Below are 114,579 nucleotides of genomic sequence, written 5' to 3'. Positions count from 1 at the left end.
TTCTTCGTTACTACTTCACAGATTTCAGAAAAATTAAATATTGTGATACATATTGTAAATCATGAAAATATCTTCAAGTATTGTGATTTTTTTTTTGTAATTTTTGCCCACTCTTAATTCATTATACTGCCATAAAAAAGTATTTTATCTGTATCTGATGTACAGGTTTTGCTTACGTTCATATTATTGTGAGCAGGTTGCCTGTAGAACATGTCTACATCTCCTTTCTGGGGTGTACTGAATGACGCTCTGGCAGTATATTGATTGACTTAGGTTATTCTCCCTAACAGATATATAACGCAGTACAACACCAGGTACAGCAGAATCTGCAAATGTAATCATTTTTTGCCTCTCGGTGAGTGTGAGTAGTAATGCATGAAGCGGTCCGCAGAGGGAATCAAGAGTGAAATTGTATTCATAAAATATTTCCCTCAGGTCATATAGAATCTTAGCTGATATTTCACTTGGAATATTGGGGCAGGATTTTGTATGCACTGGTTTTCTTTGTGCCTCAACTTTCCCAAGAATTTAACACTTCGGGAAGAAAGAGAATGATGGAGTAAATGCTGTTAATTAAAGTGTGAAATGAATGAAATAGGTTGGGGAGCTGCATGGCAAAGTTAGCCTTTTTATTTTAAGGTTCATTTTTGGGATTTGATTAACTATGAAGTAGTTCTCACACTTATTAAGAGCCAAAGGCATTAATCTCTCTCTTTGTTCTGTTGGAAATCACATTTCCAGAGATAGTTGCCCAGTTTCAGATTCACCCATTTCTCAGGAATGGCAGGGTGCAGTTCACAACATACTGCACAAGAGATATGATGGCACCTTTCTCTGTGTATCCATCACCCCATACAGGCCTTCTGGAACTGGCCTGGGTTTTATTCAGTTTGTGTGGTTCACTGCAGAATGTTCGGCATGGTTTCTCATGCACAGCTTTGACTGAACAGTCTATCCATGGATACAGTATATTTCAGCCACTGTAAATAATTTAGTCCTAGATATATCTTGCATAAAATCTGTTATTGCAAATCAGTGTATATTTCTGTACAGCTAATTGGCAGTTTTGAACCGAAAGTGATAATATTAGCAACAAAAGGATGCAGTGAGTTAAAAAACTGGGTCTTATCTCAGGAACAGCCTGATGTCTTTTACATCAGCATGTAGCAGTAACCTTGATGCTGTAGATAATGTAAACAGCAATCACAGCCATGCTGAATGTCAAAGTTTGAGTCCGCTGCTTGACTTATAAACGGCTGTGCCTACTCTGCCGCCTCTGTTTGGAATTTGATGGATGGATGTTGATATCATCCTGTGCTAGTTGCCCTCTCTCTGTGATATTATATCTGCATGCATTGAATCATCCTTCAGGGAAGAAAGATCGTGGACCTCCCCATCAATTCTACTGCTGCAACAGAAAGAGCACATATGCTGTTTGCATGTATCACCTTCATGTTTTGACATTTGTTTGACTTAGTAAATAAAATTTCAAGAAGAAACTGAAGGGGAATATGGAATATGGTGGGAAGGTGAAGGGCTTTAGCCACAATTGTGTTGGAGGATAATATTTCTCTTGCTTTGTGGTTTTGAAAGGTGATGTAACTAGGAGCTTTCAAACTTTGCCATGCCACATTTTGCTGATTTAGGTTGGTCTCATAATTTTTTGAGGTATTCTTAATTGCATATCTTTTTGTAAGAATCTTGCAGGTATGCCATATAGCTGGGCAAACAAACACGTTAAAAGGATTTTTGAAAAGAAAACTCAACTGAGCCCATTCCAAAAGGCTCTTGAAGCCACCGATTTGTTTATTAAACAGCGAAATAATTGTGGAAATACAGACGACGGAATCAGTGGAAGTTCAGCAGTCTTAAAATCCATGTTACATCATTGGAGCAAGTAAAAAGCCTCAAACAGACATCCCTCTTAAAACCCTGGACTTAAAAAAATTTGGAAGACATTTTTGAGTGGTTGATTTATAAAATTCTGCAGTGCTTTGTAGTTCTGACTTCAAAATTGTGGAATGTGGATTGGCCATGAACAAAAGCTCCATGAAGATAAATTTAAACCTTGTGGTCTAAAGCTGCCTTGCACGTTGTCTGTCTATCCATCTGTCTGTCTGTAGAGAATGACTGACTCTATTCATGTAATGACATTTAAAAACTTGTTTAAATAATTGATAAGCTCAATTTTAATATATTAAGAATGATTCAATATTGTGTTTACTTCTTTAGCATTTAAAGTATACTGATGTCCCAGCAGTAGTCACATGGTCATGCCCTCTCTCCCATCCCTGCTGCCCTAAATATTATTGCACTGAGAATATCACTTCTAGTCCACCTTCAGCACAGCTTAGATTTTTGCAAGATTCAAAGGCTGCTTGGCTGTTCCAGGCATCTCTGCCTCTAAGTTCATAGGGAGACAAGTCTCTGAGCCTCGAGACACCCATATGAAGGGCTTCAGACCTCAGACTCCAGGCTAGACACTCTGCCCCAGGGCTTTGGCACATAGGGACTATTCACCCTTCGCGCCACCAAAACCTGCCTGCGGTCCCTGTTCCCAGAGGAAGCTGGTAAAGTGTGCAGTGGCTGCAATGGTGGCTCATCGCGTGAGCGTCCAGCACCCTCGTAGCCTCCAAAAGCAGTGTTTTGGTACATTACAGGCCTGCCACCTAACCGGGGTAGCAGGGCGGCATCATCCGGGCAGTGGTTGACGCAAGGGAACAGGTGGCACATGTCTTTGGAGTGATCATAGAAGTGTGCAGGTCCTTGCGCCAGTGGACCCACATATACTGGTAGGTCAGTATATGAGTTCAGGTAGGTGGAGTAATGTCTGTGCACTACTGTGGAAGAAGATCGTCGCAGGGCAGCTGCATTCTGCAGAATTGCCTCCCGGTATGAAGGGAGGCGGGTAGACTGAGAGTATTTGAGCTTCTGAGGCTTGTACGGGTAGGAGCCCATATGGGCTGGGTCCAGATAGGCTGGCTCAACTGCCATGTTGTAGCAGAGGTTGTTACCAGCACTAGAATACATCTTTGAGGGTTTGGGATTAGCTACCACTACACGAGGGAACAAGTCAGGCATGTTGACGCGACTGGAGGAGGAGGCAGAAGTTGAAGGTTTTTCATCTAGGTGCCGGATTCTGTCACCGCCCCATGTGGCCCTAAGGAAAGAGGCACGACGGTTCAGCTTCTCTTTTCCCAGCAAAGGAACATCATCCATTTCTGGCTCCAGGTATGGTTTCATGCAGGAGTTGCAGCTGCCACTGGGCCTCTGGTAGTGGCTTCCCATGCAAGGTGTGGTATGGGCATGGTTATCCAGGAGGTGATTGGCTCTAAGTTCAGCCAGGCAGGACGTCGGTTCATCATAGTCGTTCCTGCGGCGAGTTTCCGGTGATGGAGCCACATAGCTGTGGGACCTCTTTTTGCGACCCAGACCTTCAGCATACAGTTTCCGGCTCTCAGAAGGTTCCTGGTGTTCAACATAGATGTCAGGGACGTGGAACTCACGGTAAGGAAGGAAGGGGGAGGTTGTTTGATGACAGGCCTGACTGTCCATGTAAAGCCTGCCGCTGTGGTGGGGTTTTGGCGCTGTGGGGGGTGGTGGGTCCCTCATAGCGATATGAGGACTGCTTAGACTAGAAATAGGAAGTGTCCGTTCGTATATATGATGGTGACTGGTCCGGGCAGGTAGAGTGTAGCGTAGAGGGGTAGGCCTTGTCACAACCCGAGGCTTCTCGAGCAAAGGCTGGGTGCCGCTGTCTCCATAATGCAAGGGGAATGTGGGAGTGTAAGGGTACGGTGCATGGTTGTCTGTGACACTGGAGATGTAGGGCAAACGGCCATGACTAGAATCTGTGCTTATCAAGCGGGTTGGAAGGCAAGGTTTAGTAGCATCTGGACCTCGGCGACTCAAATTCTCAATGGTCTTAGTAGCATTGTCTAAGGAGTTCTCCACTCTGGCAGAGGACACAATGTCCTTGGCTGTCTTAAGCATCTTTAGCATGTTGGCCTGGGTGTAATTGGTGGTGACATCTGGACTCTGCATATTTCCATTGTGGTCTGTATCTTCCACGCCATTGAAGCAGCTGTAGATGCCCTACAGAGAAACAACAAGGTAAAATTAACCTGGTATCAAGTATTCAGGACAGTGTCCATGCCTTCGCAGATAGTACATAAAATATGTATTATTTCTGCCTCATGTCTTTATAAACTTATATCTGCTATGGTGATTTATTCGCTTTGATCATATCAACGCTCTGTCTGCTCATTCGACGAATGAAGTGTAGACTTACCTGGGGAACCGTCAGAGGCAAATTAAAAGTGCTTATAAAAGTGCTTGGATCTGTTTATTGGGACTTTGATTTGCTCAGTAGCTGGTGTGCGTTAAAACAACATTTAAAATGAGATGATGGAAAAAGAAGCTGACCATGCATTTGTGATATTCATTTTCTACTATTTTATTCTGCCTGATAAATTTCTCTTTCAAATTCGATCTCACATTGGATTGCTTAATCTAACATCATCTTTGTCAGTGTGTCCAGATGATACTCTGCTAATGAGGCTATTAATATTCCATTTTTAAAAATGGAACACCACAACTGTGCTGAGAATCCTAAAAAAGAAGGATTTTCTTTTCTTCATTGTACTCAAACATAATCCAGCATGCCCTTGACTTTTTTTTTTTGTACTGTGACCATAAAAACTGTCACTGTAAGTCCCTCTAACTATTCAGTTATCAAGATCTAATGTGTCATCATCTAACAAATAAAAGCAAATGGTGAAAACTCTATGACAGACTGATTTTACAGTTTAACTGTACACAAAGAATAAAGCACTGCTTGATCATGTACTGTTTTAATGTGGCACATTGTTATTTGTCATTTCTGCAGATTTACATTCAGTTGTCATCAAACCATTGATTAGTTAAATGAAGTGTGCTTCTGCTTGGTTAAGAGGAAAATCTGTGCCTCAGTGGCCCTTTATGGATGAGATTGTTGACACCTTTGTTTATTATTTTCTTATGCAGTAATGAGCTTATGTGGCCTCTGAACTTTTGAGACATTAAGAATTAGCTTTTATTTACAAAAAAGTTATAAAGAGTGAATAGATGCACAGAACGTCTATTGAGAGCAGTGTTTTAAAAAAAAAAGTTTGACTCACTTTTCATTCATGATCTATTAAAATGAAAATCCAAAACAATTTTTTAAGATATGTGCGCAGAGGTATCTTGAGACAACATTGTGAGACAAAGGTAAGAAATCATACAGCGCATCTTATGAGGAAAAAAAAATATCTAAATATTTAGAATAAAACTGAGTAACTGCAAAATTTGTTGATCTTCAGATATTTTAAATGGTAGAAACAGAGAACAATTGTGTTTCAGTTTACCTTCAGAAACTACCTTAAGAAACTGTGTTACCATGCTGAAACATGGTGAAGTAAAGTTTAGATTTCTTGCAATCCAATCATTTAAAACCACAAATAAAAGTTACAGCTTTGCCAAAACGTGAAAAAGAATACAGCAGTTTTAAAATAATCAGAAATAACTTTCATTTTTTAAATAAAACTGCTGACACTAGTAAAACTTGCAGTATGCTGAACGCTACATGACAGAATTAACTAAAATAGGGTTCTGACCATTAATATTGCCTAGTGCTAATGCTAAGTAAGTTAGATTTCCTAAATAAACAAAACTACAAAAATGTTAAAAAACTTCACTCTCAGGGAAACAGATGGGAATTATATTTTTGCATGGATGAAAAAAGATTAAAAATAGCTTTTCAAGAGGGAAATTGTCCAGTGTAGAAACGTGTGTCATCAGAAAAATGAGTTTGTTATCCTGAGGCAATATCATGCAATAGAGAGTTAAAGCCCTAACTGGGAATTGCTGTAACAGCACCATTGCCATCCCAGTGCTAACTCAAGAATTTACAATGAACATAATAAACATATGTATTTTGTATTTTAGCTGTTTCTACTGTAGCAAGATGAAAGACTAACTTGCCAGTCAGAACAATAGATTATTCTTTTAAATTATTGTGTCTCAAGAATTGGTTTGGATTCGTTTCAACTAGGCAAAGCGTAAGCTTTTTAACTTTTGCAAAATAGAAAAGTAGAAAGTGCTCACTCTGCTGATGGCCAGTAAGAAGTCCAGGCGTTCAGACTTGTGTACAGAGTGGCGTAACTTCCAGTAGAGCAGGTGCTCCCAAGCGAAGACCAACAGGCTAAGGCCCATGGCCACTAGCAGCATGTAGAACACTCCTGCCATGTTGTCAATGTCCAGCTTGGAGCTCATCACTTCTTTCTTCTCATTGCGGCAAATCCCTGTTAGCCACACTGTCTGCAGCTTTGCAGTGTCGCCTGGAACGCAGATATATTTCTGTCAGTAAAACTCTCCACATATTAGAAAAGTGAGGGAGAGGGAAACATGGTCAGTACATTATTGTCAATAAACTACAAGTGGCTTCTTTTATTCATTTTATTTCCATGAAATTGTCTTGGCTTCCACATCTCTTACATTGATAGATGACTCAGAGAATGAAGAAGTCTTGTAATGTAAATGTAGTACTTTGTCGTCAGCCTAGTGCTTCTTCTTTGATTTAGATATCTTTTTCAAACACTGCAGTGACTAAAATTGCAAGAGTCACAATGTTCAACACTCAGTGGCTGTGAAGTTTGATGCAAACTGTTCAGAGAATTGTATGAGTTTACCATCTGCAAGGAACTGAAGAAGAGCAAGATCAATTGGACGTTTCCAGCGTGAGCCCTTCTGTAAGGCAATGCCGTAGCCCGTCGTAGCAAAAACCTTGCCACTGCCGATGGTCACCAACTTACAGCCCTCGTCTTTACCAGCCATGTAGTTCAGCACAGCTGCATCGTAGATGAAGGCATCAAGCTTTCTGTGTAGAAGAAATTGGAATCATGCCTTAAGAAAAAGTACTGTAGTAATACTACAGAAATTTCTATAGAAATTCCTGCGTACTCTTGTAATGAATTCAGACAGTTACTACAGTTTACTTCAGGATAGTACAACTAATATAGATCATTGTAAGACAGTATTACAGGGAAATATATGGAGATGAAAGTATTATGGATTATGACAAGAATTACACAGCACTATGAAATCATACTTTTTATATTACCACAGTTCTTTTTTATAAGGGCTATTTGGGAATCACACAGTGTTAAGATATAATGTACCCTGTTTTGAGGCTGTTAAGGGCGTCCTCCACACCTTTCTGGTTATATTTCACCATGTGTGAATGCATCTCAGGGTAGTTGCTCCTTATATTTCGCTCCGTGCTGCCATTAGGCACTGTACCAAACCTAAATGGTGGATACTGCTCCTGTGGCTTCTGGAACTGAGTTAGACAAGACATATTACAATATTAACATGTTGAAGGAACAAACAAGGGTTTACTTTGAAAGGCATGTTGATTTTAAACCCACAGTAACCCGAAGTGTAGGGGCTTTGGTCGACAAAGCTGAGCTGGTGGAGAAAGATTGATTTTTCACTCTAAGCTGGATTTCTTTATGTGGATTTACTTTAAATTTACTTTTTGTCTTTGCTCTTTCATCCAAGGATTCCCAGGATTCCATATCTCCAGCCTTCATATGTGAACTGCAAAGCTAAATCCAACTAGTTTTGAGAATTTAACCGGGCTTAATCCTTATAGCGGCCAGAGAGGAGAAAAGAATCTAATACAGAGATAAAATCAGGCTGAAGACAGTTGGTCATCATATCTTTAGTCTCTCTCTGCCGCCGAGTGCTATTCAGTCAATTAACTGGTCAGCTAAGGTTACGTTCTCAATAATTTCCCTCCTTGTTAATTCCAACATCCAAATCTCTGATTAGGCCACACAATGAACAGAAATTAGCTCTGCTGCAAGGCCAAGTGTTCCAAGACAATTTAATATTCCTTTCCCCTCTTTTTGTTTCCATTTAAAATGAGCTTCAGCTAATTTATTCTCATTTGCTTATATGTGATTTTGCCCATGTTCATGAAAACACAGCAGAATTCATACATAAAATGAATGTTACCTCCAAAATAATACCTTATAATTTGAAGCAGGAAGAGCTGTGTTGTAAGTAACATTGTTTGTCAGAGTACAAAGCACATTCTAAAAAGATATCTCAGCTAGTGAAATCATCTTAAATCTTGAAACAGAGAAAATTATTCTCCAAAGGAATAAAATCATTTCACTTGATGGCCTCTGGAACACTCAAGTCAGAGGGAAACCCTTAGGGCCATCTAGGCCTTCAACGAAGGACTATTGATTTCTGGAAACTAAAAATTGCATGTTTGTAATTTTTTTTATTTTAAAGAATTGTGGTAACCACATGTAAACTGCAGGTATCGTATTATTAGTCATATTTCATCATTAACTTTTTCCTGGAAACATAAATGTCAAAATGCCTAAAGGAAATTATCCAGGCATGTTTTGTTGTTAGTTTTGTTGAAAAATGCAAAAGATTGGGTGTCCCTGGTCAAATAGTATGTTCCCTGGCATTTTCTCATTGAAGTGAGTGATTTTGTGAAAAATAGTGAAGACAAAATAAGTTCATATCCTCTACAGGGAACTTAAATATGGCATTTTCCATTTATTTGCTGAGTTTAACATGTGGAAAACCTAAAACATAATATAAAATGTGCCATAACATTTTCCAGTAAGGCCAGTAATTGTGCACTAAAATGTGCAGAGGATGTGTACTTGCTTTCACTTATTTTCACAAAATCACAAGGACCTTGCCATTTGACCAGGGATGCTCAGTCTTTTGCATACAACTGTATATATTTGTCTGTTACAAGCATTAAAGAAAAGATACGGAATAGCTACTACATTCTTCAAATGTCCGTTTCTAAGTTAGAGCTGCCAAAAATGTTCTGCAAAACTGCTACCAACCTAGGGATGCTACCTGAAATTAACATGATCATAGCAGCGGTAATTGGATAACGAGATGTCTTATTGTATTTGCAGACACTTTTGTTTTCACATATTATAGGTTCAAGTATTATTTCTTGAAAAAGTGAAAATGTCTGCATTACTTACTGAAATAAGCTAAATTATTTGTCAGTAGAATAAAGACACTTTTAGTATATAAAATTACTCAAAAAGTAAAAATCATCTATAGACAGTAACTTGATCTAGAAATATTATCTTATAGCAACGATATTTAGTCTAGCTGTAAGATGATTTCACTTGTGTCAGAAGTTTGAGATAAGAAGGATTTGTGACCTTTCTAATCATTTAACAAATGCTTATAGCCCTTAGCTGCCTTTATGTAATGTACCCCCACAATACAAGCAGTAAGTTGAAAAAAACGCTGAGCTGCTGAAATGGTTTGCATGTCTAGAGAACTGGATAACCAAATAGTTTGAAATATCAAATCCATGTATCCCAGCACTGTATCTGCCTTAAGGCTACTTGTTGCCCCTGAGCCATTTATTTTTAATGTTGTGCCCCCAGGCTCCCCACAGGCCTAAATACACCACATATAATTCTAGCGACTGGAGTTGATCACATTATACCCTTGGGGATCACTTCAGTCATACCAAAGAGCTTTGCACTGTGTGCAGTAGAAACTCAACCAAGTTAACTGCTTCTTTTATTGTACTATGAGGCATCAAACATTCAGCTACATACTGGTACAGATAACATTCCCATCTGCACTGTTACAGCTATCAGTATTATTATAGAACTGGACAGTGTATGTGTGCGCTATGAAAATGTATTGATTTAATTTAATGTTGGATTAGCAGTGTTTTAATTTAAATTCATTTTATTGTGAATGAAGATCGTTTGGGGCAGTTAAACTTCCCAAGGATATGTGTGTAGTTTTATATCCAAGCCTTCACACATTTAATAACTCTAATCGCTCCTCTGTCGGGCAAATATTATTATAGACAGATATTCTCTCTCTGTGGCTGAAGGGAATCCAATTCAATAGAGAATGCAGAGGGAATTTGTAATGAGTTTGCAGGAATCACAATGAAGGCTGGCCAGGTTGGATTTTTTTGGCCAGGTTGGACTTTTTTTTTTTTTGGGAAAAGTTCTTAATCCTGACATGCTAAAAGCAAAGCGTCTACAAGTCAGGATTTTTGTTTGACCTGGTGGTTCCAGTTATGGCTGCAAAATATATAATCTCTTAATCAGTATCACTATGTTAACCTTTTATCACTGATACTGCAATATCAGTATTGCAGATACTGGTTTTTGATTGACGTGATCCATGTTGAATAATTTAGTTCAAAATAATGCACAACTGTCTTTCATCATGTCACATCGAGGCTTCACTGATGCAGCAGTAAAACCACAATATATTTTGTCCATATTGTGCAGCCCAGAATTCTACACTTACAATAATATGTTGTCATTTTTAGTTGATATCAAGCCAAAATAAGGAACTCTACGTCTAAGCTATTTTCAGGAATCACCTCTGTTGAATCCTGCGACAAGCAAAGATGTTCCAAAGCTGTTATGTGTAGCTGTATATATATTTTTTCCATGAATGTCACTGGAGCCTCTGAATTACAAGGTCATTATGGAGTCAGTACATGAATATTGCTACATGTAAGCTAACACTGCTGTTAACTCCTCTGCACTGAATTAACATAAGTTTGGCAACCTTGCCAAAATACCCCACACACCAGCTAGCTTTGTTTGCTTTGGCAGTAGTAGATTATAATTTGAGATGCTTGTATTGTTATATAATGGTGTTTAATAGTCAGAATGGAACCCTCAGGGTGACCTAGGCCTTCCTTCATATAAGGCCTAATGATGTCTGGGAACTAAAAAATACATGTCTGAAATTTTTAGGTGACTTTAATTCAATATAATCATACTTGTATTCAAAATCTGCAAGTATTACAATACTACTCTCTTCATTGTTAAGTTTTAGATAAAAACAAAAGAGTTAGATCCATGAAACACCAAGTAGAATATTGACCAGTCAAGAATGGTTTTACTCTGTGGTGTCTAGGTAGATATAGTGGAGTGAGATCTCCTATTGGTTAGGAGAGTGTGTGATTTCTAATATACGGAACCAAGTTTGAGGAAGAACATCACTCTGGGCCTTTTGGAAGTCCCAGATACGTCACTGTGAATATGAGTGGCAGCCTATTCAGTAGGTTGTTAGAAAACTGCAGCTATATACCAGCCTCTCTAATGCTAATATATCTATGACATATCCAGTATTCAATTACTTGTTTCAAGTCATATTTGTTGCTAAAAAGCTAAACTGTCTGCATTATTTCTTGAACTATTTGCCGATGGAATAAAACACTTTCAGTAGATAAAATTACTCAAAACGTAAAATGTTAATATAGACCTAATTAATCTTATACTGTTCTTATAATAATCCCAAAATGGGAAATAATAGATATTTAGACCAAGTTTATGATGTTTTCACTTACCAAGACGTGATTTTTTATTTTATAAAGTGTCTCTAAAATATGGGGTATCTAAAGAATTTGTGACTTTACTAATCATTTAACAAGCACATACAGCCCTTAGCTACCTTTTTACACCCCCACAACAAAATAAGCAGTAAACTGAATAATAAATGTGCTCATACTGAAATTGTTTGCAAGTTCAGATAACCAGATGACCAAGTAGTTTAAAATATAATTTAATACTTCACATTATTTTATCTGCATTATTGCAGAAGAATCAACCAATTGAGTTTTGGTTTTGTGAGAGAAAAATCATCACTCTCAGCTCTTTCTGGAAGGTGAGTGGAAGCCTAATCAGTCATATGCTAATATGCCTGTCTCAGGCTTAAGTTACGGCATAGAATGTCTTTTAAAAGCTTCAAATGTCTGTGTTTAATCTAGAACTGCCAAAAAATGTTCATGCAAATCACTGTTAGCTGAGCACTAACAATCTGCTAGAATCTCGTAGGGATGCTAGAAGGCGTTAGCATTACGGAAAAGATGTGTTTTTTAACCCTTTTGACATTTGTGGCCTGAATTGTGTAGAGAGTTGAAATCAGAGTTGAAAAAAGTTTAACTCAAAGCAATGAAGTACCCTACATCATTTTCTGTGTTGACCAGTCAGATAAAATACATACTCATTGCAGTATTTCACGGATCTTAATCATGTAATTAACAAAAAAGCAGCTTTTTAGTTTAGCTTGATTTTTCTAACAGCACGACATTTGCTTGTTAATGCTAGTACTTTTTGCCCATATACACCAAACAATTATCAGTGCAGCACTTGGCGTTGAGTTTTTGTTATGTTATCTATATTTAACAAGCAAGTCTGGCTTTAGCTAGCCAGTTAGTTATTGCTAGCTGTTGCTTAGCAACTGAAAGAAGCACAGCCAAATGAAGCCTTCAAAAAAGTCAGCAGTGTGAACTCCCAAGACAAAAATAGGTGTGGTGCACCTTACTTCTTTCGACCTTCAGAAAAATGCAGTGTGAGCCATCTCCCTTAGACCTGGAGTTCCGTATTGGGGTAAGTTGCCAAATACGAAATGACACACGACCTTAGAGATCTGGAAGTCATGACTCTTCGAAAGTGTTCACATTTTTATAAAATAAGATATTAATCAATCTTTTATTGCAACCAAATCACATAAAATGCAGTTTGTATACTTTTATAATTGTTTACTACCTTCAAATCCCCTCCCACCCTTGCAGTATATCATCTGTGATTTATGCATAAGCATATAAATATTTGATTTCAATCATGGGATGATTTCACAGCTTGTGATGGTCTGTTGATGTTCTGAAAATGATGTGCATTTGATTATCATATTCATAAAACACCCTGCCTGACTCCACAGACCGGAACTAAGGTAAACAGACACTGTCAAGTCACTAGCCTTGCTATACTTACCTTTTTGTCGCTTAGTCCAGAAACTGTGTCAATGTATTGCTCCTGGATCATGAATGCTGCCAGGTTAGCTGTGTAGCTGGCCAGGAAGATGACAGCAAAGAAAGCCCACACCAGTACCATGATTTTACTGGTGGTGCCCTTTGGGTTCTCAATGGGGACGGAATTGTTGAAGACAATCCCCCACAGCAGCCACACTGACTTCCCAATGGTGAAGGTTGGCCCACCAGGATCTTAAAAGAAGAATATTTTTGTTTTCAGGTACATTTCACTTAAACATGAGCACTTGCATTTGGTATATTTTATTATCCTGTTTAAGTAATTTTGTTGTTTATACAGAGTACATACACTCTCAAAAACTGTGTTACTTATCGAAGCTTTTGTGTTGTCTGTTTTAACACACTGTGTGACGCATGTTTAAAAAGTGTTTAAAGTATCTCAAAATGTATTGACTTTAACTGGACTCACAGATGTATTAAAAAAACATGCCTGCTGTATTTACAGGTGCAAAAAAAAGATGCATTCTGCTCAGGTGTTATATATGTATGTTATGTTATGTATCTATAGCTGATTACTTATTCTGCAGGCTTAAATTAGCAGCAGTGTCTTAAAGTGTTGTTGGGGGAATTCTTTTAATAATGGCAGCAGACACTGTATAAATGAAGGCATAGACCCACAAACACTAGATGAAAGAATATCTACTAATTAAATAACACTTTCAGCTCTCAGAATCAGATGTACGTGTATGAGAGGAGACAGCACAAAATATGCTTTGATGCGGCCACAATATTTGCTCACAGTCCATGTTTTTGTTTCACAAACTCCACTTTTTTTGCCTAAAGTCAAATTGCACCTCTAGAGAATGTGCTGGCAGAAAACAAAACTTTATTTATTAACATCCCTATCTCTTCACTACTAAACTTTTATTCTGTTTTTTGTTAGGGTTGCAATTAAATGCACTATCAGTAATGATGGGAACGTAAGCACAAGAGAATGAGACATGCGTATAAGACAAATGACTTGAGGAATTCAGATGTAACACCACAATCAGCCCCTTTTTTTGCTGAGCCAGAGAAACTGCTGCAAATTTGCTGCTAAGTGTAATATTTTACACTTAATTTATTTGTTAAATATGGTTCTTATTGCAAATTATTTACCAATAAGCACTAATTATATGTAGTAAATAAACAAAAATAGATCTGAAGCATTGAAATGTTTATATGTACCCAATATAAATGTTCATATCTACTAACATGGTCTGCGGAGGACTATATCTTTCAAAATGAGCAAAATAGCATGAGCTGCCCATTTGTAAATTAGTACTAGTGAGGGGCATGTACCAAACAGTTGAGTGCTTTGCAGGATCGATACGGTCATTTTTAGTGTTTGGCCTAATAATTTTTGTGTGTTTGAAGTTTAAAAATGGTCATTTTGCATAAACTGAAACATGAAACATGAAGAAAAAAAAGATAGTTATTATAAACTGCTAAATGGAAGACAATAAGGACACTGTTAACAACTTAGAAGCATTATAGGCTTTTAAAAGAGTAACCTATATGTTCAGAATGCAAGAAAACATCCTAGAGCAAATAGCAAATATGTCTGTGGTTGCTATAAACAGCCTACTGCTTATTTATTTACTTCTTTTCCTACAGAAGATGTATTGTAGCCTATTTGCTGTAGGCCAACTGTAATTAGATTTCATTCATGTCATAAACTACCTTCCAGCCTCTTTCTGCAAGTTTGTTTTTTATTATGCTGTTGTTTTTTTTTTGTTTTTTTCATTATGCTGTTTTCCTTTGTTCTGCTTCCACATTAACACTGAATGATAGTGCATGTGCAATTGGAAAAAACTACATGAATTCCGATCTAACCATTCCTATTAAGGTCACATGGCACAAATCAGGTAAGTGCTATACGAACGTATTCACTCCGCCTTGGTGCAGTCTGTCTGCAAAGTGGCACAGGATCTGTTGCTTGATGTCAGATAACTGCACCTGTTCTGAAAGACCCCTAAGTCTGCAACACCAATAAGCAAGTGACATGAAGACGAAGGAGCTCTCCACACAGGTCAGAGACAAAGTTGTGGAGAAGTATAGACCAGGGTTGGATAAAATAAAAATATCCCAAAGTTTTAAACATCCCATAGAGCACGATTAAATCCATTATAACAAAATGGAAAGAAGATTGCACCACTACATACCTGATTAATTATGCACACTAAAGATTTCAGTTTTTTTTTTGTCCTAAATATTGTGTGTCACAATCAAAAATTTTGCACCTTCAAAGTGGTAGGCATGTTGTGTAAATGAAATGGTACAAACCCGATTTTAATTTCAGATTGTAATGCAATAAAACAGGTAAAACACCAAGGTAGGTGAATACTTTTGCAAGGTACTGTATGTATCTAATCTAGGACTACATATGAAAGTGGCCGAGATCTGATTTGAAAAGATTGGATTTATAGATCCACACACCTCTGAAAAAAAAAAAAATCAAATGTGTTACATGGGAAAAAATGGACTTCAACCTGGTAATGTGAACATAGTCAAAGATGAAGCTTTAAGTACTGTTTATCTGATGGTGACGGTTTTCATGGTCTACCAGGCCTTACACAGTTGTTTTGAACTCTGAGTTTTGCAAACTCCTGTTTTTCTCACGCCTTTCTTTGACCCCCATACCCGGTTGCTTCATGCAGCGTCAGGATTATATCAGGTATATCAGATAGAGATTATCCACAAAGTTTAAACACTCCCAAGACACATTCAAAACAGATTGAAATCTGATCGCTCAAACCACTTAAGGAAATGGTTTGAGATGCATTTTTAGAAGGATTACAGTCGTATCTGACCAACCAGGGATGCATTTGACTACCAAATGTAAATACATTTAAAAAAAAAATTAGGTTACAATCCAGATATAATTCACATTAATTTTCAGGAGAAAAATATCCTAAAAAAATATGTTTCTGGCCATTTTGGCTGAAAAATAAGTAATTGAAGGGTGGAATAATTTAAGAGTGAAGAGTTAGCCCACATAAAAAGTCTCAGTTAAATATTGTTTTTCCTTCCTTTTTTGCATGTCATGATCTATGCAATTATTTTTTGGAAATCACCCTCAAAATGCCAACTAACTGCATGTGCAGTCTACCACATTGCACACACAGTTACTCTTTTTGTGGGATCGTAGTAGATCAGGGCCTCACAGCAAGACACATTTATGCGGCACTCACACATGTCTGACTGTGTGTTAATATAAATGAACAAATGCATTGACTATAGGTAGTTAATGCATTTGTTGTGCGTGTGCAGTTAAATGGAAAAGTTCAAATTTGAATAAGACCACTGATGATTCCCAATTTCAGGTGGAAGCTTCTATTATTCACACTTAAGAACACAGTCATTTTTGTCCCGAATGTCAGAGCTAAAACATTTATTAAGAGGAAGACTGAGCAAATTTATCTAACTGCACACGAAAATTACCTTTTCAGTCAGGCACAGGCTAATGTTTTGTCAGGCCAGTCATTTCAGATTGATAGTGCTCCTTTAGGTTGGGCCTATCTTTGACACCTGTCCCCATTTCTGGAGTGTTATGTGGCATCATGAATACTCACCTTTGGCACTGACCAGGCTGCGATTGTACCCTACAGGACTGAAGTACTCAAATACGAACACGGTCACTGCCACCACGGTCAGACACATCACAAACATCATCACCCACACAGCAGGACTGTAGGGCTCTGTAAAAAAGAAGATTAGCAAGCTCTCAGGATTGGATACAGTTTATATAATACAGTTTGGACATATAACATGCAACATGCGACCACAAATGCAGTTTTTCAGTTACCATTATCAGGGTGGATTAGCTCTACGGAACACTGGCAAAAATCATATTAAACCTAATGAGAAACTGCTGTAAAAAATGCTTTTGGAGTGTGTTTTTAAATTTCAATAAATACCTGTATTATGTGCTCACACTGAAAAACGTGTTGCTTTGAATTCATTTTATTCAAATGTGTACAAGATGTCCACATGAATGAAATATATCAACACAGTTACTGTAATACACTCTCAGAAAAAAGGTACGAAACTGTCACTGAGGTGGTAGCCTCAAGGGTACATCTCAGTACCTTTAGTCAGGGAACATATCTGTACCATAATTCATTGAAATAATATTTTCTAAATTGTATTGACTCCACACATGCCGTCTCATCTCCAGGCTTTTAATTTTATTGTTCTGTTTTTAAATATTAGATTACAGTAAGGTACAAATATGTACTTTTTCCACAGGGAAAAACTTCTTTTGAAAACTGTTGTTCCTTTCAGGGAACGTTTATGTTGTCCGTACCTTTGCCGAATGAAAAATGCACCTGCACAGAACCTATATTTCTAACATTGTATTGTACCCATGTACACATTTGAATAAACTGAATTCAAGCAATAGTTTCTGTTGTTGTTTTTTTGTCACGTAATGAAGATTTTATATAAAAGCATCTGTGGGCTTACAAGTTCAGCACAAGTGAAGTGCATATATTGGTACTAGGCGATGTGGTAGTGGTGATGTCTTCTGTAGATTTTTTGAGCAATAACAGTCATTTTTAATGGAACAATTAAAGGCCAATTTTTGGATATCATGCAGTGGACTTGGGAGTTCCTTGACTGCACCTTTTCTCCATATTGTAAAATACACACTATATTGTAAAAATATGTAAAAATGTTTGTGCATACTTATTTTTTTTATATGAGTAACCTACACTTTTTGTGACTGTTTCAGTCATGTATATGTAAATTTGTACAGTTCAGCCAAAAATGGCAGGATTGTGACAGACAGGGTGGCTTCTAGAAACGTGTGGTAAAGTAATGCAAACACAATTATTTCAGTACAGTTCTATGTTGTTTGAGCACAGTGAACTTTCCAATCTAAATGCATACAAATATATACATAAAAGTAAAAATGCAAAATTTAATAAGCCTGTATCAAACATTTGCAAGTTGAAGAACAGTAGAACAGTAAATATCAGCATAATAAACTTGAAATATAAAGTACTGTGCACACATTTTGGACACCTGAGAAAATCTATTTAAAAAGCTGTTTATCTGGGCAGTAAGTGTTTTTGCTCAGAAAAAAACACTAATATTAGAATAAATACATATAACAATACAGTAAACAGTGTTTTTTTTTGTACGTGTTTTCGTTTCACAAAACTCTCATTGAGGAAGCCCAGTATTAATTGTAGTTACCATCCAATACCTGGTTTGGCTAATCAGTGCTTCATTATGTTGAATTTAGCAAATCTGAGAAATCCAGAACCAAACCTGTGCTCTTAAACTAGCTCATAACATATCGTCTAATTTTCTGAAACCAAGAAATTTTTGTTAATATTTTCTGCATTAGTGTTTGCATTTATTCTAACATTATAAGATGTTTTATAAGCAAAACTAGGGTTATTATCCAGATAAATGATGTTAAACAATTTTAAAATAGTTTATTAATAGTTATTAATCAGTTCACACACGCCTTAAAAATCATTAGTAAACAGTTGCAACACATAAAAAAAGGAAACAGTGACCTTTTGTTTGCTTAATAGTAAACACACATTCATCTATGCTGTGAAAGCTCAGATGTTGCTAGTCACTGATTTTACTTTGTCTTTTTCATCAGTCAGCATTAAACCTGTCAGCATTATCACATACTCATATTCATCAGATATAACAGCTCACTTTGCCATTTTTAATAATATAACTGTTAATTCATGCTTTTAAGGGTGTTTATGACCTTATTAATAACTATGAATAAACTAATTTTAAACTGTTCATTAACTTTTTATCTACAAAAATATAATTTGAAATTAGTAACATGCTTTAAATTTCTCATTAGGTTCAGTGGAATTTTTGGCCAACGTTCTGTCCAACAGTAGTTTTTTGTAGTTGAAGAGCAAAAAAGAAAAATTGTGGACAGAACATGGATAGGTGGAATAAGTGGCACATTTGACTGAAGGTTGTTGCTTAAACACAAAGCAGTATAATTTAGTATTTTGCATTCGATTATATTTCATTTGTGTCTAGAACATAAGTATAAAGAGTGAGTACATTACAGACTTACGTCTGTAAATAAAAGATTATGCACACATGTTCTGCAGCCTTTAGTATGGATGACTGATGAAAGTTCATACCCAAAAAGGCAGAGGGGGAGACTGTTCCATTGCTTCTGGCCACCATTACGCTAATCCCTGTTTCCACAAACGGCACAGAAAAGTCAATGATCTCAGAGCGCTCCTCGTTTATAGTAAGAGAACCAATGGCCATGTCTGCTCTCTTGTAGACCACCTTAAGAAGAGAGAAAAAAGCACACAAATTATGAGGTGGGGAGTTTCTTTTTTTTATGAACATGTGTTTTTATCTGGAAGGACAGAGCTTGTTGGAGTCCACATAGCCTTCACTAAAAGGTTAAATGTAATTTGTATGATTAATGTATGCAATTTGACTGATAATTGCAATGATGTTTGGTGCAGTGACAGGAAGCTCGCAGCAACCGTGCCCCCTAAAATATTTGTTGGGGCCCTCGTATAGATACTCACACAGTTGTGCATTCATGATTCACAGAAAGATTCAATGTCTTAACAACATACCTCATTGGTTAGCTTCCATCAACACTACACAGACAGCCCTGAACTCTGTTTATCTCCCACTTATTCATAATGCATCTCATCCATGATTAGCATTTTCAGATAGATCCTTCTCAGGCTGCAATGTGATATATTCATTATTTATAACTCTGAAATCTTAAGTAGTCTAACCTCAACATTTAGGTTAATGTTAGATGCTAGTTGGTGGAGTGACATGCCTTGAGAGCATCAACTTATAAGAGAGAAAAACGGTGAGTAAACAATTACAAGAAATTTTGAATACAAGAAAAATGGTCATTTTTGTACTGCACTGTGGCCCTGAAGATCCTAGTTACGCTACTGGCCCACATGCTGTGATTAGTGTGTATTTAAGCAGTTGATTTTGTATAATCACTGCCTGTGATTACATGTACGTCACTTTCAGGCTAGTTTAGCTTCTACCTGCATTTGTATATGCAATTTAGATGCTGACTGACATCAACTACAGTGATCTTTTGTGTGTAAGGATAGCAATAGTTTACATACTAGCTCCAGTTATTACTTTGGTTATTACATCATAACCTAATAAGCCCAGTAGATGCTCTGCACAAGAAAGAAAACAAAAGGAAAAACAAGAGATGACATCACAACCTCCAGAGCACACAGTGCATCTGACATTGATCTGAATGATATGTAACATGATTTAAGGAAGTTAAAATGCCAGTCACAATTCCTATGTGAAATATACAGCCTTTGTACTCAATATAGAGTCAGAATTCCTTCTTTGGCTTTGACGTCATAGGGACCACTCACTCTGCCCATAAGAATAGGAGCTCATCAGTGGATGAATTTTCTACTTCTGCACTTTAATAAAATCCTTAACCTGTTACTTTAGACCAAATGCATTAAAAAGCACCTAAATGCTGTCTCACCTCTCCAATCATGCCGTTCCATACTCCTCGGACAAGCTTGCCGTGTTTGCCATTGGTGACAAGGTAGAGGTCATAGGAGAACTTGATGTTGCGGGAGAGTTTCTTCAGGATGTCAATACAAAAACCTTTACAGCACAGTTTGGTGTATGGTTCTGTATGTCCAATGATCCTGTAGGAAAACAGAAAGGACATTTACTGCCCACTGTTTTACAGAACTATAGACTCGTAAAGGTAGTAGTGCCAAAACGCTTTCTTTGTAGATGTTTCTAACATCATGGGGCCCACGCACACTATGGGCAGGATTATTAAAACACATTGCCTGATTTTCTGTGAAGCGCAAGTAGTGTTATGGTAACGTACTTATTCATAAACAAGGACTGCCTGTGTATTTAACCTTTTTTCCCTTGTTTTATTTATAATTGAACACTGTCTGCAAGAAATAAGCTCCTGAATGAGACAGATGATAAATTTCCCAGTAAGAAGCTGATGTGGATTGGGTTATCTTTTCGACAGAATTTGAGACATGTTCAGTCACACATTAAGTAAGTTAATCGATACATTTAAAAGGCACATTTTGATTTGTTTGGGTTGAGTAACATGGCAAGCATTGTAAGTATCGCTGTAGGAGTAGAAGAAGTCAATGACGATTATGTCATTAGTTCCAACCCATTTACATATATCGATAGTATTTGATGACATCGTGCTGCCACCGTTTTGGTAGGCAACATTAAGTTCATTCAGCAGTTCTGTGGCGGCTGTAATGAGATACGGCCATAACTGATTCAGCAAGTGTGCTGACCACCACGGTGTGAATAGGACTAAATTATCATGATGCATGGTGAAGCGTGATTACTGCAGAATTTTATCATTCTGGCCCTGTATGTCCAAAAGTATCCAGATAGCCTTTCAGGTTCAGTGAATTCAGCTACATTAAGGTGTATCATCTGCTGACACAGACATTTAGTTTTGCACACACTACTTGTAATCTCAAAAAAAAATTGTTAATAGAATGGGACTGTCTGCAGCAACCATATGTGAGCCGGAGGTCACCATGCCCAATACGAAGCGTCATCTAGAAGGGGTATAAAGCCCCCCAGCATTTGTGGAATACTGAAACAGTGTTATCTGGAGTGGTGGAGCACCATCCAGTACCTTTGGGGTGAGCTGGAATGGTGTCCAGAAGTATTCATCCAACATCAGTACCTGACCTCACTAATGCTCTTGTGGCTGAATGCAATCAAATCCTCACAGCAGTGTTCCAACCTCTAGTGTAAAGTTTTCCCAGAGGCTGTTACTGCAGCAAAGAGGGGACAAACTCCCGATTAATACCCATTCCAGAAGAAATGTTGAAAGAGCAGGCGTCTGGAAACTTTTGGACATGTAATGTAGTATGTATGCTATATCTGTCAGGTCCTCTGAGACTTCAGAGAAGAGCCTGTTATTGGTTTCAGTGACCTTCTGCTGATGCAATGAAGAACTGTATTGCACATACAGTATGATCTGATACTTTTTCATGATTCAGTCCTTTTGTAATTTAGTCATGAAAGTGAGCCAAGAAATAAATCAATGCTTTAGCATAAACACTGCCTGGACCTCATTTTATTCCCCATGTTGTAGGACGGCAGAATTGGTTCATGTCACTGCTGTGTCTCTGGTTCAGGCTCTGCCTAACACCAATTTAGTCTTTAAGCCTTTTGTGCAGCGTGTTTCAAATAGGTCAACCACAAATTCAGTTTCATCATGATCACTCTCCGCATGCTGGTTTTGCTAATTTGTCATTTGGTGTTTGTTGGTTTGCCACTGCTGTGGAATGAGTATAAAAGAGGCCATTTTGTTTGTTAACGTGTGAAATGAGAGAGGAGCACTTTGAGCACTGGCTTTGCCTCACTAGCGACACACTGTTTACTAGGCTCATGTTATGTTGATTATGAGTCTGCAGTGCATGGCTGATAGATGATTTGAGTCAAATGCACATTGTGCCATGAGGACTTGATAACAGGAGAGCCTGTAAAATCCATTTAGATATCCTGGTGGCGTCGGTGGAGGCATTTTGTTCTGTCTGCAGAGAAACGGAGAGCAGCATTATGTTCCAAAGCTGTGACGGTGCACCTTCCACTACAGTTATAGCTCAGCTTTTGCTGCCTTTCTCTTTTAACCTTCAAGCGCATACATGTACACCAGTGCCAGAAACCCAGTCAGTAGCGTAGAGGAGGGGAAAGAGGAAGAAGAAGCAAGCGGAAAGAAACCGAGATGGAGGGACAGTGGCAGAGCGAGAGAGGATGGGTGACGTCAGCAGTGGGCGGGTGGGTACCGGGCTGTCGCGGCAGGTCCTCGTGTTATGTCACAGCTACAACAGATGGAAGGACAGCCGGGCCTGGCCAAAACAAATCCGACGCAAATTAATCACCAGCAAACAAAGGCAGGAGAGCAACTCTGGATTACTGCACTGGCTGATGGAGGGCTAACTCATGCTGGATAAAAGCTGATGTAGTGCAAATTCTACCCATGCTTTCCCCACCACAGAGGCATCACAAGTTAGCTCAATAACGTACGCATTGCAGTTGTCTTTACCATGTCTGTAAAAGAACTGACAATCTTGCAGAATTAGAGTTCATAAGGAGAGAACATCCTAGACTCTCTTAAACAATTAAACAAGTTTGTCACACTAATGTCTGTTTGTATTTGTTGGTGTTTGGCCGGTTTATTCACCCCTTTAAAGCAAAAAAGTCAAATTTACATTATTTCCCCCTTAGACTACAGTTAGTTGATCAGTTAAGGAATGTCTGGTGTCTGAAGTTTGTTGCTTTAGTTTTGTACTGGAGCTACTGTTTAACTAATCTTGTATAGACTAACTTATGTGGTTTCACGCATAGTATGACCTAATGCTGTCTATAAAAGTATAGACAAAATATGTCCCGAGTGGTATAGTCATCTAAGCCCTGTGTGTCAAACTCCTGGGAGTTCCTTATGGGCCTCAACTATGCAAACTTAAGCATTCTGCCAAATTAAACACACCTGAATCAGCTCATCTGGTATTAAGCAAGGCCTTCATGAATTGATTTCAAATTGTTAGAAGAGGGGAAATTGCTAATCTCTGTAGAGATGTGTCCAGGAACACAGTTTAATGCCCGGTGTAAGCGTTCACCTATTGTCAGGAGACCATTAGTTCAATTCTTGACAATGACACAGCCATCCATGGCCAGGAGTCTAAGAGAGTATAATTGACCTGCTTTCTCTGGCTCCCTGGATGGCCCTCCCTTCTTTACCATCACTTAATGCGATGCTAGCTAACACTGGTGTCTGTAGCATTGTGTGGCAGGGCAAGCCCTAACTAGGGTGCTGGACTTAAATTGGGGAGAAAATTGGGTAAAAAATTTGACAAAATTCTGACTTCAAGGTGGCTGACAAGTGAACTAGGTTGACAAGGCTGACTATTTAAGATTTTGAGGCAAGTATGTGACAATTTAGGCTTTCAGTTTGCACAGTGCTAATTGAGGGGGTATAAGTTTTTATTACTTGTTAGCTGCACCAGCTCCGTAGCCTCAGTTCAAAACTAAAGAAGCAAAGCATTTCTTGCCTCACCGACAACATTTGGGATACTACGTTGGGAAAAACATTTGCATTTTCATAAAACCATCACTTTATTCTTTTTACTATTTACTTTATCTTTTTTTTAGTTATATTTTAGTTTAGTTAACACTCACTGTTTTAACTATAGCTCTTGCTATATGCCATTAGCAAAATGCTTGACAAAGAACAAATGCTCTCGATCATCAAAAAGAAAAACATGCAGACACATATTTTAGGCAGTTTACTTTAACAGATTAAAAACAAGTGAGCAGCCTGAGCTTTGCCTTAAAGATAGTGAGAGCTGCAGTGGGATAAGAATCAATTCTAAAGCTTTATCGTATGGATTACTGGGACTTGGTGAGTAAAATGCCCTCCCATTTCGCAGTAACAGGATTATGGAGCTGCAGCAGTGAGACCAAACGGTTCTCAGCACTGCGCTAGCAAAAAGGGGCCAACAGAACTCAAATGAAATGAGTAGCATGAGTTATTCCATCATGCAACTTAATCCTTTTGAACATATGCCTTTATTACGGAGTTAATACCATACTGCTTGGTTTACTACACTCTGCTCAGTTTGGGGGTGCTGTCCACTGTGTGCTTTTATGGCACACATGCAACATGTGAGGAATCTCTGTCACCATGCTCATATACCCTAAATTCTTTCAGCGTTAATTTGACCTTGCCTGCAGTGAGCCAACAGTGCAGTTCAGTGTGTGGATGCTGGAAGACAGGTTTTACCCTGGTGCTGCAGGTTAATTGGCCATCATAGATTACAGCAGCAGGAAACCAAAACAGGTAGCAGATAATCAAGAGAGCATGAGGTAAGTGTGTGTGTGTGTGTGTGTGTGTGTGTGTGTGTGTGTGTGTGTGTGTGTGTGTGTGTTTATGTGTGTATCCATTAGTGAAGAATGGAGAAAAGAAATTAGTAGGATGAGCCAGTTATTAGTCTTAGCCTCAGACGCTCTGCCCACATGAAGATGGAGTGACTGAAATCCTTTGCACTTTAAGCTGCAATTTTCAGTTGCGTTCTGATCATCTACGCATCCATGTGTACTCACTTGCATGCAGCAGGTTTAATCAATCCAGTGGGAAACATTTGATTGCAAGCAGTTGTGTGCTGACTGTTTCAGGGTGATATAGTGGCTTGATGGGAAAAAAATGGTGACCTTCATAGTATTACATTTTTAAGCAAGATAACTCAGCAATTCTGCCTGCGCATTTGTTTCTCTTAGGTTTGTTTTTGTTGCAGCCTCATTCTGAAAATCATCATCAACGTTAAACAGTGGCCTGTGGTTGGATATTTTCCATGGCAGCTAAACTGGCTTTCCTGATGTAGCAGGCGGTTTTTGACCAGATTAAGTGACAGAATGCTGCAGACTCTAACGATCTGGCCTGTGAGAATAGGACAGGATGAACATTTTGAATCTAAATTATTGTGGTTTTCTGTAGTTTTGTAGTATTTTTACAACATGCTGGAAATAAGTTGAATTAAAATCACCACATTATAATACTATATAGATAGATTTTAATTATTTTTTTTATTTTTTTAGTATAAAATCAACTAGACTTCATATAAATGCCATAATCTCTAGCATGACTAGTGTTTACTGTTCAACTGTGTAAACATTTGTTGTCCTGTCATTTACTTTGAGAGGAGACATTAAATTGTTACCGATGTTGTCTTGCATATCAAACTCGATTTTTAAGATGGCATAAATGTGCCATTGTTTTATTTACCCTGTTTCATTTTTGCAAATATTGGTGAGCATGAGCTCAGTTGGCCAAATACTGCCGGTGCCGGCATGGTGACAACTCCAGCAACATGGGTAGTTTTCACCCCGGTTTAGTCCAATATCCCAACCGTAAGCTCGATTTTCTGCATCGTACATGCTTGTATGTGCATTGTGTATGCTTATAGTATGCTCCGAGACATGTGAAGCCACTGCAAACAGCCACTAATGATACATCATTGTACAGCTCAACACGTTTAGAGGAGAGCACTAACAGACATTTCTGTTATGTCAGTTAACAGATGTTCATATTTCCTAGCATCATATTGAGCGGTGCAGAGAGACTGAGGCCTCTAGGACTCCTGGCCATGGATAGCTGTATATTTGCTTGGGGTTGAACTTGTAATCTCCTGACGATGGGCTAGCGCTTTCGCTATAGTTCACACACTTTTGACATGACAAAAGGATTAGTTTTCCCTGCGCTTTATCATGTATGGGCCTCCAAAAGAAACTGGGTTTGAGAGTATGTCAATTTTTCATCTCCTGACTGAGACGGAGGAACCTCCCATGCTCCTTGGAAGTAAGCCTGTCTGATACTGATATTTGCACTTTTTTGTGACGAGCAGAAAATTTCTTCGTAACTTGAAAAGACATTATTGTCTATTTGTTATTTTTTTGTTTGTTTGTTTGTTTTTTTGTTTGTTTTGCAGCACACTTTTGAACAACATAGTGTTGGTTCTGAAGTGTCTGACTATTCTGTGATTTTGTATCATTAATTTTCATCACGTTCGGTGTTTAACGACCTTAACAGTCGAATATTTACTGCTACTCTGACTTTTTAAAAAGCCCATAATTATAAAAAGTTACTGGAGTCGAAACTATATGATTATCTTCGGGTTTTATATAATCCAAATAAATCCCTTGGAAGGAGTGAAGAGAAAATGTGTAACAGAATTTCGAGAGACAGAAGAGAGTGTGAGAGTGATGTGTAGGCAAAGCAAAGTGCTCTAATGACACATCACCTTGTAACCTCCCCCACATCTCCAGACTAATGAACTGTAGTATCATGGAGTGGGCCTAATGGGTCGCATTAAACATACAAACACATGAGGCCTAGTCATTGGAAAAGAAAACAACAAAAGAAAACAAATGAAGTGCTGGGCGTAAATGAGCAACGCCCTCTGACTCTGTAAACACGCTGCTCCCCTGTCACTATCACACCACCTGGCAGAGTTCAGCTATGACGGTTAACTTTGGCTCTAAAGGCATCTTAATGTGACGGCACACAATGTGTGAGAGGTTTTGCTTCCAAGACTCGTCACCGTGCAGCTGGAGGGGGCCACACATACGGTGATTTGGGCCTGGCAGAAAGCCCTGAGAGATCCACTGTTCTGTAGAGTTAATTGCCTCACAATCTTCTCAATGTGTGCGTTTGTCTGTATGTGTTTGTAGGCAGACTGAGAGCCCTCAGAGGCTTTTCTTTTGCTTTCACTGAAGGCTGAGGCTCCACTTTAATCAGCTGCGCTAATTATCACCCTGCTCTCATCAGGCGGCGCAGGAGTGCTACGGGTAAAGTTTTATCTCTCTCTGTAGCTCAGAGCCAGCAGGTACCTAAGAGAGCACTCAGCCCTGAGCAGGTGGCTAGAGCTCCTGAGCTAACTGGAATGGCAGCAGAGTGGCGTTAGTGTAAGATGGTTAAGGGAAACACTGATACCACAGGTGAGAGGTTTTAAGTGAGACTTCCACAGATTTCTTTAAAAATATACGCATAATTGGATGGTTAAGGCATAAACAAAGTAATTCTGAGTGACTTGATGTGAAATGTTCAGTTCCAGAGAATCTTTGAGTCAGAATTATTCATAAAGGAACCAATTATTCAATGCCTCTAAACGCTCTCTCACAGAAAGTTATTACAGTTATGAATTCGCTGCCTGATGCCCAAGACATTGTTTGATGGTAGTTTTTCAATAACGTTTTGGCCTAAAACATATATTTAAAATATGTTTGTGCTAAAAGAACGAGGCAAAATAGTCCCTAAAAAAGCTTTTTTTTCAGATTTACCAGTATTTTGATTTAATAACGTTACTGATAAAAACTCAAAAAAGATGTAGGTTCACTGGTTGTTTTGGAAAGTGAATAAAATGACTACATTTGGCTACAATCTCTGGTTCCTGGAGACAGTAAATTTCTCTACAATTAACCATTTCACATGAAAAAACTGTAAATGACTTTGTTTCCATCTCAGTTATTGAATTATGCAGAAATTTTGAGAAATTGGTGGAACTCCTTTAATGAGAACACAGCCCTCCAGTCACACACACCTAAACAAACCACATAAATTTGTGTGGTTACGTTTGTGTCTATAAGCTGTAGTGTGGCTATTTTAAGAGCACTGTGTTTAAATGACTTAGCACATTTGGGGGCTGTTACGGCATGATGCTGATGCCAAAACTTACACATGATTAGCCAAAGCAAGACCACAAAATAATCATGCCCCTCTAACCCCCCTATTTTGTAAATGACTCTATGGTGAAAGGGGAAAAAACAAAGTGAAACTAAACTTGCTGAACTAGTCGTTGTGTGTGCCCGTCATAAAGGCTACCATAAAAGGGTTTGCGTGCAACACCTTGGCTGCAGTTTAGCAATGTGCTCTATGTTTTGGAAGCATAATTCAGCATGGATTTCCTAAATCGGTAGATATTTGATTTGCTGTGGCTCTCCTGGTGATTCTCACCTGAACATGTGGCTCCTTTTCCTTAGCCTTTTTCTGCTGTCATCATATTTTTGGTTGAACTGTTCTTTTTTTAAGTCTTAATATCATTTTAATTCTTGTCTTCCATGGGTTTTGTTTGCAGCCCCAAGAAAATATCGTGAGTTTATTCATTTTTGACTTCTTCACTCAATTTCAGCCTTCAGCTGCAAGCAGCCAGTAGCAACCTACATGTATGCACAAGGTGATACACAGATGTGATATATGCTGATGTTTTAAAATTCCAGAATTAAGCCTAAGAAGAAACTCCACTGACTTTTCAAAAATTCCACATATTTAATGGTTGAGACGTAAACAGAGTCATTCAGAGTGGTTTGATGTGAGATGCTCTGTTGTAGAGAAGCTTACAAAGTCAGCAATGTTCACAGTGGTGGTGATAGGAACCAGACGTCTGAAGAGTTTAGTGCCTCTGAAAGCTCCCTCACAGACGATTACTACATGAAATGGTTGGATATGTGCTGCCTGATATCTGACACATTGTTTTATGACAGCTTTGTTATACGATTATAAAGTTTTCAACCCCAACGAATGACTATTTTATCATTGTCAATATTACCAGTGGTGGATAGTAACGAAGTAAATGTAATTCGTTACTGTACGTAAGTAGTTTTTTCGTGTATCCGTACTTTACTGAAATATTTCCATTTTTGGTGACTTTTTACTTTCACTTCACTACATTTCAAAGTCAAATATCTTACTTTGCTACATTATGCGAAATCTGTTGTTCCTTTTGGCTTATGTGTGCATAAAAACGTAACGTCAAAACGAAAGAAGCATGATGCAAGAACACCAATCAGGGTACAGTGCACACTTTGTTTTGAGCTTGTTTTGACCTGTTGGACAACCTACCCCGTGCAGACATACGGTTCAATGACAGTGCAACAGCATAAAAGTTTGGGAGAGTCTATTCCTACATAAATGATGGAGGAAACTCCTGACTCTAACCAAACTTTGTGTAAATGGACCACAATATAAAAATATGTACACATATGCAGTTGTAACTGGCATGAGTCTTTTTTCTGAATTTATACAAACACTATTTCATTTAATAGTAAATTTGTTTTGGCTAGTTTATGTTTATGAACAAAGACCTACAGAGGCAATATAGTAAAGGAAAACTCATTTGTGAACCTGTGTTTAAAGCAAGTTTTATTAAATTTAAACTTGTTTAAATTTAAACTAATTTTTATTTAAACTAAGTTGCAATTAAATCTTAAACTGAAACTTTGCTTGTTCGCAAAAGGTTATTTCATAGCCACTTGCTTCTACCTAATGGAAATTGTTTGCCTTCAGTGTTTTGTGCTTTTGATAATATTAATCGACATCAGCGTCAGACTAATTAATGACATTCTATTAAAATATTTTTTAGTGTCACAAGAGTGAGACTAGAATATTTTCACCTAAAATGAGTTAATGAAGCAAAAATAGTAATAGGACATTAGAGCCATAATTAATCTTTTAGTACTTTCACTTTTGATACTTAAGTACATTTGAAGGCAAATGCTTTTGTACATTTACTCAAGTGGAGGTCTAAAGGGAGGACTTCTACTTTTACTGGAGTAATATTTTACCTTTGGTATCTCAACTTTAACTCAAGTACAGCCGTCCACCACTGAATATTACATATAAAAACTCAGGAGGCATGTGTAGGTTCACTGGTGATTCTGGATTGTAAAATAAAATGGCTGTATTTGTGTTGTAGTCAAGGATAACCCTCGGTTTCTATCAGCACCACTATACAGAAATTAAGTCTATAAGTTCCTCTACAATTATTCATTTTACGTCAAACCACTCTGAATGACTCTGCCTCCATTCTCAAGGACTGAATAATTCAGAAATTTTTAAAAATTGGTGGAAGTGCCAGTTAAATAAAAATATGTTCATGATTCTAGCATTTACATTACTGATAATAATAAAATGGTAGATTTTGACAGGATTGTAACTCCCTTGCGCGCTCATACATTGTTGCAGATATCAAATGTTCCTCAGTCTGTTACCATGAATAAGGAAAATCTCTGCTTTAGACTACAGACTTCCAAGATGAGGGCACTCAGCTCTGCTCCTCTGCTTATCTAGACTAGGAAAGCGCACAACAGGCCACAGAGGAGAGCTTATGGACTTAGCTATAGAAGCCTGTGCAGATGTTGAGGATTGAGAGTGTCCTCACCCGAGTCACTTCAAGGGCCTATATCCTACACATATCCTACATACAATAGTTACATTTCCATAGATAATACAGCCTCACTTTGTACATTTCATGTACGTTGCTAAAATTAATCCACTTTACGTGAGATATCCTAGCCCAGTGGTCTCTAACCCTGTTCCTGGAGAGCTACCTTCCTGCAGAGTTTAGTTCCAACCTGTATCCAGTAAGCTTACTTAGCTGTAATATCTACAGCTCTAATCATTTCTGCCTATTTTAGAAGTCCCTCAGTTGAACTACGCATTTTTTTTCTGAAATGATGATAGAATGTATTAAATTCGTGAACAAGTCAAATCTATATGTGTTTTTGTTGTGTTCACATGTTATTTGTGTTGTGACAATCGTAAACATTTTGTAAAAAAAAAAATTTATGTTCTGCTATCCATTACATCAGCAAACCCGTGTGCGAGCCTGTGAATTGTTTTCATAGCAGTGGGTTCTCTCCCCTCCCCTTTTACCTCCAATTGCTCGCTAGCAGCTCAACGCAGAGTGACAACAGTTCAGAGAACCAACAGTGTCCAGTTAATCTAATGTAAAAAATAATATTAATTAAAATTATCAGAGTCAGTTTCCATTCCACTATGTCGGTTTCCATAATGACCATGATGGGGCCTGCAGAAAGAGTCTACTCTCAAAATGATCCTTTGCATTGTCACACTCATGCTGTGCTGTAAAGGATGAGTATGTAAGACGCTTTACATTCCACATCAACAACACCTAAAAATACTAAAAATACTAATGCAGCCATTCTAGATTAATGTTTTCCTTTTATCTTTGCTGTGGTTCACACATCTTCACCAGTCAAGAGGTTGTCAACGATAAACATCTTTTAAACTGGCCATACACTTTCCAACATGACTGCTAATAATAGACATGATGAAGTTGAGAGTGAATCTTTAGTGAATCTCCATTAGAGTGAAGCTATGTCTGGATATGCTGCAACCGTAGAGGCCAAAAACCAGGAAAAAAACAAAGATGCCTGTCCTAAATGAGCATTTTACTGTGACATTCTATGTGAACAGAGATGGAAACTGGTTATGTTGTTGATAATGAATATATAAGCAAGTGACCATTCCTGTCCTTTATGGTCATGTTACATTGACAATGCTCTCTTGCTCTCAGGACTATTTACCACTGCAGCCCAGTCAGTGATAAAACCTCCTAGTGCAGAACATGCCCAGTGATATCACTAACTCTTTCTAAGATATTTTGGGATGCTTAAGAACTTAAAAGTGCTGTGTTAAGTAATCAACCAACTTATCTTAAATATTTATTTTTGCATTTTTATAAGCTGACACGGAGCTGTACAACCACATTAAGATTAAGATAAGCATTTTGAAAGTTCAGAGTTTCAGAATTTCGATTTGTTCTTTTTAAAAAAATGTGTTACTATAGATTTCTTTTAAAAATTACCCATCACAATTCACTTTCTCTTATTATTACATTATGTGGTTTACAGCCTGTTTTTCCTGAGGCCCACAGCTGGTAGGCAAATAAACCTCTGAAGTTGTCTGTCAATTCTGTAGTCAGTGACATGCCCAAATAAAGAACTCCAAGCCATTTTTCTCTATAGAGGAAAATTGAACAGCGATTTCTAAAGTCACTTCTGTTGCACCCTGTGGTAAACAAATATGTTCCAATCCAACACATTTTTTGTGCTATACATGTTTCCATTAATGCCACTGGGTCTACTGAATTACAAGGTGATTTAGATAAAAAATAATATGAATTTTCCTACATGCCTGCTACAAGCAAGCTGAATCATCTACGCATTTAATTGACTTCACATTAAAAGACTATCACTCTGCTTCAACTCTGTTATACACTTAACTGCCACACTTACACCTAACAAAGCTTGCTGGTTTTGTCACGCATGTAACGAACTCTCAGGGAGAGTCGGACTCCATTTCCCAGAATACTCTGGGAGATCATGTGACAGAGAGACTTCATGCCGAGTCGGAGTCAGAGAAAGACTCCAATACCCACAAGTCACTCAAGGATCACGTAACTTTGGACAATGTTTCACGCACCTGTCAACAATCAAAGTCTCCTGAGTATTAACCTGTTTCACCTGTCCTTTTATCATGTGATCTGTTTAGCTTAGTATTTAAGCCCGGGCTGTAGGTAGAGTCAGTGCGAAGTATTGTTTCCCAGCGAACTTACTGAGCGTTTCTTTCTATCTGTATATTTATGATTATCCGACCTTTGCTTCGTTCTTTGATTTGCCTCTTGCCTGTCCCTTTTGTACCGTTGCCCTGTCTCTTTTGATCTGTGTTTTTTGAACTTGCCTGCCTGTTTTTCGACCACGTCTTTTGCCTTGTCCCTTTGGTTTTGTTCGCCTGTTGTTATGATCACCATCACTCCGCTTTTTGGTTTTGATCCCTGCCTGTGTATTGACAACGAGCCTGCTTAGCGATAATAACCTTTTTTACTCAGTTAATCCGCACGCGTCTGGATACTGCTGTTTGGTTACAGGTTTGTGCTTCGTATTTTGGTGAGGTTGCCCGTATTATGATGTCCGTACAGTGTGTAGCAGTGTTAATTTGCATGTAGCAATATTCGTATTTTGGCTCTTTAAGAACCTCATAATTGAGAAAATCTGATGATATTCGGGGGGGGAAATGCATGTATGGCAAAACATGGGGAGTAACTAGTATTGCTAGTATTACTAGTATTAGTAATCTTATTAATGCCCTCTTCTGACACGAACCACTGTACCATTGTACACATTTCACATCTGTCAAGGTTCTTTTCATAGTACTTATTTGCAGAGGGTGGTAGAAAAGCCCAAACTTGAAGTTAATTATTGTAATGTTATTTCTGCCAAACAGCAAATCAAGTAGAAGTAAAAATATTCTTAAAAAAAAAAAAACTCAAATAGAAATACAGAAGTACCTGGTAAAAAAAACTGCTTAAGTACTGAATAACTGCAGTGGAACTTCTTAATACATCCAGAATCTACCAGCATAGGAACTATACTATCCTAAAAATATAACAGTTGCAAAGCAGCACAGATGCTGTCAGCAATAAAACCTAATGAAATTAAACCACAAAAGGAATTAATAACTAAAGGTTAATGGCTAAGGGGTTAAGGGACCAGTTCAAGGTTACTTACGTCTCAGTTTTGTTTGACTGGCGTCTACAGGGCACAGTGTTGCTGAGGCAGGTGCCAGTGATGGGGTCCACAGCCTCTACGATCACAAATGGTCTCTCTTCAAGTGTGGCCACTGTCAGATGACGGTTGTCAGACACCGGCTCCATGTATGTTCCATATCGTGGCCAGACCGGGTAGCGCATCTGTAGAATACCCGACTCATAACTTCCCACCTACAGAGCATGAAGGAGAGAATGATTTATGTGAAACTTTAACACATTTGTTTCTTGGTACACAATTTACAGGTCCATGCATATATGGTGAGTATACCATTGTCCATTTAATCTAGTCTAGGTGCATTTTTTTGGTTCTACAATTACAAGTTGTAGCCCATCTGTTTCACTGCATAATTTATTAGTCTTCCTTTATGCCATTCATCAATTGTCAGGGCCCCACTGAACTCCCATTGAGTAGATATTATTTAAGTGGTAGATCATTTCCAGCGCTGCAGTGACATTGACATGGTAGTGAGACATGTTAGAGTGTGTGTGTGCTGCACAGAGTGGGTCACACACAGAAGTGTTGCTGGAGTTTTAAAAAAACAAAACAGTATCACTACTGGACTGAGAATAGTCCACCAATAAAAATATCCAGCCAACAGCATCCTGTTGTCAGAAAATGACCATTGATGAAAGAATAGAGGAACAGAAGTCTAACACAAACTGTGCAGCAACAGATGGGCTGTCATCTCTAACTTTACATCTACAAGGTGGAACAACATGGTAGGTGTGTCTAATAGTGGACACAAATTGGACACCATGTTTAAAAACTCCAGCAACACTGCTGTGTCTGATCCACTTGTACAAGCGCAACACATACTAACATCCCCCTACCATGTCACTGCAGTGCTCAAAATGATCACCATCCAAATAATGTCTGCTTATTGGCAGCTGTGACAAAAGGAGAATCCAGGAGAGGCCTAGACTTTCCTGAGCTGGGATGGGTTAAAGCTCACCACTTTGCCAAAAAAGCATTAGCAAATAATACAACAGTTTAAGGACAACACTGCTCAATGAGTGCTTGCAAAGATTTTGGGTATTTCCCCCTCCATGGTGGTTAATGTAATCAAAAGATTCATGGAAATCTGGAGAAATCTTTGTGCGTAAAGGTCAAGGCCAAAAACCACAGCTGTGACTTTCGATCTCGCAGATGGCACTGCATTAAAAGCCAGCATGCTACTGTGATGGATATCACCACCTGGGCTTGGGAATACTTTGACAAACCATCATCAATAAACAGTATTCATCTCTGCATTCACAAGTACAAGTTAAGACTATACTGGGGCCCGGGGGATGGGTGCATGCCATACTGAGGAATATATGCTACCTTTTAGACGCTGTCTTTTTCAGAGACGTCCATGCTTATTTCAACATGACAACACCAAGCCACATTCTATACATTTTACAACAGCATTACTGTGTAATTAGAGACTAGCCTGTCTGCAGTCCAGACCAGTCACTCATTAAAAACTTGCAACGCGTTGTGAAGCACAAAATGCAGCAATTAAGGCCGCATATGTTGAAGACTTCTGTACAATAGAAGAATGCCAAAATGTTCTGCTTTTAAAACTGCATCAGTGTTGTCAGTCCCCAAATGATTATTAAGTGCTGTTAAAAGGAAATGTGATGTAACACAGTGGTAAGCGTTCTCCTGTCCCAACGTTTTTGGAAGGTGCTGCAGGCATCAAATTTGGAAAGGGCATAATTAAAAAGTTTTTTGGACTTGAAGTTTGCCCTTATAAAATGGACGTTGATTGCAGACACAAGGTAGTTGTACATAAGGAACAACGTTAAAAGCCAACAGTGAGTGCATAGTTGTATATCTTACTTGATAAAATGACTTTTCCTTCCATATGTTCATCAGTCAGTCGGTTTAACAGTATTTAAAGTGGATAAATGGCGTGTAGCTGAGTCTTATTGTTTTGAGTAAACACGATCTGGTCGTTAACTCTAGAGATCACACCACCTGCAACATCCCTGGAGGCTTTGACTTTCAAAAGTATATTTCCTCTCTCAAATCATAATCAAAGATCTAGTTTTCGCTTGCCAGAGTGCACACTGCAGAAGACCCGTCTCTTTGTCTCCATCTGCTTCAATTAGCGGATGTTTACTCTTTGCCCATTTTGTATGCAGTGCGTGGGATTAAGCCTCCATGGTTAATTTCCTTTTCATTCTGATGACATAGCAAATGAATGGAATTTTTTTCCAGTAGATCATTGTCAGAAAACCGCAAGGAGATAAAGAATGTTGTGCTGTTGTTGTTTACTTTCAAAAATAATGATGCCACATGTTCTTAAGTACTTTTCGGGGCAAACATTATACCCCAGTGTCATTATCTAAATTAAACATGTTTAGATTATAACAACTGTTAGAATACATTATGAGCAGTAAGACAATTTCCTGTAAGATTTAACCAAGGAAGTGAAATAAAACAGATGGACAGGGGGAACAAAACTTTTTTGGCCAACTACTTGCTGATTACTTTGTGGCTAGTAGAGCAATATTTTTGTATAACTGTACTCATTATATTTTCCTGTGTTTGTTCAGAGATGTAATAGCAAACATTGATTTGGCATAACATTGATTTTTCATCAATGTATAGATCGCTAGCCAGAGAAATCATACAATAAAAGCTCAGAGAATGAACCAAATTAGCCAGAGAGTAATCTTCCAATCTAAGTATTAAGACTGTATTCTTAAAAAGCTTTCAAAATCAGCAGCTATTCGAATTTAATGATAAAGTCCTTATCTACATAAAACAGTTTGTAATGCTGTTTGTGGGCTACCTTCATAGGAACATGATTTAAGATCTAAATAGTGTTTAAAAACCATGTATACTTCAGTATTTATGAATAGCTTATTTCAATATTCACAAGATGATATAAGATGCTTTATGAAATAAATAAAATTGTATTGACATAAAGGTCTTTATACTGTGATGGACATTTACAACACTGTAACAAGGCATCATTCACAAGAATTGGAACTTAACAGGCAGAGCTCTAATTAGGAATATTGTCGCTGCCAGAACAAAACCTTGTGTCTCCAAAAAAAGAAAAAAATATATTAACTTGTAATTGAAGTTAATATAACAGCATTTAATTTTAAGACTTTTCTGTTCCATTCATCATGAAATTTTGGCATAGTTCAAAGGGTAACTGGAGTTTTTAAATTATGCAAAACAGTATCAATCAGGAGGAATGGAAATAGAATGTTTTGCACCAAAGCGACAATATATCAGTTTGATAAAGGATCAAACTAAAGTGTTTTTTCACCCATGTTTTTCCATATGAAGATACCAGAGGTGGACAGATAACAAAAATCCTACAGTTCGGTGAAAGTAGTAAGTTGTCTCAATAAAATATTACTTGAGTAAAAATAAAAATCTATCTTTATTTTTACTTGAGTTTAAAAAGTACCCATAGCAAAAGTATTGTGAGGTATTATAGATATTGTGTTATTATTTTGATGATTTCTATTAAAGGGATTTGTGTGGCTATAGAGAGACAAAAATGTCTGTAGTCATGTAACTCAAGTAGAATTATACAATTGTCCATAGCTAGACCACTTCTGAGTTCCATTACTTCAAAAATGCTGCTTCCTAACAATGTTATAAATTGACCAAATGTCTGCCACTTTAACATAAGGGCCTTTATGTCAATACAATGTAATTTACTTCATAAAGCATCATGTTATCTTTTGAATACGATATAAATTGTTTGTAGATACTCAAGTAGTGCTTTTTAAAAACTTTATGCAGTGCATGTGTTATAAAGTTGATGTGTTGGTAACCTTCATAGAGGGAGTTACCCAACCATTTTTTGAATGGCCCAAAGAACAGCAAATGTGATGTCATATTTTATTTTTTCCATGTTTATTAATCACCTGTGGAACAGGAAATAACTCCCACAGCACTTTCTGCATAGTAAAAAATAAAGATAAATAAATAAATAAGCTGGCTGCCCTGAGATTTCTTCTGTATTGATTTTTGCGCTTGTTTAGCTCGGAGCAGCTTATGGGCCTTGTCTAAAGGCTGTGAAGCCTAAATCTCATCCGAATGCGCTCAGATGAAACAGATCTGCGCCCTGTGGCTTGTTAGCGACCGGGCTGCTAGCAGAATTAAGCTGCTAAGGTCGCCTGCAGGGCATCACTTTCAAAAAGCCTTCACAAGCAACATGCAGTTCTTATCTGCAGTACACACTGCCACTGTCATGCTTTAACAAGAAGAAAATAACGATGGCCAAAATTTGTTTATGGTAGATGCGTGACTTGTGTAACAACAGGTTTTTGCTTTGGGGAATTTTTAGTGGACAAAGGGGATTTAGCCGGCTCCTGTGGAGTATTTTTTGCTTGACTACAGTTGCAAAAATGAATATTTGAAAGTTGAAAGCATTTTTTTTCTGGAATTGTCATGTTGGAGAAAACCTAAATTGAGTTTGTTGCCTTACGAGTGTATATAAGCGGACAGATTTGGAGCAAATCTATTGGCTGTGCAGTGTTTTCTCTCTCTCTTGAAACTAAACTCTCTGTCCATCTGGCAGTGATTAAAGCCCCACATGAAATGCTGGTGCCCTATACTAATCACTGTTCATCTGTCTGTTTGTCTGTACATCCGTGCACACATTTGACTTCTCTGCTGTGTGTTGAGCAGGGTAGACCATAATGCATAGCAACACCAAACTTTTTAAAGTATTTTGCAGTACTCATGCAAGCAAAGTGACTTGGTTTTATGGTGGCGCTTTAGCTATATATGTTTCGCCCTATATTACTTGCGCCTTTGTTTCCTGACTTATGCACGGCTAAGAGACCTTTATGCCATTTGTGTGCATTTATGTGTATTTCTGCTCATTTACACTTTCTGGATTTACTGGATTTTATATCTTTAAAAGCATTTGTACATGTTAACAATGTGGATACCAAATGCCTGTCAGTATAGTTGACCAAGACAGCTAGTACTTATGAATACTTTGACTGATTCTGACAATATGACACACACTGCTGCTTAAAGGTTTGTGAACCCTTTACCATTATGTGAATTTCTACATAAATGTGACCCACAATATGATCAAATCTTCATTTAAGTAACAATAGATAATGATAACCCAGTAATACAAAGTATATTATAGTTTATCAATTATTCATTAAACAAAGTATTCCAAAAAATAAATGTCTTTATTGGCAAAAGTATATGAACCTCTGCCTTTAGTAATTTGTGTGACCTCCTTGAGCAGCACTGACTTCAACCAAACAGTTCCTATAGCTATTGATCAGCCCTGCACATTGACTTGGAGGAATCTTGGCCCATTCCTCCTTACAGAACTCTGTTATGTTGGTGGGCTTTCTTGCATGAACACCATGCAAGGTTTTGCCACAACATTTCTATTCGATCTAATAATATCAGGACTTTGGCTTTTCCGTTGCAAAATCGAACAATTAAAAAAAAAACTGGAATTGCAGTATTTATTTTTTGTAAAACATAACTTTTCTCATTTAAGCCAAACAAATTACTTTAGAAGTCTGCTGGCTCATCCAGGTGGTCTTTAGGAAACTTTAAACAGGTAGCAATGTTCCTTCTGGAGAGTAGTGGATTTCTCCATGCTTTCATTCCATACATACTACCCTTGTTCAGTGTTCGTCTGTTGGTGGACTCATGAACACTGGCATTAGCCAGTGTAAGACAGGGCAGCAGATCCATAGACGTTAACTTGGGGTTCTTTGTGATCTTCTGGAATGCTATACTCCTTAGGACTCCTGTTGGAGTCATTTTTGTTGGATGACCACTCCTGGGAAGGGTAACAGTGGTGGTGTATTTCCTCATTTGCACATTGTTTGCCTCACTGCCTGTCCTAAGAGGGTCTGACCTGAGATGTGGCCGGCGCACTGCACAGTGGTGTTAAACTGTATCCACTTATACTGTTTTGTGTCTGTCCTCTTATCCGGTGTCGACCAGAGGAGGATGGGTTCCCCTTTTGAGTCTGGTTCCTCTCAAGGTTTCTTCCTCCTGTTGAGGGAGTTTTTCCTTGCCACTGTCACCAAGGCTTGCTCACTGGGGGCGTGGACCTGGATTCTTTGTAAAGCTGCTTTGTGACAACATCTGTTGTAAAAGGCGCTATATAAATAAATTTGACTTGACTTGACTTGACTTGACTCACAGACAATGTCTGTCCACACTTTTCTGAAATTGTTTTAGAACCTCTCCCAGCCTGAGCATCGGCAAATGTTTTTCTGAGGTCCTTAGAAACTTAATTTACTAAGATGGCATGCCCTATAAATGTGTGGTAAAGACCAGACTATCATGGTGTAGTCTCAGATTGTTGTTTTTTACATAGGGTAGGGCCACACTCACACCTGATTGCTATCCAGTTGATTGAACTTCCTGGCCCTAATTGTCACCTTTATCAAACTGATAATTCTAGATGTTCACATACTTTTGCCAACCAGAATATATAATGTTGGATCACTTCACTGTATGGTTAAAGTCAGTGCTGCTCAAGGGGGTCACTTACTGAAAGCAGAGATTCATGTACTTTTGTCAACAAATACAATTCATTTTTAGCATAAATTATTAAGTGACCCCAAAAGCACAGTATTTAATCCAGTTATTCGTATTTTTGCTTGTTAGCGTTTTTTGGTTAATAAAACGAACATATTCCTCCGTTTAGAATGACTAAGCTGCTGTATGTTGAAATCTCATAGTTGAAATCATAGTATGTAGAACTCCATGCAATTAAAATTAAAGCATAAATGAATCGTTTTGTTTATTTATGGTTAGCACTGGCATGTTCTCCCCCCATTTGGTAGTCATCATTTGTGATGTAAACTAAAGAGGCAAAGGCAGCTTTAATTTTTTTTTTTCTTCAAATGTGCATTTGCATTTCTTTTTTCTTTGAATTTGACAAATATTTGAATGTTACATTTAATGTGCATAGCCCTAATATTAGGCATGGCATGAAGCGGAAAAGCTCTTTCAACTGTGGTAAAATCACTGTAATGCACAACCTTAAATGGCTTATTGCTTTTATTAAATGGCACCAAATTCCATAAAACATTAATACATAATAAAATACCCCAGTGTTCAGTGAAAAATATTATAAATAATGATTGCAATGGACCGTTCTTCCACTAAGTAATAGCAGTAGGCTGTGGTTGCCAAGCCACATAATGGTCAAAGGATATTCTATGAATGGTATTTAATAAGTTGGCGCATGAATGCAGAATGCAGTTGATGTGTATGGTCATATGTATGCATATCAAGTATTTTACAGCTGCGTAGAACGGCTTCAGACAGATTTTATGAGCACCACTATCAGGTACATAAATCAAAAGGCCTCTTCTGACCTGTCAGTGTTCCACTTCTCTGTGAGAGACAAAATGCAGATTAAGGCATGTGCTGCTTTTTACAGCCTTAAATCAAAATGGAAAGTGTAAGATGGGCCGAGCCTTTTCCACCTTATGTTCATTCTTTCTCCCAGTCTCATCTGTCTGTCTGGAGATCTGTCTGTCTCTCTGGTTAATATTCTCTCCGTGTTCCTGATGTTGCTTTGCCTTTTTTTCGGGAAAAGAAGTGTCATTGAGAGACGACTCTGACGCAGTTATGAAAAACGAGTCATCGTCAGCTGTCAGCCGGACCGCTTTTGAAAAGAGTTATCCGGTGATTTACCTGCCTAATAAATTCCCTCTGCAGCAGGAGGAGAGAGTGGAGTGAGGTGTCACTCTGTAGGCCAGCACACAGATAGATAGATGTGCGAGGGAGATATAGAGGGCTGTTCATCTCTCAAGTGAACCAGAGACAATGAGTCCAGAGACTGGACTTTGCCCCTAAGGGACATGGCAGGAATGAATACCCAGAAAGTCATGCATCTTCTACAGAGATTGCCCGCCTCAACTTCCATTAGTTAGTTCCAGAAGTTATTGCTTTACATGCCACAAAGATTACACTAGAACTTTCAATGAGGAAGTCACAGTCTATCAGTGACTTCTCTTTTAAAGATCAAGGTGCTAAAAAGGCTTCTTTGGAGAGATGCCACAGAAGAATATCTTTTGGTTCTCTAAAGAACCTTTCAGTGGATGGGTCTTTAAAGATTGTTTCCGTTAGTGAGATGTGTGAGTGTGAAGAGCCTTTTTAAAGTCTCAAGAACCTACACACAGTGTAAATGTTCTTCAGCAATTAAAAGTTTTTTTTCTAGAACTACAACTGAAATGAGAAATGAGAAAATGTCTTATGAAAGTTGTTAGACTGAAGGTTTATCCAACTATTAAACACGGGAACAACACAGTAAGAAAGCTATTCCAGTGGCCATTCCACTGTTTACACAAATTCTCCTCTTACAAGCTAATCCTCAAAAACACTTAATTCAGATTCACAGCTTCATTTAGGAATTCCTTTGGCTGAAGAATTCATAATGTTTTACAAAGATATGTGTTTCAGCAGCTGCCCAATACTGTCTATTATAAGCGTCTTTAGAATCAACAACTGAGTATCAAATTTCAGTGATATGCAACTGATTCAGGAAATCTAGATTAGATTATGAAATGCTACTGATTCAGAAAATCTAGATTAGATTATGAAATGCTGGAGTACTCCTTTCTTTTAAGACTTTTATAGAGATTGATGGTGTTCTGAATATTGCTGTTGTCGCTGTGAGTCTTCACAGGTGACAGGAAAAGTATTCTGGACGAGACTTATCAGTGACAGAGTGATAGCAAACAACTCACTGGCTGTTGGAGACAGGTGAACAATGTGACTCAAACTCAAAAATAATACATTATGTTGGATAGATTTGCTCATGGTGCATAAATCACGGCTGGAACGCGTTCGCCTTTATCAGTGCCTTTGTGAGAGAAATGGTCTCATTATGCATGCTTATAATAGAGGAATACTTTTCTTCTGAAAGTTTCACCTGCATGCAAAATTACACCATCATAGCAAAGCCGGACTCATCTATCACATAATAGCCACTTTATAATGATATCACATTAAGAACGTATCTTGAATGGCTTAAAAATACATGCATTTCTAACAGATCATATGATGGACATGACAGTCTGCAGGCTTACATAGGGGCATAAGCAGGATTGGTCTGTTGTTGTAGCATAACACTTACACCCATTTCATCAGCATACTGTCTTAATTTCTTTTTCCATTTAGAAAATTAGCCATAAGTCAGTACAATTTTACCACAGGTAGCTCCTTTTGAATGAGAACATTGTACCCCTGTGAATATGAATAACAACATAAAACAACATGAGAACATGTAGAAGCGTAAAATGTGAGCTGTGGAGTTCAACAACAGTGTATCCAATAAGGTGAATTGTTACGGTGTAAATGGTCTTGTTTGTTTTTATTAGACATGTATAAAATTGTATTTTACATCTATGAAATTATTCTAATATGATTTTAGTACTCAAAAATAATACGTAAGAAGCTATAATAAAAGTAATATAATGTAGTTGTGTGCAGAATGACAAACAGAGCTCTAGATGTATATATATGTTTATATATAAATTGAGAAAGCTATATAACCTTAAGAATGAAGCATTACTTCACAATTAGTTACAGTTGCGCTACAATTTTTGTTATAGGTTAGCAGCAGCATTCACATACAGCGCGAGTACCCTTAACCAGCTCACATTATTTACCTCATAAAATTGCAGGACAGATCGGCCATTGAGTCAGTTATACTGAAATTGAAACAGACCGTGCAAGGCTCTTCAGCCAAAATGGTTTCTATGGTGGCCCTGAAAGTTTATTTATATTACTTGTATACCACATGCCAGAGGTGTTTTCAAGTTGATTCATACCAGCCCAAGGTAAGTCCAGAGCCTTCAGTACAGAATTTTAGTTTAGTTTATATCTCAGCAGAGACAAAGAGTTAGAGCCCTAAAGAGTCCGACCAACCGTCACCTCCACAGCTTCTTTACCCAGGCCATCATCCTCCTGAATAAGGACCCTACTCACATCTGTCTGCTTTAAACTGCTGTAAGTGCACGTTATTACACACAGTGCACACATTGTAATGGACACAACCACTGTATATCCCACGCTTTAGTTCTTATGAATAACAGCCTTTTCCCCTTTACTCTAGTCAGTTCTTTCATTTATTGCAATATGCATATTTTATAAATAACTTACATTCATATTAGCTGCTCAATTATAGATGTACATCCTGTTCATGTGTACTTCTGTACTTGACTGTAACTAGAGTTAAATCCCATTGCATATCATTTATATAGTGGTGGCTGCCACTTGCTCTGTGTTGCAGAAAGGGCTTTGAAGGCATGGTATGCAAAGCTGCACCACATACTTCACCCCTCAAGTGAAAAGAGACATTTGTTGTTGTTGTTGTTTGTTAGTTTGAGATGTGTTTGTGTTGTTTGTGTGTTATTATGTCAGGGTGTGGGTTTAGTTAGTGAGGGTTAAATGTCTACCATAGAGAGCCAGGGCGGCACAGTAATAATCACAAATGGTTTTTGTACTGTTTATGTATATATATATATGTATAGTTTATTTTTTTTAGGTTTTATTTTGAAAGGTTTTGTTCATTTACTGTGTTAGCATCTTAATTTGGTTAGTTTTCTTTGTGTTGCTTTCTAAGGCTGAAATTTGAAGTCTGAAGTCCAATTCGAATTATGAGGCTTTTAATGGCGAGTTACAAGCACGTCAGTCAAACAAACAGCCCTGGCTGCAAACAGCTCTGAATAGCCACAGTGTTTCAGAAGTGCAGGACTATATTGGATTTAGGACTACTGATGCAATGGTCTGTCTGCAGTGTCTGGAAGAAACGGTAATAAATGATAATGGTGTCTCTAGATGTGTGTGAGACATGGTCTGACGCGTATGTCAAGTTCCAGCCCATGTATTCAAATCATAATGGCACTCCTCTCATTTGGGGGCTTTGTTCTATTTTTCATAGTACCTTCCCTCCCCCAACTTCACAGCACCAAAGAGAGAGCCCTCCATCTCAACACCTCACAGGCTCAGCCCTGATTTAACTCTGCTCCACATCCACGACCTGCCAGGTACACAAGCTGAACCTTCAGATGGAATACAGCACATCCAAAATAAATAGGCCAACCTTGAGGAAAACATCAATAGCTCAATAATTACTTACATGCAGCTCAAGGCTGTGTTTCTGAAGAACTAAGAAGTAACTCTTAGCCATCAGAATATGGAAAAGAACAATCCACTTGAATTAGCTCTCAGTGCACAAAATATATAGTCTACATTGTAATAACTGTTAATTAACTCACTAAAAATTGGCATTGTGAATATACTCAGCAGCACACTAATGTGAACTTTATATTGTATAATATATGTAAACTTTAGATTTTGATTATATTACTGTATATTCCAGAGCAGGGGTTCTTAGCCGTTTTTACAACAGAGTGAATCACAGCAATGTTTTTGACTGAAGTATAAAAAAAGATCCTTATTGAGTTAGCTTTTACTCATTGTTAACTTCTGTGTGATTAGTTTCTTCAAAGGAACACAGTGATTAGTCAGGACCCTGCTGACATATGTACTACCCAATATTAGCAATGCCTATATTACATGGATAGGAGAATGTAGGTAAAATACATCAGCCATTTACTGGGCATTGGAAAGTTATTCACAGGACATACAGAGCATGTATGTTGTGTGCCCATGTAAGCAAGATTAACCCAATTAAAAAACATGTATTTAGGTTCCCAGGGGCTTTAAATAAAATTACATTGCTAATAATAACAGTAAATTTAATTATAAAGTGGAATTATAAAGTGGCTACTGTTTCCCCTTGCTCACTGCTGCACAATTGAGGCCCAGTACTGGTTCATGGCCCAGTGGTTGGGAGCCTCTTGTAGAGTGCCGAGATTTAGTTAACAGTAAAAGTCAACAGTAGTCAACATCAACAGAAGTTGGGCTAAGAGCAAGAAAAGCATGTTTGTAAGACCCAATGTAAGTGCGGAAAAACGATGAAACACAAACTTAAATTTGTAAATGGAGTATATTTTCAGAAAGTGTCACTGATGCATTGAATTAGTGTCCATGAAGCAAATTTTTCCATATTTAGTAGCAAGTGTCGACTGTATTCATAAACATGAATATAATAGGCTATAATGTGGATGACCATGACTGGAGCTTACAAATCATAGTTGTCTGTGTATTTGAATGTCTTCTGAGGCTTACCTTGTCCCATTGCCTCTCTCGGTCCAGTGTGATGATAATCATAGATGGGTTGACCAGATACCCGTCGCTGTTGAATGAGAAGTCTGTGTGCTCCCATGACACATTCAGCATATGCCTGTGGAAGGAAATCACAGAAGATGTGGACATTTTGATCTGTAATCCCATGAATGAGAGATCCTGAAATGTGTTTGTTATTAAAGCATTAAACTGGTTTAACATTTCAGTCTGCATTTTGATCAGATCAGATCATTACAGTCTGCATTTTGATCAGAAATTTCATTTGACCACACTTATAGTTAAGGACATTAAGGACATGATGAAGGCTATGAAGATGTAGACCTAGGCGATAAACGATAACCGTAATTACCAAAATCAAATCTTACGTCAATAACAGTGACACACATTTCAGGCTTTATATCTAGAGCAACTTACAGTTCAATGTAGGTGAATGTAGCATGAGGAATCTTGCCCAAGTACTCCTATGGGTGTAGTGGGAAAACTGAAACCCTGGTCTACCCTAACAGGGCAGCAGTATTACTCACACCCCAACACCAAAAACTGTTTTGGCTATTATCAGTCAAATGATTGCTCCATTCTGTTCTTTATTTTGGTTTTAGTAACCAAGGCCTTATCTTTGAACAGTTGCTACTTCAGTATACTAGGCGGGAATGAGTGTGGTTTGCTTACTAAAATGGGAAAGAGAAGAAATTCAGCCATTCACTTGCAATAGCACTATCGCTACACAAGCTGCGACCTATGCACAGTTTGTACCATGTATGTGCACCACTGTCACGCTTGTGTACACTGCATTACGTTTTACGACACTGCCTGATCTGTGCCCTGCATCATTTCCTGACTTCGTATTAGCAGTTTAGTTTGGAGCGATAAATGCTGAAACCACTACATAAGCAGTCTCATTCATTTTCCTAGTGTAACACTACTTAGTATTAAGTATTAGTATTAAGTTTAGAGCACCAGAGGATGAGAGGGGTATGGACAGAAACCTGGTCAATCTTTTTGTTTAGCATGAGAGCACTTTTGGTTGAACCTGAAATGGCTCCTTACTCCCTATATGGTATGCTGCATAGGTGATAAAATTATGCCTTCTGCACCCTATAAATATAAGCATATTATATAAGATTATATAAATAATCTTTAGAAAAATATAAAACTAATTATAAAAATATAAGATTTTATTCAGACATTTATTACAGTTTTCCACTGAAAAAGTGCTCCTGTGCTCAATTGTCTAGTGGCCTCTTCATTCATGGCCTCACAGCTGACCATAATGATACAATGAAGTCTGGATGCTACTGCACGCTGGACAGCCTGTCCTCCTGTGCCTTTTCACCTCTGTATACACGCACACTGATCCTAGCAGTGATGAGAGCCCCATGAGTAATGTGGGCATGGTTATGTGTCATCTGTATGCAAAGCCTGTGTAATCTGGTAATCTGCTGTAATCTCATTAACAGGTGAAATGACCAAATCACCAGCTCACTAATACCAGACTTAATTACAAGCAATTGGTGAGGGTGAAAATGATGGGGTTATATCTTGATGCTCCAAATCAAACAGCACAATATTGAACAGCCTCAGTATTAGACGGTTTCACCAATGTCTAATAACTTAATATTAACCTTTAGACGTTTATTGCCAAGAGCGTCATGGAAGGCAATATGCATTATTCTCACTGAAAAGCTCATAGAAACAAGTGAAGAAATTCTGTTGCATTTGTAAGTAAAAGAGTGGATATTGCATTAAATTTTTGTCTTTTATACATCAAACAACCTTTAGCTTGTTCATATTGAATGTGTTCTGAGGTGAAACATAGTATGCTTTAGATTAAAAATTAAACGGTTGGTCAAGAGGCTGTTTATGTGTGATTAAAAAAGAAGCTAATCTCTAAAATCTAGAATTGTTTTAATCCTTTAGTTCTGCAAATGATCAACAGAAAGGGAGGACAAATATTAATTAATAATTAATAAATTCTAAAATTCATGTTAAAATGTTAAAGATTTTGCTGTTCACTAAGATTGTTATGTTGGTAATATAATTTTAAATGAAAAGCTCTGTATTAAATTAGAAAATAATGCCAAATATAAGCATTGTCACTGGTGGTGTCAGACTTTTGGTCCCTAACTATATATACAGTTTAGAAAATCACACTGTGGTAACTGAAAGTCATGTATGTCAGCTTGTACGAATCCATCGCATTTGGTCCACGTTAGGCAGTAGATTTTTAAGACTTTTTCAGGAGATTTGTCCAATAAAGGACGTGCCAACACTGATACGATGGCTAAAATGATTGATGTAAATAATCCACTGGCATAAGAAAGGGGAAAGTCAAACGAAAATAAACGAAAAACTGGAGTTCAAAAAAATAATTAAAAGATACAGAGAAAATGGGACTCATAACTAGTATGCAAGACCTGGTGGACCACCAACTGTCACTATCAGATAAGCAGTACTTAAAGCTTTCAACTTTGAGAGAGAGGAGAAAATCAAGCTCCACTTTTACTTCAGATCTGAAAAATCCACAAGTGTTTTTGTCCATTCTTCCACTGTGAGAAGGCAACTCAGCCCTGTGGGCATGAATAGATTTGTAGCTGTCAAGAAGCCTTTTTAGCATTTGTATTGCACTGCCTTATGTCAAAGCTTCCTCAGTCTCAGACACAAACACACATGCACACTGTGCAGAGTTTCAGTGTGTCTGTACTCAGTGACCTTGACTTGTGCCAGATTCTGCATCTCTCTGTCTTCTGTCCTCAGCTTCCCTTTGGCTGATTAAAATTTTTTCAGACCAAATAGGATTTGCTCCGTGTTCCCTGCCACAGATGGCACCAGATTGCTTTTTTCAGGCTGCGCTGGCATGACGGGACATATCTTATCATTCTATATTTCTGCCTCTGATCCCTGAGCCTAAAGCAGGATATGATACTCACAGCATGGTGGCTTTCAGAACAGACGGTGTGCTAGGTTTGACCGTCTCTATCAGAAACCAAATGCACTAATGTGTTTGTCATTTATATTGTTGTTTTAAGAGAGTTTAGTTTAAGGTCTGCATCTTTTGTATACCTTACCTTTCTCTGTAATATAGGGATGCCGACTGATACCTGATTCTCAATGGGAACTGGTAAATTAGTAACAAACAGAGTATAAGGAGAGAATGGTTTTACTATCAGTGCTGGAGAAACTGAAATTTATGGAAACATTAAAATCTATTTGCTCTATCTTCTATATCTCCCTCACTTGCCACTTTGCATGAGGGTCAGGAGTGTGCTAACAGTGGCCAAATAATAAAAAAGAGTGGAAGTAATGTGTCACACCAATAAACAGAACTGGTGTGCAGGAGTACTGATAAAATCACCGATTTACCCTCCCACCTCTCTCTCTCTCCCTCTATGGCTCCCCATCTCCGTCCTTCGCTCACTTACTCAAAGAGCCCACTACGCACAGGATGGAGAGAATTATGGTGAAGCAAAACAATGTGTAGTTACTTGATGAAGAATTCGCTTGCTACTACAAAAGCAGCCAGATCATTCTTTAGTTTGCTGAGCTATTAAAAAATAGGGTAAAATAGGCTTATTTATAAATATGCAAGATCAGGCAAAAAAAATAAGGAACCATTGATAGTAGCAGTAAAGTACTGAATCTATAAGCAGTATCAATCAGTCATAGTACTGATAATATCATAGTGATATCAGTGGCTAGCAAGCATTAAGGCCCAGGGACATGGCAATAGTGAGGATGACCATCAACAACTAGCCAAATTCATTATAGTTAAGCCGTTAAAAAACAAATAACCCACCCACTGCTTTAACTCTCTAGTGCTAGTTATTACCAGAAAAGTAATAGCTAATTAAAAACAGTCCTACATTTTACAGGAATAGGTGTAAACGCCTAGAAGAAAGCAATGTTCTAGTCACTTTTTCTCAGTGTTTAACTTTGTTTTCTTTACCACAGTCGAGTACGACTACTTGCTAGCTAGATAAGTGGCCTATAGAAGCTAGCACAGCTCAGCTAAGTTGTCATTCCTAGGAAAAACAGTGGAGAAAGCTAATGCTGTCCGTACAGTGAGAATTTGGATGACTTAAGAAGCTTTATAACGTAAAAAGCTTTGTAAGTGACTTAACCATTTGACGTAGAAAAAAAATTATTAGGCCTTTGTCCACGAAGACCGTACATTTTGTAATATTTTTATTAGCACTGGAAAACTGTTTTTTAATGATAATAAATCTGGGGAGGCCTGGCTTCCAATTCGATGGCCTATGCAACTATTGCACATCTCTACTTTAATGTATACAATAACCTTCTGTGCATTTTCTCTAACTCTCCAACATCCCCCTCCTGTCACTCACTTGAAAAGCGTGTCGTTGGTGTCTGGCCGCAGCGGAGTTTGGCAGTCCGTGTGTCCATCAGGAATAAAGCCTCTGTGCTTGCGGAAGCTCTCCACCCCTTTCACCACAATCGCCACTCCATCTCTCACCCTGTTCCTCAGGCTCATCTTCCAGCGGTCAGTAATGATGCTAATAAGTCCAACAGGGAAGCTGTCCGGTGGGGGGATGTTGGGGTTCCCCACTGCCAGGCTGGGGATGATCCAGATATAACCCGGTCCTAGCAGGCCCACCTCCTTAGCCATGCTGAAGAGGTACTGGGCCTCGTCATGGGAGCAGTACACCAGCAGCACTTGAGCGTCAATCTGCTGCAGCAGCCGACGAGCGCGGAGGTCGTTCATGCCGTCAGCCGACATGTCAAAGGTCAAGACGTCCTGCAGCTCCCAAAGGAAGTAGGAAGTGTCTGTGAAAGAGCGAATGTAGTCCACGAAGGCCTCGTAGCCAGGATACTGGCTGGTTACCACCACAAAGCTGTCCCAGTTGTACTCCTCCATCACCTTGAAGATGCCATTGATCTGCTGCTCAATGGAAGAGCCCAGTTGCAGAAAGGTGGAGCCGTCACCCTGAAGAGAAAAGAGAGAGTATGACTTAATATAATGATCAATCAAGCCATTGCAAATGTGTTGGGCTGATGTTGCTTTAGTGGCAGTTTGGCAATTGGAAGCCAGGACCAGCTTCACATGAATCAGAGGATGTATTAGCACTGTGTGATGGACTAGACCTGGCTGGCGGGAGGGATTTGGCCACTACTGAATTGGGAAATTAGGGAAATAACAAACAAAAAACCAGCACTGATAGTGATTCCTAAATGATTCCTTTAATTTACAAATCAAAAGATGCACTGACATTAATAACATGCCTGCTGAATGCAATTTAGACAGCCAATCACCAGTCTAGATTTTGGAACAAGCATGCTTATTGGCTCACGAATGCTTATAAGGATGACTGCTTCTGTATTAAATTTGATATTAAAGTTGTTTTGTCAGTACAATGAAAGTATTGAATTTCATTTCTCTGTCTGAATAAGAATACTTTGTGACAATACATTGCAATACAAAAATGTGACCGCATTATGAGATAACAAAATCATCTGCATTGTATTAATTGTCTTCTAATGCTGTTGCATTGTTTGAAAGTCACAATCAGCTTAATCCACAACAGCACATTCAGTCTTATTAGCAACTTGTGCAATCATGTGGATAGTCATCCTGTCATTCTCTTCATTTAAATTTTGTTCAAAATATCACAAGAATACTGAAGTGTGAACGTAAGTTGAGTCATGAACTAAATATATTGTTACACCCTGCCAAATCAGTTGGGGTCAAACCAATAAGTTGTGTCAAGATAAATGCCAAGTCATGTACAAAATGTCTTAAGCTCTATGTATCTAGATAGTCCAGTGTTTATAAACGGAAGCACACTGTATATTGTCAGGCTCAGGGGCCAGGATGTAGTCCAGTTAACCATAAAGCTTTCTTTCCCAACAGTGAGGAGGCCTCTTATCAGCACAGCTTGATTAGATGTGATGTTATCAATTGACATGAGAAACAGAGGGTTCAGTTACATGTTACATGTGTCTGTCTTACAAATACTCACAAACATCAGTATCATATATAGAAACTCAAGCTATTTGTGAAAGCCACTTTTAGAAACATAACAGGTGCATAGTTAAATAATCTCTTCATGGAAGTCTCAAGCTCAATACTGTACGGTATACAAGTCAGAGACCAGCTTTTATTTAATTTTCTGTCAAAATGGCTATTAATTCAAGTTGTTCATTCGTCAGGAGATTTTTCTGAAGAGATTAGAGATAAGATAATCCACTTGCATAAGGAAGATGTAACATAGTGGGCATGGAGACTGGATGCAAATGAGAGTTTTTATTGCCATCAGATTTTACAGAATCCAGAAACTGATTAGCAGAAACAAGAAGAGCAGAGACATTGATCGAAAAGGAAACTAAACAAAAGAGCAAGAAAAACAACACTAAAACAAATATACAAATACACTGAGATGAACAAGAAACTTCTTGGACTAATGAGAGGGCAGGGCTACAAACTACACACCGATGAGACAGATAACAAGGATGCAGGATAGGGGAGGAGACAGGAACAAAAACAACAACAAAAGCACATGGCTAGGGGAAGGTGACAGACTAGACTGGGGCAGGAAGAGAAAAGGGCAAAGATAGACGAGGGAAACTGTGACAGATGGTTAAAATCAGTGGAAAATAAGAGAAAAACAGGAGTTTTCAATACTGTTAAAAAAATCATGAAAAGTAAAAAAAAAAAATGTAAATGCTATAGAAAAAATGGGGTATTAACAACCAGACGAGAGCTGGTACACCACCGAAACTCAGATACATAATGCTGAGATGCTGCTGCCCCAGCAGACCGCTCCATAAAACCACGGTGTTGAAAAAGGTCCTCAGGAGTGCCCCTGCCCTCCAAACGACCTCAGTCTCATATGACCTCAGACCTCATATGTTCCTGTCACTGAAAATAAGTTACTTGTATTTAATGGCTGGAAATTAAATAAATGAGTGATGGTCTCTGACTTTTGCACAGTACCGTATGTCTTTACAAATCTGCCACAATGATATGTCTTCAACTCCCATAAACCCTGTTTGGTTGTTGAACACGATTCTGACCTTTGACCCTTTTTAGAAGACATTAAATATGTCCATATTTCAGTGTAATGTCAGGCCTTAGATGACAGGTTATTGATTTTTTTGTTTGGAAGGCAGTGTTGAATGCAGCTCAGTTTTCTCCTGGGGAACTCAGGTCCTGTTTTTGGCCAGAGGTTTCAGCCAAACCACCATCATGTCAGCATGTTCACAATGCTCAGTAGCATTTCCCAAAATGCTATTTTACTGTTACGGTCTCGTGTCCTTCAGAGAAACTTCTGGCACATTCTGAAAGTAGGGTAAGTCAGCTGATGAAAGCGACAATGAGAGATGTTCTGGTTTATTCCACCCGGTATGCATTGACCCCTTTCAATGCTCTAAAAATCACAAAGCTTTTTTCACTGAGTGATCTTTGCCCTAAATATGAAACACTTTAAGGGCAAATTAGAGGAGCAAGGAAAAACACATCACAGTGTATTTGTAACAGCATTAAAATATATTTAAATTAGGTTTGATTAGATGTGATTTTTTTTTTCCCACAGTACTCATGTATACTTTGAATGACCTCGTACAAATTGTTTGTTGTAGTAACATTCTAAGGACAGGGATTAAGCATAGTCTTGAGCCCTATTCAGATGGGATTAATTTTCCCTGAGGAGGTGGGCAAAAGCTAGTTTACAACAGGACATCTTTAATGTTTATGACCAATTCACACAGGATTAGAAAGCTGGGTATAAATGACAGAGATGGAAGTGGCTACTCAGTTTACGCACTGCCTTTACTCTAGAAAAGAGAAGAAATCGGCTCAGAACATTTAATTTAGCCGTTATTCAGTTAACACTTATAATTTTACAAAAGGTAAAAGGTGCCGGAAGCCACACTGACACAGGAGCACGCAGACGGTAAAAATACCTGACGTGGCGCATTCAGACGGGACTGAAATCACTGAGAAATACCGGTAATAATTACATTACCCCACCTCCCCATATAAAACTAATCCCGCCTGAATAGGGCTTTGCACTGCAAGCATTCTCAATGGAGATTCTCTACTGACAGGAAAATGTAGTCTAGGATTTGGCTTAATCCCTGACTGGAAAATGACCCTTAGACCGGAAATATGCTCAGCGCAAATAGTCAAATGACAACTTCCAGCCAATGCATTGTACAGTCCTTCTGTCCAAACTCAATGTGCGTCCTTACATTACTGTGGTGGTCTGATCAAAACTCTCAGTATCCATGGGGGCGATAAAGGATAAATTCAAGCATCTGAGAACAAGACCTAGTGTTATTCTAACAGTGGCGACAACAGCTAAACATGGAAACAGTAGAGGAGTGTGTGCTGCTTTACTAAAGCCTCACGTATTGCTTTTATAGAATGGTGGCCAACATGAAATATGATTAAATACACACTTTTCAGAAAAAAATTAAGTTATTATTACTGATAATCAACATCAACTAGTATTCCGCCAAGAAATGTAGTTTATTTATGGTATCATTGCTAAGCAACCTTGGACAGCTGAATGAGGAGAAGAATGAATATTCAGTCGCCCATCGCTGTTTATTATGGTCATTTCATGATTTTCTTAAAAGCTTTTTGTTGTATAACAATGAACATAAGAGAACACCGCACTGTTTAATACAAAAATTTTGCTTTCTAAGTACTTTTTGGACACCAAATTAACACAGAGTCTTATTTAGCACCAATCTAGTGGTGTCCCTCTTCTCACGCTGGGGCTGAATCTCAAACGGCTCCCTGCTCCCTACATAGCGCACTATGTAGGACTTTAAATACTGGATCCTGCACCCAACAGTGCAAAATATAGCTAAGAAATTGTCATTTGGGACTCAGTAAATGATGCACTATTTAGCTGAAGGGCTATAATTTCCCAACTTTCATAGCAAGCACACTATTTAGGGAGTACAGAGCCGTATGTGATTCAGCCTGGTTTGATGCTACTCCTGACTGAAACACAAACATTTGAAGCGTGTAATCCAAGTGACTTCTGTAATACAGAAGCCATACATGGTTGTCGTCAGTGGATTTGAATGCAGAGCTGGGGACACTTAAGCTTTGAAGGTCTTGTAGACTGACCTTTTATTTCCTTTAATCACAGTTTTCTATGAAGAACTCTTGAGAACGACTGGACTCAGTGGACTCAATCGGAATAGGCAGCACTCAGAGATAATAGGAAATGCAAAGAGAGATCGCTCTCGGCCTCTTTTAGAATCAGAAGAGTCTATCTCTGATCTGCTGCAGGCTGGTCATGGTGAATACTGAGGAGATAGCACACAGCATAAATCTACTGTTCCTCCTTCTCTCTACGGCTCCTACTGTACATTGCTCTTCGTCATCATTTCACCCTCATATTCCAGTTCCAGCTTCAGCCAAATAGGCAGCAAATTGCACTTGCCTCATGTGAAGTGTGCAGATATATAGTGAAAGTGCTGTATTTGTCATATACTGATTGAGGGTGCTGTCTATGGGTTTGTGTTCCAGATGTAGATTAGGCTTAAATCTAGACTAAAAATTATTTTTGGGGGTGAATATACACACACAAACACACACACACACACACCCACACACCATTTTTCAGTTTTTGACATATTTTCAAAATGTCTGTTGTTCTTTACATTGTGTGTAAATTTCATGATGAATGGACCAAAAGAAATCACCCACAATGACTTGGAAAAAGTCTGGTTCCATTGACTTACATTAAAAGTAAAGTAGGTTTTTCCCTTTTCCTGTAAAGTTAGCGTTTTGGAGATACGAGCTTTTCTTCTGACAGCAGCGAGATACATACATACATATATATATTATTGGCCAAAAATGAGTAATATATATATATATTATTGGCCAAAAATGAGTAATATATATATATATATATATATATATATATATAATTGAACATTATTTTGAATAGAAAATTGAATATTACTGTAACTTATAAATCAGTTCTAATGTTGCATAATTGATGCAATAGAATCAATGCAATTGCATTTTCAAACCTGTACTATTGTCGTTGCAGTTTAGTCCAAGGCCAAGCCTAACCCAAGTCTAGGAAACTGCCCGTGTATATCTTTAAATAGATGTCCTATCGGTGTATCTATCAGGTTCTGTAGCCTCTCTGCTGCATGTGTGTGTGAGTGTGAGTGTATTGTGGCATATGTGTTGCCTGTGACTCGCAGCGTGCGGCGGCTCGTTCCCTGGCACTGCATCGCCCTTCCTTACTCATTCACTGCGTCACATGATTTTTCTAATGTACATCCACTAGGACACTGCAGAGACACTGCACTAACGTCACTACCACATGCTCTACCACGGTACTGTATGTGCTTAGAATACGGTGGATATTTATTATGTTATGAATGTGATATGTAATCTGGATAGTAAACATGCCGTGTAGTGCTGGGTGATATATCATCTCTATGTTTCATCATTATTGGTGTTAGGTGTCATAGAACAACTCTGATTTTTTTTTTGTAGCAGTATTGATAGATTAAAAAGTGGTGTCAAAGTTATTGTGTTAATGAGATATTAATGTGATTATGTTATTGAGGTTATTCTCAAAAACATGACAAATACTAGGACCCAATTTGAAAAAATAAAAAAAGCCTCAAAATAAATGTTTTCTTTTTTTCAGATATGGATCATTCTACCAAATTGGTTCAAAGGCAGACTTTAAAACATATTTTGGACTTTTAACTGACTTGGGCTTTAGACGGCAATCCTTTTGCTTTGAATGACTCTGTACCTTAATTATGTTCATTTTATTAAAATAAATATTAAACATTCTATTGTCCCTTTCAAAGCATCATGACACTACTGTAACTACCAAATGTTTCAGCTGTGACTGTTTCAGTGGTGACAATTTTAGCTCATTTTGAGTATAACTCAAAAACGGTAGTCAGTACATGACATAATCCTTATAAGTATCTATGGTATTTTTACTGTTCACAGTTTGAGGCAGTGGTCACCAACCCTGGTCCTGGAGATCTACCCTTCCTATAGACTACAGTTCAAACTACTATCTGTCACAGCTACTCCAGCTAATTAACTTCTTTAGATGTCTAAGATTGGCTGGATCAGATGCGTGAGAGTAGGTATTGGGAGGGGCATCATGTTAGATGCAGGTAAGAGCTAAACTCTGCAGGAAAGTAGTTCTCCAAGAGTTGTGCTGGTAACCATTGGTTTGAAGTAATTCAGTAAAATGGTCCAAATACAAATAAAGATGCGTGGCTGATTAATTAAAAATAAACTCAAGTGCTTTAATTGATTTAAATTTTATTTTTAGTCACATTTTCCAAAATTCTCATTAATGCAACACAGTAAGGCTGAAAGATAATCTGTAAATAATTTTTATGTGCAACTTTTGTTTCATAATTTGTATACTGTGGTCAGACTAAGTATTTTTAAAGTGAACTGAATACAACCCAAACACAATGGTGATGCTGGTATGTTGCAGACTACACTGGACAGTGCTCACAGGACAACTGCATTCACCCTAAGCAAATCATGTGGTTTTCAGTGCAGTTCACATGATTCATATACTGTTATTGAAGTAGTAATACAATCATTCTGATGAAGCTTGTTTTATCCACTCATATAGCTATAACAAAATGCACTGCTTTTTAAAAGGTAAAAAATCCTATGGAGAGTCAAATTTCAGCAAATTCAATAAATTGTGATTAACTACTTTAATCCTTTGACAACCATAGAAAAACTCATCTACAATGTATGTTATTTATTGAGTTCAGAACAACAGTAATTAAACTAATTAAATAGTGAGTTTCCTTTCTCAAAGTCTGGTTTCTGAAAGGAATAGTTCAGTGTTGCTAACAAGGAACAGAAGAAAATAGTCACCAATTAGCCATTTCATTTATCATTATGTCAATTTAATAATGACACCAATTAGCATGATGTCGTTCGAATTATGCACTTTCATTCATTGTTAGCAGCATTAGCATTATTGACTAAACCATTCCTTTAACGTTTACAGTTCTGTGTAAGGTTCCCGCAGGACATAACAAAACAACCTAGTTAAAAAAAATCTATGTCAGGTTTGTAAAAAAACCTTTTACATAAGGTCTTTTAGAGTAGAGCGCCAGACCTCAGAAGCATGGGTTCATTAACTTTATTAATGCAAATATAAAAATCATTTGATACATGATATATATGTAATCTATATTATATCTGTATATCATATAAATAATGAATATCATGTATTCATGGTATTGAATTTTATCAGTGCCCCCAGCACTAATCTCATGTATAGACGTGACAAGACATATAATATTGGAGTGACTATCAGGCTGTGCCACACTGAGAAAGTTGGTATTACCATTTCATTTGAGGGTTTCATGAGATCAGGGGTTGTATTCAGTTTCTCAGAGTAGGAATGCTAATATAAGAACTCGTTTTGCCTTTCATGTGCTCCCCTAATGAATATGATTATACAGACAGTGGAGAGCTGATCCTAGAGCTTTTATTCAGAGACATTTGATCCACTGAGCGCTGACGTATATTGACCATGCTGTTCGCTGCATCTAGGAATAGGCCCTGAAGATGCCCTTCAGCAGCTTAGTTATTGAACTGTACAATAGTTAAGCCATATTTTTGGTGTACAATATTAAAGTACAAAACATTAATTTGTCCCTCCTGCTAGTTAGTAAGTGTCATACTTCATACATACTTCAGGGCCTGGCGATGTGGCAGAAATATGTTGTGATACCAGAAGACTTTCACAATACATGATATGTACACTCTAAAAAGCGATGTGTTAAATAACAACACACTTGTGTCATCTGTTTTAACACTTTTTGCGACATATTGTTTTCTGATTTAAAACATTGTGTTAAAAGTAACAAAATTTGTTATTTTTGAGGCTACATTCACATTACCAGGTTGAAGTGGCACAAATCTGATTTTTTGCCTTAATGTGACTTAGATCTGATGTTTTCAGGGCTGTGTTGACACTCAAATCTGATCTTTTTAAATCCGACCTGAGACACTTTCGTATGTGGTCCTAGATTTGTGGCCATGCGACCTTAATCTGAACACTCAGATCAGAATACATGTGCTTTTTTTCCACTGCGCGTGCGCAATCATTTATCGTTACCATGGCACCACCCCTGAACAGAAGTTAAAGCCTGTGGAAATCAACACATCTCACCTTTTCCGCCTTTGTCTCTAATAATGCAGCTGAGGCTGTTCAGGGTTAATTATCTTTGCAGTGAAGACTTGTTCTGCTCGTCATGACGCACGTGATTCATTCACGTGATGTTACTGAGTAGGATGTGCTCATGCGTGTCGTTTCAGGCCACCGGTTTGTTCACATTAATGACAGATTTGAATCACTTACCTAAACTAATGTGAACCATCGTGTCAGAGAGATCGGATTTGAGCGAAAAATCAGATTTGAGCAATGAGGCTTGTAATGTGAACATAGCCTAAGTGGGCAAAGAAATATTTCAACACATTTTGTGCTAAAAGTAACTCAAAGTATGTCGTCTCCAACTGAACATACTGATGTGTCTAGTTAGAGACAGAATGTGTTGTTTAACACGTCTGCTTTAGAGTGTATCATGTATATTTTGTTTTTCTGAGGTTTTATAAGATAAAACAGACACCAGAGCACCAGTGATGCCACGTTAAAATAAATTTTAAAAAAAAGGAGACACGTAAAATGTTAATGCAGGGTGTAAACAAGCTCACACACTTCCTTTCAACATTCAAATGATGTCACCCTTTCTCTATAATACATAGATAAGCTATAGTTAATCTACAGCAGTTCAATATCGTCTCATTTCCTAAAAACAGTTCCATCTCTCCCACTGGTGCACGTGTGTGTGTAAGAGGGAGTATTATGGGGTAGAGAATAAACTGCTCCAGTTTCAGTAGAGTGTTTTGGCGCTGCTTATTGTGCTGGAAAGTGGGTTTCTCTCTCGTCTTGTGTCTCAGGGGTTGTAAGGCTAAATGAACAGAGAGTGTGACCCAGTGAAGCAGAACCTACTCACACACACATACATCTCTAACACACTCTCTCTCTATTCTCTCCTGCAGAAGAGCACTAGCCTTAGCGCTCAGGTACAAAAGCTCGAATGCTCTCACTGTTCTAATGTATGGACAGTTCAGTGCTTTTTCAGTGAAGTTACTACAGAGTGGTAAACTATTCAGTACTTTCAATAACTTTGAACAGCTTCTTAACAGCTACACATCCTATCAGACCCATAGTGTTGAGTTGTCTTCTCACAGTGGAAGGATGGACAGAAGCATCTGTAAATTTTTTCATATCTGAAGCAAGAGTGGAGCTTGATTTTCTCCTCTCTCTCAAAGATGAGAGCTTTAAGTGCTGTTTATCTGATGGCAGGACTTTTGGTGGTCTGTCAGGTCTTGCATAGTTTTAACTGCCTCGTGTTCTTTATAGCTTTTAGTAATTTTTGAATGTTAATCTTTTTGAAACGGTTGCATTTTCTGCTTCTCACAGGGCAAGTAATCTTAAACACATCTCTGTATCTTTCTTTTTTTTATGAGCACCAGTTTTAGAAACTCTTGTTTTGGATTATCTTATATCCAATCTCCCCAGAAATGTCTCCTGAAAAATAAATAACTTGTACTTAAAGGCTGTTCACATTACAAGCCTCATTGCTCAAATCCGATCTCTCTGACAAAACGGTTCACACTCATTTTGGTTAGTGATTCAAATCTGCCATTAATGTGCACAAACCGATGTCCTGAAATGACCCACATGCGTACATCCTACTCAGTAACATCACGTGAATGAATCACGTGCGTCACATACATCATCAGCAAACAAACTAACGAGCAGAACGAGCCTTCGCTGCAAAGATAATTAACTGTGGTCAGCTCTCAGCTGTTCATTATTAGAGTGAGATGAAGGCGAAAAGGGTGAGGTGTTGCTTTTCCACCATTTACAGGCTTTAACTTCTGTTCGGCACTGCTGCTATGGTAACGCTGAATGATGGCACACGCGTTCACATTAAGGTCACATGACCACAAATTGGATACGTATCTAATCTAGGACCACATATTAAAGTGTCTCAGGTCGGATTTGAAAAGATCAGATTTGCGTATCCACACAGCCCTGAAAACATCAGATCTCAGTCACATTAGGGCAAAAAATTGGATTTGTGCCACTTCAACCTGGTAATGTGAACGTAGCCTAAATGAAGGATTGTCTCTGACTTTTGCACTGCACTTTATTGGCATTGAAGTCGAAATTCTGGTGTCAGGACAGCCCAACACAGTAGTGTTGTGTTGTGTTGAGTTATATACCTGGTCATTTCAACACTTAATTGTAAATGTGTCATGACAGTAAAAAAAGATATATAAATATCAGAGTTAATATCAGGCTGTGTCATGCTGAGAATGTTATTACCGTTTTATTTGAGAATGTATTTGAGATCTGGTTGTGTTAAATTTCTCAGGCTAGGAATACTGATGTAAGATTGGATTGTTGACAGCTGAGAAATGTTACATTGCTTTTAAACATTACCTCTGGTAACTTAGAAAGCACTGCCTCTATACAGTGTACTCTATACTGTTGTATACCTCAAATGTGGTGTTAGAGAAGGCTTGGAAAACCTTCTTTCCTTTTACTAATAGTTCTTCTTAGGCAGTGCCCACTACTTACAAATGCCACACATGTACACAGCCAGCATCTCCTGTGTTAACATCCACAGTGCATGCTTCTCGGAAATGATTACTATCATTGATTTATCCGGTGTCTGTGCAGCAAGCAGCATGACTAAAGCATCGATCAATGATTGACTGGTGATAGAGAACGTGCTTTGATTTCATTCTTATCTCTGAGCAGATCTATGGACACTTTCTCAGCTGGATGATTAGATCCAATACATATCCTGCTAGAGTGAGAACACAATTTGGACATTTACACAGCCCTAAATTGGATTACAATCTTTGAATAATAAAACGAAAATGCAATACAAGAAGCATCTCTGAGTTTAGCAAAGCTTCTTGTGTCGCATTGCCTGTTTAAGAGACAATAGATGGCTTTTTAGTGCGTTACCTTCAGCACAGCGTGAGATTAAACCTGGCAATGATGGCGTATTCTAATTGCCCTAATCAGCATAGTAATTGAGCAAAATATCCCCAGGACAAAATGGGTTTATAGGCTAATTTTGCTCTGGTTCACTTTGCTGGAGCAGGCCTGTGGTAATCAGGGAATGGCCTGAGAAATGGATGAAGGCACTGTGTTGGCAGAGATACTCCATCCACTAGCTTGGACTGCTGCCCATTAATCAATCATTATACGTGCCATTTTTAAGCCCATCTGAAGTGGACCCCTGCCTTTTGCAGAGTGCCAACAGTGAAGAAGAGATTTTAAAAAGCTATCATTTCGCCATTGTGGAGACATATAGTCAAATGGAGGCTTATCTGATTCTGGCTGAAGTAACTCCTTAACTGTTTGAAGTCTTGAGTTATTCTTGTTTTTCTATACCATGTAAGTGCCATTACACAACCACATGATGATTAATTACATACTTAGTTAGCATGTAAGGAAGTATATTTATTTTCATTTTATATTCAAGTCTGAACTTCTGAACTTTTTCCATTCGTTTCAATACCAGCAAATGACAAAAACAGTGGGTAACCTTTACCTTTTTAATCAAAATTACACAACATAAAATATTACCTCTTCTAATTACAAACATGTACCAGTTGCAAGAATTTCTCTGCTTGTTTCAAAGAGTGAGAATTAATATTAAATTACACTGTCCTTTTGGTATTGCTGACTTTGTTATTGGTGACTTTTAAGGTTTCTAATGTTTTAATAAGAGACTTCATATTTAACTTCTAAGCCTTAGCATGTTACCCACCTTGCCCTTTAGCATCTTACACTAACCTCAATCATTATCTTCACTGAAATGACCTTCCTTAATTTGCCCAGCTGTTTGTAGGTTACCCTCCATTTTTTCCATTTTTCTTAGTACACAGAGAGGCCTTGTAAAGAAATGCTAGGATTAGGGATGTTAAAGACTAACTGATTAACCATTAACCGCCAAATACATAAATGTTCGACCAGCGCTTTCGATTGAAAAGTTATTTTATTTCCTGATGATCAATTAATGTTTAAATAGGTGGTGTTTTTTATTCAACTTGAGGAAGACTTTGAACTGTAAGCATGAGGGTACAAGAACACAACTTTGGCCTACTTTGTGATGCACAGTTCCAGGTTTTCTGAGGTCGGCTCTGACTCTTGTCTGCTAGAGTTAATAGAGTTGACTACTAGACTCCACTTAGTTGTAACTGATAGCGCCAGAGCCACTGATAAAGGGATATAGCAGAGATCCTAAATGTAGTTTCGTTTCCACAAATGTTTTTTGAGTAGCTATAGATCACAGTGATATGATGAAAACCACTCCATGCTTTTCAGCTCTCAGAGTTATTGGCCAAAAAAAGTCAGTTGAAGACTGACCCCTGCTCATGTTGATATGTTGGTATTTCTCAACAAAAATGACTAGGCTTTTTAGCCTCATGATGCAGTGCTAAGGTAGGCTACAACTGACTTTTGGGTTTTCAGTTAAACATTGACCTTCTCGGGTGGACGAACTGTGTCAGATTTGATTCTTCTGTATCTGTTTTTCTATCTTTGCCATAACACAGCACAGATATATGTTTCAAACATTTCTTGAATCTGTAAAGTCACCATTTCCATTCTATCTTATCGCGAGATTGTACGTGACTCACTTCTGGAGATATGAGGCTATGAATAGGGGTTGAAATACATGTCATCTGCTTCTTACCGTATTTAATTGGTGGATTTGTGTGTCTGTCTACATTTTCTGTGAAACCGATGAATGGACAATCAGGCACTCACTACAGACTTACCCATCACATCAGAAACCCCTTCATTCTTCGCTCAGTTGACATCAGAGACACGTGAAATAGTGTGCAAAAAGTTACTGCATCGGTTTTGGAAAACAAAGATAACAAGGCATTTATATGAAACATGGGTATCATGCTACGTGCAAGTGCCTTTAAAGATGACTTTAAGAAGATATGCAACAATTTGTCAAACTCATGGAAACTGAATGGACAATTATTGCCTTGTCCTCTTTGTTTTTTTGTATGATGTACTGAGAGTGGGTGGTATGCTAAATATAAAATTCAAAAAATACTATGAAAAACTGCTAAATACCACATGCATGCTAAACATAACATGCTTATTATGCATGCTGAATATAACATGCCAAAATTCTGTGAACTGAGTACATTGCTTTTTTGTATTAAACATTCTGCACAGCCCTACGTTCAATAAAATGGGAACAAGTATCTTTTCGTATGGATTCATACTCACAGTTTCCTGACAACAGGGTGAAACCTTTTGTGAAACCAGCTTTGCATGGGTCCCCATTAAATTTCCCTTTAATAACACATGCCACTGGCACGTTTGAAACCTGCTATATGCTGCGAAAAGCTTATTGTGACATTATTTACAGTGATTATATCATATTGTCATGTCAACCACCCCTACACTGTTAAATTAAAAGATGCGAAAAAGAGTTCTATAAGCAATGCATTTCCTAAATAGCTATTCAGTTGAGTGGCTTCAAAAATCATCCATTGGAAGGTTCTTTAGGGAAGCAAAAGTGGTCCTTCTATGGAAACGCTCCAAAGAACCCTTTTGAGCAGTGTGATTATTGTGTACAATTTGAAAATCGAGTGAGTCAAGGTCAGTGTTTGTCACAAATCATGTAAACTTTACTGGGCTGTTGTTATTGTGCAGAGACAGTGGTTTCTCCTCTTGCTCCTGCTCTGGCAGGCTGGGCAGCAGGGTGGCAGTGTCTAAGGGAGGGTATTAATCAGCCTGAACCTGAGACAGCTGTCATGGAGCCACGGGGCCTGGCCATGCCAGCCACTAATGAGAGCAGTGCCACATCAGCTGGATCTCTCAACACCAAGCCTGGTGCCTCAAACACTTACACACAAGCTCCGCCAATCTCTGCCAGTAAAACATTGCTACACTGCGTGCTGTCAGAGTGCATGGGGTGGTATTTTAAAGGCGTTTCAACTAAAGGTTTAACTTAAGTGATTATATTATTATTATTGCCAAGCACATCATCTGGGTGGACAGCAGAGAATCTGCAGGTGTGTCAGGTAAAATAGTGTACCTCAGCAGTGCAAAGCTAAATATTTGTTATGATAAGAGTAGAAACCCAAGAAAACTGGGATAATTTTTTTTTGGCTTGCTCGGACTGGCTGTTGCTTAGTGATGAGCCAGAGAATCCATACCACTGAGAATATAGGAAATGTCTTGTCACAGAAGTCATACGGCACAGCTGGGTTTCAAACCCTTGTTATAAGATGAACAGTACTGTACAAAAGCCTTAGACCACCCTAGAAATTTGTTTAAGATTAGTTATCTGGGCAGTGTTTTCCTGCTTTATGAAATGAAAATAAATTGACACAATAATAACACATTAACACAATAAATGATTAAAACCACTGTCATTCAAAGTCCGAAATCAAAATTGAACTTTTATACCTTGGTAGTCATATTAAGCATGATTTATCATATATCATTTAAAAAGACTAAATTCTTGTTTTCCTGTAATCTTTGACCAAAGTGTAGAGACTTTAAAAATGTCTTCTGATTTTAGATTACATCATCGTGCACTGATGGGCAGAGAAAAATAATTTAAATCAGTAATATTATAATAATGTTAATATAATGTCCCACTCCCACCACTCTAATTTATCACCAAGTGAAAACACCCAGCTGGTTCAGTGGCTCTGCCTTATAACATGCCTCACTCGAAAGTACATTGTGATACTGAAGGAAAATGCATTTTGAGCTACGATTCACATTGACTTTGACGCTGTTGACAGTTTTTTGTAGTTTGACCCTTCAAACCATCCATAAAAATGCAGAAACCCAACTGCTTGCACACTGTGTGTTGCTGTAATGAAATTGTAAGAAATTCCTCTAGTCCTCTCATTCAAACACAGCTTTCAAATGACTTTTAAAGCACCTGCAGCAGAATGTGCTAGACGGTGTTCTGGGGAGAACTATATATAAATCAACAAACAGCAAAGTGGAAAGCTACAGCTACCCCCAGTTAGCTGTATCAATAGTGCTGAAATTTGGTTCACTCAATGGAAATCAAATTTTTATGACCAGATACTGTGAGCACTGCATGATGAACACATTGTTACTGAATTATTGAAAATAAATTATATGATGAAGCTAATTTTGTCCGCTCATGTAGCTATAACAAATTGTTCGATAGCCTTACACTTCATTGAAGATAATTCTTTAGGGTTCTTTAGTAAAGAAAATTATTCTATTCTTCCACTGACACTTAAAGAACCCTTTGCATGATTAAAGAGTTCTTTGTGAAAGGGTTCCTCAGACCCTTTTTGAAAAGTGTTCTATATAGCACTAAAAAGGATTCTGCTGTTGTTGCCATGTCAAGCTTGTAACAGTAGAAGAACCCTTTTTGGTGATGTATAGAACCCTTTTCAAAAAGATTCTGTATAGAGCCATATACAACACATTCTCTGAATCTGAAGAATCAATCTAAAGAACACATTTACCATGCAAAGAACCATTTAAGTATGTAAATGGTTGGTTCTTGGAGTGTTTATGGTTCTGTATAGAGCCATTGCCTTTAATAAAGAACCATTTAAGAAGATCTTTTTTAAGAGTGTAGTTCATCACTTCAGCTTTTAGGATGAATGGAATGCCTGAACAAAAGAAAAGACATGACTTCTTTAAATAATCAGGACATAAATAAAACAAATCATGCGATGTAAGCTCCCCTCCTGTTCACAGTTTTATTTACTTTGTAATTTATTATAAATTATCAAGTGTTGCGGTTGCCAAGTTGGAATAATTATGGGGTAAATGACCTCTGGGAGGTATATTATGCTGCAAATGACACTTTGCAGCCCCTGAGAAACAGCGCAGATGCCCACAGTCCCCATCATAGTTCCAAAATCCATTTAGCTGCTGGACAGGGGAGCAAACTACAGCAACAGAGAGAGGGTCTTATTACCCTAGCAGCTGTCGGAATCTAATAGACTTGCACAGTGCATAATATCCAATCTTCTCGATCTTACTCGACTTAGTGTTTTAAGTCTATTGTCCAACAGATCGATCAAATGAAGAAGTGCTTGCAATTTATACACCATTCACGTGTTACGTCCACTAAAAGCGCTTTGACAAGTTACATAATCCAATTAATCCTATTCGATTTTTCCTTTTTTCATAAAATCTATAAAAATTTAATTCTGTCTTGCGCACATGATGTATTGAACTCTGTCCCTCTTCTGAGATTTGAGTGTAAATTTATAAGACTGGTTATTAAAGTCGTGCCATATGTCCTTACTAGTGTCACGCTCTTCTTTCACTGTTTTGTCCAGGAAAATTAACAAATGGAACGGAATAAAATGACCTGGTCCGTGGTCTGCCCACAGATGTGTTCTTAGCTATTGTGTCATAGCCATTGTTTCGTTTCTTGGACAAGCTTTACTCAATGTTAGTAAAAATGATATTCATTCTAATGAGAGAGTTTTAGCCAGTACTAAATCATTCACAAGGTTTTCTTTCATATAGTTTTTTGTTGTGTAATTGAGCTCATGTTAGCACTGTGGCAAATTTATGCATTTTGATTAGCTACAATAACACAGTCCAGCATGGCAGCCAAGCATTTTAAACTGAAAAAAAACAATGTTATGTAGTGACCTAGGTTGAAAGATTTTTTCTAATGTTCAGTGAGGTTGTGAAGTAGGCCTGGGTCATAGGGCGATGATTGACAAGTAACCTGATGAGGATACTTAAAAGGTAAAAATTGCAGTGTTGGGAAACTGACAGAGAACTAAAGAGGACTAATTTACTTTAAACAGCTTGCTAAATATGTTGGGAAACTGGGGTTCACATTCTTTTATCACATGTTAGGGTGCGTGCCTCAATATTAAGAGGAAGAGAGAAATATTGTGCTAATTACTTTTAGAAATCATCCAGGCCTATAATGAAGTTTGTTCAATCTCACCACAGTTGCTAGAGAAGTATGTGTTTATGAGTGGAGCATGGACAGGTCAATTGATGTGTGCGCTCTCAACACAAAGTTCAAATGTAGCCTAATGCTAAAAACCAATGCTGCGCACTCTGAAATACATTTAGAGCTGCTGGCAGTTAACAATCTGCTTCATCTCCTCATGTCCTTCCCAGAATATATGTTGTATTTATTGTGTGGGAAATCACTGGGCTGTGCCGTGGTAGTACACTGCCCTTGTTCATAGTTATTTGTATGGAAGCGATAAAATACTGGAATGTGTCGGCTAGCGTCCATTCCCCTTTTCTGCTCCATTTGGAAATGGAGCACGGGGCAGCTCATGTTTCATAGAGATTGCCCATACACTAAGGGAATGTACATTCGCACAGAGATTTGTTTGGGACTTAGTGTGTGAGTGCAGTCATTTCATTGTAATTAAAGTTTGGCCCTGAAGCTGGAACCTCAGAGGAACTCATAACAATACCCCATCTCGCGAAAGCAATTCCACATTACAAATGTCTCCCATATTATTAAACTGCTTCGCAGACTCACAATATATTGTTAGCTGTTATTGTTAGTCGACTCATAGCAGTGTTTATGTTGGAAAGAAACTTGGTAGTGTTGTAACGAATAAAGTAAACTTCAGGGTAATGCTGAAGCTCACCTCAAAGTGATAGCTAAATAAATAAATACATACATACATACATACATACATACATACATAAAGTTACACAGTTTTCCCATTTGCCCAAAATGTGGTCAATCACCCAAGACAGGTTTGGTGTCTGAAGTTAGCTTTTTTAGTTTTGTACTGGAGTTGCAATCTAATGTAGCTAACAAGTGATGGTAGATCCTGTCTATCAGTTATCATTGTGCACACTGCATACATAATTCATCACTCTCTTGCTTTAAACCATGTTGAGTTGTGAAGTAATGAATTTCTAACACTGTATGATGTTATCTAAAAATTTATAAAAATACAGACAAAATTCAGGCTTCACAGATGGAGGACTTGAGTCAGCAGTTCAGACTCAAGTTACACACAAGTTGCATGTTGACTGAATCGTGACTCAAGAGTTATGACTTGTGAAAATTCAGCCAGAAAAAAAACACACAGACCTAATTAAAATAAGACCACAATCTAAGTACTGTAAATGACTTAAACATTTCAAATGAATCTTTCATGTCAGTTTTGCTACAGTCACACACAGCCATTAATGCAATACTTTTGCCCTGCAGCTCTCAGCCTTTCGTTATAAGAAACCCTTCGGTCACGTCTTTAAAACTTTAGCTGAATTTGCTGTTATCCTAGCTAGGCTCCTTTTTATACTATCTACAAATTGATTGAATCCAGATTGTTTTGCCTCTGTCCTTTACACACTGTGTTCACTTTGTGTAGTGCTTTATTTTTATCCTTTAGACTAAAGATTTTTCCATAATGAAGGGCTCGTCATGTGGGTTAACTTTAGTACAATGCATTGCCTGCAGCTAAAAACGAGTAAAGAAAAGAGTAAGCTGAAATTCTTTTCAAAAGTCTCGAGACCACCAGTGTAACAAAAAATAGTTGATGCTATCAAAGTTGACGTTACACTTAAACTTGCATACGCAGAAGTTTGCACATGCGCAAAGTGCATCTCAAAAAGTTAGCAATGTGGCTAAACATGTTAGTTTAGGCTGAAGAGAAAGACATTATCCAGTGAAAACAATTTAGCTTGCTGACATAGAACCAAAAAGACCACTTGATAGACTTTGTGATAATGTTTACATTCCGAATGGTGACCATTGAGATGACCATTTTTATTGGGGAATCGCTGTAACATTATTTCTTCAGTCATCTATCCAACAAGGTTGTACAACAAATTCAGTAGTAGCTTAAAGAAAGCAGAGAGAGGAGAACATTTGCAATTTAAAATAATTATTCATTCATTTATTTAGTTTATTAGTTAGTCATATTAATTATATATTGTAGTATACCTGTTTATTTATTTAATTAATTAATTTATTGTTTTTTCTTTTACTAAATTTAACTGACTGCCTTAGTCGTTCAGAAGCAATGGGAAATATTTTAGTCACTATGGGTTAAATCAGTACTTGAGCTAATGCCAAAGCTAACAGTTTAATGTTAAACGATAGGCAGTCATCATCTTCTATTCCTGGTTGTTTATTTTCTGCTCAGTGAATGATGTGGAAACATGTTGGCCTGTCAAGGTAACGCTGAGAACAGAGATATCTTTTCTTATTTTAGCTGTCATGGCTAGCTGCACAAAGTTACCTCGGACTTTGCAGTCGTGTCTGTGGCACTTTAAAGCACTAGTGTTTCGTAGTAACATTACACACACACACACACACACACACACACACACACACACATCTTCTAAGCTACTTATTCTTCTTGGTCGCAGGGGAACCGGAGCCTATCCCAGCAATCATTGGGCGAAAGGCAGGAAACACCCTGGACAGGTGCCAGTCCATCACAGGGCTGTAGTAACATTAACAGAGTAAAATAATATACTGTACAGTAGTAAAATGTAAAATGTGATAGTTGACTCAGACTCGCGTATGTCTGTTTGTGAACATCTCGGTCATATGGTGTCAGAAACAACAAAAGCAAGTCCATTTGTGATTGCATAACAAGTCTACACAGTTTGAGGCGAGTGTTTGATGATGTTGGCTTGCACTTTTTTTGCACAGGCTAATTGGCAGGCTGTTAGCATCCATTACTTAGTACATTAGCCTTGTAGCTCCAGCTCAGAAATAAAGACGCATCAAATGTGCCTCAACTGATTGACTACATTTGAGGTGAGATGAAAATTGTGTAAATCTTTTTTTTTCATCAATCTATCGCTTTAACAGCTCCATGATAAAATAGCTGAAGTTCCCAAGTATTGTCTCTTTTTTGGTATTCCAATCATGTACAAATGGTCTAAAGCTATTGTCTAATATTCATAAATGTAATTTGCAATTGATATTCATTTACTTTTTTATCTGAGTAATCTGACTGAACTGATTTCATTATGATATTATGAAGATGATCGAAGTGCTAAAACTCAGTCAAGCTGCTAAGATAGCTAAGATATGGTTCACTTAATGTGTGTAAATGATTTGCGCAGGTACACATGGCAGCAGACAGCAGAGGGCATTATCTGTATTCTTCTGAGTCTTTGTCCCAGGCCATAAGTCACTGAAGACGGGGCAACCAACTGAGTCTGTTAACGATAATGACAGTAACGACTCTGTTAATTATCATTATAATTGCCTCAGTTCTGTGCTGGAAGGAGGGTTTTTCCTGAGTTGAACGTTTTGCTCACCTTCCAGGGAGGCACAGCTATTTCACTCTTGAAACTCTCATTACTTTCACATATCCACTGCTCTCCTATAATACGACAGAAATTTTGTTTACCTGCTGCTGGCCAGTTTCTTGATTGAGTAGCGGCTGCAATGTAAACCACTTTTGGTAAGCATTATCTCAGTAGGCATATGATGTGTACCTTAGGTCAGTGGTTCCTAATACTCAGTCTGGAGTGACTCTGTGCTGCACGTTTTGGTGTTTTCTTTGCTCTGAACTTATACCATGAACTATCCCATGAACAATCACAAGAACAAAATATATTTTTGATAGGTGTGGCTGGGAATCAGTCCCTCCACACACACACACACACACACACACACACACATACACCACAACACAATCAATTAATACACAATCGTAACTTCCGCAGAAAAAAGTCCCTATAAAAGTCGATTGTTGTTATATGAGGTTTCATTCTTTTGCTTCATAGAACTAAAGATGGTGCGGCTATCAAGTGCATTTAATCTGCTCCTGGTATCCTATGATATGCTGTCACTGCTTGCAGCGAGATACCTGATAAAATCAAATTGGTAGAATGAATCCTGAGTTCAAGTTTATTTACACAATAAAAGACCCGGAATCTCCACTTTCATGCAATAAAATGGATTGGATAATAAATTAATTTCAAGAATAGCCTATACATTTGGGATCTGGATTTCATACAATGATAGGTAAATGGAAGTTATCTGGCCATTTAAAAAATGCTCTTTCCAGCTATTCAACTAAGGTGATTTTTTGGTGGGACATTTTTTGGTTCAGATTGCCACCCAAAACAATGGGCCTCATTTACTTACTGTTCTCAAGGAGAAATGTCTTCTTAAAAAACCTACTTATACAGGTTTTACGAAGATTCTGACATTCAGCAGTGTTTTCTTATTTGAGATTTTTTCTTAGGTATGAACAGAATCTACACACACTGGAAGAGCACAAGGGTGCAAACATTTCTGCGGCTCAAGAACATGCCATGAATCTGACTTAGATTATTTCTTAGGACCTTTCTCAAGATCGCATTTAAGAAAAAACTTAGGAAGATACTGGTGAATAAGGCCCAATGATTTCACATATTGATGGAGTGATTTTGTTGTCACATACTGGTGGAGTGATAAATGTCATTTATCACAATAATGATAAAATATCATCATATTGCCCACCCCTAATTTGACTGCACTTAAAGCAATGCCATTGCATTTTGTTGGGTTAAAATTATGACCACAACCAAAACAATAATGTCTCATTTTGGTAGTGTTCAGATTATGATGACACCTAAAATGATGTCACTTTTTAGTGGAGTTCAAATTATGACCACACACAAAACAATGGGCCTCATTCACCACTATCTTCCTGAGTTTTTCCTTAAATATGTTCTTGTGAAAGGTCCTAAGAAAAAGTCTATGTCAGATTCATGATGTGTTTGTAAACCGCAGAATTGTTCACACCTTTGTGCTCTTGAGTGTGTGTAGATTCTGTTCTTACCTAAGAACAAACCCCAAATAAGAAAACACTGGTCAATGTCAGAATCTTTGTGAAAACTATGTAAGTGAGTTTTAAGAAGAAATTTCAAGAATGGTTAATGAGGCCCAATGATGTCAGGTTATGGTAAAATTCGAAATTTGATCATGCCCAAAATGATGTCACATTTTGGTAGAGTTCAAATTATGACCACACCCAAAGTGCTGAATGACCCTTGTGGTCAATATTTAGAATACTAGAAATTGATTTACTTCTGTCACTCAAAGAACAAGAGCAATTTTCCAACTTAACCTAATATTTTGCTGAAGCCACCCAAACTAACAAGCCTTCATTGAGCTGATATGGCTACGTTAGAGCAGGGAAAACGCTAAAATCTGCAGGGCAAGGGGTACTTCAGGACCACTGGCCTAGGTCACCGGCTGCTGTCTAGCCAGCTCTAGAAACTGGCATTAACTGCAAACCCAGTGGCATCAAAGACCAACTCTGACCTTGTGTGGCAGGACGACTGCAGATCCCCCGCTGATGCCCACAATGGGCACAGCCGTTTGAGTGGAGATGAAGTCCAGGATCTGCGCTACAGCCTCTGAGCCGATGTTGTCCTCGAACACCACGCCGTGCACCCTGTTGGCTGCCAGGGTGTCACAGATGCGCGTCAGCAGTGCCCGGGGGTTGGTGTTGTTCACCAGAACGGTGATGGGGTTGACCTCCATCGGCAGGTCCAGAAAGTTCTCCCGGCTCAGACGGCCCTTTATCTCCAGCTGGTAGGCGGAGCCACTGAACACCACAGCCACGTTGACGGTGGGCTCGACCATGGTGAACGGTCGGCCCTGACAGCAGGGCAAGGCACAGAGCAACAGCAGCAGCAACAGCGGCGGCCACAGAGTGTCGCTCAGGCGGCCCAGACGAACGCCCATCTCAGTCGCCTACTGCCTATACAGGACACAGAAGAAGAGGGCAGGTAAAAAAGGGTAGAGGGAGGAGGAAACACAACAGCTTAAGGCTACATTCACATTACAAGATTGAAGTCACCCATATCTGTATAGATTTTTTGCGTAAATTGGCATGTGTGGCAATAATCCGATCTTTTCAAATAAGATGTGAGCCACAATTGCTGCATTCACATTACACATCACATAATCAGACATATGTGACAGATCTGTTTGGTCTAACGTGTAAACACTCTAATCTGATCTTTTCAAATCAGATTGCACTGCTTTTAGATTATATTCATTTATTATTTTCACATTACAGGTTTGATGTGGCACAAATTTGATTTTTCAACAATTTTTCAGATAAAATTTCAGCAATATTTATATGTGGTTCAAGTTTGGATACAGTCAGATGTCAGAAACCACACACACACACACACACACACACCCACCCACACACATCATCTAAACCGCTTATCCTTCTGGGTCGTGGTAGAGTTGTCAGAAACCACCCTTCATTTATTTAATTTCTAGTCAAAATAACCAATAAGCACAAGTTCTTCATGTTTCTGACAAGATTCGCTATAAAAATAATCCACTTGCATGAGGAAGGAGAAAGTCAAAGGAAAATGAGTAACAAAAACAGGAGTTAAACCGTGGAAGACCAAGCAGACCAACAAGACTGTCACCTTCAGATAAACAGTACTTAAAGCTTTCATATTTGAAAGATGGGAGAAAACCAAGCTCCACTCTTGTTAGAGTTCTAAAAAAAACACAGGTATTTCTGTCCATCCTTCCACTGTGAGAAGATAATTTAACACTATGAGTTTGAAAGAATGTTGATGTAGTCAAGAAGCTGTTACTGAGAACATTGAAGAAATTACAAAAAAAGAAGAAATTTTGCAAATGAAACAAAGAAGCTGTTGGTGTTCTCAGTACAATGGATTGACCACCCCCAGAGTCCAGAACGTCATTGGGATTACTTGGATCATGAGAAATAGAAAATCCAACCAAATTCTAAGACTGAACTTTTAAAAGGAGAAAACATATCCCTGCAGATTTTTATTGGGTTTTCTGCTTTTTCTTGTTGCTGAAAAAAATAACCTGTCTGTTTTTTTCTGAATATGACATAAATGAGGGGTGGTCATTTGACAACAATGATATGCATGCACATACACTTATCATTGTTGTCATCATCCAGTGTCTGTGAACAGCATTTCAGCAGCAGCTAGTTTGTTATAGTTATATTGTATAAGTAGTGTTATAATGTTGTCATAATGCTTCATAATCCTAGCCTTCCCTGCCTTTTGTTTTTAGTCTGTTTTACTTATGAGCAACCTTTTAGGCCCATTTCTGCCCTGAATGAGTATATAAGAGGCCATTAGTGGCTTGGGGATGAAGCAAACAGAAGTGGTATTTTTAGAGGCAGGCATGTGCAGAGCAGAGCAGTGGCCAGGTCGCCCTGTCTGTGGACAGCAGCTGCACTCAGTCCCACCACTCTAAAACTGCACAGCCCAATCCAACAGATGGTGGGCACTGTGAAAATAAAATCCCCTTTTTTTCAACAAATGGAGAACATGAGGATTTATGCCTCCAGTCTTTTGTGCCTTTTTGGTCTCAATTTTATAGGGCAGTCTGACTTAATCTTCCAAATAAAAAAGTCAACAGGCAGCCAGTAGTCACTGTTATGGTCCCAGAAAGGTTGTGTGTGGTCAGATTTCTGCAGCTGTAGTGATCTTCTTTTATGGCATTTAAAGGTGAAAACCTAGTTGTGAAATTTAGGTTAACTCTCACTTTAATCTTGTTTGTAACACTTTCCTTTATCTATTGTTTAACAGTTCTTTCAGTATGAAACTGTGTTCTGTGTAAAATCTGTACCTGCACAATAGTGACAGCACTGTGCTTAGTTATCTGTCAGAATCTTAAGACAGTGTTTATACAGACTTTAGAGCTTTAGTTGTCAGATTGAGTGGAAGCAAGACCAATCTTATCATGCTAACCAAATTTACCGTGTGTTGTGGGCCAGACACCACGTAATCCCTCATAATCTCCCAATCTGTCATGCCTCATGGCCTAACTGTATCACCTTATCAAGTGGTCTCATGTGACAGGGAAGCCCAGCGTAATTCCCCTATACCTATACCAGCCGCACAATTGGATGACAAGATTTTGATATTGTATAGTATTTCAGACGCAGTGTTTCCTTTGTAATGTCTTTCAGATTGAACCACTACAAGTCATAGTTATCATGTTGAATTTCAACAATGGCCATTTCTCAGTTGTAGTTCATTGAACCAAGAAGTGTAATTCTGTTAGGAGTGTGAATTCACAACTTTCTGTAGGCACCACACTTGTGTTTGTAAGCAGAGGATATATTTTAAACTGTAAAAAAGTAAACTTAACAAAAGTTTAGATGATCATTTTTAAGGCAAAAAGCCTTTACAAAAAGTCAGAACAACAATCCATTTTAAGCTACTTCTTGTGTAAAAATTTCTTTCCTATAATGAATTACATCATTTTGATAATGTATAATAAGCTTATTCCTGTGCCGATGTATCATCTTGAGTTCAAGTGCATTCATTTTTGGTGCTAACATTTTGTTTTTTCTTGTCATCAAACAAACAGAAGTCAGAAGTACAGTCTAAAAGCTGTCAGTGAAGTTATTTGAACATTAATATAATTGTTGCCTATCCCACAGTGTAATAAATTATGTGATTACATTGTTATTACATTTGAATAGTGCAGCAACAAAAGGAGCAACTCTCAGCTTCTAAGTGTTACTGTCGATTCTACATGTAAATATATATGGCAATATATGTAAATATGTATGGCAAAATATGGGATCAGTCCAAGAGTACTTAATGTTAATGTAGATTCCACAGTAGTTTTAATACTTTTAATATGGCACCATTGGATTTCTTACTGGATGTAATTGCTTTATATTCCTTTTATATGTAGACATTGTAAATATGAACTGAATTCATATTAGGCTATTTGTCACTTAGAAATTAACCCTAACATAATCTTTGCTTTGGCTGCCCTTGCAACACCATAAGCCACAAAAAGTCTTCATTAGCAATGAAGAGAGAGTTAATTCCCTCTAGAAGTGGTGCTACGTGTCATACATCCTAAAAACGTTTGACCTTGCACGCATTTAATCACGACAGAAGAGGAGAGCGGAGGAGGATATCTGAAGGTCGGCTACGTGAGGGATTACTGTAATAAAGCAAAGCGCAGAATTAAACCGATTGACTGAATGACTCATCATCGACTTAATCAAACGCTTTGCTTCTGTCAATATGGCCCATTTAGCTCAGGTGTATTGCAAACAGATATATGAGGAACGATATAATGCGGATGAATTTAATTACCTCAGGTCTAGTTTAAATGGAAAAGATCCATGTGATCCACTTCCAAAGATCATAGTGACAGAATTGAACCCAGCACCAAAGCTGCTTAGTGAGAATTGGTGCATGGAATCTTACACATCAGTGTGGAGAAAATGACTTCCTTAAATGCTCTTCAGCCAGTACTGCCCATAAAATGTCAATGCTTTCACATGGAGTTTAGTTATCAACAGATTATCATGTAAAGTTCCTTGCTAAATAAGATCAGCAGTTGCAGAGCTGTATAAATGACCTATCCTTGCTCCTCCCACAGATGCCTTCCTTCATAGCAACAAGTGGGCAAGCTATACACAGTGTTGGCAAAAACATCACACATCATAGAGTTTTGGTCAAAATATGTAAATTATTTATATCTGATTGCTACAGCGTTGCTCTAAAGTCGCAACATAACATTCAAGGCCTGACGTACTGACCCTGCGTTCTACTCACATTGTATTGAAACTGGCATACATGCCTAAATGCTCAATTTATTGTCTGTGTGCATGGTAAAATGCAAAATACCAGGCGTAAATTTATGCTGGTGTCTCAAAAGATGTGTTGTTGAGAGACTTTCTTTAACAATGGCAACAGCTATAACGATTACACTGAGGCACGAGCCTCAAACACATGCTAAAAGCATGTTTTTCATCAGAATGTTTAAATTCTCAGGACCTGATGGACTAAAGTCTCGAAATATGCCATGATGCAGCCGGAATACGTCAACATTGTCATTTCACTAAATATTTTCTTAGCCAGAGTAAAATACCACCATTTTGGAATGTTTTGTTGGCAGAGGCAGGATTTATTAACTAACACTGCTATCTCATTCTCAGTGAGCTTTCATTTTCTGTTTTGTCTCAAGCTTGTTGACATTCTTATTGTTTCACTGCCTCTTTTTAAAACCTGTAGCTAACTAACCTCTTGAGCAGTTAGCAGTTTGTGTAATAAGCTGCAGTCTTAGTAAATCAAACGTTGAATTTAGGCTCATTGTGCGCAGTCAGATCAAGGTACATTTAGAGCTGCACCTTCACTCATATGTACATCTGGCCATCTGTTTCCAGTTTAAAATGCAATGATAGACAGCTGGACTGTGTTGTTATATCTAACTGAAATGATGAAATGCTAACAGTGGATTATTTGCCACCATGCTAACGTAAGTTTGATTACGTAGCTAATAAATTACTCCTGGTCTGTCCCAGCATCTTTCACACGCATACAAAATACACTTTTAATTTTATTTCTCATTTGTTACTCTGATAGGCTTCTAACAGGCCTGTCATTGGTTTGTCTGAATGCTTCTGTCCAATAACAGGCTCAGTTCTTTTTCTATGTCCATTGTTGTATATTAATAGTCAAATCTTACTTTCTGCTTATTCTTTATTGTTATTGTTATTGTTTTGCTATCTAGGGTCGACCAGAGGAGGATGGGTTTTCCTTTTGAGTCCTGGTTTCTCTCAAGGTTTCTTCCTCTTAGTCTTGGGGAGTTTTTCCTTGCCTCTGTCACCTTTGGCTTGTTCATTTGGGGCTTGGCCATGGATTTTCTGTAAACCTGTTTTGCGATAATGCATGTTTTAAAAAGCGCTGTAAAAATAAACACATTTTGCGTGCTACAATTAGTTTCTCATTAGGTAAAATGGAAGTTTTGTCCAACGTCACGGTTGAATGAAGAATACATGTGTGGGCGGAGCATGGATAGGTCAGTTGACAATTCTGGAAGCAGTAGCAGGTGAATAGGCTCTGCCAAATATTTCTAGCCAGATTAGATTAGATTGCCGTGCACACAGCCATGTCAAATTTGTGCTTTCTAGAGATGTAATCCAGTCTAAACATCTCTAGTATCTCTCTCTCTTTCTCTCTCCCTCTCTCTCTCTCTCTCTCTCTCTCTCTCTCTCTCTCTCTCAACTGTCATTCTCCCTGCCAATCCTCAATTTCTGTCTGTAGGAATTTTCAAATTTGTGACCTCTCTTTCTCTCTCTCTCTCTCTCTCTCTCTCTCTCTCTCGGCTGTTTCAGAGTTGGGGCTGGCCTGAGAGCACACAGACCAGATTAGATCAAAGCTTCAGCCTGGCACTCAATGATCCAAACGATCCACTGCCCTGTCTCGTCTATCTCTCCTGCTCCAGCAGCAATCCTTATTAGGACATGGATGATTATTGTTATGTCATTTTGCTCTCAAACTTTAGAGAATGGGAACAAAACAGAAAAAATAATCAGTGTCTTTCTCGTTTCAGACAGCAGAGTCTCAGTAACACAGGAGTCTAGATCTAAGACTTAAGCTGTGCTGAGGAAGTGCTTAACACCCTCTAGTGGGAGAGATGGAAAGCATCTCAAGAAATGTAGCTCCTCTACCAAGAAAGGAAGCATTCTATAAACAACACGGCAGATACTTTAACTATTATATAGAAAGATGTGAGACACTGGAAAATGTAATGATGTGAATGTTTGTTTAAAAAAAAAAAAGAAATATATTGAAAGTCACCCTGTCAAGGTCATTTTCCTTATAGCTTAGAATATTTAATACTACAATAAATAAAACATATGAATGGTTATGACTGTGGATTAAGCCTATTTTTTTTAGTCTGGGTTTGGCTCAATCTGGGGCTGGAAAAAAAGTCAACAAATATACAAGCAAATCTGTCTGGCTTATAAATCACTACCAACCCACTGTTGTCTTAGTTGCATATTCCTTTGTACCACCCTAGATTTTTTTTTCTTTTTGATTCCTTAGAGTATATCTTCTCTCTCCAATCCCCCCTCCGCCACAACTCTGACTTAATACCACTCCAATAACCATGCGTTTTGATTGTAATATAAAATGAAGAAAAAAAGGAATGCAATATCTGGCCCAAGCAATAATCCAGTAACCCAAAAGCGCTTCTCTGCCTCTTCTTATATTTGACATATCAGATTAAATCAAACTGAATACAAGTTTTATTGCCCAAGAATTACAGCATATTACAAAATTCCTGGTACTAGCTTGCAGGGGCTAAAAGCAGCTAGATTGCTGGGCATTACAGAGCACTCTGGGAGTTACAGGTTCTGAAAGCTTTAGACACTATAGATGATACAGGATACGGACATGCTGAATGCTAATATCTAAGGGTTTAAAAATACACTTGGCCCTCAATTTGATTTGATTTGCAATATTGGGTTCACGATTCCATATTTCTACGATATTTTGAACAATATTCAAATGAAGAAAAATTATGACTGTGCCCAGCTTGTTTCAAAGATTACTACCAAACATGCTAGAGTGAGTGGTTGACTGGTGCTGGTTGTTTTCGAACGTTGCATTATATGCCATAATTAATAGATTGCCCAATTATGAATGATGAAATGTCACATCTCCACAATGCATGTTTTTGTAAAGATTGTGCTTATCATATGACTCACCAAACATTTTGTGTGGTGAAATAAGATTCATTCTATGTTTAATCCAATCAGCTCTTTCCTTCAATATGGAAACGTTAATACATTTCATATTTAGTTGGGCACTACATGTTCTTCAAGTTTGTTCTGACCCCGTAGAAAATTTTATTGCTCAAATGTTACTCTTTTATTGCTCAGGTGACATGAGATACAGGAGAGATAAAAGAGAGATGAAAGTTTCGTTGCAGATGAAGATGAGTGTTATAATCTTGGCAAATCTGAGCACAGTATGACTTTATTGAGATCTATACCAAACCTCAACAGGAGACGTGGGATTATTGATTATTATCTTTCGCTGAAGAGTAATACACTATACGTCCAAAAGTTTGTAGACACTTGCTCAATCAATGTTTCTTTTAACTCAAGGATATTAAAAGGGGTTTGTTCTCCTTTTATTACAGTAACAGCCTCTACTATTCTGGGATGTCTTTTTAGTAGATGTTGGCACATTGCTGTGGGGATTTGATTGCATTTAGCTACAAGAGCATTAGTGAGATAAGGTACTCATAAGGTACTGGACGACTAGTTCTGGGCGAAAGATGCCAACTCATCCCAAAGGTATTTGTTGGAGCGCCATCCCTTTCTATTGGCAGTGCTTTTCTATGGAGATTATTGAAACTGTGTAGACACATTTGAATGCTGGTGTCAACAATGGCTGTTAAACGATATAATTTATCTGAATACTTCTTGATACAGAGTGTATCTGAGCAATAGGAGATTCAAGCAAAAGGAGACTCTTTGTCTTTCCATCTGAACTCATTGTTATACAGGTGTAACCACAGAGATATTAAGGAGATCTCTTTTTTGATTTTTCTATTCTGTGTGGATCCATGTTGTCAGTGGGATTAGTAAGATAGCCAGCTCTGAACGTGAATAACTGTTGAATAAGTCCTGTCAGAAATGTTGTAATTAAGAGATGAGTCCACATGAACATATATGCTGGATTTACTAGCTGGATTTTTTTATCAGCCCCGACTTCCCAAGTTTGGGGCATCATTGAAAGTCATGGCAGCCACTGATATTTGTATTGTAAACTGGCTGTGCTTCAGTTTTTCAGCAGCCACACATGAACACTACAGACTAAACCCTTTTTACTGAGTCTGTGATAAGAGCATATGTCATCTGATTCAGGGCATCTAACAGGAGAAAACACGTTGAGCATCGTCTGCTCTTCATTTCATTCCAGTAATGCAGACTAATGTCCTCTCTTTGATGATAAAAAAGAAAAGAAAATTAAAAAAATACCTTTCCAGGCTGTCCATTTTGTTTCTGAGCCAAATCACTTGAACGTATTGTACTTATGACCTCCAAGGAGAACTTAAAGGCATCCTTAGGCTAAAACAAGCTGATTCAGCAAGGCAGCAAAGCAGAATGATTTTTGAGTATTTTGCTATATTCTTCAAGTGGCATGTAAGCAAAAATATACCCAAAGTTTTGAAAGCAGTCCCTGTTGTTGTTATTTGTGTGACTCTTGATAACCTCATTTCTAATTTCTAACATGACCATTCCTGATGTACGTGGCCTGTATGGGAATCTTTGTAAGCACCAGGAAGCTAAACATAGTGGTTCCTGCCTCTGGTCTGAAACAGCTCATTTAGCTCTGCTCTGTAAGAAAAATTATATACTCATCAATGCAGCTTCATCGTGACCCACTTGCTCCCCACACTGCAACCCCCCAGTGGATCTTAACCCACAGTTTGAAAACCACCACCATATAGAGGTGGGCAGTATAATGATACTTAATCATTATTGTGATGAATATTGTTATACTGATTAACAAAGTGCTTTCCTGAGCATGATGTCGTCAGTACTTAAAGAACATTGCGTACTCCATGTTTCTTTGAAAAGAGCATAAAAATAGTCCTGTTGGTTAGTCCTGGATTTAGTGCAGCGCGGTATGTGAAACATAAATAAATAAAATAGTAAATAAAATGTGGCACTGCTAATGCATTGTGTGTGTGTCAAAATAGTGTGATACGTATAATGAAGATGTCTTTAGGTATTATATTATATGGTATTTTCACCATATTATCAACCTCTTGAAACCGCTCAAAAAAAGTGGTTCTTCTCTGGCATCTCTCCAAAAAAACCATCTTTATTTTTAAGATCATACCATATACAGCAGAGTGAGTGGGAGGTGGAAGATGGATTTGTTTCAGATGAAAGACATGTCCTTCTTGATCTTGTCCCCTTGAACAAGCATCCTAAAACTGTCTCAAGGATCGTTATTATTGTCACATCTTATTAGGTCAACTCTATATTTGCATGTATGCCGCTGACCTGTGACATGGACAGATCTTTAAAGCACAGCTTTCTTCGTCTGCCTGTCAATGGATGACCTCCAGCAGTGGTGTCCAGGGGTCTGGCTGTCCGTCACAGTCTCTGACAAGTGTGGTTCAGATTTATTCCTTTTGTCTCTGATGAAATGATCCCCAGCGTTATGGCCTCATGATAAAGTTTAGTAATGGCCTGTCACATCCATGCAATCCATCCTCTCTTCGTCTCTTCTCTTCCTCTGTCCCTTCATGTCTATTCCCTCCAGAATGCTGTTTTCCGTCAGCATCTGTCCTGATTTATCTCACCCTCTATGACCCTGGAGGGAAGGCACATCAAACTGATACACTCAGTAATATTAGTTTCTCTCCCTGTTCCTATCCCGGGCCTCATCGTAGAGTGTGCAGGGTGCAGGCGTGTAGCTTTCTGATGTGCTTGTAGTGTTTGGTTTACATGACAGGTGATAGATCTGCTGTGTGATAAAAGCCACTTTTGTAAAAACGCCTGTAAATGAGAGACAGATTCATCAAAGGCGAAGTGCATGTGGTTTCAGTGATATGATCAGTAACTGGAACATGACAGGCATACCAGCCACCTCGCTCCTAATAAACAGATTTACGTGTGTTAAATGCTGTAGTTAAAGAGGTTAAATGGTTAAGATGTGAACAAAGTCATTCAGAGTGGTTTGATGTAAAATGCTGTTCTAGAGAAACTTACCAAGTCACAATTGTTCACAGTGGTGGTGATAGGAACGTCTGAAGCATTTGATGTCTCGAAAAGGTCGCTCATAGAAAGCTATTTCACAAAACAGTTAGTAATAAGCTGCCTGATGCCAGAGACATTGTTTCGTGATAGTTTTGAGACAGAAATTAAATTTTTTGACGTAAAATGTAATTTTGAAAAATTTAGTAGTCCCCAGAGAAAACGTATTTTTTCACTATTTTACTATTATCAGTGTTATATTTATGTGAACTCGTTATTTTGGATAGTAATTAATGTGTTTGTCTGCATGCATGACCTCTGGTTCCTATCACTGTCACTGTAAAGAAATTCAGTTCAGTAAGTTTCTGTATAACGTGCCATTCCACGTCTAAACACTCTCAGTTGGCATATTGGCGCTGTGGTAACAAAACCTTTTAGTGAAACAAAAATTCATTCCAAGTAATTTTATAGTGGTAATAATAATAACTTTAATACGTATAACAGCTTACAGTGCTTTATTTTTCTTAATAAAAGCAGAAACATGCATGATAAATAGTAATGAATGAAACAGAATAGAATGTAAAATTTAAACGATCGGTAAAATTACATTAGAATTTTAACTGAAAGCTTAATTTTTTTTTTTTTAAAGTTTGTGCTCCAGACCCCTTTCCTGAGCAGATGAATCTGATGATTGTAAGTGTGTTGAAAAAGTACTCAAAGAGAAATTTGGTGAAGGATGTGTCTTCTGGCAATGTGAGTAAATTATCATTATCATATCTTCATTAGTAAAATGTTGAGTCATTAAATCTAACCTGATGCCTTTGACTTTTATATTATCATTTCAGGCTTTATGGGGTGACTCAGCGCACACACACCATATTTTAGCGTGTTTTTTTTTTTCGTCCTGACTCAGTAATGCTACTTCTTTCAGTTCTAACAGGAAATCTTACAAAATGCAGCTTTTAATGATAGAGCACAACCTTAGAAAATTATTCTTCTTATTCAAATAAGGAATAAAACTGGAATCATAATCTAAAGTACACCCAGGTTTCTTAGGTCAGATTTGACATATGATGCAAAAGAGACGAAATGCTCACAGATGGATCTTATCTTTGGCAGAATATTCACATAATGTGACCCAGCTACCATTTTCAAATGATGTTAAAAAATTAAAATTGGAAACAAAATAGTTATAAAGTTTTCATCTTATGATATAGGTAAGATATCACAATATTTATTTGATGATTTTCTCTAGCCTGGTTGCTTTTATTAGCCCATAGATCAGTGACTAGGCTGGCAGTCAGGATTGGTTGACACCACAGGGATTTCTTATGGTTATACAATGTATTCGTGTATTGGATGCTGGATATTGTAGAGAGAACACTGACAAATTAAAACATAGAAGCTATATGAAATCAAGAATTTTATCAAACTGATGATGCTAAAACATGTAGTACTGCACTAAGAGTACTGCATAACACAACAAATACTCTTTACCAGTTATTTTATATTGTCACTGTTGGAATAGAACCTTGTATCTCCAAAATGATAACTTTTCATTGTTCCTTTGTTCCATTTGTCACAAAATTGTCAGGCCAGCTGGCATTTTTTAAAAGGGTGTAAAATAAAATACACAAGAGAACAAAAATGGAGCTTTTCATCCGGCAGCAGCGAAATGAGGGACGATATCAGGATGTTTATGAGCAGTATTGTAACTGCCATCACATGCTTTCTCACAGCGGCCATGATTCTCCCTGGGGCTAGATATATCATATGATATAAAAGCCTGCAATTTATTACACTTCAACATGTACACGTTGAGTAGGCTCTACAGCAGCTTATTCTTAGTTGTCTATTAAAAATTGTACATAGAAAGTTATTTTGGGCCCTTCTGTTACTCAACATTATGTTGGATAATAAAGTCACTGTCATAGAGAAGCATTGTCTGCTTTAATTACTGTACCCTGCTCCAGAATGAACACCTGTCACACTTAAGTTCATGTCTTGGTTTGAAATATGTGACATTGGTTCCTAATAATAAGTGATTTGGCTGAGAGCCTGACCCACAGCTCGGGTGAAATTAGGAATTTATCTCTGCAGTTTTAGACCCCTTAGAGAGCTGTCCTCGATTGGAACAAGTGACCAACTGAGCAGCGGCATTAACCCTTCAGTGTGGCCTATTCCTTTACTTTCCTCTAAACAGTGTTATATGTTGTGTGTTTAGGTAGAAATAAGACTTCTGTGCTGTAAGACAGACATTAGATGTTTGAACGAGTGCCAGAGCCTTTTATTCTGTAATTTTCAAGGTGAGCGATTTATTTCCACTCATGAGGTGAAGTAGGTCTTGCACAGGTGAGGCAAACAAACAAAAAAAAAAAGTTCTTTCACTCACTTTTCTTACACAAAACATAAAACACAGTCATTACTGTAAGAAGGTAAATAGAGTCATCATGATGTTCCATCTACTCAGTATAATTCAGTTTAATTTAAAGAATCTTTATTGGCTTGACCGCATCAAAAGGACGCTGCGGCTTAAATGGAACAATTTGACTACAACTGTTATTAAAATGCTTGCTTGCTTCCTACGGCAGTGCTTCAGTAATCTCTATAGGAAGCTTTCCTGGTGTACAGACCAGGAAAAACCCCTTCTGATGATGTACCTTGAAGGTGGGAGGAACATTACATCTGTATTGGGGTGCATTAGTGGTGATAGGCTGATTTTTTTGTAGCTGGTAAATGAGGAAGAATCTTAGAAGCCTCAGAAACTGTAGTAACTGTTCTTAAATCATCTTCACAATGGAGAAAATATATATATATATATATATATATATATATATATATATATATATATATATATATATAGGCACAGATGACAAAGACACGTTGCAGCATGCAGATCAGTCAAACAACATTACCACCCCCGATGACGCTCTACTTGTGCCGCATTCAGCGAGTCTTGCTTGCCGTTGATTTCTGTTCAGTGAGTGCGCGCCCAAGGGTCGATTTATGAAGGGGAATGTGAATTTGAGTGGGAACTGAATCGAATGTAACACCAGTAAGTGCCATTAATAGCTTGTGGAATGTAAGGATTTAGGGCCACTGCAGCAAACCCTGGCTGACCGATGATGCAGTCTGCGACCTTGATGTCAAACTGAATGAAACTTAGATGGTGTTCAAAGAAATCCACTTTATTCATTCGGTATTCAGTGCATCTAAGAAATCAGGACTCAGTTTTATCGAATATGGACCTGCTGAACAGATAATTAGAAGTGAGCTGTCGCGGTTTTTGGGAATGTTCTACCGTTCAGACGCCTCTGCCGCTCAATGCTAATCATTTTCTGGCACTACGTTAACTCTGTGGCTTAAGTCAGTGGCTCATACTGTTCAGGCTCAAGACGCACTGCCTGATCACAAACACCTTCCCTCGTCGAAGATGGGAATGGTAGTGTAGAAAAATTGCCAACCTCATAAGACCTCTCAGTTGCAAAAGTGCTGTTTGATCCCATCACTCTCCATATTTTCTGGCAGCTAACTTTAGTTATAAAAACACAGCAGCCCAGCCCACCCGGTTTCCCTTGCAGCCCCACCTCCAAACCCGTAGATGCCCCTCTGCAGTGCCCCTCCCTTTTTCCAATGTTGAGCCAGGGGTGGAGTTAGCTGAAAGCAGTGTAGTTACTCTTCAAGTGACAGTGTTATCTTTTAATGTAATGAGGTTTTGTTTTAAGTGATTTTGGACCGTTTCTGTTTCTCCATTCCTCATGACATGTTCACAGAAGAGTCACAATGTTTTGATCTGACAGTGACGATATGCTGGACGGACTTGGGCCTTTATAATTCTCCAGACGGTTCTCATGTTCATGTTATCTGATAGGATGGTGTGATAGTGTTCATTGTTCATTCAGATGACTTTTATTTATCTTAGCTATAACAAGTAACACAAACAGAACTGAAACGTTGCCGTGTAGAGAGCACTCATCTCTTTTTCTCACGTCTTAAAACGGATCTGTGGGGACAGCTGCTTAATACCCGTTGCTAATTAGCTTGATTAATGTTACACCTTTGTTCACATACCAATTAAATGCAAAACAACTTATTAAAATGCTGTAGAACATTGTCTTTGGCTCTAAGGGAAGCTTTCAGGTCCATAGACAAAACAACTGTAGACAAAAAGGGGGATTATTCAACCTACCCCAAAAAACCAAAGGCAGAAAAGTGTCTAAAAAACATTTAAATTAAATCACAGTGTACCTTTAACACAAGTACATGACCATTGCTGTACATTTTTAAGATCCAAATAGCCTAACCATTTAAATTCATTAGTAATGCAACAGTATAACTAATATTGTCACAATATGCAGTTATGAATCACTGAATTAAGTTACTCTAGTGATGTAATGTTACATATTTACTGAATTAAGTTTCTCTAGTGATGTAATGTTATGTATTTACCAGCTGGCAGATGGTGCAGGCCATGTTTAGATTATGTTTTAAATGCAGGAAGCATGCATGGGAGAACAACAAAAGGAAAACTGCAGTGGTCAGCTTTGTTTTCCAGAATATAACAGTTGTTCTCAGAATTATGGAGAGAAGGTGGCTCTATTCCAGCTTGTTTTCTCGCTAGTTCTCATTTTATTAGGTGTTTACAGGTGGTTAACATGCCAGCTCCACCTTATCAGTTACAAACAAACAGCTGAACTAGAAACCCAGTGCTTGTAATTAAAAGGTCCACTTTTTGAGAAAAGTCCCACCCCTGGTAGGCTAGCTGTACCCTTTTCCTACTACAGGATTAAACTGATCATTTGCTTCCAGGATGATATCCAGTGGCATTATAAACAAATGATATAGCAGATCCAAAGGCATCGTGGCAGCATGATGTCTACAGCCCTGCCGTCGACTGTATGTTCTGTATATATCTATTGTCTAAAATAAGTTTACATTTTTCTCCTTCATGTGTACCATTATAACTCCAGCACACAAAATGTTGGAGCAAATGCCTTTCGCAGTGGCAGAAACAAAAAACAGTAATGGACACATATATCTTGTTGAGAACCTACTTTCAAAGTAATAACTAGTTCTACGGCTGTGGCAGTCAGCAAAAGTGTCCCACTCAGATGAATATAGAGCTGGTCTAGGACTAGAAAATAGAAATGTGGAAAGAACTCTGTGACCCTACACTCATAAACCTGAATCACCCTGACCTGCCGAAACTGTGTTGCTACTTATTTATCTGAAGTCTTTTTAATCCCTTAAACTGCAGGTGTTTATTAAACTTATTATTATTCTCTAACTACTATAAATTAATTAGTAACTATTATGGAAATAATATGTACAGTATGTAGTTATAAGTGTACAGACTTGAATGTGGGCCCACAAACAGTTTCCTTAAAGTTTAGAGGAATTGTTTAACCAAACATGCCAGTGAAAAAGTGAATGGAAGCCAGTACAGACATTCTAGCAGGATGTAAGTTGCATAATTCTAAGTAGTGGCTGTTTGTTTTCCTTTATTGTTAGCAACATTTGTTTTTTGACTGAAGTATTCTTTGAAGGGGTTCGTTTAGTAATATAATTTGTACTAGTAAGTGCAACATAGTGTCTACACTCAGAGAAGTTACCCTACATTAAGTTTATATTGAGTTTATAAGTTTATATATCGTTACTGTCTTTTTTCCATTTTTTTCCAGTGTCCTTTACACTGTATGAACCTTTTGTGCTGAATGGACCAATAGATATACTTGGAAATTACTTGAATAAAATCTGTACACATTAACTCATATTTAAAGTTAAGAACGTTTTTGCTTTCTTCTGTAAACTTACCAATTTAAAGATAATTGTGTGTGCATAGTGATGATATATATGTAACTTAATGTAGGGTAACTCCACTGACCATAGGCATTCAGTGTCCAAAACCATTACAAAAACTATTCACATCAGATTTAACAGTGTAGGGGCACAGAGTGAGTCTGACATGCTGTCCACTGGTCCACTAAAGCTATACAATGTTTTATTTCACAAAGTCAGCAAGTATGACACCACATCATGTTTGACAGTAAGTAAACCTTGAAAGGAGGCAGATTGAGCTGACATTCTAGGTTTATACTGGTGCCAATAATCCATTTTTACTGTGCATATGTAGCCCTAGCCTACCTGAAGCTTGCACAGCATCTTGGATGTAGCTTACTCACCGTGTAGATGGAGTCGTACGCTGTTTACACACCTAGTTTGTTTGCTAAAGTCAGCACCAGAGTTTGGGTTTTGTGACATTGTATCTTTTTCATTTGGTTCAGTTGGTTTGACTCTGCAGTGGCTGAAGTGCTTTGAATTACATGCATTGGTGTTCACTGAGTGGTCAGGAATTTGGTGGGTATGCAAGGATTCTGTTAGGCTTGCAAAATATTTTTGGTTTTGACTCTCTCTAGCCTATGATAGTATAAACAGAGACTCATGACATACATGTTCTTATGACATAACCATGTTATAATGTAATGTCATGGCAGATGCTGATGATTGGCTATCATAATTTGTCATGTCAGATGATGTAATATATATAATTCTAGTATATTTCCATTACTGGTAATTGTCATGACAGATGGCATAATGTATGTCACAAGCTTAATGTACTCTAGTTAGACTTTGTGACATCAAACTCTATGACGTGTTATGACATTTAATAGTAATGGCAACATGAAACTTATACTACTGGACGTGTTGTCATTTTAGTTACCAGATTAATCATACTAATCATCACTATGTCTTTAATCAGTTAGTTTAACTATGCTCTGATGTTGAATTCTCTTGTTTGGTGCGTGCCATCATGAAAATGCATTACCACCAGCATCAAACAGAACCATGGTTTACTTGGAACCGAGACAAGACCCACTATTTTTGGGTGACAGTGGTTTAGTTGTTTGAGTACAGGTGAAGTGTTCACACAAACCAAATTTTTTAGAAGTTTTATTAGTACACACCAAACCAGACAGGTATGTGAGTGTCCTTAGAGGTGGGTGGCTGTAGGGCTCTTGAGGCTGTAACCAATATGTGCATATTGGGAGAACAACATGTGTCAGTGTTAGTGCATGTGTATTACTTGGAGCAGGGGATCAGGATAAGACCCTAGTTAAGCTGAAGTTGTGGCACCCGCCACAGAATCCCCCTTACACAGATGTCATTAGACTGTACCAGCTGACTCGATTGCTACATATCACACATCCTCACACACAGATATACACTTCTATTCTTGTTCATCTGAATACGAACATACCACTTTTTAGCTCATGGATACACTAACATTATGGCATTAACACATGACTCAGGAGGCTGGCATGCGTTGACAACGTGGTTTCTTTTCTCTCCGTATTACAAGGTCAGTTGAGCCAACATGATCAACCAAACTGCATTCCAGACCAGATATGCTATAGCAAAAACCACCAAACACTTTTCAGTCACTGAATAGTTAAACAAAATGAGGATGAGGTTGCAGTTTGGTGAACCACTGTGGAAACCACTATGGTATGAACTACTCAGGTTCACATCACTTAGAAGAAATACTTAGAAGAGGGACATCGGTAGGTTTTTGTAAATGTGTAAATGTAAGTGTAGGAGATGCAGCCTTAAAGTTAATAAGCTACCAGTATTACGTTAGGTGCTGATTCGTACTCGTTGTCTTCTACACAAGGAAAACCAGTAGTAGCACAGTAGTATCACTAACTAGACTAGCTGCTCTGGTGTTAGCTAGATGATGCATTGTACGTAGATTTAGCGACTCTTCAGTGGTGATGATAGGACCCAAGGGGTTAGGATGTCTGCAACACAAATATAGCCATTTTATTTACTATCTGAAATGACTGGTGAATCTTTACGTGTCTTTACGTGTCTTTACGAATCTTTACGTGTCTTCTGTGTTTGTATGTAAAAAAGAAAAAGGCCTGCTGGATCTGTCAGGAATGGCTTTTAAAAACTTTTAGGCCAAAACCTTCTAAAAATGATGGTCAAAATGTCTCACATAGCATTATTCATGAACAGTTTGTGTAATAGGGAGGTAGCTTTTAGGGGCAAGAAACCCTTCAGACGTCTGATTCCTATTATCACCACAATTCTCACTCAGTATTTTTCTCTAAACTGGCACATTTCACATCAAACCACTCTTGATAAGTTTGTCTGCATGTTAACTACACTAATTCCCCTTTGAGCTAGAAGTTCTGAGACAGCTTTGTGTCAAGAAAGCAGAATAAAGAATCAATCCTCTTCTTGTTTCTTTTCTTTTGGCTCGAGGGCCTGTCAGTTTTTCTGTTTTCAGCAGTGGACAGAGCGATAGACTGAATACAGATAGAGGTGCACGGCTCATTCTAGTGTACACTGAGCACGAGACTTAAAGCATGTGAGCGGGAGGCTCGTTCCACAGCCGCTGTTCTGCTAGCTCCTGCTGTAGCGTTCTCTCACACAGCACTGGAGAGCTTTTCTCACCTGAGAGTGAAGTTGTGATTTACCCCATTTGGCACTGGCTGATCAGTCAGAGAGGGCGGCAGAGCCTGGTGACTGTGGAGCAGCCTGCTTATCTGACAAACACACACATCTGACACAACTTCACACACATGACCTTGATCAGTCTGTAGTGACTGTTTAACCTGCACAAATGTACACCTGTGTGTGTTTGAGAGACAGAGAGAGAAAGAGAGCGGAAGGGCGGGAGATTGTGTGTATTTAGCTTGTAAGGACTAAATGTCCCCAAACTGACAGAACACATGAATATTTTTGGGTTGCTGGGACATTTGCCTGGAGGAATGAAAAATTGTTTTTAACAAGCAAATTTTCTTAGTAAAAGTACAAAAGCAAAAATACTTCTTTTTGGTTACTGAGGTTTTGCTTAGTGTTAGCTTTAGAATCACAATTCTTCACAGTTGTAGTGATAGGAACCAGACATCTGAAGAGATTAATGCTTCTAAAAGCTCCTTCACAGAAAGTAATTACATGAAAGGGTTACGAATACACTGCCTGATACCCAAAACACTGTTCTATGATAATTTTAAGATAATGTTTTGGCCTAAAATGTATTTTTGTAATCCATTCATGCCGGAGGGGTACATGCAGGGTGTTGTAAGGTCAAATAGGACCCACAAAGTTACCAACATTACATATAGACATCTGAAGGCATGTGTCATTCTGTAGTTGGCATCATGCTTATATTAGAAATTCAACATCTAATTATGACAGAAATTAATGACTTTCCAAAAATTGTCGTTGTCGTGTCATGTGGTAAATTAAAATACTGAGTCATACTGAGATTAAAGCTTTTAGTTTCTGAGACTAAGACTGGTGTTGGCAGTGCTGTGCAAAGGTCAGAGACTACGGTTTGTTTATTTAATGTCCTGTCAAAAGTACAAGTTATGAATTTTTCAGGAGATTTTTCTAAGGAAGTAAGATATACTTGCATATGGAATAGGACAGTCAAAAAAAGGAATTAACCGAAGCTTCCAAAACTGGAGTTAAATGAAGATATACAGAGAAAATGAGACTCCTAACAACCGTGCAAGACCTGGTAAACCAGCAAAACTGTAGAGAAGACAACTCAACACTGAGTTTGAAAGGATGTGTAGCTGTCAAGAAGCTCTTACTGAGAAAAGGCAAAAAAAGAAAAAAAAAAAACTGCAAATCATAAAAAGAAGCTGCTGGTGTTCTCAGAACAATGGAGTGACCACCCCAGAGGCCAGACCTCAACATCACTGAATGTGTTTGTGATTACTTGGATTGTGAGAAGCAGAAAATGCAACCAACTTGTAAGACTGAACTTTGGAGGTGTGGAAAAATGTCACTGCAGATTTCTTTGAAAAACTGAAAGTAAGTTTCCTGAAAAGAATGAAAGCTGATATAATGGCAAAGGGTTAACACAAATTCTGAAAAATCATATTATATTTAGTTGTTGAGGTGTTTCTGTGAAATGTATTTATTTCCTGACACTGAAAAATGAAAACCTTGTACTTGGCTGTTTTGACAGGAAAGTAAGTAAATGAATGATAGCCTCTGACTTTTGCATAGTCCTGCACAGTACAGTAATCCAGATGTCCATGGTAAGACCCCATAAAGACTGGAATACAAATGTGTGTGTGTGTGTGCATGTGTGTGCAAGTGTGTAATGCTGTCCTTAAAGTGCTCTCTATCATGAGTGTGGCTCTAAAATCTTTAACATTTCATTAAGCTGATCGGCTCTTAGTGGCACGCTGTGGAGCAGCTCGCTGACAAAGCAGCCGCTGAAGCTGTGATGCAGCGCTGGAGGTCATTTGTGAGAAAGAAGGAGACGATGTGAGATGTGCTGGAGCCAGGTGAGACACAGCGCTCCTTCATTAGCAAGTCAAGCAGTGGCGTGACAGCTTTTATAGGCAAGAAATGGAGCGGTTGCCTGAGTGGCCAGTAAAGTAACATTTGATGGCTGTGCATTGCCCTCTCATTCACAACAATGTCATTTCTGTCCTCGGTGCAATCTTGGCTTATTGGCGTGTGTTCAGCTCAGTCACTGGCTCGAATGGTAATTGCCCTTACTTCAGCAGCAGTGTGCATCTTTGTCCTGAGTAATGATACCACAAAGGCAATGCATTTCATCCCATTTCAACGCATGAAGAGGTAAATGCCGTAACTGTAGGCTTACTCATTTTTCTTCATCACTCTGCAGTCATGCTGTCCTACGATTGTTTGTGCATTGTTTTGTGTATGTGACTCATTGAATTCACTTTGATTCACAGTGTGTACATCAGTTCCACATGAATAAAATATATCACAGCACACAGTTATTGACAAAAGTTAAGTAAACTGAAAGACAAAATAGTGTAGATGAAATGTATTTTAGTCATATGGCAGTTATGTATGGGGGAGTGGGGCACAACCTAGCACATTTAGGTTTTTGCTGAATAGTTTTGAAAGTATTTGAGGAAGATTCTCTTTTTTATGGCAGCATCTTGCACCTCTTTTCTACAAGTGAAAACAGAAACATAAAAACACTACAGTTTACCTCTGAGGGGTAGCAGTTGTACCAGTAGCTAAAGAGTCTGATGAATCAATACAAATGCCATTAATTTAATACAGTTCTGTGTTGTTTAAACCTGAAATGAAATGTTTTTGATTAATCTGTGCATAACATTTTCCAAAAAACTGACTGTTTTTATGTGAGAGGATATGGGCATCTCTCCTTATTTACTTTAGGAGGCTTAGTTGTGACACTGCTTTAAAACCATCCCCGTCCTATGGAGGCTGTACTTTAGTCTGGCTAGCTCTCACTTGTGGGGTTTCCATCCACTTATTTTTGCAATTTTTTGAAAATATGTATAAAAAGAAATTAATCAAAAAGCCTGAAGTGATAAAAAAAGTCTAAATATCACCTATAAAGTTTTTATGCTTGGAGGAGGTAAAAAAGTTGGTTCATCCATAAAAGAGAAATGACAAAAATGGTGATGGAAACATTCTGCGATGACGTAGTGAGAATCAAAGTAAAGTGTTTGGCGCTACATCCTATCAGAACTGTTTGCTGCAGTGATGTTTCCAAGGGGGAGAGCAACTTCAACCATTATTAAAGGGTCACTGCCCGCTCTGACCGGCGTCTCTAAGCTGTTAGGGCTATAGATATGTACAGCTGACAGAGGCCTGTTAAAACTGCTCTACCAAGAGCTAATAAAGGTTCACATCCTTCTGTTGAGTATGCCACACACAGTGAGGGGGACTCTTGTCTCATGCCGTATCACGTCATCTTCATGAATTTTCGCAGATCTGTATTTGATGAAAGCTGATTCATTCACATTCTCTCTTACCGAGTTGGAAAACCAGATACTGTGAGTCATTTACATGTTTCAAAATGGTGCTATTTTAGCAAAGAGGGTGATTAAAATAATATAGGTGTGACTGTCACAAATCTCAGCAGCTGAAAAACACTTATAATGAAAAAAAAGTTACTTTTATGGTGCAAAAACTGTCCTCAGTGTGAATCTTGTGAAATATCTGTCCAGTTGCTATGAAAATACACAGATGAAATTGCTATGACAATACGAGAGCATAATTAAAATAACAGGAACCTATTTAACCATGTAAATATCCTAAGTAAATTCAGTACATCTCTTTTTCAGTGTGCACAAGTGTGTGTGCGCTTGTTTAGGCGGAGGCGGGATTAAATCAGCATCTGTTTAAAAAGCTCCACTTGATTGATGTTTCAGACTATTCTCTCAGCCAAACACACACGCACTGAGTTGGCTCTAACACACCCTCTGAGTTTTGGTTTCTTCTCCAGTGTTGTCACTCACACAGAGGGTACTCAATGTACCTCCTTTAGTGGAAACGGCGTTTCAATAAAAGTCTATTAGTTTCTCCTGAGTCACTGTGTGAGCTTGAAGTACAATGGAATTTGAAACAGAGAGCCACTTTGATGTCTTCTTTGGGATCAATCTAAATGGAATCAGTCTGATTCTGTTCCACTAAAGTAGGAGTGGACAACTTGATATGTTATATTTATCGTTATTGTCCCGATTATTATGTCCCGATACCCTTTTCTGAGTATATCATGGGTATTGTATTTCAACAACACTGATGTGTCGTGAAAAAGACCAATTATGGAGAGCCTGTAAACAACAACCATGCATAATAACATCATAAAGTGCATAGAAGCAAGTAGCTCTTTACGTTAATATCTTATTATATTCATTTGTTTTTATAAATCATTTGATTTTTCTACCTGTCTCTTCTTCTTGGGGGCAGTCGTGGGCTGGAGATTAGGGAACCAGCCTTGTGACCGGAAGGTTGCCGGCTCGATCCCCTCAGCTGACAGTACGTGACTGAAGCGCCCTTGAGCAAGGCACCCAATCCCCAATTGCTCCCTGGGCGCAGTGGATAGGGCTGCCCACCGATCCGGGCAAGTGTTCTCACTGCCCCCTAGTGTGTGTGCTCACTAGTGTGCATGTATGTGGGTTCTTCACTGCACGGATGGGTTAAATGCGGAGGTCTAATTCCTCTGTGTGCAAACACAGTAGGCTAATGGTTCTGAATTCAATTAAATAGCTCATTTTTGCAGACATTGAAGTTCAAAATAATCATTGTTGGCTAGAGCCCACATCACCCTCTAAGGGGCTGTGACACGGTAGCATTTTAAACAGAAACTTTGTAAAATGTAAATGCCCAAAGGCCACTGCAAACTGGATGCATCCAGTGATTGTAAACCATTGTTTTTAATGAAAGTACACACACTGTCGCCGACATTATTTTGTGCCACTCAGCATTTTGCCATTACTACGTTAAATTATACCATATATAGACCACAGATAGCTACAGCAGATCAGATGTTAAAATTAAAATTAAAATTTACACAAACAAAGTCAGTCTTGTAGATATAGACAGACAACTGCTAATTGTGTGTTACCTCAGCTAACATCACAGCCTAGTCCTGTTTCACCTTGTATCTTTAGGCTCCAAAACAGCAAGTTTGTGAAGAGATAGTAAATTTATATAAAATGAGATAAGTCATTAAATGTACACTCAAAAAAAAGGTACGAAACTGTCACTGGGGCAGTACCCCTCTTGTCACTGTGGTGGTACCCTAAAGGATACATATCAAGGATACCTTTAGTCAAAGAACATACTTGTACCATAATCCATTGAAATGATATTTTCTAGGTCGTATTGACTCCACACACCCGTCTCGGCTCCAGACTTTTTATTTTATTGTTCTGTTTTAAAACCTTAGGTTATGAAAAGGTACAAATATGTACTTTTCACCTGGGAAAAACCACTGATGTGCCTTTAAGGGTAAATGTACATTGTTTGTACCTTGATGAATGAAAAATGTACCTGCACAGAACCTTCATTTATAACAGTGTATACAAGGTGAGTGTAAAAGTGAAGTTTAGCGGCGTTCCCACTGCTATATGATGTTACACGGCGCTGCATGGCACAAAGTGTCTGGTGGCCTTTGAAAGAGCGTTCATGTGTAATGCTATTAAAATGGCATGTATAAACCAAATGAAAAGGTTTTATATGTTATAAAAGAAATGATAAATAGGCAAAATCATTCTACTGGTAGGTCACTGTGGTCACATGGTGTCATATGGTTCCTGCACAGAATAAGACAATCAAAAAAGTTTTTTTCCTGGGTAATGACACATTCTAGTTGAACCTAAAGCTGTAAAGTCTGAAAGACAAACAGTGGTGTCCAAAGTCTGAGACCACACTGAAAATCTGGAAATAAACAACAGAAAGTTTTAGAATCTTGAAAAGTTTTGAACAAAGAAAAGTACAATGAAGAAGACATCGTAGACAAGGTCACTAAGTAAGGTTAATTTTCCACTAGGAATAACCCAGAAGTTTGTAGGGGGCCCCTGGTGGCCACGGTGCCATACGCAGCTGCTTATGTGACTTATTAGGGTGAGCCGGCACTGAATATGAACATAATAAACAACAATAAAAATGCAAAGTATTTTGCTGACACATCCGCAAAACTATACACATCATTTTGTCATTTTTTGCATAGTCAACAAAAACTAACAAAGCTGAAATGTGACCAGGGAGATTCATCAGTTTACTCAGGAGCTGAAACTTTGAGTGCTTTTGCATACAGCTCAGGTCTCCATAACCCAGTTTGAGCTGATTTTGGAGATGCTAACACCTCACATGAAAAAGCAAAAGACAGACTAATCCCTCTGTCATAAAAGTTCTTGTGCATTCCATCATCTTAGTTGTTGCTATGCCAACGCCAGAGACAACCATAATTGGTGAATGAGTTCATGTCCCCGCAAAAGTTGGCAAAATAAAATAATGTGGCTTTTTCGCTGTCTGAAAAACTGACTTTGGTGTGCAAGACATCATCAGTTATACGTATGTTTGAATTCATTTATTGATGTCCAAATAAATGATGCTCGGTGTGTAAAAACCTTTACACTAAAGTGTTGTGAAATTAAGTGATGTATTTAATCATGAAGTCATAACAGATGCGATTTCATGAGCCAATAACATCACATTTATTTCTTCAGATTCTTTCAATGTGTGTATAGAATTGTGCATGCATGCGCATCTGCAAGCATGCATGCATGCATGTGTTTGCAAATGAGAGAGTGTGTGTGTGTGTGTGTGTGTGTGTGTGTGTGTGTAAAACCGCCCTGCTGTGTGGTGGACCGGTCTTTGCCGTGTGGAGCCAACATACCCAGGGATCAATGCATCTGTTCTGTCCTCACACGGAGCGCAGTCACCACTGAGCCGGTCAGCCTCTCTGCTTAACTCTTTACTGACCTACACTGTTGTGTACCACACACTCAGCATAACTGCCTCAATCACTTTAACCTGCTTACTGACACAGTGAATCAGCCACACTGAAGCTGCATGATATGGACAAAACACTGTAATCTAAAAAAATAAATAAATCAAAGTTAATTAACAGCACTCTTTTTCTTTTCTCACGTTTAACACATATTGTGTGACATCGTTATCAATTTTAACCTGTAAAACAAAAAGAAAAATTATTTCTCTAGTTAAGGACACTCTACATGTTCTTTGATGCTTTGGTGCTATATACAACCATTTAAAAAAGGGTTCTTTAAAGAACCATATACAGCTGGCTTTCCATCATAGAGAAGAACCATTTGACCATTCAAAGAACCATTTACGCATTCTAATGGTTTCTTTGAGTGTTCATAGAACGATTGTGTTTATTAAAGAACCGAGTTGAATATTTTTAAGAATGTACTCTATATTAATAATGCATTGACATTGTTGAAGATTTGCCTGCATTTGACCAAAATCATTTACTTTTGTTGGATTACAGGAACTTGTTTTGTCTGACATTGTAATATTGTGATGCACCATTGTGACAGTGTGCATAGTGGAGGTGCAGTTATTCATTGTTGAGAATAGGCATTTTATTAAGAATGGAATTGAATACAGTTGCATTATTTGAGCACCAAACTTCATAAACAACCAGTAGCAATCACCCACACCACACCAGCATGTTCATTAGTAAGTTGTGCAACAACATGACGTCATTTTCCTTCATTCAGATTTTGTTTAAAATATTATGAGAATACAGAACCGAATCAAATTCTGGGCTGAGTGTTCTCATATCACTTGTAACAAACAATGTGATTTGTTAGAGGCCTCATTTGCATATTGAAGCCTTCTGCAAACGACCCATATCAAAGTTACCAAACAGTATATTGTGCAGCTAATATAGCTGTTAAACTTAGTGTCTTGCCAGTTTAGAGTGCTTTTCCATCTACACTGAACACATTGTGAACACAAGTGCCCAGAGTTTTGCTACAGCTGTTTATACAGCTACAGGTACTCTGCCATTGTTGGTAAACGTTTTTCTTCTCTAGTGGCCTTTTGCTGTAACTGTGCTGGCCACACTTGACACAGCGTACTCGGGACTTTGCTAGCAGAAAAAATGCATTTTGTGCTGAGAAAAGAAGCTTTTGCTCATTTTCATCTGTGACGAAATTGCAATTTTTGGGGGAAAAAAAGCAGTTACCATGAATAATGGCCAGGTAAGGTAGATGATGGGTGACTTAAAGAAGAAAGGAGGGAAAAATTGTGTGTGTGTGTGTATGTGTGTGTCTGGTGGTGGGAGAGTGGTGCAGTTTCTGAAAGGCTTACAGAAATTGGCCCAGAACTGCCATAAAGCTCTACAAAATTATAGTATGACTGACTGTACCGAGTCATACACAATATACACTAGACCCGAGAAAATCTCTGAAATATATATTTTGACCTTAACTTCTTACTGTTGTCCAAGCCTTTCATGTGACCTTGGGTTATTTTACAGTACTATAGGCCAAGCCATCTATGATCCTTAGCTAATAACAATGAAATGAGAAATGCCTGGGCTAATGGTGTGGAACATCGTGTTCATTACGTTGGAAACGTTTTAGCAAGGTCTTAATATCAAAATGTAATATTTTCTTTCTCCTTGAAATTTTGTTTAAGCCTTTTTTTAGGCCCAGTGATTGTAGTCTACTCATCCTTTCTTTCTTTCTTTCTTTCTTTCTTTCTTTCTTTTCTTTCTTTCATTGCCACATTGTTCATTGCCTTTCATTCCATCTTTTTCTCTTCATCTCATCCCACCTCATTTGTCCAGTTCTTTTTAGAAGGCAGTAAAGTGCTTTCACCCATAGTAAGCAGCAGCCTCAGGTAGAGCGTAGCGCGCGCTTTCCCGTTCCACAATGGGCCGAATGCTAAATGCATCAGTATGCGCCCTGGCTAGAGTAATAACTGGACCCAGCAGTAATTACTGCGGGCTGTTACTGCCTTGCTCTCTGAGGAGCCCAGCTCACTTCTCAGTGACAGGCCAGCCCATTTCCCTCAGCGTCCCAGGACAGTGTTTTTAAAGGAATACTCCAGTGTTGTTCAACATAAACACCATTGTAAGCATTGGTAGAATATGGTTGATCACCAAGGACATTAATGTTGATGGGTTTTTTGTGTTTACAAACAAACTGAAAACCTATGTATTTGAAATACACTTAGAATAGATATCAGTGGGCAGTTGCCTAAACACCTTCCCATTGACTTCCAGTGCATTTTGAGTCAAAAAGTACTGGGAATACGTTTATGGTAATCAATCATATGCTACAAATGCTGGAGTCAGAGATTACATTACTCTGGAGCTGGAACTTTATCACAGCAGAGTGGAGGGGTATATTGACATGTTTCAGGCTAGAGACTCATGCCACTTCAGTCAAATACAGACACATAAAGGCTACTAACATCTCTCTTAGAATAGTTGTGTAGGGCTCATGCTTCATTTCACCTCAAACTGAAAACTGATAGGGAGCCTGTCCCAGCAAGTGTCCTACCTGTGGATGAACTTACACAGATATAGCACCTGTTTTACACAACAGCGGGACAATTTCAGCACCATGCACTCATACGAGCACAAGCACAGCTCTGTCACTGCACTCAACTCACAGCAATATGACCCACGTCTAAAAATCTGACACATCTGCCACCACGAATACAAACACACATGCTAACAACAGTTTACAGTTTGCGCTAAAAACAGTTAACTGTTAACACGTCCCAGCAGAAGAAAGTAAGGTGATCTGGTAGTTACCTGCGACGGCAAACCGCATCCAGCCCAGGCTCCTGACAGCACATTCCTCCTTCACACTCCAACGTCCTCTTTCTTTTTCTTTTTTTCCCCTCTCTCTCTCTCTCTCTCTCCCTCTCTCTCTCTCTCTCTCTCTCTCTCCCTCCCTCCCTCTCTCTATCTCTCTCACTCTCACTCTCTCTCCCCTCTCTGTCTCTCTGCACTGCTCACTCGCTCGCTCTCTCCAGTCCGCACTTGTTTGAGCCTATTTCAGTGTGGACACTGGAGCCCGCTGTGTCGGTGGCATGGTTTCGAGCAGTTTGGCAGAAGGTCACATCATCTTGCTCTGTGAGGGGAGGGAGGAGAGGGAGGAGATGGGAGGAGGGAGATAGAGGGAAAGTCAGGGAAAGAGAAAGATGGGGTAAATGATTATACATAGAAATCTATATCTCGGAGGACAACAAGCTATCCATGTGTGTTTATATTTGTGTGTGAATTAAAAAATAAAGGTTCCTGCATGTTTTTTTTAGGTTGGAAGAACCTTTCACTGGTACTGAGCCTTTGCATAATGTGAAGGTTCTTTAAACTTTAAATTAGGTTCTTTATCTAATTTACAAAACTGAGCCGTCGAAAAGGTTCTTGGAGGAACCACACGTGATTCTTCTATGGCATCACTCCAAAGAGCCCATTTTTGGCACCTATATTTTAATCATGTTTTTTATTGTTAATATATTTTGTTTACCTAGTATATAGTGCAAAGAGTAGCTGTTTTTTAGCATTTGTGTTTGTATTTAGCATTCGAGTATGAATGAATTGGTACAAAAGTGTTTTGAGGGATTTCCTCACCTCCTGGGTCATATAGGCATCTGTGTCCAAGCGAAGTCCAAAAAGTACCTCAAAATCTTTACGAAAGATCACCAACATCAGGTATTAATACATCTTTTCAAGCACTAAGATTTATCCTCTGTAGTCCCGTGTGAAAGTGGCTGAACCTCGGACGAGTGCCAGTAAAGAAACCTGAGGTGTCTCTGAGCAGTTAGTGAAGATTTTCAGTTAGTCTGTGGAAGAGCCTGAACCTCTGGTTTGCCTCGTTCACCTGTTCTCCCCTCACGTGTCCAGCGTCCCCCCTCCATTAAAGCAGTACAGAGGTGGCTCCAGATGCAGGCAGGGCGTGGAGAGTGGCAGACAGATGGCACGGCCCGACACCTCTTGTTTTCTTGTTGTAGGGTGCAGCTCCTGACCGGTGATGGGCTTTGTGTTTTCCTTTGTAGAGGAACCTTAGTTTTCTGTCTTTACACAGAGTTTTTCTGAGGATAATCAAATCTGTGCAGTTGAGTTCAGGTCCTTTTTTAGTCACTCCACTTGCTGTTAGTTGTAGATGGAGATGGTCATTGTAGTTGTATTTGTAGTTGTAGTTGTAGTGTGCAGTCCTGGCCTCGGGATTACTGCGTCCAGTTGTAATCCTGCCTCCTCCTGCACTCCATGTCAGAGCAAAGGCTTGTGAGCCGTAATCATTATGTGGTAAGGATTTATCCTGCGTCTGTCTCTCTCTCTCTCTCACTCCCTCTCTCTCTTTCTCCCACCCATTCTGCTTTCTCTTCTCCCACCCCTTCTCCCTCCCGCCCGAAGTACCTCCTTCTGTTACTTATAGTACTCAAGCAAATAGACGCTATTGATCATTGGCGCTTATTTTCCATCTTGTTTCTTCAATGTTGTCTGTCATTCTAATGCTGTCTCTTCCCTCTCTTTTCTCTCTTTTCTCTCTTCCCTCTCTTCGTTTGCCCTTGTTTGCAGGATTCCAGTCATCAACAGGTCCAGCAGACGATGGTCTATTCAATTTGGGTTAATGCATACCGTCCACATACACAAACACACACACACACACACACACACACACACACACACACACAAACAACCATACTTGTCATAAATATAATACTCACACACGAATGCCATGTGTGTCAAAAATTTGATGGTGAGAGTTTTGGTGGTCTGCCAGGTGTTGAACTCCAGTTTTGAAAACTCCTTTTTTTTCACTTGTTATTCTTTGGCTTTCCCCTTTCTTATAAATGTGGATTATCTTATATCTCATCCTCTTAGAATAAAAAAAATTATACCTTTTACTTAATAGTCATTTTGACTGGAAATTAAATAAATGGAGGAATGGACTCTGAATTCCACACAGTACTATATTAAGTGCCTTCAGAATTATTGGCAAAGACATGGAAAGACATGACGTTTGCTTTTTTTCACAGTGTAATCTTACACTAAAATATATGAAATCTAATCTTCAGTTTTCTCAAGTATGCATTCATCACAATTATTGGTATCCTAGACATTCTCAAAAACAAAATCTAGTTGTTATACACATATTTTTGTCTTTAAGCACACTGAAATCTTTCGGAACCCTTAAGTGGCCACTTATGCCTTCTTTTTTCACCAGGGTATAAATATGAGGTGACACAAAGGCCAACCCCCCCTTAGTCATCCATCAGCATGAGAAAGATCACTGAATACACAAATGAAAAGGGACAAAATTGTTTTTGACCTTCATAAATCAGGCAATGGCTATAAAAATAGCTTCACACCTGGAAATGTCCATCTCCTGTTTTAGGGCAGTGCATAGAAAGACAAATGAAGCTTTAAACAAAAAAGTTGTAAAGAAAATAAGGTTTAATGAACATTCAGGAGGCAAACCTTTCTTATACAGATGGACAATTACAGAGCTGCATACATCCAAAACTATAGTCACCACCTCAATGCTAATGAACTACTTAGAGATTTTGTCAGAAGAAAAATCTGCTGTCATCAAACAACAAAATTGCCTAGAACTGGATCCCATAGTTAGATGAGACAGAAATAGAGCTATTTGGTAGCAAGTACCAGAGGTGGGTTTGCTGTATTAAGACTCAAGGTCATACAGAAATTAACCTCATACTTTCAGAGACGTATGGTGGTGGATGCTTGATGCTGTCGGGCAGTTTTCATTCCCTGACAAGACCCTGGGAATCATGTTAGGATATGTTGCATATGGACTTTGTCAAGTACCGGGGGATTTTATATCAAAATCTGGCTGCCTCCTCCAGGAGGAAGACAGGGTCTTGGTTGGAACTATAAAAATCTAAAACAAAATGAAATGAAACAATATGGGATGAGCTGAACATGACAGATCACAAGCCTGGACCCAGGTCTCTTAAGGATCTGAAGACAGTGTGGAGGAATGGTCTCCGTTTCCTTCTGTTCTATTCTCCCACCCTATCCAGCATTATAATAGAACATTCAGTGCTTGGCAAAAGAAGGTCCAACAAAGTGTCACAGGGGTGCAGGGGTGCCAATAATTGTGAAGTGTTTTTGAGAAAAATATGACTTTTTTTTCCTTTTGAGGTTGTGCTCCTGTTTTGTTTTCAGTTACAGATACAACAAAGACTGTTTGCTCGTCTGGCTAAAGGTGCCAGTAATCCTGGAGGGTACCTGTCAGCAGTTGATGTGCCAGGGCGTAATGCTTGAATATTAATGGTGATTAGTTAAAGGTAAATTAACAGTGATTGCAAAACACATAGAGCAGCACAGTGAGTGACAGTGAAGGTGGTAATTAACAGTTTCAGTGAGGTATAGTTTTATTCATATTAACTCGCTCCTTTCCATCTTCGTAGTGTGCACAGCATGATTAATTCTCTTCGCCTTGTGGACGGGGACACTGTGCGAGCAGCTAATTTTCTGGCGAGAGGAATACATGCCAGGAGAAAAAATGCTTCCAGCTATTGATTACGTGTCAGAGATTTGGGTTAGAGGAAAAGAGGCTGGAGCAATGACACAAAGCAAAAGAACAATTTACTTTTTTGGGAAGGGCTAAAAATAGCCTTACCATAATGCCACAGATCATATTTAGGGAACATTTTGATTCTGTGGGCCATGTAGTATATCTTATGTTCACGTACAAATATAGTTTAGATGTGTTATTATCTGCAATTTGTCAGGATGCTTTTCATGTAATTTTAGCCTCCATTTTTCACTTGATGTTTCCAAGACCCCACAGTCTGACAAAAACATTTTCTTTTTTTTTGATCAATTTCTTATTGAGCAAAGTAGTGGAAGGAAACATCATACACATCTTTGTTTATTTTTTTAAAAAAGTTGAAAAAGCTTAGAAATGATCTGGAGTTCTACATGAATATCTCTTAAAATGCAGTCTGATCTTCATCAAAGTCTTAATAAGGTCTTATTTAACAGAACATTTTTGTTTTTCCAAACATGGCATGATGTTATGTCTAATCGGTCAGTGGAACGTTGTTCCTGTGTTGTGGGGCATCGAGGGGCACATCCTTTTTCCATTTTTTGTTTGTTTAATAATAATGTCTAGATGACCAAATCCCATTCAGGAGCTGGTACACTCACAGACGGACTCCATAGCAGGCCTTTTTTCCTCATACTGTACAAGTGTCCTTGTATAATTATCGTATAATAATTGTATTTTATTTGGTCTTTGTCATTGTCTGAGATCTACAGAAGTAGCTGGTGGGTCAGCCTGGGTTTCTGGAGTTTTGGGCACCTCCTCTAGTGCTGCCTGCCTGTGGAGATTTCACCTCAGTTAACTCTGACCAGTCAGAGATGCATGCGTGACAGTGCTGTTAAGAGGCCCACGACTAAAACATTAACAGTTTCAGTGCAGCATTTTTTATTTTTCAGACCGGAAAGTTTTGTTTGTCCAGCTAAATTCTAGTCAGAAATAGCAAACAGCTGCCTGAACTGAGTATTGTGACAAAAAACAGCCTCTCAGAGCAAGAAAGATATTCATGAGATTTTCACAATTACACCCTCCTACATGTCGCTCCAAAACAGTGAGCTATGACTGATCATTTTGCATGTCGGTCAAACAGCCTCTTCCTTACAAGGTAGGCAATGAAAAGTACTGGATTCCCTGGAGGTCTGCTCTGCCCTGCAGAAGTCTGGCTTGTGAGACTAGCTGAACCCCTAAATTTTAGCTGAACATTTAAATGCTGAACATTATCTGAACATTTAAATATTTCTGTCCAGAGTTTTTGCTACTCGGACAAGCGGACAAGTATTGTGGTGTTGCTGAGCCTGGCTATGTAATGTACTGTTTTTGAGCTCTCATGACTGTCTGCCATTCAAAATGTTTTTGTATTTCTTGTCTATTTCTGTGACCAATAATCAAGCATTTAGTCTGGTGCTTGGACCCTTTTTACACTTCATGATTAGAAAAGGCAGAAGTCATCAGAGTAGGGAAAATGTTACAGCAATGAAAGTGTTTGCGACTGAGACTGTGGAGGACTAAACCATTTTTACATCCTTTTTAAGGTATTTACATATTTTTTAGTGAAGGATGACATTAAAAGTAAACTACTGACCTGCTGTTTCGGCACTGGATGGGCGAGCAGAGCGGATTTGAGGAAGGCAAAAAACTGTGCGGGACTGTAAGAGCTAATGTGACATTTACTCTAAGTAAAATAAAAACTGGTGCCATTACCGTAGTTAACTAACTTCAGGTAGATGAGCCAGTAAACTATGTGGATTGGCTGCAGGGCTCTGTGTGGCAGTCGTGTTGTTCAGTACGTGTTGACACCTTTCCACAGTAAATGCTATCACTGATGCTGTTTTCACTCATGCTAGTTAAACATAGCCATGTCAGTTAGCTAACATAGGAACACTGACCTGGCCATTTATAACACTGGACACTCAACAACACCACATTTTAGACACACATGTATTAAATCACATAGTATGACCAAAAGACTATGGGATGATGACTGCATTAGCTGTATTCCCAACATACACAACCTTGAGTATGTTCTAGTGAACACTAGGCAGCTAACTTTAGCTAAACCCATTGGGGAACCAGTTATGAGATCCTTAACTTGCCTTCGTAGTCATGCAGATAATTTTTAGAAAAATGCTTTTAGGGATTGTGAAAGTTGCTTCTCTGAAAATGAAAACTGCTCCACCAAACAAATGACATCTTTTATGGAAAATAAGTAGCGAAATACCTTAATAAGGATGTAAAAAGAAGTAAGTCCTAATTATTTTTGGACATTTTAAAGGAGGTCTTTGTCTACATCCTCATTCATAAAAGCTGTCATGGCTGTAATGTTTTCCCTACTGTAACAACTTCTACTACATTGAATATGGAAGCGTGAAAAGAGTCTACTGCATTGTTCAACAGTGCCTCCTGATCTCCGGCTCTTCTTTGCTGATGCCACAATATTAGGAATCTGTGAGTTTTGCAGGTTTTAACGGTTAAAGATATCTTAAACATGCACGGGAGATGTACCCTTTAGCTGTATTTAATATATAATGATGGAATGAACTGATAGCCATATAGCCTTTATGCTGACATAGGACCCTCCAACCTACCTAACACCTGTGAAACTGATCTAACCTCAGCAATCGAGAGTATGGCATATAGTAGTTTCTGTAAACCAGTATGAAAAAAAGTCACAATTTAAGTCAGTTGAGTTGAATGTGCTACAGTCATGTACTAACCTCACGTTAACCCCCTAAAATCCTAGGCTTATTACATACTAAGGCTTATTATTCAGTAACTACAGGGACTTCAGTGCAAGCTGGCTGAACTATTCCTAGGTTATAGGAGTGTAGGAGTATAGGAGTGTAATAAATCCTTGGCCATTTAAAGGGTAAATCTTCAAGACAGCGCTATTTAGGCAGTATTCATACTGTCCAAAGATAAATAAACATAAGCTTTAACCTCAGATAACATAAAAAAAAATTTTTGTAAATATTTTACATAATGTGTGCACAATGTGACAAATTCAGTTGAGAACATGACCAGAACTTAAACATGACCTTAAACATTAAAAGCACTATTTAGACAGTATTCATACTGTCCTTTCATTTAAAAAACCAAGAGTCATTTAACTTATCTCTCTTCACATAATCAAAAGTAAACATTATGGGAGAGCACAAGGGAAATGATTCAGAGCTAACGAAATGCATGTTGTGCAGGAGCACTGTGCTTCAGTGGAGATGTATGTTAAGTGTTTTCCTGTTCCCTCCTCCAATCACAGGGTAGCAGTATTAAAAACCTGAGGGGCCTGCAAATGATTTCAACCCCCCTCTTCCCACAACACACACACACACACACACACACACACACACACAAGCATGAACAATCGCTCACAAACCCATTTTCTCTGCTTCACACAAAGACACATAAATAGCCTTCACCTCACACATATTCTCACACTTGAAAATGGTATTCATGGACAGTAATTGTGGGCAGTATTACTCTGGAAACAGAAGAAATCGAGAAGGTGCACAGCTCCAGGACTCGCAGTTTTCTGATTACACAGCCCCAAGAGTTTAATGATCGTCTCTCTCCAGGAAAAATAGACATCACATACAATAAAGTTCTTCCAGCCTGTAAAGCTCCTTTCTCAACCTGGTGTTGTTGAAATCTCTCAGTGATGAATCTGATGAACAGCCTGTGGTTTTATGATCCTGTCACGTCTACACTGAGAAATCTTGGTCATGTCATGATGATATATGCTCGCCAAGGACTGCAGGGCGTATTCTCAATGACCTCATCAATCACCGAGGCGATAAGCATCTATGGTGCTGCTTGTCATTCTTGATGAGGAGGGTCTAATGTTGGCTTTAACTAATTGATGCAGGATCAATAAGAAAAAAATACCGACCCATCAGACAGGAGCTGATTACATGCTGGAAAGATATGCGATTATTCTTAACGATTGAACTGTTAATAGTGTATTAATCCAAATCACTGGCTACTTTAATACTGCACGCTGATTGGCTAATTGGATGCTGAAATTTGTTTGGCTACTTAAATGTTGCATTCTGATTGATTGGCAAGTTGAATCCTGCAATCTGATTGGCTCCTTGAGTCCTAAACTCTAATTAGCGGCTTGCAGTCTCACTGGGCAGTTAAATCCTGTGATCTGATTATCTTGTTAAATGCTTTACTTCGATTGGCTAGATGAATGCTGCAGTCTGATTGGCTGCTTGAGTTCTGCATACTGATTGGCTAGTTGAATCCTCTAATTTGTGTTTTGCATTTATACTTATATTGTTGATATGCTTTATGGTTTAATATGATTTAATTTCATGTTCCAAAGCGTACCAGGTCCCAGGATTCAGAACTACACACCTGCACAGCAAGTTCCGAAAACAGTCCCTCACTATCTTCAAATGCAGACTGAACATGCATATCTTATTAGCACTTATGAAATGTCTCACTGTTGACATAGAATCTTGCAGTATTTCCAGGTGCGTGGTTCCAGGTGTTGGTTTGGCTTTCACTGTTTACACATTTTGTCAGTTGCTCTGGATAACAGCATGTGGTAAATGAGTAAATCTCTGGCTGACATGTCATCGTGGATAGCAGCCCACCAGCTGAAGCTGAATCCCAGCAAATCCAAGCTGCTGTACATTCCTTGAACTACAGGTGCCGGCCCTGATCTTGCAATCTCCTTTGAGAACTCCTTGCACAAAGCCTTGGGGAAATTTTGGATGACCAGTTATCATTCTCAGCTCAAGATGCCTGCCGACTTGGTCAGGCATATTTCTCCTCTGCAACGTCTGGAGGCCACCCAAGCACTTGTTCAGTCTCTTGCCATCTTAAGGCTTGACTACTGCAACTCACTTCTGTGTGGTATTGCTATGCGTAACATCATCATTGAACCTGATCCAGAATGCAGCAGCATGGCTTGTCTTTAGGTGTCCTATGTTCACCCATGATACTCATTTGCTGGCTTCATATAGCTGGACCTGGTGTTCCCTATCTGATGATTAAGACTCAGAGTCCTTTGGGCTTCAAGTACAGCTTCACCAGTCATTCTTCAATTTTCAAACATGATGCAAACATCAAGACTTCTCTGTCCTGGCACTTTGGTGGTGGAACGAACTTCCAATGGCTGTTTGAATAGTCTTTTTCTGTCTTAAAACATGGGCTGAAGACCCATCTCTTTGTAAAGCCCTTAAATGAACACTAATCTTGCACTTGCCTTGAATTTGCACTTAAGAAATGTCTTACGTCTGTATTGTTCTGTATTTTCCTATCTAGATATCAGCACTGAATATTCATTCTGGCAGCAAGGTAGTTCAAGCATATTTTTGGATTTCAACCTTTTTGTTCTAGCAAAGGATACATTAAGAGTGGCCAACAAAGCACCTCACTCTGGATAAGAGCATCTGCTAAATGCCACAAATGTAAATGTAAAGAAATAAATCTAAAATCCTCACTGTGTTGTAATATAAATAACAACAAAGTGGAATCGGACACACGCCACCATCACTATTTGTGTCCAGTTTCTAAACCTGGACCATTTTTACCCTTCATTCATCACGGTGGAGGTCTCCTGGGGAAGATTTATCAGTCCCTAGAGAGTTGTGCAGTGGTCAGTGTTGATTGCGGCTGTTAGCACGTCAGCAGTAGCTGCTGGCGACCCTGAAGAGATTAGCGCTAGCGTTAGCAGAGTGACAGCAGAGGCCTTGCAGGAACAGGTGGGCACTAGGCAGAGGAAGCTACACGTGTCAGGATGGAAGAGAGAGGGAGAGAGTACCATATGTTCCCCCTCCATGGCTTGGCCGCAGCATTTTGCATGCTAGAGAGGTGGACAAGCACACAAGACCAATAGCTAAAAAGAAGAGAAGGAGAACAGGAAGACAGAGAGCTAAAGAACACTGACAAGAAGATGGCAGGGCTGGCATGTGTGCCTGAAGTCCTGATGTCTGAGTACACACTCTTCCATCTGTCGGAGCGAATCAGCTGGTATTATTAGCCTTGCTCTTGTGACAGAAACAGGGAAAAAGGAGGGAAAGGGGCCAAACTCGGCACTGGCCAGACCTCAGGGGAGCGGCCAAATATAGCCAGACGTCTCTAAGTATTGACCAACGGCAGCTCAGCTTACGTCCTCAACCCAGCCTTTCCCTCCAACTTCTACTCTACCTTTTCCTCTCTCTTGCTCTCTCTCCTTCTGTATCTCTCTGTTTCTCTCTATCTCTCAGTCCCCTGGCTCTTCCTACTTGTGGCTGTTTTTATAAGGATCATGGGTATAAAAATCATAGCTTATTGCTTCCATTGATGGATAGAAAGTGCTACGTTATTGACGTATCTAGCTGGTAGTAATGGGTTTCATTTTTAGCATTTCTCTTTTAGCTCAGGTCAGGTGGAAAATATCCCACCTGTGTTGTGTGTATTATCACACCGAGTGGCCTATTGACTATATTTAGTTCACTGAGAACAGGCTACTTCTCCTGTTGGCAATTACAGGTAATGGGACTATTTCTCCATGCCTGCCCTTTGCTGCCATGTTCAGTATATTTTCAGCTTTGCACTTTCATAACTTTTTTGATGAGCTACTGTAATTTTGAAATGTATTCCTTTAGGGTTTCCCTGTATTATTCATACATATTATTTGAACATGTGACAATTCTTTATATGAGTGATTCATTTACTTGGTATTTTTTGTGGACTCCAGTGCAGCCCCTAGACTTCACAAAAACTAAACTGGACCGTTCCACCACATCATTACCCAGAGATGATCTGGTGTCAGTCGCTGGGAGAAGATAGTGACCAGTATAGAGTTTCCCACAACACGTTGCATGATTCTAAGCGGCTGTGGATGCTGGAACAGCAGCCAAACTTTACACCTGCTGCCTTGTGATTCATTAGTTTGTTGGAAATGAGGATGGAAGACTGTTCATTGCAATGTCCTTGCAAACTATTATCCATTCTTTGAGTTAACTTCTCCAGATCTGCAACAAGTGCTCATGTTTAAGATTCTCATGTACAGTGACAGCTTCACTGCTCTCCTCTCTTTGACCTGCCGTTATATCCAGCCTTGTTTCTGCTCAGAGATATTTCAGTACTTAACTTGAAACCCAGTCAAAAGAAAATAGTCATGGCTTCTCTGACAACAGTGAAGAAAGCAATTTTGTAATTTCGTGCAGAACCGAATGTTCACTTAAGATCTACATTCTTGCTCTATTTTATGGATGTCATGGTACTGGAGCGGGTGCAAAACAGGAGTCTGTAAAGTTTTTAATAGATATAGAGAAAATGTAACTCCTAACAACCATGCAAGACATGGTAGACCACCAAAACTGTCCCCATCAGATGAAAAGCACTTAAAGCTTTCGTCTTTGAGAGAGAGGAGAAAGTCAAGAATGAAAGCTGTAATAAATACATACTAAATACTGAGAAAATGCTATTATTGATATGATTGTTAGTTGTTAAAGCTTCTGTGTAATTTAAATGTTTTTTCTACTTTTTTCCTGATGCTGAAAAACGAATAACCTAAGGTAATTAATAGTAATTAATGGCTGTTTTGCCTGGAAATGTAATAGTCTTATGTTTGCACAGTACTGGACCATATATTTAGTTTCACTTTGTGAAAACAGTTTGTATTTGAGTGTAAATCAGAACACAGAGTGGAATCTTTATCATTTCTCTTGCCTATATTTGCAACTTCTTTGTATCATCTAGGCTCGACAGTGCTTATGACCAACAGTGGGACTGTAATATTCAAGAACATAGGAGCTCTTTGTTTGGAGGGGGTTTGTTTCTGTTGTTCAGTGTGAAGAGAAATATTACCTACCTAGGAATCATGTTTAAGGTATTTGGACAGTATGTTTAACGTTGGGCATGGTGACCTTTGGCTCATGTGCAGCTACTTGACAGTGCTTTTCTATGAAGAGTACACCAGATGTGTGCGTGCAGTTGAACGCCTGTATCCGCAGTGGGTGCACCTCACTGTAACTGAATTCACTAATTAGAAGAGGTGGTCCTAAATAGAACCATTCCCTTTGCTAACGAACCATTGAACCATCATTTGTTTTTAAAGTGGACTGTTTCAGTAGGACTGTTTCTTAAGTCACTACTATTACCCATTGCTCAGTAGGTAATAGTGCACAGTGATTAATGTAGTTCACTATTATAGTTTCACCTCTTGTACTTCTCAGGAATTTGGTTTTGCACATACTTCTTAAGGTTAGTGGTCATGTTTGGTAGATCTGGTAGATCCAGCTTCCATTTCTGTTTTTCATGTTGTTTGTTGTTTTTTTTTCTGCCAGATCCACCTGTTGGGTCTACGAGTGGTGTCTGCATCTCTCAGATATCTGTGTGTGTGTGTGTGTGTGTGTGTGTTTGTGTGTGTTTGTGTGTGTGTGTGTGTGTGTGTGTGTTTGTGTGTGTGTGTGTGTGTGTGTGTGTCTGTGTGTGTGTGTGTGTGTGTGTGTGTGTGTGTGTGTAAGCCTACAAGTGTTTCTTTTAGGACTGGACTATTACGGAGGCCCATGGAGTCATAACACAATGGCTCATAACAAGTTGTAACAAACTGCTAAGCAGATAAAAGATTACAAAACAACATTAATGAACAACACAAATATATTTATATACTTTATCAGGAATGAAACATTTGTGGAAACAACCAAAATTGTACAACACTGAAATATTAAGTGGCAGCATGTTAATACTAAGACACAACAGCACTAAACAAATTGAAACATTTCTAAAAAAGCTGTGTTTTAAAGTTGCTTGCAAGTGAAGCGCTTCAGGCCACTATGGGCCGTTCACAGTAGTGACCTAAGTAAGGTTGAATTGTGTTCATATGAATGGAACCTGTGGTTACTTTTCCAAGAGCACACAGTAATTCCAAATTTCTACTTTTCTAGCTTAACAAACTCATCTGCACTCACATGGCAAGCTAAGGCTAAGGCTAATAATACATAAACACATTTAGTGGAAATAAGTTTCAATTTTATAATTCAATTGTAGAGATGTAAACAAAGTCATTTAGAGTGGTTTTGAAATTAAATTAATCATAGAGAAAATGACAGACTCGCATGTCTATGATGTTTACACTCCAAATACAAATCCAAAGACATTTTATTTACTGTACAAAATGACCAGTGAACCTGCATGTATTTCTCCACCATGAATGGATATACAAAATATGTAAAGCTGGTATTTGTAATCTCAAA

General features: G+C 38.4%; 1 protein-coding gene across 1 annotated transcript; it reads right to left on the bottom strand.

Moving 5' to 3' along the window:
- Positions 1–1,775: 1,775 nt before the first annotated feature.
- On the bottom strand, positions 1,776–101,697 carry grin2ca (glutamate receptor, ionotropic, N-methyl D-aspartate 2Ca). The gene is made up of 13 exons (XM_036590305.1): positions 101,626–101,697; positions 73,334–73,775; positions 50,326–50,924; positions 45,965–46,079; positions 33,761–33,972; positions 20,373–20,541; positions 19,009–19,162; positions 16,450–16,575; positions 12,840–13,069; positions 7,200–7,360; positions 6,711–6,898; positions 6,127–6,359; positions 1,776–4,095 (listed from the first exon to the last, which is right to left on the bottom strand). The coding sequence occupies exons 2-13, from the start codon at positions 73,757–73,759 to the stop codon at positions 2,458–2,460; spliced, it is 4,251 nt and encodes a 1,416-aa protein (XP_036446198.1). The 5' UTR covers positions 73,760–73,775; positions 101,626–101,697; the 3' UTR covers positions 1,776–2,457.
- Between the last annotated feature and the right edge of the window lie 12,882 nt (positions 101,698–114,579).

Source organism: Colossoma macropomum, unplaced genomic scaffold, assembly GCF_904425465.1.
Source record: "Colossoma macropomum unplaced genomic scaffold, Colossoma_macropomum, whole genome shotgun sequence".
Taxonomy (NCBI): domain Eukaryota; kingdom Metazoa; phylum Chordata; class Actinopteri; order Characiformes; family Serrasalmidae; genus Colossoma; species Colossoma macropomum.
The sequence above is the reverse complement of the archived record's forward strand: the minus strand, read 5'-3'. Positions and strand labels throughout refer to the sequence as shown.

Excerpts from the sequence above, each read along its gene's own strand:
- grin2ca (XM_036590305.1), bottom strand. The coding sequence starts at position 73,759 with ATGGGCGTTCGTCTGGGCCGCCTGAGCGACACTCTGTGGCCGCCGCTG. Across the intron at positions 7,361-12,839 it reads CTGGACTAAGCGACAAAAAG|TTCCAGAAGCCACAGGAGCA; the intron begins GTAAGTATAGCA and ends TGTCTAACTCAG. Across the intron at positions 6,360-6,710 it reads TCTTCAGTTCCTTGCAGATG|GCGACACTGCAAAGCTGCAG; the intron begins GTAAACTCATAC and ends TCTGCGTTCCAG.